This window comes from Ixodes scapularis, unplaced genomic scaffold (genome assembly GCF_016920785.2).
Source record: "Ixodes scapularis isolate PalLabHiFi unplaced genomic scaffold, ASM1692078v2 PGA_scaffold10__122_contigs__length_95168666, whole genome shotgun sequence".
Classification (NCBI taxonomy): domain Eukaryota; kingdom Metazoa; phylum Arthropoda; class Arachnida; order Ixodida; family Ixodidae; genus Ixodes; species Ixodes scapularis.
In genome coordinates this window covers 5131717-5275895 of record NW_024609836.1, presented here as the reverse complement: position 1 = coordinate 5275895, position 144179 = coordinate 5131717, and the positions used below count along the sequence as shown (strand labels likewise).

Genomic DNA, 144179 nt, shown 5'->3' with positions numbered 1-144179 from the left:
AGGGGTGTGGCTCTTCGTCCGCCGAATATTGCTTCGGCGGGTGTTTTTACCGTGTAAGATGAGACCGTCGGCGTGCTGCCGGAACAACAACCTGGCGATTCTTCACTGAACTGCTGCTTCCGCAAGCTTCAAAAGGGTTTTTTTTTTTTTTTTGTTTCTCACACCATCTGTTCTGCATGCCCGTTAGTTGCGGGAGGGTATGGTGCACTAATGTGATGCCTGATGCCGGTTTTTTTCTTCAAAAACTTGTTTATTTTGGAAGCAAGATTTGGCGCGTTATCAGAGAAAAGTATTTTCGGTAGGGCAAAAGTAGGTAAAAGAGACCGTAGAACGTCAATGACGTGTTTGGACGTCGTGGCAGGCATCGCGTGAACTTCCAGCCACTTAAGACTGCGCATCACCCATGACTCCGCAGATGCGGATACGTTTCGCCACCCACCGATTGAATAGTGGATCGTTTTCAGTTATGTTCATGATGGCGTTGGACTCAAGGAAGACCTCGAGTCTTTCCAGAAAGTTAGCCTAGGTGCCAGGACTTTTTGTCGAAAGCGGTAAGTGTTCGAAACGTTGACAACGTCGGTAGCCACGTGTTGTGCTTGACAGAGTACACTTACCATTCGCTGAGAAGAAACTTGCTTGTTCGTCTGCCACGAGTCGTCCGATATCAGGTCATCACCGCAACACCATCTCCCGACAAAACTGGTCTTCATTTTCCGCATGTCCATAGTTAGCAATCACGTGAACTTATAAATTCCCGAACGCTCATAACTTGCCGTCGCTAAACGCCGTTCATTCATAGCGTCTTCATTGCAAATAAACGTCTTCCTATTTCTTCTGGTGGTTTTCACCATATTCCTCCTAAGCTGTACTTACAACATTATGTGTGTCGGTACTTCCGAATATATTGCAACGGCGTTTGTTTTCTTGGAACTATATAATGTAACAACCTTTACAACATCTTCCGCACCCCGTGAAACACAATATTTCGTGACGTTATTTTAGTCCTCAATAAAATGGTGAGGTATCGCGAAGCAGTTTACTTGACGTCCGCTTCTACTGGTGTCTTGGAAGATTGAGTCTACTGAGCGTGCATTCCTGCAGAAGAAATTTTCATTGATAGAATATTGACACGTCAATCAACATTTGATTCCTTCTTGGTAAGATTTATTGCTAAAACCCAGCCTGACATTCTCGCGTACATGCGTTTGCTGGGCCACGCTACTTGAGCCAGGCTCAGCCAGCTGAGCACAGCTTGCAGCGGCGCGAGCAAGGCCGCGAGGGGAACGTGATGGTGCTCGAGCCATCCCACCGTGAACCAATGTTTCGGCCACCCCACGGGTGCGTGTCGCCATCTATTGGTTGAACTAACGCCTTGTTCAAAATGGAAGCCGTGGGACCGCAGCCTTAATAAGCTACGCTTGATACATATCTTGGTGCTTAAAATTATTGTTGTCAGTTATCTGAAGCTTTATTTGAAATCCCAGGAAACGCTTTTCCGTCCTCCACACACGTTTAAACAGTTCGCGACAAAGCAAAGCAATATTACGTGAGCTTCCTGACACCGAAACTAATGCTCAGGAGGTCGCAGTTTTGAATCATGACGATCTGCTGTTGCGTTTGATTTGTTACTAACCATCATGACGGCGGCGCCCACAACAATATCGGGGGAGAAAGCGCCGATACCTTAAGCGTAGCTCATTTGGTTTAGCTCACAAATTAAACCAAGTGCGGTGAGGGATCGTTGGCCGAGTGCGTTGTGGCACCACAGATCAGAACACGTGGGGAAATGCTCGAGCGCGAGCTCCGTTCAAAGCACGGAGCTCAAGCTGCAGAGCCTGTAGGGATCCCCTCGATGTTTTTGCGTTGGTTTTTCAAATAACCTCAAAGGTGCCAGTGCACGAGGAACGTATCTCGAGCGGCCCTTGGAGGCAAATGGCGGCGCAGCACTGAAATGACTGGCCCTTGAAAGGCAGGGTCCATATCACATGAGCGAATGACATTTTAGCGAACAGCGACATTTGAGCGAATGGTCGTTTTAGCGAATAACGGGGGCGCGCGTTAACCCATCCGCCGCGCTGCGCTTTACGCCGCGCTGCGCTTTACGCCGCTTCGCGGCGACAGTCTGCGGCGGCTCATTACAAAAATGTGAACCCATTTGGCCCACCCGAAAACGCCGCTTCGCGGCGTCCGACTATTCGCTAGAGCGTCATTCGGTCAAACGTGGGCGTTCGCTTAAACGTCATTCGATCAAATGAGTGCCTCCCTGAAAGGCAATGACGGCGGAGCACCCGTTCGTGGCACGTGTCTTGCGCGTTTCCACAACAATGGTTGGCGGAACTTGTAAAAAACGCCTTTATCAAGGGGCTTTAGCAAGGACCCTGGGTTCAGTCGCCCATCTGCATCCTACCGTCGTATGATCGTGTATCACATATACCGCGTGATGCACGTTATAGACCTCGAGCTAACAGTTGTACTGCACTTTTTATAACCTTCAACCGGTAACAATGTCGCCATACGAAACTGCTGTTCTCTAAGAAATTAACGACTCATTTTGAATGCGCCGTTACACTGCATTTTTAACGTGTGTTCGCGTGTTCGCGTTTTATTTTTTTGTCTACATTTGATTATGCGGCTCTTACTTATGATAAAACACACTGTAGCTGTCGGACTTCTGGAAAAATGTTACATAACTAAGAAAATGGCAAGTGAACGCAAAAGACAACACACACACACACACACACACACATATGGGCGCACCTATTAAAAATAATTGAAATAACAGAATTGAATGTAATTTTGTCTGGAAAGGTTTGACCGTACCAAAAGCTATAAAAGCGAGTTCGATGCTTTGGATGGTGCGCTTGTTCAAAGGAAGTGTAGTTCAGGGCATTATGCTCGCACTTGTATGTTCCACTTCGCTCGCACGATAAAACCAAATACTTTACTAGTAATGTATTTAGTGAAACAAAGCTTACCTCCTCTATATGTGCAGCGCCCTCAGTTTTCACGTGATTAAATGCTTGTTTATCATTACTGTTTTCGTTTCCAACTGTAATCCAGTCCGTGCTCTTCTGTGTTCTACATGCATTAGAGACCAAGGTAACCCAAAAGTATTCTATTTCGCAGATTGTAAAAAAAAAAAAAAATACCTATGCAACTTGCCACGTGTGTCACAATCAATACAAAATATTCTAAGCTTCACATCTGACCGCTTGCCTGAGTAAACATAGTTGTTTGTAAAGAACAATTGCGATTGTATGAAATCACGTGGAAAAAATTCGTTCTAAGCACGCGACTGTTGGCATGCAGTGAATACTGATAATCGGCGCCGAGATGATTGGTAGCTGTCAGCAGGTGGAGATTTTCTATCAACCCAGAGTTAGAATGTTTCCTTCTTTCTTTTGTAAGCAATCGGGAGACAACTTGCACCAAATCTGAGGGTAATAAAGTACTACAAGCAATCAAACATAATGTCCTGAGCAGTGTAAAATGTAGAGCTGTGTAGAGTGTAAAATGTAGAGCTGTTTCATTCTTAATCAGCGTACCATGTGCGTGCTTACATTATATTGTATACAGCGTCAAACTCTACCCGTTTGCATCTTTTTTTCATTTTTTCCCACCACTACTTGCGCGCATAAATCACCAAATTAAGATGTACAAGCTGTCGCAAAATAAATATACATTTTCTTTTACCGCAAAAGTAAACTAGGCCTCGCCTAACGCTCATCCTCCGCTTAAAGGTAGCACTAGGTCACAACCAGATGCTAAAGTTTCATCCCAAACGCACACCTTATTCAAAAGTTATAAATGATTTTCTGAAAATTTCAATGGGAAAATGGAGCCCATTTTTGCCCGTTTTCGGTTTCTGGCGCCATAGAGTTTCATGTATTCGAAAATTCCGTCGGCCGTCATTTTCTCATTGAACTTTTCAAAAAATCACTCATAACTTTTGAATAAGGTATCGGATCGGGCTGAAACTTTGACATCTGGTTGTCACCTCTAGCACTACAGTGGGCGGAGAGTGAGCGTTCGGCGATGCCTAGTTTATTCTTGCGGTAAAAAAAAAAAAGTGTAGTTTTTTTTTTCTTTTTTTTGTGACACCCTGTACATTGCTTAAATTATGTGGAAAGCTATCCACAGACCCAGAATATTTGCCTGACCAGTCGTTGCATTTGTCACTGAATTCGTATTTAATTAATTCTTATCATTTATTGCTGTGAGTTCATTTTTAACCTCGGCTTTTTTTTTTTCATTATTTTATTATTGCAGTGTTCGCATTACTTGTTTCGTTGTAAATGTATTAGGTGTACCACCGATGAGACGCTTAGCTGTTGGTGGGCATCCTCACCTCAAGATCACTATTAGAGTATATCTTTACAGGCGGCCTGACCTAAACCCCCTTCCCTGATTCCCCCAAAAGACGACGCCAGACCACAAGGTCACCGCGTTGCGATGACTTCGGTCATCGGAGTTCTCTTTCAATAAACGTTTTCATCCATCCATTTATCCTCAACTCAAGAATAAATAAATAAATAAATAAATAAATAAAGGACTCCCACACCAGTCCTACTTGGGGTTTACCAAACTGAACATCTAAACCTGAGTCATTTTTTGTGTTTTCCAGTCTCGAGGTTTTAGTCAAAATAAACACCCACAATTGTAGTTAAACTGCTTTTGGAGCAAAATAATTGTAATTGTAATTAAATTACACTTTGAAAGTAATTTACCCATGTATGAAGTGCAGTCGCTACCAACGTCTATCTATAAACGTTGGTCGCTGCAACCTGTAGTTTATACTTGCGATGACTTCAAGCAACTCGGCTGCCGTAGAGATAGATACAGACGGCGTAAATTTCCGCAACCAGCTGTCTACAAAGCAGCTGGTTGCGATCTTTCAATTCTTATAACCGCTTACACTGAAGAAAACTGATGATGCTGTCCGAGCAGAAGCTTGATTCTTTTGAGCATGGTATTATGCGTGAACGACTGAAAGGGTACGGCTTAAAACTAGCCTGTTAGAATATCCAGCAAAACTTTTCGTGGGACTTTCGATGTAGCCTTGGTGAGGGCGTCGAGAACGAGAGCTTTATCGAACAAAATACGACGGGGCAAGATAGCTGTCGTAAGTAAATGTTTAGCATGATGATGTTGCCCAAGCCTCGGGTAAAGTCACTATGTTTAGCTTTCTCTGATGCTTATTGGGCAGTCAGAGGTTTCTGCTGGAGGAGTTTTGTCGACAAATGTTCCACTTTTCACCCGCACACGGACGGTAATCCACATCTGGGGGCTGCTGATGCGTTTGTTCTGAGCATTTCTTTACACGCTTGTTTATTTCAGCGTTTGTACGGCAACAGAACGATTTAAAAACTCCAAATAAAGCACGGTTTGTCAATTTCTTCCTTTATGAAATAGCAAACGCTCACAATTGAAGCCCGCGTTTGATTTCGTTGCCCGCGGAACTTCTGCAGGCAACGAAATCAAACACGGGCTTTAATTGTGAGCGTGCAATGGTAGGCAGCACATAGCATGCCTGCCATCTCTAAGTATGCTCTGGTGTATGCTCGAATGCGGCCGGTTGATCAGCAAACGATGACCCGTAGCAGACGTGCCGGCCGGAGTACACAAATAAAATTCGAATAAAAATGGACAACGAGCTTACACTTCTTAATATATTTAATAAATATCAAAAAGCACCAATGACAAATTTTGGATTAGAAACTCAATCGAAGGCGAAAATAGGAGGTTATCGCAGACGACAGTGGAAGAAAACAACAACAACAACAGCAAAGTTGCAGACGGCCCTCAAAATGCCCGGGCCTAGCGCAGACGAACCGGGGGTAGTAAGCGCCGAAGCGAAGGAAAGGGAGTAAAAACTAAGCCAAACAAACCAAGGATACGGGCAAAAAAAAAAAAAAAAAAGCAAAGAGCAAAAAAAAAAATATATATATATATATATATATATATATATATATATATATATATATATATATATATATATATACAGCAACATATAAGCAAGAGGAAGAAATAACGCGGAAGAGTGGCGTCGCCTCAAAAATATAAAAGAAAGAAGACTCAAAAATGGAAAGGGGGGGACGGTTCAACGGGGTGTCGGCCTTTATCGTAGAAGTAAAGAAGCAGCGAAGCAGAAGATGTTGGTCGTCCCCGCGCTAACAATCGGAATTTGTGCACTGTAAATAACGTGACTGAAATCACCTTTTTTCGCGGGGCTACGACGCTCTCCCCTTCTTTCTTTGCAAGCGCGAGAAGTCTGCTTTTTTCGTAACTCCGCTTTTGTTAATCTATAATCGCGTCAGATTTGCATATGCACAACGACTTCTTTCGGAGCATACTGACATCGCCGTAACGTACGTGGTTCGAAATTGACTTCTGCTTCTTCATCCGGAGACGATCTTAACGGGATTAGCCAGCTCGCCTGTTCGACGAAACGGTTATAAGCAAGACATTCATGAAAAATGGGAATTGCAACGACAAAACGAATTGAATGATAAGAAAAATAAAGTTGAAACGAAGCTATATTCTGAATTGTTTGTACAGTGCTAATCACGTGCGGCTTTCTCCGGGGAGCGCTAGACTGGTGGCATTCGTGGAAAGTAGGCTAGTCACGTGGCGCAACATGGAACGGCCCGCTTGAGGGGTGTCCTGCCCACCCTATCATGTTGGATAAGCGATAAAAGTAAAGTGCTTAAAGATATATTTTTGTTTGTTGATGACGACATCGTTGATACGCCTTCATGCTTTAGTTTGTTCATTTTTCGAGCAATGATGTTTGTAAAAAGCATGCGAGCAGCCTTCCGCGTTGGGTGGTTCTCATTTGAACCCGTTCGCATTTCTACCTTCTCGTTTTTACCTTCTCATTTCAACCAAGCGCAAAACAACTTTCGCGTTTCTCCCTTACACATTTAAACCGTTCTTAAAACAAACTTGAGTGTTTTGACCCTTCTCAAAACGACTTCTCTCATTTTAACCTTTCTCATTTCAAATTTTCTCAAAACATACTTTCTGGTTTTGATCATTGTCAGAAAGACTTTTCTAATTTTAACCTCTCTCATTTCGAACCCAAATGAATCCAACATCGTGATCTTGCAATCTTTCTGCGATATTTATGGTGAATTCGGGTAATTAATTGCCTTCGAGCCCTTGCCTGTGGCACCGGCGACCAAAAACGCGCCAGCGGCGTATCACGTGATCCTCTCCACCCGAATGCAAAGCACAATGAACTGGCGTTTTTATTTGACTGGGTCGCGAGTGAGCTCTGTTAACTTCTTCTTCGATCATTCTATGGTACCATGAGCACGCTGCATACGCCAACAACATAAATTAAAGGGGGATCGGTGGCCGAGTGGTCTAGCGCACACCAGCTCGGAGCACGTGGAGCGAAAGCTCGCGCTGCAGAACCCAGGGATCCTGGGTTCGAGCCCCACCCCTGCCCGTTTCGATCTGGATGAGCATCGTACCGGCGTGCGGTCGTGTATCACTACTGCGTGGTGCACGTTAAAGACCCCAGGCTAGCGGCTGTACCGCACTGGCTAAATTGCTCATCTACAGCTGGGAGACTCGTCGCCCCTGTGAGGCAGACCAAGTTCTAGGCTGTATAAACACACACACAACCCAATTTAATTTTTAACATAAATTACGACTCTTTGAGATGTGTGTAAACAGAAGCGGCACGAAACTTTTCAAAATATTGGCATTACCACAGTCCGTACAGCTAACAGAATATTAAAATATAAAATCAATGAAAGGGCAGATGTATAAATCAGTGTGGTGCTGCCCGCACGCGCGTCAAATTTCAATAAACTTCGTTTGGATTTTCGATCAACTGTTGCCACGGAGGCTTGCCACCGTCGCTTTCCATATTCTGTCTACTGTTAGTAGAGAGTTTTAGTAGATTGTTCCCATGACTCCGATAACGATGCCCGATACTCCGCCACCGCCTCCCTTGCGCATCCATAGTATCGTTATCGGGGCTATCGGGGGTATCGGAACGATCTACTAAAACTCTCTAGTACCTTTTTTGGAATCCTCAGTCTTCTCATTGCACCCACCCTCCTTGAAATTGTAATGCGTGTTCAAGTTTCAAACTGCACCACTATGCATACTTTTTTTTTCAGCGGTGTAATAACTTGTTATTACGGAGCTGTAAAATAAAGTGATGTATGATGCAGCCCGTGTCGCAGAGCAAACATACGTTGCTCAGGCTGGATAAATTCTTCCAAAAATGTTGACTTTCTTTGAAACATAAATTATCTTTCTCTTCGTTGTTTTTGCTATCTTGTCTCAGAGCACAAAAGGATGCCTGTCTCGATGGCTTCGTTTGCCACTCGAACCCGCTATTTGCCGCCTCAGCGAGCGTTGTTTCGTTTGGTTCCCTATCCCGATTCGGATGTGACAATGCCGGATACAGTCTGGCAGACAAGCTGCCCGACCTCTTGGAGCTCGGGAAAACTTCTGCTGGTAAATTGCCGGTACACGCCTGAGAAGCGCAACCCGAAAAACTTGCACCTGCCAGCCTTTGACCACGCGAACGCCCTTGCGGAAGATATGGGAAAATATTTTTTCAGGGAAAATGACCACCCGAATTGGCCATTACAAGCAATAACACACGACTAGCACAATGACCCATCCGCTCCACACGGCGACATCTTAACGACATACAGCGACAGAAGAGAAATTAAGTACCGAATCTGCGCTAGCACTTTTGAAACCACGTCACCACGTAGCCACGTCAACAGACTCGGGGTGGCACGCAGGCGTAAGGAAAATTGTTTCATGTGCTATGCAAGAGATAGTGCCGCTTCGCTTCATCTTCAACCTTCATCCTCAACTGTTTTTCCTTCTTTCTATACCTCACTACGGTGTTCAAATGACAATGGGTTCAAATGAGAAAGGGGCGAAACGCGAAAGGTTAAAACGCGAAGGGTGTTTTGCGAATGGGTTCAGACGAGAAGGGTTCAAATGAGGATGGGTTCAAATGAGACGGGTATAGGCAACCTGCAATGCAGTTTGCCGCTAAACGTGGCGCCATCTAGCGGCTGCAAAATAAAGAAACTGGGTAGGCCAGGACCACTGTGGCCAGGACTACGCGGGTCGCGGGGGCTGCGGGCGGGCGCATCCAGAAACCACGTGTGAACGTTGCATTTCAGATCGGTGTGAGCTTTTTTGGAACCGTTTTTCGTAAAAGTAAGTCCCAACTTCACGTCTCTATAACCTCACCGGGTTCCTGTGACATCTCACCTACTCCTAGAGGTCCCCCAAAAAATAAACGTTGCTACTGCTGCGTGAAAGACGGCCACAGTCGCGAAGGTGACTCAAGCGTCAAACTTCACCGCTTCCCTTCGAGGTCTTGGGAAGCGACACGGCGACAGAAGTGAATTACTGCAGTGCGACTTAACAAGTAAGTGAATTTTACAGAAACTGTTGGGGGGAAGTGAACGAAAATCTATGTGCAGGCTTGGAAAGTGATCGGACGAACTCAATTTGCAGACTACTTGGCAAAATAACATAGTTATGCAAGTTGTATTACGAGTCGCATTGACAGCCACATTAGGGAAGTACGATAGGAACAATCAGGCCGATTGTTGTTTCGCTGTGACGTCGAGAATCGGGCGATCAGGTCTTCAAGCGAAAGGCCCGTCGGCCCGTTCCGGCACTCCTAATGCCGTTCGGTACGCAGGGTCGCAACCAAAACCATCCAAACCTGCGAGTTTTCAAATAGTGGATTTTCGTAGCACAAAGTGTTGTTTGTTTCAGCAACCAAATTTAATGCTGAGTCTGGTAACAAATGTGACGGCGTGCAGAAGGCAGGATGCTAAAGTTTTTCTTTAAAAAAATCTCGTGCGAAGCGTAAATATCCTTCTTACACGTACACTTATTTGTTGCCTGTCGCCATTTTACACCAGGCTTTGCAATGTGCGTACGGTTCTGTAGCATGCAGAGTTTGGTTCTAAATACCCAAATTTTACTCTAGTGTGTGTGGGCGTCGGGAGGAGAGGACGGCGAGCGAGGCGCGAGCGGGGGCCAGCCGGCGAGGAAAGAGGAAGAGCGCGCTGCACGAGGCTGGGGCCGGGCAGGAACGATAGAGCCGTTCTGGCTGGTCTGGCCTAGAGTTCCTGTATATCCCCCTTCGGGGGAGCCTATACAGGAACTCTAGTCTGGCCCATGGCGATCCCCGGGAGCATTCCACCAGCAAAGTTCGCATCAGGACCGGCGGAAGTGGCGAACCCTGACCATACTGGCCTAGCTTATGACGATCCCGGAGTGGTTCCGCAGCGAGACTCTGGCTGTGATAGCCCGGAACAGCTAGCCTACGCAGCACTGGCGTGGGAAGGGCGATCCGCAGGCCTGGGTACGGGCTCCGACTGTGAGCTCTGAACGACGGGCTACCGGGATGTACAATACACCCATTCGCTGCCTTCTCGTTGTGTTGTGTCACTCCCTGAAAGACGAGCGAAGCACAGAGCGATCGGGCGGACACCAGTAGTGAAGACAACTGAAACTGGTGTCCAAATGACGACTCTAGAATATTCTCTCAACACTTGGACCTATCAAGGCTCCCGATGGTCTTAAAAACAGCATAAAAGAACCAGGAACATGGCACGCAGGTGCACACGGGTACTGCTGAAATCGAGGTCGCCGCCGCTCGCAACGGCCCGACGGGCAAATTGGCCGTCCCATTAACAGAGACGCCTCCGCTTGTGGCGCTGAATGCAGTACTCTCGTGGCGCCGCCTGGCCATTGCCGGCTGCCTTATAGAAACGCGAAAGGTTAAAACGAGAAGGGCGTTTTGCGAATGGGTTCAAACGAGAAGGGTTCAAATAAGAATGGGTTGTTTCGAGATACACCCTCCGTGTCGCCGCCAGCTGATAGAGTGGGCAGGACACCCCTCGAGCGGGCCGTTCCATGTTGCGCCACGTGACTAGCTTAGTTTCCGCGAATGACACCAGTATAGCGCTCCCCGGAGAAAGCCGCACGCTCGCGCGTTATAGACAAGTGTGATTAGCACTGTACATTTCCCTTTTTCACGAAACAGCGCGAAGGCATACATTCGTGTTTTGCTTGGCTTACGTAAGTTGTGACAATGTTTTCTTCGGGAGAACTCTGAAATTGCACCCAGAAAGCTGTAACATCTTTCCCACGCGAAGAGAATGTCCTTCACCCATGAGCTGGCACCCATTTTTTAACTTTCAAAGCAGCGAATGTCCGTGACAATTTTTTTTCGTTGGTCACCTCGCACGTAGATAGGCAAAACCAATGCATTTTGGAGAATTTGTCTGCTAGCGGCAACGAGGTATAGGGCATTAGAGTGATAAACTGGCAGCTGAAAGTGACCCCCAATTGACCGCCGCCATGTTGTACAGTTTTGACCACTAGACACGTGACCAGGCCAAATCTATGACGTAACCAGCCCAAATCTCTGGCGTCAACGAAAAGATGGCAGCGCCCAGTGCGTGTCGGAAGCGTTGTGGGCGTTGATCGGAGTGTGTGGATTTCGTGAGCGGAATTCGGTTTTTGAGGGTTTTGTATGCTCCCCGCGTACGAATAACGTGAAGTAGGAGGGAATGAGGCTTTTCTTTTTTATTTAATTCAGAGTAAGCCAGATTCGGTCCCGTGCTTCTCGTACGGGCTCGGATCACTACCTCGGACATCGGTCGGTCGTTCGAGTTTAATTAAAATATCCGCAATCGTTAACCACGGGAGCTCCTCCATAATCGCTGAGTCGAAGGATGCGTCGAACCCATCCGGAACGCGGAGTCTAAAGGTATGTAGGACGTAACCAGAACGCGGAGTTCTAACGGTACGGCGGACGTGCCCGGGCAATTTTCTTAGCTCGACCGTCAAGATTCGCATTTGAAGCAGCGAGTGAAGTGTTGAAATCTCCGAACTGCTCGATGCTGAGCTAACTACGGACCACTTCACTATGTGATCCGTAGTGACGTGAAAAAGACCGACGGCGGTCACTCCGGGGGGACGGCGGCTCCCGGCCGCCTGCCGGGTGCCTTCTGTGAAGGGGCCACAGTCGTGTAAGCAGTACTGTACCAGCTTCTCTTATAGTTATGTTGTTCTCAAGCAGCTTCCCGATCACTAAACCCCGCAAACGAGTGCCGAAATTTCAAAAGGTGTCTGCCAACCTGGAAAGCCTTGAACTCCCAGGGAATTTCGGATCATCTGGGAAAGTCAGGGAATCATTCAAAAAGTGGGCTAAATAAGGGAAGACGACTAGTGAAAGCGGCATGGCGGTTGCTCGTCGGCACGGCCATGCTGAATGACATTGCCGAAATGTCATCCTTCGACTCAAAAACTCAAGGAATTTGATCAAAATAGTCAGGGAAAAACTTGAAAAAGTCGGGGAATTTGAAATCAGTAGTTTGTTAGACACAATGTTTGATTTTCTTGGCACTCCACGCGTTTTTACACACGACAGGCACACGCCCGTGTATCACACGGCAGCCAGGCCAAGCGGCTGCCAGCCACTTGTGCAAGGTCGATAAGACGCAAGCGTGGAACGCTTTCGGACTGCTGTAAATACACCAGCGGGAGCGTCCGGCCGCAGTCCGACTGCCCATGCCAGGACACCCGACACAGACTCCGCGTCCTGGGTAGGTCTGACGTATCTTTAGATTTTGCATCCTAGGTACGTCAGACCTATCTTTAGACACAGCGCCTGATAATAGTAGTGAATAGGGTCACGTTCAGTGCGCAAGTCACTTTATTACACTCGGAGAGCGGAATTCCATTCCCGTTGCGCAGGTAGTTCCCGAGCTAGGCATGCACTTGAAGGCTATGTTTCACTCTTTCATAAAGCAAGCTTTGCGGGACCCCTCCGCCCTTGTGCACCCATTCGCAGGTCGTGTCGCCTTTGCTCACGTAACTCCCGCAGGTCCAGCGAGTTGCCGAGCCGCTGCAGCCCCTGCGTCGCTGGTCGTGCATCCTGGTCCTGGTCGTGCATCAACCACCGCTGCCCATTTCCGCTGAGTGCTTGGGTGTGGTAGCTTGACGTGCTTTCGCAGAAAGCTGTATGCCTTTGCCGAGTAAAAATGGAGCGCGAGGGCAAACTTGCGCACATCCTCTGTACATGCGTTTTTGATGCGCCTGACTCTTTTTAAGACGAGGTTGCTCATTGTGTTGGCGAATGCATTGTCAGGTATGTGAACTGCTGGCTTAGGAAGTCGTGTCCTCAGTTCACGGAGCAGCGTGTTCAGCTTCCTAATCCTGGCCGTCTTCCGATTGATCTTCTTCCTTGCCTGTTTCAACAGTTTCCTCGCCTTCTGCAGCTTTTGCCTACTCGTGGCCAGGACCCTGTGCAGTCGTGGTGACAGCTGCGTACAAGTGGTCACCGAAGGAAGTGTTGCGTCGCTTGAACACAGCTTCAGGGGGAGTCTCTGACGTCGTAGCCTGAGAGGGGGAAGTAACAAGCTCCAGTTTTCAGGTACTTCGGGCGACTAGTTGCACAACTTGCAAAGGTGTGTCTCTTGTATCTGAAAGTGGTGGTCAACGAATCACTAGAAAAGTGGCATCTTTGGGATCAAGTTGATAGGTTTGAGTAAAACATTCAGGTTCTTTGCAACACTTTCAACCACACCATTATAATAATTCCATGGCATGCTGTATGCTTTTTACAATCATTCAATCATAAGTGGGTTACGTGTTTTCAGTATATACTGATATACATAAAAATATGACCTCCAAACGATTTTTCTTGAAATCTGCAAAAACCGAAAGAACCCGAATTGAGCTTGCTTTGAAGAGAAATTGCACTTTCCACAGCAGGGAACCTTGATAAACGTCTGTACTTTTGTTGAACCACAACACCGACCACACTGAACTGTCTGCGAGGCTGCTCTTTTTCTTCGGAAATTGTTTTTGTGTGCTTCATTTAGCAATGAGTAGTGCATATCATGTTGTCTCCTAGAAACGCCACAGATATGCATTTGCTTTTACCACATAAGTACCGTGACACTCCGAGTTTTAGTCGATATCAAAAAAAGGCACTGATAAGCTCAAAATTCGAGAGAACAAATAAGCACCAAAAAATCACCCCCATTTTTAAAAAAATAACAACTACGAGAGCACCTCAGCTTTCTTTCATGATGTGAGAATGCGTGAGCATTACCTTTGGCCGAGTTATATCGACGTCAATGAGCAAGGTTGACCCAATGAATAGCACACTAGTTTTGCGATCATGAGAGCCTAGGTTCGAAACCGGGCAGGGGATAATTTATTTCTAGGTTTATTTTTTGTTCGATCACGTGATTAATAATTAAGTCACATGACGAAAATGATAACATGAGCACAGCTGTTTGTTTTTCTCTTATTTTCTTTTTCCTTAGATTGCGTCGCATTGGTCACGGCATTTGGACACAACTTTTCGTTACAGCTTTTGGCTGCACCCTTTGATCACGGCTCTTCTTTTGCTCACTGAGCCAGGTAATACTCACAAATTAAAAAACACCCAAAACATGGAACCCTATTCATAAGCCAGAACTCCCAGCACCCCCTTTTTGTGGGTCAGTGCCAGTTCTGGCCAACGCATAAAAGGTGTGGTCACATATCACACTGCACAGTATAACCTGCCAAGAATGCATGCCCTGGCACACAGTCTTGTGGAATACAGGCAGTCTTGAATGTCACCGCTCGTTGTTCTGCTGACAGGTCTCACCCTCCAGAGAGGCAGCCTGGATCGACGACTGATTAGCCAACCCCAGGAGAGGCCCAAGCTGCTGCTGGTTCTGGAAGCAATGTAAAGCTGGTTACTTCCCCCTCTCAGGCTACGACGTCAGAGACTCCCCCTGAAGCTGTGTTCAAGCGACGCAACACTTCCTTCGGTGACCACTCGTACGCAGCTGTGTCACCACGACTGCACAGGGTCCTGGCCACGAGTAGGCAAAAGCTGCAGAAGGCGAGGAAACTGTTAAAACAGGCAAAGAAGAAGATCAATCGGAAGACGACCAGGATTAGGAAGCTGAACACGCTGCTCCGTGAACTGAGGACACGACTTCCTAAGCCAACAGTTCACATACTTGACAATGCATTCGCCAACACAATGCGCAACCTCGTCTTAAAGGGAAGCTACGGAGCTTCTTGAAAAAAATGAGTTAGAAGTGAATTCTAGTGTATTTTTACCTCGTGAACCCGAATACCAAAACCATTTTCCGCGCAAGTATTGTTAAACGCGAGAAAAACGCGAAAGACAGTCGCTGTCCGTGACGTCATCGACGGATCTTTTGGCTTGCCAAGGCTAGGGAGGCGGGGCTTCAGCCCTATTTTCAAATTGCTCTTATGGCTCTCCGGCGCATCGCATTGAAATATAATTGTGATATCTGTTATTCTAAAGGCCAGATGAACGCAATTCAAACGTTTTTTCTCAAATGTAGAAGTGCCCCATCTTCCCTTTAAAAAGAGTCAGGCGCAACAAAAACGCATGTACAGAGGATGTGCGCAAGTTTGCCCTCGCGCTCCATTTTTACTCGGCAAAGGCATACAGCTGTCTGCGAAAGCACGTCAAGCTACCACACCCAAGCACTCAGCGGAAATGGGCAGCGGTGGTTGATGCACGACCAGGACCAGGATGCACGACCAGCGACGCAGGGGCTACAGCGGCTCGGCAACTCGCTGGACCTGCGGGAGTTACGTGAGCAAAGGCGACACGACCTGCAAATGGGTGCACAAGAGCATCCCGAAGCTTGCTTCCATAGAGGGTGCGACGTCGTCAAGGAAGTGACTAGCTGGGGAACTACCTGCGCAAGAAGGATGGAATTTTGCCTTCTGGCACTCCTCGACGGCCCCCAGGGACCGACAAGACTGCCAGTGCGACCACATCTCTAGGAATCGGGGTGCGACACCGGTCTCATTGGAGTGCACATGTGCGTCAGAAGAGCTTGGAGCTCTGCTCAGCCTCGTCTTGCGTGCACCAAGGAGGCTGCTAGCTTTGCGTCCCTCCAGTACGCTGCTGGACGACCGGCGTGAGCCGCCTCTTGTATGTACCGAGCGACGCCAGGGCTGCAGTGGCTCGGCAACTCACTGAACCTGCGGGAGTTACGTGAGGAAAGGCGACACGACCTGCGAATGGGTGCACAAGGGCGGAGGGGTCCCGCAAAGCTTGCTTTATGAAAGAGTGAAACATAGTCTTCAAGTGCATGCCTAGCTCGGGAACTACCTGCGCAACGGGAATGGAATTCCGCTCTCCGAGTGTAATAAAGTGACTTGCGCACTGAACGTGACCCTATTCACTACTATTATCAGGCGCTGTGTCTAAAGATAGGTCTGACGTACCTAGGATGCAAAATCTAAAGATACGTCAGACCTACCCAGGACGCGGAGTCTGTGTCGGGTGTCCTGGCATGGGCAGTCGGACTGCGGCCGGACGCTCCCGCTGGTGTATTTACAGCAGTCCGAAAGCGTTCCACGCTTGTGTCTTATCGACCTTGCACAAGTGGCTGGCAGCCGCTTGGCCTGGCTGCCGTGTGATACACGGGCGTGTGCCTGTCGTGTGTAAAAACGCGTGGAGTGCCAAGAAAATCAAACATTGTGTCTAACAAACTACTGATTTCAAATTCCCCGACTTTTTCAAGTTTTTCCCTGACTATTTTGATCAAATTCCTTGAGTTTTTGAGTCGAAGGATGACATTTCGGCAATGTCATTCAGCATGGCCGTGCCGACGAGCAACCGCCATGCCGCTTTCACTAGTCGTCTTCCCTTATTTAGCCCACTTTTTGAATGATTCCCTGACTTTCCCAGATGATCCGAAATTCCCTGGGAGTTCAAGGCTTTCCAGGTTGGCAGACACCTTTTGAAATTTCGGCACGCGTTTGCGTGGTTTAGTGATCGGGAAGCTGCTTGAGAACAACATAACTATAAGAGAAGCTGGTACAGTACTGCTTACACGACTGTGGCCCCTTCACAGAAGGCACCCGGCAGGCGGCCGGGAGCCGCCGTCCCCCCGGAGTGACCGCCGTCGGTCTTTTTCACGTCACTACGGATCACATAGTGAAGTGGTCCGTAGTTAGCTCAGCATCGAGCAGTTCGGAGATTTCAACACTTCACTCGCTGCTTCAAATGCGAATCTTGACGGTCGAGCTAAGAAAATTACCCGGGCACGTCCGCCGTACCGTTAGAACTCCGCGTTCTGGTTACGTCCCACATACCTTTAGACTCCGCGTTCCGGATGGGTTCGACGTATCCTTCGACTCAGCGATTATGGAGGAGCTCCCGTGGTTAACGATTGCGGATATTTTAATTAAACTCGAACGACGGAGCGATGTCCGAGGTAGTGATCCGAGCCCGTACGAGAAGCACGGGACCGAATCTGGCTTACTCTGAATTAAATAAAAAAGAAAAGCCTCATTCCCTCCTACTTCACGTTATTCCTACGCGGGGAGCATACAAAACCCTCAAAAACCGAATTCCGCTCACGAAATCCACACACTCCGATCAACGCCCACAACGCTTCCGACACGCACTGGGCGCTGCCATCTTTTCGTTGACGCCAGAGATTTGGGCTGGTTACGTCATAGATTTGGCCTGGTCACGTGTCTAGTGGTCAAAATTGTACAACATGGCGGCGGCCAATCGGGGGTCACTTTTGCCTGATGAACGGTATACTAGTTTATCACTCTAAGGCCCTCTACCTCGTTGGCTAGCGGAGACTCCGAGCTCGCCAGGGGCGCTGCAATCACTTTTCGCCCGTTTTCCGCGGGAGTTGCCAGTATTGGCTTCCACGGTATTTGGTAGTGCTAGTGCTACAGTGTCCTAGAATACTTGGGTAGTGTTGGGACCGAAGGGGCTCGCCTGAAGCGCGTGGTATTGATCGCAACAAGTGTCGCGTCCGGCGCCTTATCCGGAAGGTGTGCGCGTGCGCGGCTGCACGCGCGAAAATATGAATCTTTGGTGCCGCTTTGGTGGAGTGCACGTAGGATTTCTGATACAGCTACGACCTGCCAGCGGTCGTACCGCGGCATCAATTACGCTGCGGCACGATCGTTAGCAACATGATGCTTCAATGTATTGGACGGTACAAGCTACGTTACCCTTCCTTTACATAAAAACAATTACGACTTTAAAGAAGCGGTTTCGGTTTGTCGTATGGTGAGCATTTTAAATGAAATGCCCATTTTCTTGGTCGCAAATGCCGAACATTAGATATTTGAAAGGGATATCTAAAACTCGGAAGCGTTTTTTTTTTTTTTTTCCTATCTTATTTTATAACGGAACAAAACGGCACATACTAAGGTTCGAGATTGTTTTAGTATGCTTTTAATACCCCAGGTTAACGTCTCTGTCTTCTTTTCTGCCCGTCTTCTTTTTCTTGACCTTAATCAGCTCGCTTCACTTGTCGCTCATTCTTGTGTCCATTTATGCGACGAACCACCCAAGCGACGGGCGCAAAGGGGTGAGAATCTTCTATTTCTTCGTGGCTGCCACGACCATCCGATAATCACCCGACGTTCACTTGTAAGAAATGGCTTATAAGCCGTGACAATTTTTATCACGCGTTTTAACATTTAACTTAAGTCCAAAAACTGAGACAATGGGGGCTGAACAAGTAATGCTTTATAAGATTCAAAGAAAACAAGAAACTATTTCACATCATTTTGAGCAGAAAACATGATCACACGTAGATCAGGCAAGGAAAAAGTTGTAATAGTTTACAGCACGGCATTGAAATAATGGCTACAATGTGGAGCGCATACATTGTTACAATATGCAGCGCATTATTCTCTTGAGGGTAAACCATCTGAAACCTACACGCTCACAACAATACATTTAACCGACAGCTGCTTTCTGACAACCAGGTAAGTCTCGCCTGAGCTGGATATTCGAAGGGAAACACCCATGGTTCCACGGGGGGCGTATCTGGTTCACGCAGACATTCAGGGTGTTTTTGTTTTATTCTTTACAGAACTTTACATATTTTACAAAAAAAGGATGTGGCAGATATGTGGATGCTGTCTTTCGTTATATATGTAGGGTTCGGTGGACAATGACTCGGTGAATAACCGCTGCAATGTTTAATAATGAACCAAGATCTGTTAGTTAACTTGTCTATTAACGGCTTAAATTGGCCATGGTGCAATTGCAGTTTTAAAAGGAGTCATTATGAAAGGCAAATACAATTTCGACAATTCGCGAAAAGGCAACGAGGTTCGCAAAATTAATCGTAAAAGTTTGCCTTTCTTCGCTTGATTCAGAAACCGCGTTTGAAAATAATACGTAGAATAGTAACTTAGTCGTCTTGATGTGTGGCGTCGGCGAGTCCACCGAAGAAACGCTGTCGAGTTAGTGACGAGGGGACAGAAACAACCTGCGTCATTCTTCTACGCATCAATATCAGCACAACCTCATTCGCGCTTTCAGCGCGCAGTTTTTTTAATTAAGTGAAGAAAGGCAAAATTTTAGCGATGAATATCTCAGGACAGAACGAACGGGTTGGTAGAGATAATTAAGCTTGAGGAAGAAACGAAAATGGACGGACAAACACAACAAAAACAAACGCCTTGTTACTTTCGCTCAAAGCTCGTTGTTTGTTCGCGAACTTTTTAAATTAAGTTGGCCTTTAATGATGGCTCCCGTTAAAGCTGCAATTGCAACATGGCCCATCAAACATTTCATTGACCGTAGAAGAGTAGTAAGTTGGGCGAGTTGGTAAACGTTGAACATGGTTAAAATCGCGCACAAAGAGACGAGGACAAACGAGGAAGGAACATAGAACACAGACAGGCGCGCACTCACAACTCTAGTATATTAAGTGAAGAAGAGAAAGATGAAGCACTATTTTTTACAGGGGACAACGTCACCAGGGGGAAACAGATCATCCGCAGTCAAATGATCGCAAGAAGGCAACTTCTTTTTCACTCAAAGCAACCGACGGCTGGCTAACGCAGCGATCGCTCAGGCTCAAGATGGTGAACGCCTCGAGCACCTCGCGCGTTTGTTTTTCTTTGAAGCGGCCAATGATTGATGTTTTTTCTAAAGATGGTGTGCACATACAGGTTTTACAGTGCACCGAAAGGTGACCTCCTACATTAGATGTTAAAGAAAGAAAGCGTAAACTTTCTTTAACATCTAATGTAGGAGGTCACCTTTCGGTGCACTGTAAAACCTGTATGTGCACACCATCTTTAGAAAAAACATCAATCATTGGGCGCTTCAAAGAAAAACAAACGCGCGAGGTGCTCGAGGCGTTCACCATCTTGAGCCTGAGCGATCGCTGCGTTAGCCAGCCGTCGGTTGCTTTGAGTGAAAAAGAAGTTGCCTTCTTGCGATCATATGACTGCGTATAATCTGTTTCCCCCTGGTGACGTTGTCCCCTGTTTTTTTGTTTTTTTTTTATTATTATTTGATGTAGAGAAAGGAAATCAGAGATGTTAGCCTGGAGTTGATCTCCTGACTGGCTACTCTGAGTGGGGAGGGGAGTTAGGGAATGAAAGATATAAGTATGAAAAGAAGGCGTTCCATCTCAGGCCCACACACACACTCACACGCACGCGCAATACATAAATTAGTGGAAAAAAAAAGGCGGGCAACTTTTGCGACCTTAGGTCAGAGTCTTTTGTCAAGGCCTGTTGCTGACAGGAACTTTAGAAGGGCATTCGTTGACTTCGCAGCGTGGCTTTCGTCATCCCATGGTCCGAGAAGATGTTGAAGTGCGAGGGCTGATCCAGTTGTCTGATGAATGTCTTTGTAGAGCTGGTGCCGATTATCAGTATACTTAGGGCATTCAAGTAATACGTGTTTGATGTCTTCAATGGTTCCGCATAGGGGGCAGTTAGGTGATTCGAGCTTTCCGATGAGATGAAGGTAGTAGTTTGTGTAAGACACTTTTAGGCGCATTCTATGAATAACTGCCTCCCGTCGCCTCTTGAGACCGCGTGGAACTTGGAACGTTAAATTTGGGTCAATTATTTTTAAGGACGAGCTCTGGTGGGCGACCGCTTTCCAATGACGCGCTGCAGTAGATCTCCCCAGGAGTGCCGCAGCTGCACGAATGTCTGATCTTGTAAATGGAGCTATAACTTGCTGAACGAGGTCATGGCCACGTGCAGCCATAGCATCAGCCATTTCATTTCCTTGTAGGCCACAGTGGCTAGGTATCCATTGGAAAGAAATTGAATGTCCTAAAAGGTTAGCATCTGCATGAACTTTCAGAATTTGTAGAACTAATTGCCTATTTGGACTCTTTCTACGTGGAGACTGCAGCGATTGGAGAGCTGACTTAGAGTCAGTAATAACTGTCCAAGTGCGAGAAGACACATCTAATATGTAAGAAAGCGCTTCACGAATGGCTACCAACTCTGCCGCAGTGGAGCACATTCTGTGAGACAACTTGTGGCCCGCGCTCAGACAGAGCGCCGGGGACGCCAATCCAATCGATGATCCTTCATGTGTAGTCGATGCATCTGTGTATAAATGGCAGGAGGAAGAGTGCCGCGTATATAAAACAGACAAAGAAAACTGACGAAGAACAACTGGAGAGAGCGCTGATTTTTTAATTATTCCTGGGATGTCTGTGTGGAGCACAAGAGGGGGCAACAACCAAGGAGGCGTAGCGAGGATGAGAGAGTCCTGATATGCATCTGGAATGTTCTCTTTGTGATCAATAATGGCCTGTGCAATGCGGCTGTAGAAACACCTCTCCGGTATGTCCGCTAGGTGGTGCGAGTCATGCCGTGTAAGGTGCCTTATGTGATTTCGCAGAGTCTCCTGAACGCGAATGGCTCTGATAGGTAGGCAGTGAGTTTTAGCTATTGTATCAATGGTCGAGGTTGAACGAGGTACCCCAAGGCATACTCTGAGCGCCTGTGCTTGAAGAGATTCAAGCTTTTTCATGTTTGTGAGACTTAAACCATGCATAACTGGCAAGCTGTAGCGAAGAACGCCAACGAATAAGCTGTTATATAAACGCAAAAGTCCAGCTACGGATGTCCCCCAGGTTGTGCCGCTTATAAACCTCCCTAAACTAATAAATGCAGAAAGCTTCGTCTTAAGATGTTTTAGTTGCGGATTCCATGTTAGGCCCTTGTCTATATAAATTCCGAGAAAAAGATGATTTGGAGTGTAAGGAATATCTGTACCATGGAGGGAAAGAGGGTAACGGCTCATTTTCATCCTCGTGAAAGCTACAGCTGCTGATTTTGTTGGAGCAATTTCAAGCCCCCGATCGTAAAGAAATTGCGATACTTGAAAATGTGCCTTCTGTAGTCGAGCATGTACCTGCTTAAGAGAGGCAGCAGTTGCCCAGAGGCAGATGTCGTCGGCGTAAAGTGTAAGGTGCACGGAATCTGGTACAGCCTTCGTAAGCCCGATAAGTGCGATGTTAAAAAGAACCGGACTAAGAACGCCCACTTGGGGTACGCCCTTCGTTAAAACATGACATGAGGTGTCGCCTTCTTTGGTGTGCATGTAGATTGTTCGATTATGGAGGTAGTCAGCAACCCAGTCAAACAGCCGCCCACTAATTCCAACTGATTGGAGTCCTCGTAGAACGGCTGAATGTCGGATATTGTCGAAAGCTCCACGTACATTGAGAAACACTGCTATAGTAAACTTTCCCCGAAACTTCTGGTCTTCAACATGGGCTACAATATCGATGACGTTGTCAATCGAGCTACGGCCTTGCCTGAACCCCGTCATTGTAGCTGGATATGCTGAGCCTGATTCGAGGAACCACTCCAGCCGTGACAGAATTAACCGCTCCATGCATTTGCCGACGCAGCTAGTTAAAGAAATTGGCCGGTAAGACTTCAAATCAAGAGGAGACTTACCCGCTTTGAGTACAGGAACGATGTTCGCAATTTTCCACGCTTGTGGAACATGACAGTTTGTCCATGAGTCATTAAATATCTGAAGCGGCAGCTGGCGAGCTGCTGGTCCTAGGTGTGCAAGTGTACCATAAGTGATTTTATCTGTACCAGGCGAAGAAGAGTGATCAAGGGAGGCTAAAACTTCATCTAGTTCTGGCGCACTGAAGATGGCATTCATGGGAGCTGAAAAAGAAGTATGTTCAGCGCTTAAATGCAGTGGAACATCGTCGTTTAAGGCTGGCAGAACGAGTGAAGCGCAAAACTCTTCAGCGATGTCACGTGGCGAGCGACCTGTGTGGACTGATAACGCAAGAAAATGCGTTTTTTGTTGCGGTTTGGATCTTAGTCCGCGAGCAACGTGTCATATTTTTGACAGTGGAACACGGGGATCAAATGAGGAAGCACATGTTTATTTATTTATTTATTGTACATACCCTCAAGCGCCGAAGCATTGTAGAGGGGAGGGGCAAAGCAAAATAAAACAAACTGACAAAACAATAAAAAACAAACAACAAGAAATTGAAATATCAAAAACACACAGCCATTGGCAAAAGCGGCAAGCAATATATTTTACGGAAAAAAATAAACAAAATAAAATGACTCATGTTGGCTCACCAAACAGAAATGTAGACAAAGATTGGCGAAAAAGAGAATAATCAGGTATAGTTGCGATATCTGCTGGAAGGTGGTTCCAGTCGTTTGATGTATGCGGGATAAATGAATAAAAAAAAGTGTTTGTTTGGCAACGTGTTAATCCAACTTTATTCCGATGGTCCAGACGGGAAGAGTAATAGCTAGGCAATGTAAAGAAATGGTCTCGCAGCGACTGATGATGATACACTTTATGAAACAGGCAAAGTCGAAAAAACTTTCTGCGCAATGACAAAGAGGGTAACAATAAACTGGATTTCATTGATGATATGCTAGCTGTTCGATTATAATTAGACAGAATGAAACGAACGGCGTTATTTTGAACTAGTTCGAGAGCTTTATGCAGAAACGTGTGGTTAGGATCCCAAATAGAGGCTGCGTATTCCAATTTTGACCGTACAAGAGTGTTATAAAGAAGAAGTTTTAAGTTAACTGGGGCCGTTCTGAAGTTTCGTCGTAAGTATCCTAACATGCGGTTAGCGTTGGCGATTATTATATCAATATGAGGCTTCCAGGTTAATGTCGACGATATAGTAACACCCAGATAACGGTATGAATTTACAGATTCAAGTTGAATGTCGGTTAGTGTATATTTTGAAGGGCGTGCGCCTTGCCGGGAAACGCGCATTAGTTTGCATTTGTTAGGGTTTAATTCCATACGCCATTTTTTGCACCAAAGAGTAATATTATTTAAATCAGATTGCAAAATGCGTACGTCATCATCATCATGAACTTCCCGATAAATTACACAGTCATCTGCATATAAATGCATGGAGGAAGAAACACAACTTGGTAAATCATTAATGAATATTAGAAAAAGAAGCGGGCCTAAAACTGAACCTTGGGGTACGCCCGATACAACATCAGTCAGGGATGAATTAACGCCATTTAGAGTTACATATTGTGAGCGGTTGGTTAGAAAGCATTCCAGCCAGGTTAACAAGTTAGGATCTAGGCTTAATGAAGAAAGTTTAAGCATTAGTAACTTATGATTAACCTTGTCGAATGCTTTAGAAAAATCGAGAAAAATACAGTCAGCCTGATGGTTTTTGTCTAGTATAGCATGCAAACAATGGGTGAAATGAAGCAGCTGCGTTTCACAAGAAAATGAGCGACGGAAACCATGTTGAGCAGGAGCGAAAAATGAATTGGATTCTAAGTAATTGAAAATATGAGAGTACAAAATGTGCTCTATTATTTTACAAGGAATACTTGTTAGTGAAATGGGTCGATAATTTAATGGAGAATGCTTGTTACCGGACTTATGCAGTGGAACCACCTTCGCAGTTTTCCATTCTATTGGGAGCGTTCCACACTCAAGAGATTGCTGGAAAATTTTGGCCAAAAAAAAGGATGAGTACATTTTAGTTTGTCTTAGAAATTTTGAGTTAATATTATCGCTTCCACATGACGATGATACTTTCAAAGAATCAATTAACTTTACAATTCCAGTAGGTTCCATGGAAATTGGAAACAAAGGGCTAAACTCACAACGTGGAACGTCATACGATACATTTCCATCAGCTACAGAAAAACTATTTGAAAAAACATTATTAAACACTGATGGATATTCTGCTGGAGGGATTAACGCCCCAGACTCATCGCTAAGAGAAATTAAGCCGTCGTCATTTATATTAACAGTCTTCCAGAACTTTTTGGGGTCATTCAACAATAGACCCGGTAAAGTGTTCTTAAAAAAATTCTCTTTGACGTCAGATACAGCTCGGGAATATTCGACCTCAGCTGCAAAGTATGCTTCCCACCTATCAATCGTGTTACGTTGTTTAGCTGAACGAAAAAGTCGCTGTTTTTTATTGGAAAGACGTTTTAGGGTGTTAGTATACCAAGGTGCTTTAGCATCAGATTGAATACGCCTGACGGGTACATGCGCATCAATCAGTTCGTTTACTTTTAAACAAAATAATCTCCAATTTTCCTGCACGCTTCGCTGATCAAATTCTGGCAGATATGTGTCCAGATAGCTGCACAGTTTTTCATTAATAAGATCAAAATTGGCTTTATTGTAATCAGAAATAAGCTTTACTTTTTTACTATTGATTGGGGGAGCAACTTTGAGATCAAAATTTAACAACGAGTGATCACTTAAGCCTGGAAGATACGTAAGGGAAGATAGAAGGTCAGGGTGTGTGGACAGAATTAAATCAAGTGTGTTCGCTGTATCATTGACGTACCTTGTTGGTTTCATTACCAGCTGTGTCAAATTAAAACACGCACACAGATCCAAAAAAAGTTGACTCTGAGTTGAAGCACGTTGAAAAGAAGGTGGGTCAGACCACATGATATCAGGAAAATTAAGATCTCCTAATAAAAAAATAGGAGAACTGGGATACTGACAAACAATAGAATTCATAACGTCATGTAAATCATCAATAAATGTCACTGCGCTGTTTGGGGGGCGGTAGCAGACGCCCAATAAAATTCTTGTGTTATTTAAAGTGATACAAGCCCAAACAATTTCTAGATTGGAAGGAACATCTACGCAAAATGAAGGTATGCTCTGTGATACGGCTATGAGTGTGCCACCCCCATGTCTACCATCTCTGTCAAAACGATATACATTATATGTTTTATCTTCTTGGAAAATTTCAGAGCTGCAGACATGTTTACTAAGCCATGTTTCCGTAAGAAAGATTAGGTCTGCGTTCGTTGAGCTGACAACAGAGTTAAGCTGATCTCGTTTATTCATAACACTTCTTATGTTAGTAAACGTAACTGAAACAGATGGAAAGAAAGTAACATGTTCGCCACCACTTCCTGCACGTAGCTATGACGCTTCTGACAGTGTCTGCGAATTCGAAGATGTCGCTGCCTGATTTTTACGAGCACGGGTGGAATACGCTTGTTCATTTGAACGTACTCGGTCACGGTCGCCCGGAATAGATTTGGCCACTCTTTCGCGTGTGTGTTCGGGCAGCCTGTCACCGTCCCTACCTCTTCCGGACTGGGAAGTGCTAGCAAGATGATCTTGTGCGTCGTTCACGTCATCAATCCCAGAGCCCGTTAGCTTACATCTTCGACAATTTAAGTCATCCCACACATACACATCCTGATTAATAACCAACTTATCATACTTAAGATATACTTTATCTTCGGGTTTTCTTTTATCTTTAACTGTAGCCCATAACTGTTTCCGGATGTTCTGAATTTTAAGCGAAAAATCTTCCGAGACTGAAATTTTCGTTCCCTTAAATTTCCTTGAGTTTCTTAGCAGCTCCATTTTTTCGTTAAAGTCAAACAAACGCAAAATTATAGGGCGAGTTTTGTTTGGTGTCTTTTTACCCAAGCGATGGATACGTTCGAGGCTGCTGACCTTAATGCCCAGCTTTTCCTCAAATATTCCCGACAAGACAAATTCCCGGAGAGGATGTGGCGTTTCAGTTTCACGTTCATTTACCCCGTATACAATCAAATTATTCCGTCGACTGCGGTTTTCGAGATCATCTATTTTGCTCATTATCGTTGCAACCTGATGATTTAGATTGTTCACTGCATGCTCACAGTCATCCATTCTTTCTACTGTACGCGAAAATGACTCCAGCTTTCCCTCTATAGAAGTCAATCTTTTATCTGTTTCCGATATGTGCGAGTCTAATTTTCCTTGAATTGACTTTAGTTCTTTCGAGTTTTCTTTTTGACTTTCAATGATTTGTGCCAACTGCTCGTTGATAGTTGGACCAGGGTTCATTTCAACATCCCCGCTCAAAAGAAGAATAAGAAAACAAAACGAGTCAAAACAACCCGCTATACAATCGCACAACACGCCTGGGCAAGGCAGCACAATCAAACATAAACAATCACTTTTCAATTCTTTACTAGAAAGCTTTCTACTAACCTGGACGAAAAAAGCGAAGAAATTGAGCCGTGGCTGCATCGTTCGGCTGCCGCCTTGCCCATTGACGAAAAAAGCCTGAGGGGCGTTGCTCGCTGGTCCTGTTGGTGTCGATGTTGTCTCGAAGATGTTGTCTCGAAGAGGATAAAGTTCGAAAAATCGAGCGATGCTTCCGTTTTGTACCGCTGAATCACCATCGTCGAACGTTGTCATCGGTACTGGTTGGTGGCACTTGACACAGCAGGCATCACCCGCGCTGCCGACATCTCCGAAAGAAACCGTGTCGACGCACTTGACGCAGCAGGAATCATCCGCGCTGCCGACATCACCGAACGAGACCGGGTCGATGCACGAGGCAAGAACCTGGACGAAAAAAGCGAAGAAATTGAGCCGTGGCTGCATCGTTCGGCTGCCGCCTTGCCCACTGACGAAAAAAGCCTGAGGGGCGTTGCTCGCTGGTCCTGTTGGTGTCGATGTTGTCTCGAAGAGGATAAAGTTCGAAAAATCGAGCGATGCTTCCGTTTTGTACCGCTGAATCACCATCGTCGAACGTTGTCATCGGTACTGGTTGGTGGCACTTGACACAGCAGGAATCACCCGCGCTGCCGACATCTCCGAAAGAAACCGTGTCGACGCACTTGACGCAGCAGGAATCATCCGCGCTGCCGACATCACCGAACGAGACCGGGTCGATGCACGAGGCAAGAACCTGGACGAAAAAAGCGAAGAAATTGAGTTCTTCTCCACTTCTTCCGACCTAGTTTATCCAAGTGACGGCGGATATGTTTTTGAGTGCGCCTGTCTACTCGTACGTCAGCAGCTAATTTGGTTCGTCGAGCGCGACGCTCTGCCCGTCGACGAATCTCTCGAAGTTTTTCGTATTCCGCATCCACAACGGTGCGCGAGGCTGGGAGACGGACAGTCCTGGTCGCTTCCGTCGCTGATAGCTCTACCGTTGAGACAAACTTCTCGTAAGTGCTTGTTCCTTGCAGGCGCAGTTCCACATTGTCTCGAAAACATGGCCAATCTATATATGAAGTGAGAACATGATTATAATAATTTGCTTGGAACCCTCTGACCGTTATGTAGGTAGGCATATGGTCACTGCCATGAGTCTCTATATCAACAAGCCAGGAGTTTTGGGGCAGGAGCTCGCGCGACATGAACGCAACATCTAAACAACTACTGCAGCGACTACCTCGAATGAACGTAGGTGAACCATCATTCAGGAGACATAGGTCGTAAGAGTCCGCCAGATCGAGTGGCTCTCGTCCCCGTGGCGTCGTCCTTACACTGCCCCACGCCACATTATGGGCATTTAAATCACCTAATAACAAAATGTGGGATTTGCATTGTCGAATAATATTATCTAATCTCGAGATATCGAAGCCGCAGGCCGGAGCTATGTATACAGCAATAACGGTGAATGTAACTTTCCCCTTTCGAACTGTGACACTCACATACTCATTGTCCGGATGAGGGGTGATATCATGTGACACATAGGTTAGGTCTTTCCGGAGCGCAAGAAAAACTCTACTAATGCCATTAGGACGAGCCGACTGAAATATTTCATATCCCGAAAGTTGAAAGTCGGATGGAACGCGTGATTCGCTAATAGCTAAGATAGGAAAGTGATATTTGAGCATAAGCTGTTGGAAGTCGGAAAGCCGAGGACGAAGTCCTCTCGCGTTCCACTGAAAAACGGTCGCATTTTTAAGACTCTCTTGGAATGACGAAACGTCAACCATTATTCTGATGCGAATTTCCTGCCATCGCGATAACTGCGGGTTCGAATACTAGGATTCCTTGCAGAATGCTTTTGAAGGCACATGATGGTAGTTGTGCCGTGAAACTTCGTAGGGCAGAGAAGACAAGGCAGATGATATCGCCAATTGTCATGGAGCAGAATACGAAAGGTGCAGGTTGCTGGGGACGCTTATCAGCTTTGACAACGTCGCTGTATGTGCGCCTGTTGGCCGTGCGGGAAGATACGTCTGTAGCTTTGAGCTCATCTGTAGAGGTAGCGGGCTTGCGAGGAGGTCCTTGGTTTGGCGTTGGTGGGATTGTTGTAGATGCCCGAGTCTTCTTCTTGGTCTTCTGTGGCGGCCCCTTAGGCTTCGCACCTTGTTTGGCAACGCTAGGCGTTTCTTGGGCATCTGCAGTGTCCGTTGCACTAAAAGTAGCGCCTTTGGGAATTGTGTTCTCGTTCGACGGCGAAGCGAGCTTTGGTCCATGAACAAACTGCTTTGTTCTGGCTAGGGCTCTCAGGCGCACCTTGCAATTTACATAGTCTGCAGGGTGTTCACCACCGCAGTTTGCACACTTGACTGCCGTTTCTCCCGGGCAGTCCCTCGTTAAGTGTGGTTGAGCACACTTCTTGCACTTGGCGTCTCCTTTGCAATATTTTGCAACATGGCCAAGCACTTGACACTTGAAGCACCTGGTCGGCGCTTCGATGTACCCGCTGACCTCGTGTTTGGTGAATCCGAGGCTTATTCTGCATGGGCGTTCTGTGTTGGGGCGGAAAGTTAAGACTGCCTTGTCTGTTGGTTGGGCAGCTTCCCCAGGTTTTCCTCGACGTCGGTAGAGTCAACGGGCTGCAATGACCCCGTCTTGCTGCAGGAACGTGGCCAGCTCGGCGTCCGTGTGCCAAAGGGGTACGCCTCTGATTATGCCACAGTTCTGCAGATATGTTCTGGGCACCGTGGCTTGAACGGGAACTCCGCCGAGGCAGCGAACCTTCAAAAGGCGGTCCACTGTGGCGGTTTCAGCGACTTCTACTTGAAGTCCGCCTCTGGCAGTGAAACGATGTCTTATTATGGCAGCCGCCGCCTCCGCGTTTACCTCGGCGCTCAAGCTCAATGGATTTTGATGTTGCAAACGATGTCCTTCATTTGCAGGCACAAAGAGGACAGGGATTCCAGTTGTTCTCTGACGGCGATACTCAACGAGAACGAACCCCTCAAGATCGCCCTCGATGAGCTCTTGTTCCATTGAGTCGCTCTCCGCTGCCAGTTGTTTGGCAGGCGTTAAAGCAGAATTGTCGCCTTCACCGCCGCGTCGTTTTCCGAGAGTAGAGCGCGCGGGTGGGGTGTCTTGAGTGACGTACGTGTCTTGAGTGACGTACGTGTGGTCTTCGTTTGGAGATGTCTGTGAATAACATGAAGATCCGGTCGCTGATATGCCAGTGCAAAAGTACCGGGTGGAGAGGTCATGTCGTATTTCGGGTTCCCCGAAGGGACCCTGCCGTGAGGAGCTGCAACCGGTTGTCCCTGGCCGCGGCTCGTGCTTTCAATTCTCTTCTCCTTATGTCCGAGCGTATCCAAATGTATTCAAAGCTTGAAATAGTCAAAAACGCGAGGGCAGAGAAAAGAACGGTAATTACTTCTTGAATCGTCGTCTCGTTGTCCCCTGTAAAAAAATAGTGCTTCATACTTAGTGTTTGAACAGCGCAAAGACGACAGGAAGATAGAAGAGAAGAGGACAGGACGAGCGCTGACTATCAACTGATGCTATTTATTCAGAAGAGGATGAAGTGCGCGAGACTCGAGAGTGCCAAAATGCACTTTTTTCATCAGACACACGCGCGGCCGCTTTTTGTGTCTGATGAAAAAAGTGCATTTTGGCACTCTCGAGTCTCGCGCACTTCATCCTCTTCTGAATAAATAGCATCAGTTGATAGTCAGCGCTCGTCCTGTCCTCTTCTCTTCTATCTTCCTGTCGTCTTTGCGCTGTTCAAACACTAAGTATGAACCAACTAGCCCACCGCAGTACCTTAGTGCTTCATCTTTCTCTTCTTCACTTAATATACTAGAGTTGTGAGTGCGCGCCTGTCTGTGTTCCTTCCTCAGGGGGGATCGGTGGCCGAGTGGGCTGAAGCGCACACCCAGCTCGACGCGCGTGGAGCGAAAGCTCGCGCTGCAGAACCCAGGGATCCTGGGCTCGAGCCCCACCCCTGCCCGTTTCGATCTGGATGAGCATCGTACCGGCGTGCGGTCGTGTATCACTACTGCGTGGTGCACGTTAAAGACCCCAGGCTAGCGGTTGTACCGCACTGGCTAAATTGCACATCTACAGTGGGTAACAATATCGCCATGTTCTGGCAGACTAAACTCCTGCTGTATAAACAACTAACGACTAATTTGTTTTATTTTGTTCCTTCCTCGTTTGTCCTAGTCTCTTTGTGCGCGATTTTAACCAAATTTCATTAACCCTTTGCCTATCGCAAAAATTAAAAAAAAAAAAAAAAAAAAAAAGATTTGAAAATACCGATTTTTTTTAAGTGCCCTATACTCTCTTTCACCTTGTGTTGAACCGCAGGAAAGGCTACAAGCGCGAGCTCCTTGCTCTAGGGCACATCTCGGCGGCACGAGCTCCCGTGCACCAAGGGCAGCTGCCAACGCTACGAGCTCGCGCTCCTAGCTTTCGCTACATGCACCGCTCACAAACAAAAAAAAGAAAAAAAAAAAAAAAAAAAAGGCGGGCTGCGCGAGCCGGATAACTCGACTACAGCGCCGCCACGAACTGTCAATACACGCGTCCTCACGAGCTCCCGTTGCCGAGCCGCTCCGGTCCCAACACTACCCAAGTACAGTAACCTCTGCAGTAACCCAGAGCAGTAACCCAAGTATTCTAGTACACTGTACTAGTGCCTCAGTGATTTTATTTTATTTCACTAAAAAGTACCAGAGGCCAAAGCCAGAGGCAGAGCGCCCACCACCCTGTTCTAAAATAAAGGGCCGCCAGGAGGACACCAGTCGGATCGCACGGCTGCGGTAGGAATTAGTGGCGCCCTGTCTTCCAGACGGGAGCCAACGGATGCCAGCCAGAGGAGTTCTTCAAAATGTTGGAGAACTTGAGGGACAAGTTACACAGCGTACAGCAAGACTTGAGCTTGAGGTGAGTACGCCTTTCTTTCTCCGGCATTGCATGCAACCGTTGCGGGCAGCGCATTCATTCGCTTCACGGAATTTCACGTTCGATGGAACTCTTGAATTGCAGTCTGAGAAATCTGACGCTCGGCGATCTCCCCAAGTAAGTATTTTGCTCGGCGTCGAGCGAACACTGCCGCGTGCGGTAACTGCTGTGGACCCGCAGATCCGGGCCGGGCTGCGAGAGGAAGCTGGTCAACGCCGGAGCAGAACTCCTGCATCAGTAAGCGCTTCTGGAGGGCTGTGGCGAGCTTTGCAATGTCGCTCGCCCCGCAGCTACCAATCCCGCTGGGAGGAGCTGCACGGGTACAACGAGGCAAATGCCCGGCAGGCCGAAGTGAGTGTCCCTCGAGGCGCAGGGGGGGCCATGGCGGTGATCGCCTTGTCTCGCAGGCGGTGGACGCGCTGACAGCAGACCTGCACCGACACTGCCAGCAGCAGCTGGCCGGCATCCAGCAACTCTGCCTGCAGGTCGCCCAGTTGCCCAAGCTTCAGCAGGGGGTCCAGGAACTCATGAAGACCATAGGTAGCCTCTTCCAACCCCCCACAGCTTTTTGGTCCCTTTACATTGTCTTACCGAATCACATTGATTCATCTGTGCTTTACATTAAGCTTGGCAAACACTCGAAGGGGTAACCTTAATAAGAAGTCCCATTCAATACGGAAACGGGGGGAAAAAGCTGTTTAACAGCTTGACGGAGCCCCCTGCTTTACAGTTCCATATTAAAGTACAAAGCAAAAATATCAACATTGTGTACAAAAAAATAGATTACAACCTATCGTAGAAAGCCAATATATTCAATTCGAATAAGAAAATAAGTCTTGCATTGTGACAGACATTATAGCTAGGGTTCGGAGTTTTCGGTTTAAACTGATAAAAGTATGCCGAATCCATTTTCGGGAATTTGGTTTTAACCGAAGAAGGTCAGTTCGTAGGTTTGGCGTTTTCGGTTTAAACCGATAAAAATCGACTAAAATACGTCTAATTCGTCTTTTTAAATTCGGTTTTAGCCGAAAAAGATCGTTTTTTTAGAGCCGCGTCAAAGTGGGGGGGGGAAAGGGAAGGGAGGGGAAGGAGAGACAGGGCGTTGCAAAGTTTGACACTGTGTGACGTTTTCGTGATTGCCCTCTTCCAAGGTTCAACATGCAGCAAAAGAGGACTTGGATTGGCCTTTGTGGGACTTCTGTGTCCTTTGTGTGATCAGGCTTAGTGTGTCAAATTCCTGGTCATAAAAAAAAAAGTTGGGGTGTGGGCTAGTGTGAGGTTTCCTTATACGGATGTGGGCTAGTATAGACCATTTTATTTAGTGCTCTCTGGGCGGCACCATTTTGTTCGACAGCAGCGCCCTCTCCATACATCCGGGAAATTCAGCGGGTTCGGCGGGGTAAAATGAGAGAGAGGGCATGCGCCCGACTCCGCTAGCAGACGACAAAACGGGAGGTAGCCATTCTCCATCTTTGGGCTGTATCGGCGGGCTGTACGGAACATCAAACTCTCACTCGTGGCTGCCGTTGTGAAATGGTTCGCGTTCTTAGAATAGTTATGGCTACTCCAAAATCAGCCTAGAGCTCTCTGTTGTTCTACTTTGGTAAATAATCAATTGAAATATCTTTTTTCCGTTACTTAAATAACAGTTGAGTCAACCGGCAGTACTACCCTCAACTACTGCATGTATTGCGGCAGGAGAGCACGTTTTTATTTATTATTTCAGACATCCACTCATGGTTGCTAAAGGCCTACTCCAGTACGAACTTCATATAGTAAAAAAGGTACAGCCACCGGATTCACTTTTCGCTGGAGAGACCGGCCAGTCTGACACAGTTTTCCCTGTGTTTTTTTTATTTGCACGCAGATAACAGCGCAATTGGACCCTGTTAGTCTTTTTTATCTAGCACAGTAATACATGATAACTGGCATACCAAAATCTGCGCATCTGCGCTTGAAATTCCCAAAATGACGCGATTTGAAACAAAGTTTATACGCCAGCCGGATGTTAGGTACAGTCCACTCGGCGGAGCAGACGACATGCGGGCGAGAGGGGGAGGGCATTTTTTTCTCTTTTTACCCTCTCTGCTATGACCCTAATGGAACGGTCTATATGTTCCCTGGGGTTGGAAACAAACACAATTTGTACTTTTTTTTTTTTTTGCCATTCCGCTGGTTTCTGCACGGTCATCTCCTCAGATGGTCTCGTTGTCAGAATGGGAAAGAGAAAAGAAGCGCGCTGAAGGTTATGCTTGCGAATTCCTCGATTTTGAGGGGTGTCCTGACGGAAGTTGTAGCGAAGACCGTATCTGTGCCGTTATTCTTTGACTGATCGCAAATATCACAGCTACAAGGAACGTCTGATCCGATGGTGTTTCTTTCTTATTCACCGAAAAAACTGGTAAACTTTTTGGGGAATAGATGTAGAACTTTTTCCCAAGGGCACCGCCATCTTGAAATATCATCACTTCTAGTATGGGCGAGAGCATTGTTTTGCCACGCTAATAGAATGCATTTAGGAGATGAGCCCCACCCATCCTCGTTTTGTCTCCCCTCTATTTTTTTAGTATTCGCAGGTTGAAACGTTTTCATATTTTTTCGTCGCCCATACCGGATATGCCTGCTTGGCAGTCGGGGGCGAGAGTAGGCGGAAAAGGTCTATACACCGAAGAAAACAAAAAATTTAATTTGAAAATAAACACCAAAAAAAGTAGGTCAAATTTGAAAAAAGAAAAACCAAAAACGCGGAACCCTAATTATAGCAAAGTTTTTGTTTAAGAGGAAATTCAGCAAAGCAGATAGCATATACTTTAGAGCCTGCTTGGAATATTTGTTATGGCAAAGAGGCACAGCCCAACTTGAACACGTTCCCTTAGTTTAGAAAGTTTGGCCTGAATATCCATTTTTTTTTTTTTTTTCTACCATAAAGCGGACCATAAGTTTATACCGATACATATAGAAAACACGCAATGAATTGCATGTTTTCGACGCGCGACACTCGAGGTATGGAGGCTTCACCGACTTGTAATGTTAGCAAACATTATTTTGTGAATGAGCCTTAAAGGGCAACTTCGGTTGAAAATGAAATTAAAATGAATTACTGGTATTGCTTTAGCAACAGGAAATGTGATGAGAACCAAAATCTTAGGTCAAAGTTGAGCAGCGTACTCCACGAAAACCAACGAGGTTGAGGACCTTAGAGCGATACACCCGCAGCTCAAAGTGACCCCGATGGACCGCTGCCATGTTGCACCATTTTGGACCACTAGACGCATGACCTTGGAGTTTTACGTCTAGATTTCAACCAAGTACCGCGCACAAATAATTGCTTATTGATTTTTAACAACAGTACCAACGAGATAAGTTTCGTTTGTTTTAACTCCAAAATGTGCTTTTACGACTCGGGCAGCTTCACACCAACTCCTCTAGACGCCGTCAGCCGCGCTGCTGTAGTTACTGGGTTTTTATTGGACAGCTAGACACTGATCTCTGGGTCTAACAGTATGGAAAAAAATAGTTTGTGTTTTTTTACGGCAATTCGAATGCGAATCTCGGCTCAGTTTTGCGTAAAAGCCTCGGAATTTGGTACAGTCACGTGCCTAGTGGTCAAAATTGTACAACATGGCGGCAGCCAAGTGGGGGTCACTTTTGCCTCGTGAGTGGGAGACCAGTGTATTGCTCTAAGCCCCTGTATACCTTGTTCACTAAAACCTTTTTTAGAGATGCGACCAGCTTGTGGCACCCTTGTGACATCGCGTCGTGGCAGAGCTGCGGTCGATTGGTCGTGTTGCATATCGCAGCACTCTTATGACGTCACATCGTTTGCGTTGACTGAAACCCATTTTGGAGTCAAGGAACATTGGCACAACACCCTTGGGACGTCGCATTGCGGTGGAGCTGCGGTCGATTGGCTGTGTCGCGCACTGCAGTGCTCTTGTGACGTCATATCATGCACTCTTGTGACTTCGCATCGTCCACTCTTGTGACATCACATCGTTTGGCGTTACAGCTGATAATCAGTGTTGCCATCCCTCTAGCAGTTAGTCTCGGTGTCGCCGGAGACGCTCCAAATCAAACTTTGAGCCGCGATATTTATAAAACTACACGCAGTATTAAAAAAAAATTATATGTTCTAATGCAGGGACATTGTCTAGCAGAAAACAGTCATTATCTCAAATTCAAGAGTATTGACCGGAGTTTTTCTTTAAAGAGACACTGACGGGGTATTTATGCTCGCCAAGGTTTTTATGTGTACATTACATATGAGAGCCCAACTACCCAGAACACGATTTACAGCTCAAAATTCGGTTTCTTTCCACCCGTAAACTGCCGATCATGAACTGGCCGGTTTGAGTTGCGCCCACTCTCTTCTGCATAGTCATGAGCCGTTTTCTATGGTTTAGTCGCAACCGCCAAAGACAATCAAAGTTGTGGGTCGTCAAAGGCACACACTCAAAACTAAAGATGGACGGAAAATATCATACTAATCTTTTTTTTTTCTGCTTCTAAAAAACTGGAAATGGGTTAATTTAAAAAAGAAAAAAATGTTGCACAGTTAGGTGATTTTTAGTAACATTCTCCTTCTCTGTATTTCTTCTTCCCCTGTTCGGTCTCGAGCAGTTGCGTCTTTGTACTTTATTACAAAATGTATGTGATGTTGTAGCAAAATATTGATTGGGTAGTCTTTTAAAAACCATAACAGAACTCCTAACGAAAAAAAACAAAAAAAACAAATTGGGGGTGTTTCAGTGTTTTTTAAAGCAAACTGAGGTAAAAACTACGGGCCAGGAGAAGGGCAAGTTTGTCCCTTTTTTCTTCCAAGTTAAAATGTTAAGTTTCATATTAGAAAAAAAAAAATATATGAAAGCGAAAAGGCAAATTGAAGTACTTTTACGTAACGTGTTTCGGGCCTCCAGCATGCGTCTTTTCGACACCTGCTCTGGCTGCACATTCACGCTGTTTTTGCCAAAAGGCGAAGCCCCGGGAGCCTTCCGCTAACGACACCGTCCAAATTGCGTCGACAAAGTCTAGAGATTCGTTTTGGCAATGGTTCAGCCTTTGCGAGATTAAAAAGCGGCAGTCGACAATACTAGAGTCAAAGAAAGAATAAAATCACTTCGGGACAAGGACAGACAGCACAGTTCTTTCAGCTAGCAACACACATTTAACTAAAGAGGAAGATACAAAAAAATTGGCACGTAAAGGACGCTCCCGCGCTTTTCTAAAGCGCTTTAGATGTCGAAATAATTGCTAAAATACTCTTATCGAGTAGGGGTGGGCGAATATTAGATTATTACGAATAGCCAATCGAATTCTCTTCTATTCGGCATTCGCTTTGAATCGAATTTAAGTAATCGACAATATGGAAATATTCGACAATATCGAATTATTCGACAATATAGAATTATTCAACCTTTCCAAATACAGTCAAACCCGACTATATCGAACCCGTTTGCATCCAATTATTTCTTATATCGAGCAATTTTTGTGCATATTAATGTTACAGGGATAATAATACAGCAAAAACTATGGTTACATCGAACAAAAAGCAGCCGCTACCGATATATCAAACTGCCAAGAGCCCTGTTTTGCTCTGCAAGCTGGCTTTCCCCCAACGCGAGCGGAAGAGAGGGTGCTCCGTGCTCCCTCTCCCCGCTTCGTTCGCAAAAGAGAATATTATTTTTTCTTCCAAGCGGTTAACGCAGCCACCCAAAAAAAAAAGCCAGCTTGCTTTGCTAGCTGGCTTCCCGCAACGCAGCCACCACCCGTCTTAGGGGAAAGCCAACTTGCAGAGCAAAACGGGGCTCTGGATGAGAAGGTGCTCCTGCTCGGACGTGTTCAGTGCTCTCGACATAGTTCGGCGCTAATTGGGAATATAGAAGGCTGCGGCCTCAGCATTTTTGGAGTCCGTCGATAGCGTAGGAAAATATTGTTATCGCGGATGCAATGAAGAAAAAGCAGCAGAAGATGCAAGGCTACTTCATTGTGTAATATTTCAGCAGAAAGTGGATTTTTGAGAGTCTAATTCATTAAAACTTTTATATCGAATTATCCGCCATATTGAACTGGTAGACGGGGGATCGGTGGCCGAGTGGGCTGAAGCGCACACCCAGCTTGACGCGCGTGGAGCGAAAGCTCGCGCTGCAGAACCCAGGGATCCTGGGTTTGAGCCCCACCCCTGCCCGTTTCCATCTGGATGAGCATCGTACTGGCGTGCGGTCGTGTATACAACAGACCTGGTTACGACGAATGTTTGGATGTAACGTGTCAAGTTCGGTTGGTTTTCCTCTACGTACCATTGACTCAACTTCGTACCTGCAGACAACATGCTCTTTTTACGACAGGCCGAAATCTCGGTCGAAATCAAGGTCACAATCAAGGTCTGTTATAATGAGCGTTGAGCGTATTTGAGTTTGTTGCGGACGTTCGCGAAAATCTATGCGCACTCTTCGAAACGCGCCGCGCGACTTTCGTCGACTCTTTGAAGGCGTTCGACAAGGTCCCGCGCAAACGTCTTCTTCTCAAATTACGGTTGGTAAGAGTCGAACCGGGTGCTTTTTTGTTGAATAAAGGCACTCCCAACCAACCGAATCCAGTACCTCACGAGTCACGCCAGTTCTAGTGTTTCTGCCAAAGTTACATCCTGTGTGCCCCAGGGGAGAGCTGCGTTGGGTCGAATTACGGTCGGCGGGAGTCGAACCAGGTGCTCACATCGGATAGAAGCGTTTCTAAGCAACTGAACTCAGTACCTCACGAGGAACGCCAGTTCTTGCGTTTCTGTCAAAGTTACATCCTGTGTGCCCTAGGGGAGAACTGCGTTGGGTCGAATTACAGTCGGCGGGAGTTGAACCGGGTGCTCACATCGGATAGAAGCGTTTCTAAGCAACTGAACTCAGTACCTCACGAGGAATGCCAGTTCTTGCGTTTCTGTCAAAGTTACATTCGGTGTGCCCCCGGGGAGAGCTGCGTTGGGTCGAATTACGGTCGGTGGGAGTCGAATTACGGTTGGTGGGAGTCAAACCGGGTGTTTGACATCGGATAGAAGCGTACCTAACCAACCGAACCCGGCACCTCATGACGAACACTAATTCTTGCGTTTCTGTGACCGTTAAATCCTGTGTGTCCCGGGGAGAACTGTGTTGCAACCCCGGTCGTTCCTCGGTGGGAGTCCGGCCCAGTGTTTCACGTCGGATACAAGCATTCCTAAGCAACCAAATCCAGTACGTCACGAGCAACGCCAGTTTTCGAGTTTGTGTCAAAGTTGCATCTTGTTTACACAAACTACCTTCCGCATTGTATCAAATCCAATGTATGCCGACCATTGCATGCTTTACTGAAAAATCGCCGACACATCAAAGAGTGCCCTCTCGCGACGAGACCTGGACAACTTTGTGTTACGGTGCGAGGAGCAGCAGATGGAAGTCAACGTAACGAAGGCAAAGTGTACGTCGTTTACGACGAAACGCAAGACTATGTTCTAGTTGCGTGCTCCGCAACAGCGTATAATAGAGAAAGTCAATAGTTATAAATACCTTGGCATGTTGTTATTAATATTTTGTGACCTCTTAGGTAAAGCCCAGAAATGGGCTTTACCTAAGGCACGTTCTTGAATTTGGGGATTATATCTCCTACGGATAAAACTTGTATTGTTTCGTCTGGTTTTCACTAAAGCAGCACCGGTCGACACAAGAAACATGCACATTTTGAAGAATCAGTAATAGAGAACACGACAGCTAATAGTCATTAGTTTCGAATACCTTTGGCTTATTTCTGAAAAAAGCTTGTTTCAATTAATTGCTATGTTTGCCTTCTTTTCCTTCCTTTTCTTCTTCCTTTTCCTCCTTTCTTGGGGGTTAATATCCCTCCTTTATTTTCTTCTTCCTTTTCCCCCTCTTTTGGGGGTAATTTCCACAATTTTTTTGCCACCATTTTAATTTGGTATTCTTTAAAACTTGAGAGTAATTAGGCTTTATTTTTAAATTTTTAGTGTTTCCTTGTTTTTTCTTCTTCAATTGTTTGGAGTTCAAGGTCGTAGCGTCATGGGCATCTCATAAATGTTTGTTGCTCATTGAAAGAAGAGTGTGTGTCTGTGTTTGTCCTTTACATGCTTTGTTCTTTCTGTGTATTTTTATTTCTGAATTTGCACTTTATCTTGCACATTGCAATGTACAAATTACACTAGAATCTATGCCGATTTTAACTGCGAGCGTTGTACCGTCGTACGACCTTAACCATGTTTATGTGAGGGATTGAAAAATGTGTTATCTATTTATGTTTATGGGAGGGATGTCGCAACTCTCAAAATGGACAATGTTTTCAGTGAACAAGAATGTTTTTAGTTCACACGTGTGCTTCCCATGTCAACATTGAACATGGAGGGACAGCGTGAGGCAGACTGTTTTGCAAAAAAGCGTAAAGGTGTGCCATGCACCTTTCTTGCATGATGTTTATGGTACATAATGATGATGATGTTGATGATGATACTTTAAAGGTTTCTTGGGGCATGTGACATGATTAGATTCAAAATGTGAAGGTTTCATGGGGGCACGTGACGTGATTAGATTCTTAATGGTATTTCGAGGTCTCGCCTAAGCAAACTTGGCAAGCATGTGACGTGATTAGATTCAAAATGTGATTTTGAGGTCTTGCCTAAGCAGACTTGATATGATTAGATTCTTAATGTTATTTCGAGATCTCGCCTGAGCAGACTTGATGTGATTAGGTTCTTAAGGGGATTTCTAGGTCTCGCCTATGCAGACTTGGCAAGCATGTGACGGGATTAGATTCAAAATGCAGGGTTCGCACAGACCCTTGAAATCCTTGAATGTCCTTGAATTTGATAACATTAATTCAAGGGCCCTTGAAACTCCTTAGATATAAGTGAGCTCCTTGTAATCCTTGAAAATTTAGTGGACTTTGCTTTAATATAGCAAATGAACGACGTATTTCCGTAAGTCGCACTGATTTCAAAAACGCGTTTACTGAGGAATGTTGGCGAAAACATGTAGTCTTGACAGGAGAGCAATAGCAGCAAGTTTCGGTTTCGAAACCGGCAGCGCCTGCGTCGTCTGGCAACAAATGCGAGCCAGAAATCCAATCCAAGCCAACGCAAGTTATAGTAACGGTCAGTCAGTCGGTACTCGGTATTAGGTGTGTCGCGAACTTTTGTCGAACCAGATTTTTAGGTCTAACTCTTCAAACTTTTCACCAGATTCGACCGGTTCGACTTTGTGGACAGTGTGGCCAGACCTTGATACAAGCATGTCTAGGTTTGGAGAATGTTTTTTTTAAGAAAAGGGTTATTTTATTTTATAAACAGTTGCAATTAAAGGAACTAATTCTAATCACTGAAGAGGTTAATAACTTAATTTTTTTGTACTGTATTAAGTAAAATAACCAATCGGCGCTGCCCTTAATTTATTCCTTAGCCATTGCCATCCAATCCGAAGCCAACTGGCCAGCCTGTCGCGCATGCGCACACGAGTCGAACCTCAATAGAAGGTTCGTCGAATTTTCCACTCAAAGTTCGAAAAAGTCGAACCTGGTCGAACTCAAACCTCGGCCGGTTCGCGACACCCCTACTCGGTATACTCGGTCCGTGCGTCGGCCTCACGCGTCATTTCTCGGTGAAAGTTCGCATTTGTGCTGTGTGCAATGCCTGCAACTTTACTTTGACAGTACTTTGACAGGATGCCAGGCGGAAAGTGCAAGTTTCAGTCTGCGTGGCTGGAGCACAGCGAATATCATCACTGGGTGAGGCCGGAGACAAGCGACCCTTATCGAGTGAAGTGCGCAGTATGTCAGAAGTCGGTCGACATTGCAACAATGGGGGAGTCGGCGTTGAGGAGCCATCAGAAAAGTGCCAAGCACTGATCCAAAGTTGCGGCAGGCGAGGGCTGCTCTTCCGTCATGAGTTTTTTGCAAGCGGCAAACGTCACAGAAACGACTTCTCAGCGGGAAAACACGGAAACATCCTCTCGAGCTGCGACCCTTGACGAAGACTGCAGAAGGCATGACTCCGTGATTGAAGCCGAAATTTTGTGGACGATGAAAGTTGTGTCTTCACACTACTCATACAGCTCCAGCGGATCAGTTTCCGAGTTGTTCCGAAAGATGTTTCCGGATAGCGATATCGCGAGAAGCTTCACTTGTTCGGAAAAAAAATGCGCGTACGTCGCGTGCCATTGTCTGCGCCCATTTTTCGCTTCTCAAGTCTTGAACATGATGGAGAAATCTGAACATTTTGTTGTCCTTTTTGATGAAACGTTAAACAAATACCTGCAAAAGAAACAGCTTGATGTTCACGTGAGACTGTGGAACAATTCTGAGGTGACAACAAGGTATGTGACATCGGCATTCATGGGCCACAGCACAGCGGACGACCTCATGAAGAATTTGACGAAAGTGCTGGCGTCCTTTCCGATGAGCAAAATTGTTCAGCTTTCCATGGATGGCCCCAATGTCAACTGGAGCCTTTTCCACAAGTTCCAGCAGCACATGAAAAATGACTTTCAAGTTCAGTGTTTGGATATTGGATCGTGTGGCCTTCACACAGTGCATAATGCCTACAAAGCTGGAATGCATGCAACGGGATGGCCAGTTGACACATATTTGTCCAGCTTATTCTCACTCTTTCATGACGCACCGGCCAGGCGAGAAGATTTTATTCGAGAGACAGGGAGCAGTGTGTTTCCACTTCCTTTTGTATCTCACCGTTGGATCGAGAACGTGCTCGTACTACTGGAAAGAGCCCTGGCCACATGGGAGCACTTGAAGCAATACACTGAAGCAGTGAGTGGCCGCAGGCTGCCCGTGCCAAAATGCAGAGCATATGAAAACGTCAGTGCTTTTCTAAATGACCAGCTTGCACTTGCAAAATTGAACTTTTCCCTGAATGTTGCCATGGTTGTGCAGCCTTTCCTGACTGTTTTTCAGAGTGATTCTCCCAAGACGTTTTTGCTGGCAAAAGAACTTGAAAGTGTTCAGAGGAGCCTTCTGTCAAGGTTCGTAAAGTGCTCTGTAATGACAGAAGCCACCAGCATCACGAAGCTGCTGCGAATTGATGTTGAAGATGCTGCCGTTTACACAGAACTTGAAAAGGTGGATGTTGGACGTGCAGCTGAGAAGATGTTGAAGTGCTGCAAAGCGAGCGCCAAGTGTATTCTTGAGTTTAGGTACGAGGGCCGGAAGTTCCTTGTGAACATGATCCTGAAAGTCATGGAGAGGTCCCCTGAGGTACCCTGTCGTTCGTGGGTTGTCATGTTTCGACCCCACAGAGATGTCCAAGACAGACACGTGCCTTGGGAAGCTAAAAATTGTGCTTATCTGCCTAATCGACAACAAACTTCTCTCTGAGCACAAACATGACATTGTGTGCACACAGTACATTCAGTTTTGTCTAGAAAAACGGCATGAACTACAAAACTATGAAAAAGATCATGAATATCTTGACAGTTTTTTCGTGCGGCTGCTGAAGCACGATGCTTCAAGCACGATGCTTCATTCTCGCAGTTATGGGCTGTGGTGAAACTACTTCTCCTCCTGAGCCATGGGCAGGCCTCAGTGGAAAGAGGCTTCAGCATCAACAAGCAGGTTGCGGTCGAGAATTTGGCAGAGCTGTCGTATATTTCTCAACGAGTTATCTGCGAGGCTGTGAAAAGCCATGGTGGCCTGCTGAACGTTCCGATTTCAAAAGAGTTGAAGGCGTCAGTGCGCCAAGCCCGGCATAGGTACGCTGCATACCTAGACGAACAAAAGAAACAAGCACTGTCACGGCAGGCAGCTTCAAAGAGAAAAGAGCTCGAGCAAGAGCTTGGTAAGATGCACGGAAGGAAGTCGAAGCTTCAAAAAACTCTCAAGTGCCTGCTGGAATCTGCGGACCGTTTTTCGGAAGAAGCTGAAGCGAAAAACGACCTTACCTACTTAGTCAAGGCAAACAGCTTTCGTCGAACTGCTAAAGAAAAAGAGCTGGAGATGGCTTCTGTGGAAAAAGAAATCCATGCGAAAACTGCGCTGCTTCCATAAGTCTTGTAAGCAAATAAAATTTTGCTAACACTCCTTGAATTTTGCCATTTTTCATCCTTGAAATCCTTGAAAACTCCTTGAATTTTCAGTCAAATATTCTGTACGAACCCTGAAAATGTGATTTTGAGGTCTCGCCTAAGCAGACTTGATGTGATTAGATTCTTAATGTGATTTCGAGGTCTCGCTTGAGCAGACTTGATGTGTTTAGATTCTTAATGGGATTTCGAGGTCTCGCTAAGCAGACTTGGCAAGCATGTGACGGGATTAGATTCAAAATGTGATTTTGAGGTCTCGCCTAAGCAACTTGATGTGATTAGATTCTTAATGTTATTTCGAGGTCTCGCCTGAGCAGACTTGATGTGATTAGATTCTTAATGTGATTTCGAGGTCTCGCTTGAGCAGACTTGATATGTTTAGATTCTTAATGGGATTTCGAGGTCTCGCCTAAGGAGACTTGGGGTATGACGCAGGGGAGCTGGAGGGACGATTCCACCTGTAAGGTCCTCGTTGTGACGATAAGAATTGCAGAATTGTTCCCCCGTTGAACTTGGGCGATGGCCAGAGGGAGGGACTTTGTGTTTTGCAATTCTTAGCGTAGGGGAACTTAGTGGAACTTGGGTGTGGGACCGTAGTGAGGCACTTTGTGTTTTGCAATTCTTAGCTTAGGGGAACTTAGTGGAACTTGGGTGATGGACCGTAGTGAGGCACTTTGTGTTTTGCAATTCTTAGCTTAGGGGAACTTAGTGGAACTTGGGCATTGGCCTCAGGGAGGGACTTGGTGTCTTGCAATTCTGAGGTTAGGGTATGACGCAGGGGAGCTGGAGGGACGACTCCACCTGTAGGATCCTCATCGGGACAATAAGAATTGCAGAATTGTTCCCCCGTGGAACTTGGGCGGTGGGGAGGGACTTTGTGTTTTGCAATTCTTAGCTTAGGGTGTTATGCAGGGGAGCTGGAGGGCATGTTTGAGGAAGTGGAGCTGCGCCTGGTTAGCCTGGAGGACGTGATCGAGACGCAGGCATTGCAGGAGCGCCAGCTGGACGAGCGTTTCAAGCTGGCCCTCTACGGCGAGAAGCGTAAGGGACACTTCGAGAGCCTCCAAGGTAACCTCCCCCAAGTTTGCACTTCGCTTCGTAGCTTCACTGTCCAGAGATATGCAAATTTCAAGGGTGATTGCATCTCAAGTCGTGCAAAAAAAGAAATGAAGGGTCGTAAAAAAAATTGTGAAAAAAAAACTAGGGCTAGGCGTCGCTTAAAAGTTTTAACTCGATGAATCGCTACACTTGAATCGATTCGTTAATTGGTCTCCTTAATTTATACGCATAATATTTCTAAGAACATTAATATTTTTTTTAGTTTTTGCATTTGCTGAATACGAGGAGAAGGGCGGAATGTTTTGTTTTGGATCAACCTTGATGTGTAGTTAAGAACAACCAAGATGTGTAGTTACGAAGAGTTCAAAAGCACTTGCAGATTCTTGCTTCAGCTGCATGATCAACCTTGATGTGTAGTTAATAACAACCAAGACATGTAATTAAGAAAAGTTAAGTTCAAAGGCGCTCGCAGATTCTTACTTCAGCTGCATGATCAACCTTGACGTGTAGTTAGAACAACCAGGATATGTAGTTCAGAAGAGGGTGAAACTATTATGATGTAGAAAACCCGAGACTGAGTTAAAAGCAGAGAAACTTGGTCGATGAAGAAAGACAGGGAAAAGGAACGTCTCTATGAGAAACTTGGTCGAAGAAGAAAGACAGGGGAAAGGAACGTCTCAACGAAAAACTTGGTCGAAGAAGAAAGACGGGAAAAGAACATCCCCAGCTCGCCTGCGCAGTCGCTGTTTTTTTCATGGAAACTATCAGTTCGGATAGCGCTTCGACAGCGCTTCGGTGCTCGTCCAAACCTGATAGAATGATGTGGTGTAAAACTATCAGTTCCAATGGCGCTTGGGCACTTGGTTTTATTTGTATTGCCACTTGCGCATCTTCCCTAGAATGATGTGGGGTGAAACTGTCGGTTCGGATAGCGCTTCGACAGCGCTTAGGTGCTCGTCCAAACCTCATAGAATGGTGTGGTGTAAAACTATCAGTTCCAATGGCGCTTGGGCACTTGGTTTCATTTGTATTGCCACTTGCACATCTTCCCTAGAATGATGTGGGGTGAAACTGTCGGTTCGGATAGCGCTTCGACAGCACTTCAGTGCTTGTCCAAACCTCATAGAATGATGTGGTGTAAAACTATCAGTTCCAATGGCGCTTGGGCACTTGGTTTCATTTGTATTTTGTATTACCACTTGTGCATCTTCCCTATAATGATGTGGGGTGAAACTGTCAGTTCGGATAGCGCTTCGACAGCACTTTGATGCTGGTCCCAACCTCATAGAATGATGTGGTGTAAAACTATCAGTTCCAATGGCGCTTGGGCACTTGGTTTTATTTGTATTGCCACTTGCGCATCTTCCCTAGAATGATGTGGGGTGAAACTGTCGGTTCGGATAGCGCTTCGACAGCGCTTAGGTGCTCGTCCAAACCTCATAGAATGGTGTGGTGTAAAACTATCAGTTCCAATGGCGCTTGGGCACTTGGTTTCATTTGTATTGCCACTTGCACATCTTCCCTAGAATGATGTGGGGTGAAACTGTCGGTTCGGATAGCGCTTCGACAGCACTTCAGTGCTTGTCCAAACCTCATAGAATGATGTGGTGTAAAACTATCAGTTCCAATGGCGCTTGGGCACTTGGTTTAATTTGTATTTTGTATTACCACTTGTGCATCTTCCCTATAATGATGTGGGGTGAAACTGTCAGTTCGGATAGCGCTTCGACAGCACTTTGATGCTCGTCCCAACCTCATAGAATGATGTGGTGTAAAACTATCAGTTCCAATGGCGCTTGGGCGCTTGGTTTCATTTGTATTACCACTTGCGCATCTTCCCTAGAATGATGTGGGGTGAAACTGTCGGTTCGGATAGCGTTTCGACAGCGCTTCGGCGCTCGTCCAAACCTCATAGAATGATGTGGTGTAAAACTATCAGTTCGAATGGCGCTTGGGCACTTGGTTTCACTTGTATTGCCACTTGCGCATCTTCCCTGGAATGATGTGGGATGAAACTGTCGGTTCGGATAGCGCTTCAACAAGTGCTTTGGCGCTTGGTTTCGCATTTGTTGCAACGCGTGCGTCCTCCCTAATTCATCCTTTTTTGATATTTCCTTTTTTCTCATTGAGATACAAGTACCTTCGAGGTACTCGTGTCTTGAAGGTAGTTGTATCTCGAGCAAGGCGCGTGCAGAAGGAGATGGTTTAACCCTTCCATCGTTGTTAATCCAGGAGAGAAAGTCAAGTAGCTTTGTCTTTGTGGGGAACTGCCAAACAAACAAAACAGGAAGTAACTTACTTTGTGACGAGTTAAGAAAGTGCGTCACAAAGCACTTCCCCCTTTACCCTTATTAAGTAGTATCCACGCGTACCCAATGGAACACGCATGGAACCCGATGACCACACAAGGTTTTTGTTGTTGAGTGTTTCCATGTCACTCGATAGAGCAATGGCCCTGTTTTGCATATTTCCCTAAAATATAAAATACATGAAAGTTGTGTTCTTGGGAGAAGCACTCGGCAATACTTGCGGGTGTTCCACGAAACGCGGGCCAAATCCTTGTTGTGAAGAGTCGCATAGAAAAAGTGTCATTGTACTATCGGTTCCTGCCAACGGGAAAATTTAGGAAGTGTTTGATATAACTAGGTTAAGAATCACTTTTAGGAATTACCATTATAATAAATTTAAGATAGCATTTCAGTTGCCAACATGGTGGGCATAATCGAAAATTATTAAATAGTTCAGCCTTTAACGGCACTCCGTAAAATACACTCAATTGAAAACTATTAATCTATTAATCAAAAACTTTTATATCCATCAATATATAACTCATGTGCAGCCTTTAACATCACTCCATAAAATACACTCAATTGAAAACTATTAAACTAATAATTGAAAAATATTGAATCCACCCAGATTAAGATACAAGACACGTGCAGCCCTTAACGCCGCTCCGTAAAATACGCTCAATTCGGACGTGTTTTGAAAAGGGGGTAAAGCTAAACTAGGTGCTTTAATATCTTCATAGGGACACCTCCTAACTTTTTACACCCTATAATAGAGCAGTATGGCTGTACAGCTTTTCTCGTTCTAGAAATTGTCTCTTTGGAGTTGACGTCAAGCAGGAAAGCCCCTCGAATGAAGACGTGCTATAGCTCGATTTGAGTGAAGGTTTTGTTGTTGCTCTTCTCTTCAGAAATATCATATGTTACTCAACGTTGGGCCATCACTAGTTAGTTCAAGTCACTGAACGCTTGAGAAAATTTTAAAAGAAAAAAAACTTCTAGGGGCAAAGCTCCTTAGGGTCTAGCCTTGTCCGTCCGGCGTCCTTGCTCACATCGATCTTGCTGGTGCTCGTGATCGTGCTCGTGAGCTCACGTGCTTATGTAGGGCAAAAAAAAAAATTATGAAAAAAAGAGAAAAAAAAGAGATGTTTGTGCAGTCGACAGGATTCGAACCTGTGCAAGGAGACCCCAATGGACTTCTAGTCCATCGCCTTAACCACTGGACCACGACTGCGTGACGAGTAGGGGGCTCTGAGATGTGGTAATAACTCGAGCTGAGGATGTCGTGGATGAAATGTTGCATGTAGCCGCTCAACGTCTATAGAGGAGAGGGCGCTGCGGTCAAATGCGTATATAATCGCGTTAAACTTTCGATGCATTGGCTCAGCGTTTATAGACGAGAGGGCGCTGCGGTTGAATGCTCAAATGCATATATAACCACATTCCATACCACATATTCTCTTTCTGACATGGATGAAAACAAACGAAAAGCTCAGCATGCTGCGGCTCAGCGTCTACGCAGACAAGCACCACCAGAGCTTCATCCCAATCAACATCAATCACCACGTGGAGATGCGGTCATTTTTTTAAAAAAAATATCTTGGTGCACTTTTGCTTCATTTAGAGAAATAAGCTGCATTTCTGCATTAATAACGCAACTAGAATAATGGCTAAAAAAAGTATTTTTTGTGTATGCGTAAAATGTACTTAAGGGAGCACGTGGAGATCGACAATTATTTTTTTTAATTTTAAGAGGATTTTGATTAAATTTTGCATGCATGTTTGTAATGCCTGTGTGGTGATACATGCAAAATATCACTGTGATATCTCAATTATTTTTTTACTTATGCATTTTTTCTCCTTCGAACCTTGTGGAGTGCTTGCAGAATTTAAAAAAATGTGATAGAAGACTGGTTGGGCTTGGAGTATGTTCCCAAATGAATGCCATACAGTGTGGCATTCTGGGACTTTTTAATTTTTTCCACAATTATTTTTAGTCGGAATTTTTCATCGCCTTGTATGAATGGATATGAATTGCACACACATGAAGGACCACATTATAAATACAAAAAGGTATACTCTGAAAAAACAAGAATGTCATTATGTGTAGTGTAGTTCAAAGTGCGTAATAATATAAACGGAGCAACAATAGTCAAAACGGTTGCCGAGATATCAGCTTCACGAGCAGAACAAAAAGCAAAAAATGTGATTCTGAGAAAACGGTCTCAAGTTTCAAGTGGTGTTTCTCACTCTAGAAGGCATCAGGTTTATAGTCTTCCGTGTCCTTCTCGACACAGCTCTTCTTCGGCTTCTGCCCGTTTGCCTGAAGAGCTCTCGATGCCTTCTTCGGAAGCCTTTCGATCCGAAAGGCTTCCGAAGTTTTGTTTTTTATGTGCTTACTTCGCATGTGAGGAGGCGGTAGACGCGGGAAATGAAAAGATGACGAAATGCGCTTTCCGTTGATACCAAGATGGCCGTGCCCGATAGCGCCGTCGCAGAGAAACGGAGGTTTGAAAAACATATTTTTTGTGGATATAAAGCAATATTATTCTAACTGACCTCATATAAGTGATTATATAGAGCACTTGGAGATGGTTTTCAACGAAAAAACTTTGAGAGGGCATAGAGAAAGACCCACAGTTGTGAAATATTCAACTTTCTAAAAATCAACTTTTTTTTACATTTTTCGAGAGTTGATCCCCGTGTCCTCCCTTAAAGACGATTGTTTTAATATGTGTTGCATTGTTTTATGCAAAGTAGTTTGTCGTGAAATAAACATCTTATAGTTCCTTAAACGATGTTATTTTACGTGTTTCGTAGCTTGTTTTTTTGCATAGAAATATTTTATTGTAATTTTTGAGATTATGCATACGTGTCGTAAACCTTTCATAAAATAAGTCGAAAAATTTTTTACTACATGCGTGCTTAGGTGTAAAATCGACGACTGCGCAAAACAGCGGAGCGAAACCTCGGCAATCTCCGCACCTCCTGCTTCAGAATTTCACATTTCTGGAAGAAAATTAGCTACGGCATTGGCTGATAGCTGAATCCTTCTGCCAAGAACATGGCTGTGGCATATCTTTTTTTTTTCATAAATAGCACGGAAACACCTCATAGTTAGCGTGAGTGGGCGTCTGGCTGGCACTCGGAACTTGGCTGCATTTTTTGCAGCGATCCGACTGTCGTTTCGCCGCGTCTTAATTTTTGGAGGCTTGGCTTTTTTTTTTTTTTTGTTCTTCGCAGATTTATTTCATGCTAAAGCGCACATACGCATTTTTTTTTTGCATTTGTGTCGCCGTAAGCGGCTGTCGACCGCTCCAATTGAATTTGTTTTGTTTTTGTCTCTGCGTTTCACACAGCGGTCTTGGGTCGACTCCACACAGGGCACAGACCCATCGTTTGTTGCCAGTCAGAGTCTAGCATTTCTTTTTGGAAAAACAGAAATGCTAGGCTTGTATTTTTTGCTATTTCTTGTATTGTATTTTGTGCTATTTCCTCGTATTTGGTGCTATTTCTTATATTTTGTGCTTTTTTTCATATTTTGTGCTATTTCCTCGTATTTTGTGCTATTTCTTGTATTTTGTGCTATTTCCTTGTATTTTGTGCTATTTCTTGTATTTTGTGCAATTTCCTCGTAGTTTCTGTTTATCACGTTCTTGAAAGTCAATCCAGATGTTGAAGAGAAGAATGAAGTAGTCGAACACGTGAGGGTTGTAAGTTGAGCGCATGTTGTTTGTCATCCTGAGTATCTGGAGTGTGATTGTTTCTCTGCGCCGTCGCCGTAGAATAGAGTTTGAAGCAAAGTTTTCTTTTTCCTTGATTTTGCCCCACTCCGCGACAATCTCCGTCTGCAGGCACAAACAGAGATAGTGTCTGCAGACAGACACAGTGTGTACACTGTGTCTCTTTAGCAGCCACGGCATGGCTACCTCGTTCATTGCAGAGGTTTGGAGGTTGCGGCCAAAATAAGAACACTAATAATAATAGCTTTTATCTGCCGTATAAATACGGGGTTCGAGACCCTCTTTGTGTCCGTGTGCAGAGAAACTGGAGGATGATCACCTGCTTATGGTCCACCAGCTGGAGGAGAGGGAACGGGCGGTGCTGAGGGAGCGTCAGCAGGCCTTCTCCGATGTCTTCCAGGAAGACCTGGAGGCCTACAGGGCCCAGGGGAGGATTCAGCGTGAGTGTCCTGAGACGGCGTTGTTCTTGTCTTTTTGAGCTCCTTGTCTCAGGTTTTTCTTTTACTATGAGTGTCGTCCTCTCGACGTCAATAAAACACACTTCTCAAAGTCGTGCTCTCGGGAGCAACGAGATTGAGGTACACCTCAGCACTTCTTATCAGTTGCGAAGGCAAAAGCATGTACACCAATTGGGAGCAAAAAGATCAAGGCGCACCTAAGCACTTGTTATGAGTTGCGAAGGCGAAAGCATGTACACCAATTGGGAGCAAAAAGATCAAGGTACAGCTGAGCACTTTTTATGAATTGCGAAATGCGAAAGCAGGAGGCAGACAGACAAGACAGGCTTTCGACTTTATCGAGGTACGCCTAAGCACTTCTTATGAGTTGCGAAGGCAAAAGCATGTACACCAATCTTGCTGTAAAAAATCGAGCATGTTGGTTTCTATTTTTTTTTTTGACGAGGAAAGAGGGACATTGAAGACAAGCAGACGAGACAGGCTTTCGACTTTTGCTGCGTCAGTTTCAACGACTGGTCACCCAGTGGCGCTGCGCATCCCGCGAACGGGTGCTTGATCGTCGCGGGCCATCCAACGGCATCACAGCGACGTAAAAGGTGCCGTTGGCTGTGGACATGCGCTAGCCAATGGGGTCAAAGCGGTGTAAAAAAAGCCGTTTGGCTCTTGTGTTGTTCTTGTCCTTTATAGCTCCTTGTCTGTTTTTTTTTTACTATGAGTGTGCTCCCACAGGCTGCCTTCTCGGCGTCAGTAAAACATACATCTCAAAGCCGTGCTTTCGAGAGCAACGTTCTGGTAGATAGGAATGCCGTAGCTAAGTCTTTCCCAAAGGTGAACGTGACGATTTGCTGTGGTCGTTAAGAGAAGTGGGCTCGGAAAGACACGTCAACCTCCGAGATTCCTTGCAGAACTTCTCTCTTCTTTTTTATTTTATATCTCCTTTGCTCGCGCTCGCATGCGTGGCACCGGAGCTCGCACGAGGCGTCTTTTGCGGCTCGTCACATGCCGGAGTTTCATAAACTGTCGACCCGACAGTGCGCTTTCATGAGACAAAAACGAAACAACACTAAACAAATACCGTGCTCTGAGATAGGCACGCGAGTGAATAAATATGTACATACGAAATGCTTAATGAGAAGGCATGCTATATACAAGTTTCATTTCATTTCATTTATTAGTTCCCCTTAAGACCCACGAGGGGTATAACAAAGGGGGCGGACATTGTCAAGAAACACAATACAATAATGCCATAAGAGAAAAAGAATGAATTGAATGGGCGTATCACAGGTGCAGGTAACCGATAACAGCTTCGAAAAATTTTTGAGGGTCCGTTATCGTGACAACGGCTTCTGGTAACATGTTCCAATTTTTAATGGCGAGCTGCAAGGGTGAAAACTCGTAAATATTAGTCCTTGGAATGTCTAGGTGAAGTTTGCAGGAGTGGTCAAGTCGGCGAGAAATGAAGAGGCAGGTAAGCAATAAATAGACTTACGAGATGGAGAGTGATAGAAAAGTTTATGAAGTAGTTTTAGTTGGCATACAGCTCTACGTTCACTTAGAGGAGGAAGGTTGAGAATTGACTTGAAAGAGGGAACGCTTACAGAGTGGTTATAATTCCTTAGGATGAAACATGCAGCTTTATTTTGGATGGATTCTAACTCTCTTTCAAGGAAGACTTGGTGGGGGTTCCAAATGGCACAAGCATACTCTAAAATGGGGCGTATTAAGGCGTTATAAGTAGGACTCCGTGTTTTCGGACAAATCCGAAAAACTCGGAAAAACACTCGCTGGTAAAATTTTGGTCAATTCGGATTTATCCGATAAACTCCGAATATTTATATGTCAATGCCACACTCCCCCGTCAAAAGAAAAAAAAACTTTTTTTTTTACAGTTTGACCAGCACCGTTGTCAAAAGGGTTCTTGCCGCTTGTCTCTTCAAGGTCGATTCAGGTCGTTCGTTGTACATTCGGGTCAAGACAAAAGCCAGTCTTTTGGTTTGGGCCATGCGATTTGTGATGGAAGGAAAGGGTATGCTTAAGTAGGAGTGAAAGCCATAGGGATTGTATAAAATTGGGAAGAGAAGGGCACTCTCTATTACCTCCTTAAAGGTTAAATTCGCGTTTTCCACTCTTGCTCCCCTTTCCTATATCCTCTCCAGTTTTTACCTTGCCCCAACTTGGCTCCCCTCGCAGCTTAGGAGAGGACAGCGCGAAGAGGATTATCTTACCTGCAGAAAACCGGGCTTGTACGTCGGCCTTTAACCACTCCACCTCGCGCGGGCTAGATTGATGGAATAGGATGGGATGACTACGAGCATCCTAGCGACTACCTCCGAGAGTTCATTGATTTTAGGGTATCGGCATTTATCGAAGCGCCACTTGTGTGTGACTTTTGTTGTGGATAAATTAGTATTGCCAATGGCAATGGCACCAATGCCAAATTCAACTCAAGATATTTCAATTGATACAAGCGCGTTTTCTTTTTTATCTGGCATACGTTTACATTCGGTTATTAATTATTTATTTATTTTTAATAGAAAACACAGCGAAATTAAGCTCCGAATTTCGGAGAATTGGAAATTTAGAAAATATAAACTCCGAATCTTCGGCAAAAAATAAACTCCGAAAAACACCCTTCGAATTCGACGAAAAAGAAACTCCGAAAACACGGAGCCCTAGTTATAAGCTACAAGTTTAGTTTCTTCAGATGTGAGATATAAAGTATGACGAAGAGATTTGTTAGCTTTAGCGGCTATATGATTGATGTGATATTCCCAAGAAAGGCTACTGGTTAGAAAAACTCCTAGGTATTTATAATTCATAACTTTTTCTACGCTGGCGTTAAATAAAGTGTAATTGAATATAGAGGGAACTTGTTTAGTTCTGAATACCATGAACTTAGTTTTGTGAACGTTAATTTCCATCTGCCATTTCCGACACCAAGACTCAATGCTAAAAAGGTTATCTTCCAAGGAAATACAATCTGCTATATTAGTACCGTATTTATTCGGACATAAGGCGGTCACGATTATAAGGCGAGGGGGCAGTTGAAGGACCCAAGAAAAAGAAAAAAAATCGTCATATTGCTATACTGAGCTTCAAATATAAGGCGGGGTATGACTTTGAGACTACGGATTTTGGAAAAAAACCTCGCCTTATATTCAAATAAATACGGTAATTCTAGCATATACAACACAGTCATTAGCAAACAATCTTGAAGTTAATACAATTAGGCAGATCATTAATATAAAACAGAAATAACAATGGTCCCAGCATGGTTCCCTGTGGTACACCTGAGCATTGATGAAGAGGCCTGATTATGAAGAGAAACATGCTGCGTTCTAGATGTTGAAAATGATTCTACCCATCTTGTAACGCCTTCTTCAATACGGAAGGAGAAAAGTTTTTGAGTTAGCCGGCAATGGGGGGAACTTGATCAAATGTTTTGGAAAAATCGATGAAGATGGCATGGATATCTGTCCTGGCCTGTAAGCTTCTATGAATGTAAGTAGTTAATTCAAAGAGCTGTGATTCACATGAAAGGGACTGCCGGTAACCGTGCTGGTTAAAAAACAGTTGATTATTGCGAGAAAGGTGATTCATTATCTGTGAAAATATGACATGTTTCATCAGTTTACTAGGCAGGCTAGTCAAGGAAGTGGGTCTGTAATTTGTTAAACACATTTTAGATATGTTTTTGAACACTGGAGTTATTTTAGCATGTCTCCAGTCAGCTGGAACATCACCGGAATTAAGAGACTGATTAAACAAACTGGATAATACAGCACACGACACTTCATTTGTTAGTTTCAAAAGTTTGGTTGAGATTCCGTCAGGACCAGGGGCGGAATCGAAGGGGAGATTGTTTATCAATTTTTCAATACCAGTCGGTGAGATATCAAACCTAGCCATTTCATCGACAATTTTGTGTGAAGAGGGCAGCGAAGGCAACGGAAATATTTCCTCCGTGAACGTGCTAGAAAAAACACGGCTCAAAGTCTCAGACGCCTGGGATTCCGTTGGGTCATTTCTGTCAGAATCGGTAAATTTGGTTGGTAGAGAGCTTTTGGGAGTTTGTATAGACCGTTCCATTAGGGTCATAGCAGAGAGGGGAAAAAGAGAAAAAATGCCCTCCCCCTCTCACCCGCATGTCGTCTGCTCCGCCGAGTGGACTGTACCTAGCATCTGGCTGGCGTACAAACTCTGTTTAAAATCGTGTCATTTGGGAAATTTCAAGCGCAAATGCGCAGATTTTGGTATGCCAGTTATCGTGTAATACTATGCTAGATAAAAAGACTAACGAATTGCGCTCTTACCTGGGTGCGAATAAAAAAAAAATAGGGGAAACTGTGTCAGATTGGCCGGTCTCTCCGGCGAAAAGTAAATCCGGTTGCTGTACCTTTTTCACTATACGAAGTTCATACTGGTGTAGGCCTTTAGCGACCGTGAGTGGAAGTCTGAAATAAGAAATAGAAATGTGCTCTCTTGCCACAATACACGCAGTACTGCCGGCTGACTCAACTGCTATTTAAGCAACGGAAAAAAGATATGCTAGTTGATCATTTAGCAAAATAGAACAACAGAGAGCTCTAGGCTGATTTTGGAATAGCCATAACTATTCTAAGAACGCAAACCACTTCACAACGGCAGCCACGAGTGAGAGTTCGATGTTCTGTACAGCCCGCCGATACAGCCCAAAGATGGAGAATGGCTACCTCCCGTTTTGTCGTCTGCTAGCGGAGTCGGGCGCGTGCCCTCTCTCACGTTTTACCCCGCCGAACCCGCTGAATTTCCCGGATGTATGGAGAGGGCGCTGCTGTCGAAAAAATGGTGCCGCCCAGGGTGCGCTATAGTCTATAATTCGCCAGAACTTTTGAGGGTTAGTGTTTAGAAGATTTTGAAGATGGTAATTGAAATACTTCTGCTTAGATATTTCTACCTCATACTTGTATCTTGAAGCACATTCATGATATTTCGTCCATCTGTCAGAAGACCCTGATTACTTGGCGGCTCCAAAAAAACATTTCTTTTTCCTTAGAAGCTTTCTTAGTGTAGCAGAGGACCCAGGCTTCTGGGGGCTAGACTGTATTGAAATCCTGGGAACAGATTTATTTAATGACTGGACCAAAGCCCCCTTAATGAGTTTCCAATTTTCTTCAACGGTTCTATTTTCAAATTCATCGAAAAAAGTGGCTGCGAAATGAGACATGCATTCATGAATTGCGTCTTTATTTGCCCTTGGATAAGAAAAGATGGTCTTTTTAAATCGCGTTTGACGTAGCGGAGGAATTGAAAGTTGGACGTTAACTGGAGTGTGGTCACTAAGCGCTTCTAGATATGAACTTTTACTGACGAGTTCTGGGTTATTAATAAAAAAGAGGTCAAGTACAGCTGGCCCCCGCGTTGGCTGGTTTACTACTTGCGATAACGAAAATGAGGCGGTTACGTTAACAAACTCTCTGCCTGAAGTAGACACTGAGGATCCGTAAAAAGCCGTTTCGTACACGGGAACTGTAGGCCACTCGATATCAGGATATGCTCTGTTTCACCTTATGATGTACCGCAGGAAAGGCTAAAAGCGCGAGCTCCTTGCTCTAGGGCACATCGCGGCAGCACAAGCTCTCGTGCGTTAGGAGTAGCTCCCAATGCTATGAGCTCGCGCTTCTAGCCTTGTCTGCGGTACAACATAAGGTAAAACGGAGTATAGTTAAAATCACCGGCAAGTATAACTGTATCCATAGGAAATTGGTACTAGGGTTTGTAAATGTTCATTAAGTAAGGTATTAAAGTTGGTAGTGCCAGGTGGTTTATAACAAGCCAGCACAAGGAGGGGAGTAGTTGGAGTGCTCATACAGACAGCTTCCAGGTCAGACACAATGTCAGATTGAAGAACTTTCAAAGAGATGAGCACTCCCCTCTTTCCCTGCCTATCATATGTGAATATATTGTAAGAGGTCAGAGCACTCAGCTCAGAATTCATTATACTAGAGTTTAACTCAGTTAAAATAACCACGTTTGCAAAACATGTATGCATGAGAGAGCACAGACTGTCTTGCTTAAAATAAGCGCTCTTTGCATTGATCAGAAGAAAAGACATCGAATTAGAGCGGCTCGTACAGGTGTGCACATTGCTTCGATGTTAGGTTTGCGTAGGCTGCACAGAGTTAGATGACCTGTCAAGTCTGTATTGACTGTTTCCAATAAAAAGTTTGTCATGGCGTAGCTTAAATTCTCTCCCCGGACTTTTTTCCAAACGACAGTAGCGCTGTCCTTGCAGTATGTGTGTCTGGGGAGAAATCCTCACTGAGACGAAACACAGTGCCCTTAAGAGCGGGTGCCTTCGAAAAAGCAAGTTCTCTCTCCTTTTAAGAGCTGAATTTTATTATTATCGGACGAGGGTTCTCTCCATTCCCGCGGTGGGGCCCTATTCTGTGAGCGCCTTCTATTGCTGGGGGAGGAAGCTGAACTCCCAGCTTGCTTGCACAAAAGTTTATAGCTTTTTCTTCTGACTGACTCCAAGATTTGCCGGAAACGTCAGGGATGTTGTAAGTAGGAGGTTATTTCGCCTTGACTGGTTCTCGAGGTGCTCACACCTTTGTGTTTAAAAATCAAGGTTAGTAGCGTTTTGTTCGGTCAACGCCGAAACCTCTCCACCTCCTCCTTCACTTGTTTAATGCCAGCGCATTCGCCCTTAATTTCTTGAATCCGGGACTTTAAGGGGAGACTTAAAATATAAAAAAATATAGCGAAAAATGCCACTTTTCAAAATCCACGATTTTGAGGTCTATATAGTCCAGAGTACGTCCTGTAGGTAAACGTTCGGCAGCCCTCTGCCTGGTTAGGTGTAGACATGAAGCGAAAAATAGGGACTCTAACCAAAAATTTAATAAACATTTACCCGACGTTTCGGGATCAGTTCGGTCCCTTGTTCACGGGTGAGTGACGTCCTCACAAAATATAAATGCTCAATTCGATCTCTAAATAGGAAAATAATGACAACTTGCAAGTGTTGACAGACCCGACTTGAGGCCTAAACTCTGAAATGTCAACAAAGTTCAAGCCGTCTGAGCTCGTGCAACGGCTCAACCGATTGCAGCTATCTTGGTCTTGTTCGAAAGCTGGTTTCCCACGCTTAGTTTTCCCGCTCTCCAAAGCGGCGTACCCCTCAAGGCCGTGGCGTCATCGATGCCAGACGGAAGGCCGTCACTAGCGCAAGAGAGGCGCTGATTGCGCAAAATACGCGCTCCTCCGAGGCGCAGCTCTCTCATTGGCCAAGATGCGCGCCTCCTCTCCTGGCTTCCTCGGCACGACGTCCAAGTCGCTCAGCGGGCTCCCGCGTCGTCTGCTTTTCCTCGCTTCGCCGTTCGAGACGCACGTTACATTCGGATTTCTCCACTTTCTATTGGCCTCCAGATCGACCTAGAGGTGGTGCTGCGGTCGCGCTATCATCATCATCAGAGCGGGGATAGGAGAACGGCCGCCCCATAGACTCTCCACGTCCGCGCACGAGACGGCGTAGATTCTTGCGTTTATTTTGTCGCATACTATCGGTGGGAAAACAATTCTAGCGGAAAAGGATGCGGTTACTGTTTGGTGCTTCAGTGAAGATCGAATCGTGTTGCCAGCGTGCGGCCTAAATATATATAATCGCTTCTGTGGGTGCGTCGTCTGCTCTAGGCAGACGTTGGAAAGCATGCATCACTTCGACTGATGCCTGTCTCCGGCTTAACTGGAGCGTTTATGTTAAATATTTGTTCCTTTTAAAATGGATATATCGGTTCTTCAATGTGGGAATGAAAAAAAAGAAAAAAAGAAACAATCAATCCCAACCCACATAACATAATACTGGTACTGTGGGCTGTGAAATCGCAGCTTCTATGCTTTTTGTTTTTAACTTCTAGCTTTTGCAGTAATATAAATATTTAAAATGAAGATAAGTTAGCGCTGTATTGAAAATTACCATGCTATTGAGTTCCTCTGCCCTTTTACTGTGCCATAGTGTGGGTAAGTTTTTTTGGAGTCTGAACAAATCTACTGCGTTGCGATGAGGAGAGTGTGTCTCTTCTAGTTAAGATCTGGGGGGCTATGTTTGACAAGTGTTTTGTTTCTCCTAAAAAGAAACGGAAGTGACGGAAGTGACAATAGCGTGTTTGATTGGTTAGAGGCTCAAATGATGAAAGTTCCCTTTTTCGTCATTTGAACTTCTAACCAATCAGACGCGATATCATCACTTCTGTCACTTACGTTTCTTTTCAGAAAAAACGAAACATTTGTCAAACATAGCCCCCCTGCAAACTGCACGGAAGCAAGTGAAACAAACTGTTCTAATATATTTTCCGTGACTGTAATCAACGACTGTAACGGAGCAATGCAGCAATGTTCCTGTTATTAAATGTTGTTCTCGGTAGGGTGGGTTTACCCGCTTCAATTTTCTTGGTGAGGGCCGCGGATGTCAAGAGGCTAATGCTATAAATTTCTGGCTAAATAATCTTGTATTCAAACACAGTAGACTGCAACCCTAACAAACGACGACGCGCACCACGACACAAACAGCATCGGCCGCAGTGACACTCTTTTACTGATGAGGGCCCTTCACGAGACTTTCCGATCACCCTCCGCCCTCACCTAACGTATATCGGGACTGGGCAGTTCATTGATTAACGTTTAGATTATTCAAGTAATGCTTTAATTGCATTTTATTTTTGCCAGTTAATTGGAGTCTTTTGCTGGAGAAAGTCAGCAAGGAGTAAAAAAATGCCTGCTTTAATATTTTTGACGTCTTTATTTCTTTTGTGACACAGGCTTGCACGGTAAACCACTTCAGCGTGCTTGTCATTTCACCGAGGGTGATTATACTGTTTAAATTATAACTTTAAAAAAATACTTCACTTTAAAAGGCTTCCCGTGTTCATATTTCTGTAGGAGTCAGTGAAGTTTAGAATGGGAATGCGATTTGCCATTTATGACATAGTAAAACCAGTAAAAAAATGTGCAGTTTTAACGCCTTTCACGCAATATTACCGGCAAAAAATCAACATACGGATTTATTGATTGATTAGTCTATTAAAGGGATAGCGATTAGTCGGGTTAATTTTCGAATCAAACCACAGACCCACTCGACATTCAATGCTTTATGGAAGCCACGGTTTGTGCGAGGTAACAAAAATATGTGGGACCAGCTTATCGAAGCTTCCGACTTCATAATAATCGCTTTGCTGAATTTCTACGCATGGGAAACGATACAAGACAACCCTTAGTAAGAAGAAACGGCAACAAAAACATAAAATATTTAATAAGGAATGTCAAGCTCAGCCTGAAACGGGCTTGCGTCGTCGAGATCCATGCTCTGAGCGTGCGCCCGTAGCAGACGACGCACGGCGGTATCCCCGCTTTCGCGCGTTTCCCATTTCGGCCGCACGGTGGCGACACGGTTCGATCTCGAAGCGAATATCAGAATATCGATATTTTCAGTGCTTTCTTTGTGCTTCCTAGTATTTCGTATGTTCCCTGTCTTCTTCGCATCGTTCGTGTAAATATTTTGATACCTCCTCTTTATTTAGCTTTGCTTTTTTCTGCGCCATTGTTCTTTGTTTCGTTCTGCGCGCTTTGACGGTTCCTGTTTGAAAGTCAACACGCAGAGACTAAACAGAAAGAGGAGACGTGGCTAGACCTCCGCATCGACGAAAACCTTCTACTTCGCCGATGTCACAAGTCGCTCTACCACTGGTGGAAGCGACTGGATCAAGTTCGTGTTCGACAACTTCGCCGATGCCTAGGGGAAAAAAAAACAATTGCAGCAATTGGTTAGCCCTCAGGGCTAACCAGTTGTTGCATCCAAATTTCAAAGTCTATTATCCCAGCTTTGTTTTTTCCAGCATAGGCTTTTGATTCACTTGTGCCCAATCGATTTTCATAAACTCTGTACAATTTTCTTTGGAATCGACTAGACCACAAGCTAAAGCTACTTTTATTTTGATATTTTTTAGGTATATAGAACTGGCATTTCATTATTAGACATTCTTATAGCCTCTATTATATGACTTTTGTTCACTTTAATTCTTTTACATTATATTGTATTGAAGAAATAAAAATAGCTTTAGCTTGTATGGCATTTCTTTAGAAAGCAATTGATACTTTTTTTGCATTAAAATTTTAATAAGGTTTTTTAAAGCCCATGCTGAAATTAGCTAATTAATATTTTATATTGTTGATAACTTTTGACAAAGGAGAGATATCTGAAATCTGATAGGGCAGTTACGGAATCATTATAGTAAACTGCATGCCTATGCTGAAAAATCTGATATACCAATAAACAAAAATTATTTTTGGAGAACCCACTTCCTCCCAATGTGATTTTATCAATATTTCACTCATTCTTTACTTTCATATTTTTTTTCTAATCTTCCACGAATGGATTACGTAATTTTTTATGTCAAGTTGTTCAGGAAGCCTTACACTACACCTTGATGACAATTATTGTGTATCATTCTTCACACAATTTTCTGTGTTCAGTGTCAAAACTTTAACTTTGATTTTCTCATCTTCGTGTTTTTTGTCCCTTGCGGGGGTTTTCATAAAGTTTTTATCGTAGCATTTTGGAAATTTTATACCGTTTTATTAAAAAAGGACTGGACTACGGAGGAAAGCTATTTTTTTTACAGTCTAGAGTGCCAAAAAAAATTTTGATAAATAATGTGACCTTATTAATGTCATAATTGGCATAATTAGCCAATTTTTATATAATAATGTAATTTTGTGAAAATTTATATAGCTTTATAATGCATGGCAGACCTTTAGCTATGCATCTACATTAATAAAAAAATATTTTTTGTTGAAAATGGCCTTAACGACCCGTAAAAATTACCAAATTATGCAATGCTATTTTTTATAACTTAAGCTAATTGTGATATTTTAAAAATTATTTCATATTTGAATGGAGGAAGAAGAAACACATATGCAGTGATTTTCAATAGAATAGCTGCAAAAATAAAATGTTCCCTTTTAGAACCACTGTATTGCCTTAAAGCTCCCAGTACTTTGTCAGTTTGATTCTTTCTGTGTTGTAGAAACTTGATCTCATTTAGAATGGCTGATTGACCCTTCGTCAACTTGGTGAACATGACAAAAATTTGCTCATGGTTTTCACTCGTATCAGAAGGAAAGGGGCCCGGGTTCGTTTCAATTTCACCGCAGAGCAAAAGAAGTCTTTTTATACAGGCAATTATTCTGGTTGGAGCAAGGCGAAAACGCTGATTGCTTTTGTGAGGGCAGAACACCGCTATCACACGAAACATTCCTACCACGATAAGAAGATGAGTTACAGACCTGTGGTACGAAGTGGGACGGCATTCTCAGCTCGCTGTCGTGCCCAAACTGACGGAAGACGTTGCCGCGCTTTTGTAGTCTACCCAGTACGCCCATTTTCCCGCCGAAATTTGAGGAATTTATATTGCTGAACTTGCGTAATTTATAGTGCACACACTATAAATTCCGCAAGTTCAGTCCTCGGGTGGAGGCTGTGCAAATTCAGCGATTGGTGTAAGATACGGCTTCAGTTTCTCCACGTGCACTGCGTCGCAACCATTACCGTCCATGAGTTCAATCTCGTAGTTCCCAGGGGAGAGCCGGCTCACAATTCGGGGCCAGAGAACCGTCGGGTTGCCTTGAGCCCCACGGGGGGTGTCTTGAACAACACGAGCTGGCCCTTCTCTCCTTCCCCTGTCCAGGTAGCTCTTTTGTTTTTGTGGAGCGAGCTTGATGGGCTTGGCGGCCAGTTTCCGAGCTTGGTTCAGTCTCTCCTGAACAACGACCGAATAGTCCGACGCATCACGTAGTTCAGCGAGCTCCTGGCGGTCATAAACAACATCAAGGGGGAACGCAGGGTCACGGCCGTAGACTAGGAAAAAAGGTGACTGACGAACGGTGTCCTGGAATCGAGTATTATAGCAGAAGACTATGTAGGGAAGGACGTCGGCCCACTTGTCGCCTCCGGCTGTTGTCAAATTGATCATCTGCTCGAGCGTCTTGTCCGCTTGTTCGCAGAGGCCATTCGCAACAGGATGGTAGGCTGTCGTAGGTGAGTGCTGGATGCCACGGTGCTGAAGATACGTTCAAGTCGAGCGTGCCATCATCGGAGTGCCGCGATCGGTTATAGGGTGATTTCAGATAAGATGGACCAAAGGGTGCTTGGTCAACATTTTTAAATCAACTGATGTTTTTCTATGCTATTTTCTGGTGTCTGGTATAAACAAATTCACATTTAGTTTTGGCCAGAAAAAAAAATATTTGGAGAGAGGAAAAGTGTTCAAAAGTCCCGGCGAGCGCCCATATATTTCTATGGGAGGAAAAGTTTGATAGTTAAAACTCGGAAAGACACCGGATCAAATAATTCGTTTTGAGCGAATGCGCGCGGGCTCTCATTGCACGGCACCACGGCAGAAAAACCACCAACGTAGGGTGAAACACGGGCCCTTCGCTGCAAAGCCGAACGTGCGCAAGTATGCGCCTGCTCCTCTACGCCGTTGAGATGGACCGTAGCGAATGGCACGAGCCAGCGCAACCCATCTGGCTTGGAGTAACGCGGAGAACATAGCACGTGGTCGGGCGCGGAGACAGCGCGCGCTCTCAAAGCGCTTGTCTGCAGCATCGTGTGTGATCCATCTTGCGCGCGCGCCGGAAAGTGCAAATTCTCTTTTCCTTTTTAGGGGCGAAGCTCCTTAGGGTCTAGCCTTGTCCGGCGTCCGTGCTCACATCATTGCCATCCCCTCTGTCTTCTTAAAAAAAAAAAGAAAAAATGTTTGCGCAGTCGACAGGATTTGAACCTGTGCGGGGAGACACCGATGGATTTGTAGTCCATCGCCTTAACCACTGGGCCACGACTGCAGGACGAGTAGGTGGCTCTGAGATGTGGTAGCAACTCAAAAGCTGGGATGTCATGGATGAAATGTTGCATCTGGCCTCTCAACGTCTATAAAGGAGAGGGCACTGCGGTCAAATGCGTATATAATCGTGTTAAAGTTTGCCTGCATTGGCTCAACGTTTTTAGACGAGAGGGTGCTGCGGTCAAATGCTCAAATGCGTATATAACCACGTTCCACACGACACATTCTCTTTCTGACATGGACCGTTGACTTAAGCGGTGTAGATGCGTTCCCACGGCCTCTAGCGGATCCAAGCTGATCCGCTAAAAGAACCACTGGCTCTGCATTTCACTGACCATAAAGCAGTAATAATGAAGTTGAAACGCAACCCGGAACTCAGCACTACCTATGAGCAATAAAAAGAAATCAGCACCATCAGCACTACCTATGAACAAAATCTATCATCAGCACCACCAGAGCTTCACCCCAATCAACATCAATCACCACGTGGAGATGCAGTCATTTTTTTTTGTTAATTTTTTCTGCCGCCGACAATCTGGTCGACTGGCGCCAGTCGGCTCGTAAAAGCTTTCTGAGCGCGCGCTCTCAGAGCGCTTGTCTGTAGCAGCGCGTGCGGTCCATCTTGCAGGCCGGAAAATGCGAGTTCTCTTTTCCTTTTTTTTGTTATTTTTCTTTGTTGCGGACGGTGCGGCCCAGCACCAAAATCGACTCGTCAAGCTTTCTTTTTTTTTTAGTGCGCGATTTTTTAGGAACGTGGCATTTAGTTACGTTGCTTTCCGGAGCATGCTTTTGGACACGCGTTTTAAGCGCAGTTTTAGCAGATCATCTGTGAGTACTTTGGACAATAAAAGAAAGTTTAATTTTAACCGTTTTTATGTCCTTTTTTAATTCAATCATTCGGATAATTCAACCAAATTTCAAGGTCCCGTCGAGGTCGAATTAACGAAAGTTTACTGTAATATAAGGTTATAATATTTATTTAAATTTTATTTATTTTTCTAAATATTGCCAAACATGCCTGCTCAAATAACAAATGGCAAAATTTGGAGGCCTGTATCTTGTGATATAATTTAATCATTATTATATAATTTGTAAATAGTATTCTCCTTATATATGGCTATTATTTAAAAAAATAAATGCAGTATCTGAGTGACACGATTGTCGGGATATATTTAGGCAAACATGGAAAAAAAAATCAAGCATCGAAAATATCTAATGCAAATGAAAAAAAAAAAAAAGGCACCACCTTCGACTTCTTAAAAATTTGAGTACCCTGCTATGGTCTATTTTGGCATTCATTTCTATTAAAAACATGTCGCATTATTTTATTGAGAAAGAAGACACAACTCCCCAAACTAGGGTCCTTTTTCAAAGCTTACATTTAGCAGTGCCCAATACGACAAGTGACTCTGAGATCCAGTTTCGGTAAACTAAAACACACCTTTCACATATTTTTATTCAGATATGGTCACTGACAACTAGAGCAATCGGTCACAGACTAGAAGTGAGGAGAAACTATATATAGCATTTTACATACTGCGTACAAAGAGGTACCATATTAGAGACTAGTGATTCGAGAAAAGATGATGCAGTGTGAAGTTTTACTTTCTGATATAATCTATATTTAATATAAAAGAAACAACTTTACTTCCACACACACAAATAAAGATAGAATACTAAAGTTGTTTAGGTTAGTTATGTATTTCCGTAGACAAACCATTTCAGGTGAGCGGTGCCACCGCGCCAGACTGTAAGATACTCTCGGTGTATGAATGGATCGTGGCCAGCCGAAAAATTTTATCCTGCAGGACGATAATGTTTTGTGATTCTCGTAAGGTGATCAGATAAAGATTATAAGCTATCACCAAGTAAAATAGTAGGTTAAATACCCCGCGAAGAAAACTGTGGTAAATAAGATGTCCCCGCATTCAAAAACAGCAGTCCTTGGGGCCACAAATTCGGCACTTTACACTAAGGCTTTCCTCGATGTACCCATTTAATAAAGTTTCTTCTAACCAGATTCGACTGTCCGTGCTACATATATGTCACAGGTTCCTTCTGTTGATGACTTGCACAGCCGCCACGCGTGCCAAGACTGAATGCCAGGAAAGGGGCGCACCGTCAGCCACTCTTTTCTTTTTTTGTTGACCACACCGAACAAGCTAATTTTCGTGCAGATACGCAAGATGCACCCAGTTTCTCAAATAGAATGCTCACCATTGTCCTGGGCGTGTGAATTCCGTTTATTGAATGTTCTCTCAGGTTGTTCAGCGTGGCCTGGTGCTTCACAAGTCCGCCAGCCCCGTCGCATGCATTTTCTCATGTCCAGATGCAGAAAATAACCACTAGGCTTGTGGGCAATCCTTCTGTGCAAACTGGTGAAGCTGGCAGCGATTCTTAAAATGACTGGCAGCCCCGTCACTTACGTGCGTCACGTCTGAGTATACCGCAACATTGTCTTCACTCTCACTTTTTCTAGAGCCAAGCACGTGAGAGCGACATTGTCACACAGGTCCTCACTGATGATAGCAACGCCGTTTGTAGATGTTCTTGTCGTCACAACACATGTAAATATCGTAACTTTTTTTTTCTTCAGTGGTATGCTTTAACTTTGTGAGGAAGCACTATGGTCCAGTTTTCAGCAATGTCAAAATGAAAGACAATGCTCCCACGTTGCATGCAGCTGCTTTTCACCGTAGATCACTTTATCTTGCATGTGTCGGATATGGTTGTGAAATATCAATCTTTCAACCATTACTTGAACAACTTTTAAAAAAATCTCAACATCCAATGTTTTTTTTTTTTTCTTAAAAGGTCGCCGGATGCCCATGCTGTAAGCACAATCTCTTCAGCCTCTGGGATATGAAGTTCCTCGAGTGTAAGAAACTGGGCCTTTTGGGCAGTGATCACGGTCTCCTTAAAGACGCAAACTTGTTAGTGGATCGCACAGAAATGCTGAGTTCATTTCACCAGTGTTGAATGTTGAGCCTGTAACGTTCTCTACAGCGGCAATACAAGGGTAATCATCGGCGCAGCGCACACAAACGCACACTTCCTGGTGTGGAATACATTGGACCCATCTGGGGTGCAAGGAATAAAATTTTGTTAACCCAACGCCGGAATCAGGATGCTTGTCTTTGTATGCACGAAAGGCCTCTCGGATTGAGCGCGTCAGGAAGCGCTTTGGCACAAACGTTTTCTCCCTGTTGTGCATGACAGAGATGACGTCCTTCTGGTTGGGACTTTGGCGCGAACATTGTAGCTCGTCTTTCGTGAAGTACTCTAGGGCAGCAGACACGCTCTCGGGGCTCACCTTGCACCTCGTGTGAGGCTCATACCACACGCCATGCTTTTCCTTACCTAAAACGTAAACACTGTCGCCATGTTAACCTTTCCTAGGGTGGCGACAGTGTTTACGCTCCATTTTATTCAGGCGGGGCTCGAGTACTTAGGTGTTCTGCTCTCTGTCGGTGTGCCTCTTTGTGCCTGATATTATCGCCAGCAAGGGGGATGGACACGACTGCTCAGGAAACAGGAATCCATATATTGAAGCAACCCCCCCTTTCTTGACAGCGTGTGGGGAAATGCGAAAAAAGATTGTATCGGCCGTTTTGCCAGAACTAGCGACGAGTGTCGTCTGCTACTTCCGTCAACTATTGTACCATAATCGTGATCTTTGCGAGAAATGATCGTTGCTAGCCACAGAACACTATCACGCAAAAAGGAAATGCTTGAATATGATTTTTTCCTAGATATAAGTTAGGGCTATATATTCGAGAGAGAGATGAGAAAGAGAAGCCTATAGTGCCGTAGGAAAATAAAGGAAACAAAGTTCCCAGTGGCCGATGGCTGCAGGACCTTTTCTCGGATCTCTAGTTTGTAATACGATGGCTTTCTGTACACAGAAGTTTCTCCTCAATTTTTGTGTGTGAACGATTTCTATAGTTATGAATGGACTCATTTGAAGAAAAATATATAAAAGTTTCATGAAACTGGAACTCAGAGTCACTTCTCGTATAAGGCACTGCTAGGTGTAGTTTTTGAAAAAGGACCCTACTTTGGGGAGTTGTGTCTTCTTTCTGAATAAAGTAATGCAACATGTTTTTAATAGAAATGAATGCGGAAATGGAGTATGACAGGGTACTGAAAGTTGACAAAAATCGAAGGTGGTGTTTTTTGTTGTTTTTTATTTGCATCGGAAATTTTTGTTGTGTGATTTTTTTCCCATGTTTGCCTAGATATATCCCGACTTTTGTACCACTCAGATTCTTTAGTTATTTTTTAAATAATAGCCATATATAAGTTGAATACTACCTGCAAATTATATGATAATGATTAATTTCTTTCATGAGATACAGGCCTCCAAATTTTGCCATTTGTCGTTCGAGCAGGCATGTTACCCATAGTTTGCTTTCGAAATGTGTTAAAATTTTTCTAACTTTATCCTTTCAGTTATTCACTTTCAAACATGCGCCCTCCATCAGTGCGCGTTAATGCAACTGTCCACCTCTTCGTGCCTTACGATTTTTTGTGTCCCCAAATATTTTTTCTGGTTAAAACTAAGTCTGGATTCATTTATACCAGACACTAGACAATGGAATATAAAAACATCAGTTGATTTAAAAATGTCGACCAGCCACCCTTTGGTCGATCTTATCTAAAATCACCCTGTAATGACTGCTGGGAAACCGTGCTTTAAAATGATTCGACGCTCAATGAATCTCTGTATCGTAACCGCTTCAATGTTCCGCACAGGCTTGGCCTCAACAAATTCCATGAGGTAGTCGATGGGGACAATGACGCATTTGTAGCCTCGAGATGTCCTAAATGGTCCAATAATATCTAGCCCTACCGTGTGAAACGGGGAGTGGACTTAGTCGGTTGTAGCAGTCCAAGGGGTGCCGCAGATGACATCTTCATATGTTGGCAGAGATTGCAATGCGTGACAAAGTTCTTTCCGTCTCTGAAGAGTTTTGGCCAGAAATATTTTGTGCGAATAGCTTCGAAGGTGCGTCTGATGCTCATGTGTGCGCCGTACTTTCCTCCGTGAAATTCGTGCAAAACTTTGGCCCTCTCCGCATCAGGAAGGCAGACCAAAAAACGTTGATTGGTGGGGCCTTGATCCCTCCTGTAAAGGACTCCGTCATGAACGATAAGCTTGTGCTGTGCTCGCCAGTGCTGTTTACGTGTGCCAGCACTTCCGTCCAGAAGTTTGAAAACGTCCTGGCAATACAAATCCTCATGTTGGTCACGTGAAAGATCCTCAGCCCGTTGCAGGAAGGCCGGAGATGGGACGCAGAAAACTTTGTCACCTAGCTCTCGTGTTGACTGTGGAGTACAGGAGAGGCAATCTGGCGCTCTGAGTAGAGCTCCTGACCCGTAGATGACCTCGAAACTCCTGCAGGAGGAGCGACCAGTGCAGTAAGTGTTGGTCCTTGTACCGCATCACCCAGCAAAGAGCATGGTGGTCACTAACAACCTGAAACTTGCGACCCATGAGGTACAGGGGAAGCTCATCCAGAGCCCACTTGACGGCAAGAGTCTCTGTTGATGTGCAGTTGGAACCTTTGAGGGAGCGACTCAAGGACACTGCAGGTCTGAGGTCTCCGTCTTTGTCCTCTTGCAATAGCAATGCTCCCAGCCCAAGCTTGGAAGTGTCGGTGTGAACTTAGACGCCAAAGCGTACGTCTTCCGGAAAAAGAGGAAAAAATTGAGAAGCTCCAGGCGCGGACAATACGGAGCACAGGGTTGGGCAGTATCGCGTTACAAATGTATCGCGATAGTATTTCAGAAATGTATTTCGTATCTGTATTTCTGTATCGCGATACATTTTTTTCACCAGTATCTGTATTCCTGTATGGAAATGCATTTGGAATGTCCCTTTGTATCGCGATACAATCAGGGTGAAATGTATTTCTTTACATTTCTTGAGAAATACTCCTCCCTCACACCCCTCAAAAAAAAAAAAAAAAGTCCAAACATTTTTTTTTTTTTTTTCGGAGAGCACTAGGGTTAAGGAAATGCTGGAGCGTTGTTACTATGCTGACCAAGGTTCCTTCCGATTCTCCAAACAATTTTTGTATGCGTCTGCTTCTCTCTTCTGCTAAGCGTTGCGTAGTCGGGGACTCAAACCAGGTGCGTGCCAGGAGTGGAGTCAGAGCGTCTTGTGCCGCAGGTCCTTAGGCAGGGGTTTCTTGAGTCATTGAGTCCTCCCAGCCGGCAAAGCTGATTCACAGTCTGTTGCAGCACGAGCCTGGTGGTGGTTGACTTGAAATAGAAGGATGACTCACGCAGTGAAGTTCAACACATATTCGAACGTGTCTGCGGCTGCGCCCGTAATATTTCATGGCTCAAGGGTACGTCATCAGACGACGTAAACGTGACCCACTGCTCTGGTGATCCGAAACCCAGGAAGGAGGTCAGGCGTGGCCTCGCTGTGCCGATCCAGACTTCGTACACCTCCGTCTCGTATCGAATGTGCTGTTTCTCGGAGAGCTCGCACCTCTACGGGGCAATATCAGGTCACAATCCACGATGTCTCTGTTTGGATTATGCAAGGCGAAACTTGAGGACTGCAATCCGTGCGTTGGTGGCGGAGGGTCGGCAGGAAAAACCCTCACAACAGGGATGCCACCGTATCATTTTTTCAACTGTAAAAAAAAAAAAAAACATGTGTTCCAGGATGCTTCAGGTGGTCCACTATACTCGAAAATTCCAAATGGTCACTGCCTTCACGATCTTCAACGAGGTAACCTACAACGAAAGTATGTATTGTCGTTTCGTACAGCTGCGTGGTAAAGTTTTCATGTTCAAGGCCGGACCTACAGATAAATAATCCCTGTTCTTTCCACCGTGATGTCATGTGATCATTGTTGACAAGGCGTTCTTATTGGACAGGGGTGAGGTGACGTTGGATGGCATTTAGGATGACATAGAATTTATTTAGAGGTTGAAGTCTTTTCGCATCCCTCGTCAGACAGACAATGTCAGGGAAAGGACCGTGGTCTGTCCTTGATGGAACGTTTTTTTGAGCCCATTGAGGCTGACTTCTCGTCGTCCGAAATCACTACCTTCAAGGCAAAGTGCCAAGCCTACGGGAAGGTAATTTTGGGATCAAAAACTTCCGCTTCCAACTTCAAGCTTCATTTTAGTTGGCGTCTCAAACAAATTTAAAAAAATGTATTGCAGTGTCAGTATTTCTGTATTTGTATTTCTGCCCTCCCTAAAATGTATTCCTGTATTTGTATTTCCAGATACTTTTTGCCTTTATTTAAAATGTATTTCCGATATGTATCGCGATACACTTTTATAGATATATTTCAGTATCATTATTTTAGCCACAATTTTAATCTATTCCAGTATTTGTATTTCCAAATACATTTTTGAGTATTTCTGCCCAACCCTGGCGGAGCGCAAGGTCATCTGCTCCTCCCATGGGGGTTGCGACGACGTCGGAACGCCGAGCTCTCATTGGCTGTTTGAAAACGAAATAAGGGGTGGACCAATCGGAAGTCGGCGTCACACCGACGTCGTTATGACCCCCGCGAAAGAAGCAGACCGCTTGCTCTCCGCATAGACAGTTTTAGCGGACCGTACGCTAAAGCTTTGCGTACGCAAAGAAACTGCGTTGCGTCGCGGACCGGCGGGCTTTGTGGGAAGCCCTTGAGAGATCTCGGGCCCGGCGAGAGCGCCGGTTTCTAGACGGCGGTTACTTCGACTGGCGCAGCAAGGTGGACGTGGTGTTCTCGAAGTGCTGTGTTACGTGAAATTGCGTGGTGTTCGGCGGGGCGATTCTTCCCGGGACCTACCGTGGTTCGATCGAATTGCCATGCAGCTGGAAGAGTTCATAGCTGCTCGCATTGTGCGTGAACGCCGCGATCCTCTCGACGCCAAGCCTCTTCGCGCAGTTTGATGCCGACGGATGAACAACTCTTCGAGAAATCGACGAAGTTGTCGCCATGCGCCGGATGTTGGTAGGTCGTGGATTTGTTCCCGCGACAGCGTCGATAGGAGGCGCTGTTCCGCGGGACGACTGGCGGAGGCTCCACGATCGGATTGGGCTGCACACTCTTAACGTAGCCTCTGTGGTCCGCAGAAGAGCGAGCTCGACCGGGCAGCTGCGCTAGGTTTGATTGGAAATAAAACGATTGGAAACGTTTTCAGGGTTTCTTTCGAGGTGGCGCCGTAAGCGCGCGGGATCCTACGGCTCTGGTAACTGGAGTCGAGAAGATTGTAAAGATAACGCACAACTCGAATTGGTCCGACCAGGTAGTTTTTAGCATACGCTGTACTATTGCATGCTGCATACTTAAGAGCCAGCAACTCTATACTAAAACCGTCGCCGTTGTTTCAATCGAGGTAATTTTCACGGCTGCCAATGTCGCACTGAAGCTTGATTAAAGTCGTTTTAATTCATTTTATGGACAATTTACAACATGCGCACCAAATATTCAAAATAGCAGAACTGGAGAAGATTGCAAAGATGCCCGCAATGTAACGCACAACTCAGATTGGTCTGAGCAGGTAGTTTTTAGTGTACGCTGTACTATTGCATGCTGCATACTACTTAAGAGCCGGCAACTCTATACTAAAACCGTCGCCGTAGTTTCAATCAAGGTAATTTTCACGGCTGCCAATGTCGCACTGAAGCATGATTAAATTGTTTTTAATTCTTTTTTGGACAATTTACAACGTGCACACCAAATATTAAAAATAGCAGTAATATATTTCTGTGCAAAAAACATTATGAGACATGCAAAAAAAAAAATGTTTTAGAGATGTGTTTACGAATTTTTTATCAACAAACGACTTCACGCACAACGTTGCAAAATGTATCGAAATGTGCATCTTGAAATGCAGCTTACGAACATACAGTGTAGACCGCATATAACGTATGTGTCGGGGGTCGCGAAAATCCGCACTATAAGCGGTACCGCACTATAACCAAACATCAATTTTTCAGGCCAAAATACATGCCATCAGACAACTTACCTTTGTAAAAGAATTTATTTTATGTTAGATGAAAAATAAACCTTAGTTTGAGGAAAGTCTTTATTTCACCAGACTATAGTACAGTTCTGTCTCAAGTGTGTCACACATTTTGAAAGAAATGAGCGGATTTGCCTGGCGCAGCCTTTTAATGGCGTCGAGGGTTGCAGACGGATGTTGCGAGCGTTCAGGATTGCTAACCCTAATCACTTTTCTCCGGAGATGAAAACGTGTGAAAATTCGCATCCTTCATACGGTATGCGCCAGTAATACCTTGAACTTGAGCACACGCATGAAATGCGCCGAACAGGGATGGGCAAAATACATGCAAATATGTATCGAAATACAAATACAAAATACTTCGTCAAAAATGTATTTAATTACAAATCTAATTACATTTCCAAAAAAGCATTTAAGTACAAGATACAAATACAACCAAATGTATTTGGTCTCCTCCAAATACTTTTCCAAATACATTCCTCAAAATTTGTGTCAGCGACTTCAGGGCACCCGCAACAAGTTTCTGGGCATCTCATTTTAATTTTGCATTGCACACTCTGGAGTTAGTGTGTGAGGCTCTAGTAACGTAATTGAAATATAATAAAAAAAAATGTAATCAGCTTGGATGTAATAGGTGAAAAAATTAGAGCTTCAAGCAGCTTTTTTTTGTGGATTATATTTTGGTAAAGACCAACAAAGAACCAAGACGACCAAGCACGAGCTAGATAATTTTTTATTGTTGCAACTCACACCAGTTACGAAAATCTGGACGACCCGCGCATTTAGAATGTTCCAGGCAAAAATATGGATGGAAATCAGGCTGGAAAGCATCGCAAGTTGTCACAGGCACTTATTTAGTCAGTCTGCCTGTGAACGTCGATTTCGTCACTATTCTTGCCCTGGACTAGCACCGTAATCACAAAGTCACTAAAGGCTTGTGCTTGATTGAGAGACACTGCATTCGGTGCAGAACGTAGTTTTCTTCCTGCTCTGGACAGTGCCTTTGAAATAAAGCCAGAGTAGAAAAAGAAAAAAAGCCCCATGGCCGAATAAAGGACGGAGACTATATCTTACAACCACATGCATAAAAACAAGATGTATTTTCGCCCACAAAATTGTATTTAATTACAATTGTATTTGAAATACCCACGTTTTAGTATTTAAATACACACGTCAAATACATTGCCCAATTTGTAATTAAATACAAATGCAAAATACACAAAGTATTTTAAATACGTATTTCAAATACTTGTATTTGAAATACTGCCCATCTCTGGCGCCAAATAAGAAATCCGGGCGATGTTCGAGGACACAAATGCTTAGAAATCACCACTGTAGTCGAAGTAAACAAACACGACGACACGGGCGTTTCTGCCGTCTTGAGAGCGCCGCCACGACATTGCCGCACGAGTAGGTGGATCTTCCCTTCTAGTACGTGCTGGGTTATCATAGCGACTCACAACGAAAATTCATAGTCAAGGATACGCAGAACGATGAGATGAACGGCCGTCTACGACGACGATCACAACCAACGCCATGTTTGCGGAATAGAAGCAGCCGGCCCGCGACTGGCATGCAACGCGCAAACACTTCTCCTCGACCTGCGATTGGTCTGTCGTTGCTGTTGTTTGTTTCTTTGTTTCCAACGCAGCGGAGGGACGCACGCACGTGAACGACTCGTGCGTGCGTCCCTCCGTCGCTATGGCAACTGAAGCCTCTCTCTTCGATTCTCCCCGCGTTTTCGAGCAACCTCCTCGCCCGGCGAGTGCAGTTTGCGGCTCGCGCCGTCAGCGCCGTTATCTAGTGTCGCCCAGGGAAGCGAGGTCGCTGCTCCGGTCGTCGGCGCGGTCGGCGGGCTGTGCTAAAAACCGCACTATAACCGGTATTTCCCTTCGCGCGCCTGCATTTTAAGCGGTATGTAATTACATGGAGTTCTATGGGAGGTGACCGGTGGTTTAAAAAAACCGCGTTATACCCGGTCCTGCACTATAAGCGGTTACGTTGTAAGTGGTCTATACTGTATAAAAATGATTTACTTAGTCATCATTGTAGTATCGTTAGTTAAGCAGAAATGCAAGTCATTTCGTTAAAAGTAGCGAAATTACGCGCCACTATCTAAAAAAGTTGTCCCTCTTCTATTTCTCTTCAACTCTCCTCAACCCCTTGCAGTAACTTGAACTAACCTGTAATGGCAAAATATCGAGTAGCGGGTGACCTCCAATTGAGAAGAGCGACAACAAACCTTCTCTCAAATTATGCTAGCTTTTCTTCATTGTCAGCTCCACAAAGAGATATTCTCTAGAACCGGCAAAGTCTGTACTCAAATTGAGCTGGCTTGTCTTTGTCCAAGAACTGGCAAAGTCTGTACTTAAATTGAGCTAGCTTGTCTTCGTCCAAGAACTGGCAAAGTCTGTACTCAAAATGAGCTAGCTTATCTTCGTCCAAGAACTGGCAATGTCTGTACTCAAATTGAGCTGCTTGTCTTTGTCCAAGAACTAGCAAGGTCTGTACAATGGTGCTGCTCTTTTGCAGAGTGTACAAGGTCGCCGTAACTTAAAACCACAAGACTAGAAAGAATCAAAAACACACAACACGACACAAAATCTGATTCTGATTCACTCCAGCCACAATTTCATCTGAATCCAGGAAAGAAGAGTCTGACGTGCTCGCGTTGTCGGTTAAAGCAATCACATTCTGAATGTATTGTCTGCGTAGAAGGTGAGGTGTTTTCGCAGTAATTGGAGCCAGAAGTTTTTCCAACTGGACTTTGTTGAGCTCTTCAACGGGCACAAGGTGCTTGTCGCCGTGCGCTTCTTTCTCTCGTGTCTCCGCAGATAGGCCACTGAAGAAAATCACACGGTCTTAAAACTTTTGGCCGTGAGTAGTGTCCCTGCTGGGTTTAAGAAGAAATTGTGTTCTTCTCTATACTTTGTAAAACGACGATCTTCTCTGATGTTTCCTTTCTAAACGCTCGTGTCAGAGTTTCCGAATGCTTCTCTCCAGGCTCCAAATGCTTGCTTAGCACAGTGAAACCAAAGCAACAACGAAACATTCCTGTCGTTTTGTGTACATTGTGTTGTACATTGTACATTGATGTACAATGTACATCCTCATACATTACGTTACACGGCGGCGAAACCAAGACAGCAATGAAACATTCTCGTCGTTTTGTGTACATTACGTGGTACAATGTACAACGTACCATAAAATGTACATCCTTGTACATTACGTTACATGGCGGTACTTTGATACGGTAAGCTGATGTCGTTTGTTTTTCGTCTCACGACTTGGAACACCAAGATGGCGACACCCTGGTGAACACCGAGACAGCAACACCCCGGACACTACTTCTCATTTATGCGGTGACTAACCTTTTATTTCGAGGCAATCTGCCATTCATACAGTTGACAACTGCCAGCACTCTTTAGGAAACAACACAGGGAAAGATAAAAGGAAGCTTGGGAAAGTATGTATTTCTGAGAGTGAACACAGAGACAAACGAGCTGTCTAGAAAAGGAATCCCCGAGAGATCAAGGAGTTGGGTCAGTTCTCAAAGTCTCGGCGGAGATGGTCTTTGCCTGTTGTCTGAGGCGTGTCTAGTGCCGTGGGGATTTAGCCTGTCCAGCCACGTCCGATCAAATATTTGCTACATCGTGTTTCTTCACCTTGTTTCGTTGTGGTCCAAGGAACTAAGCTGTTCTTGAGGTTTTCTCTCCTGTTGTCCATTTTTTTTTATTCTTCCTAGACTCGTTTTAAGTTACGACGACTTTCTACGCTCTGCGATAGCTCAATTTGTGTGAAGGTTTGTTGCTTTACTGAATTGGAGGTTGCAAGCTACTCATTATTTTGCCATTGCAAGTTAGTTCAAGTTACTGAATTGGAGGTCATATGCTACTCAATAAGCCATTACTCAGTAATGGCATATTAACGCACTAAGCCATTACAAGTTAGTTCAAGTTACTGCGAGGAGTTAAGGGGAGGTGAAAAGACATAAAAGATGGACTTTCTTAAATATTGACGCGTAATTTTGCTATTTTAATGAAATGGCTTGCGTTTATACAAGAATAACAAAACTATAATGATGGCTAAGCAAATAATTTTTATATATTCGAAAGCTGCATTTCGAGACACACTTTTTGATATATTTTGCGACGTTTTGCACAAAGTCGTTTGTCGGTAAAAAATTTGTAAATGTGTCTCTAAAACTTTTTTTTGCGTGTTTCGTAATTTTTGTTGCTTAGAAATATATTTGTAATTTTTAATATTGGGTACGCACGTCGTAAATTGTCTATAAAATAAATGGAAAATTTTTTTTTAACTACGTGCCCGCTTTGGTGCGACATTGGCAGCTGCGGAAATACCCTAGTGAAATTACGGCACCGTTCATGCCTGGAGCTTCTGAATTTTATATCTCTAAAAAGTGTTTAGCTATGATGTGCACATATATCGGAACATACCTCTCAAGAATGTGGCTTTGAGATAAAAGTTTTTACAGAAATATAAAAAATGTGACCAATGGTGGTCATGTCCACCCCTCAAAAAGATTTTAGGGTTAAATATTTTGCAGAAAAAAAGTTTTGGGGGAAAATTTCGGCTGGACAGTCGTGCGATCAGACTTAAAAACACGCGTCAGTAAACTACGCAACCACATTTACGTACAAGTAGACTGCCAATCTCAGGGAGTGATTATATTGGATAATCAAATACAGACATCGTAATTCATACCTACCGTATTTACACGATTGTAAGTCGACTCGATTGTAAGTCGACCCCCCCCCCCCACATTGTACATCAGCAAAAAAAGAAAAAAAGATATCTTTCGATGCGCATTTTACAGCGAACACGTGAGAACGGCAAAGTGCTACCTGTTTCGAGAGCAGAGCCTCCAACACGCGATCGATGCCTTCTGGTGTGCTTTGGCTGCGCATGCATGTGCGAGGTGCATGAGATGCCCAGGCGTCATCGAAACTAGGAAGTTCACGCTGGAGGCGGGACAACTGAAGCTGCTCACTGTCGTTCTCACTCCGTCCGCGACTAAACTACGACTCGTCCGCACTGGTGATGTCAGTCCCGTCATAATCACTGCCACGTTCTCGAAGCACGTTGTCGGCGTGGTACAATGAAATCTCGCACTTCGCAAACGTCACAATCAACCGCGTGTTCCGCGCTTGCTCGGCGATCGCGTTGGACGTCACGGGTAGGGACCGATTGCAGACTTTTGCGCCGTACGTTGCAAGCCTGACCTCCAACTCCGGAAGGCATCCCCACCTATCTAGACTTTGTCCTGAAAGCCGTTTGTCGACACAGTTTAAGATCCTGCGCCGTTGCAGACTCCACTGGAGCATCATTCGCTCTGACGGGTCGAACTTGCGTCCACCAGCGCTCTTGTTGGTTGCTTCTGAGTGAAGAGTGGCTACAAACGAGCACCGAAAACCTAAACTGCCTGGATCACGCGTGTCAATACAAAATAAACATAGTTAGCGCCCCAGCATGATCTCGACACTCTATCAAACGATGTGCGACTGTGAATCGCACGAAAAACTGCCAAGTCGCGAGCTTATTCATTGTGGTCGCGAGTAGCTCCAGAGTGGCTGTTACAAGAAGTGCCGCCACCCCGCAAGAGTTGGGCACGCCGTGCGCTGTTCACCGCCGTATATCCGGGTTAATTTGCGAATCGCTATCAATGATACTCGTTTGCAAAAATAAAAAGTTGATTAATTTGTAAAATGAGCGCAAAGAATAATGCAATGCTAGAGGTACAGCCGGCTGCACTCGTATAAGCCGAGGTGTTTATGATATCGCGATTGTTTCGTTTTTGCCCAAGGTGGAATGCTTTAGTTCGATTATAAGTCGACCCCCCGCTTCAGATTTTCAAAAATTAAAAAAAGGGTCGACCTACGTGCGTGTAAATACGGTAGTCGTCATAACATGGACTGAGAGACGCCAATAGCACTACATCAGATAGAGAAGTATGTGCAGTCGAGGCTGGGTAAATCAAACCCTCTTACCGCTACCATGGACGACCTGAGTTTGTCTACACCGTTTGTCCTGCTCCCCCCAAGACGAGCCGTCCACGTTGATTCGGGCTCCAATACGCTATCATGGACGAACTGGGCTAGTCCACCTGTTTCTAGTGAGCTTTGCCGTGGATAGATTCACGGAAAATAAAAACCTGGTAAATTTATGAATTTGGCAGAAAATTGTTCCAACGCAGGCCACAGGAAATTTAAAAATGGCGACGTCAACTTCTAGTTGCTGCGTTCGTAGTGACCATCTTGCCTCAAAATTGGGGCAAAAACTAAGATATCTTGACGTCTCTTCAGATTCAGAAGACGAGGAAATGACTCTTTCATCGAACAGCGAGAGCAATGCAACCGAGTTATTGGATTTGAGCTCAGACGACTCCGATTTCGATGAGGACACCGTGTCGGCATGGACTAGAATCAGCTTAGAAAATCCCCCTCCAGCCCCTCCATGTTTTGCGTTCACTTTGCATGCAACGTAATGTGAACTGTCTGCAGTACTGCTACGCCCAGCCTGAACGTCCATGTGCAAGGTGATGTGAACTCTCTGTGGTAATGCAGTGAAGCGGAACTTTAGTCCCTTTTTTTTGCAGTGTGTTCACAGATTTCTCATATAATATATATTTTGGCATTTGTTTTTGGCCTTTGTATCACATATTAAATTTATAGGGCACATAAAAGATTCAGAATTTTCAAATAGTTTTTTTTTTCAAAAGTTTTGCGGGAGGCAAAGGGTTAATTCAAGCTTCTGGATAATTGAAACTAATATATGCAGGCCCCATCCTATGTGTCTCTATGGGAGGAAACTCCCGGTGAATCAAACTTTTTCACGGTCATCTGGCGGGCTAGTTGGTTGATCATATTGTTGAATTAACAGCGCAAATACGACGGCAGCCGTCAAAGAGTCTATTGAGGCAAAGGGAACCACGTCCTTTCAAAACGAATGTGGAATTTCGAAAGAATCGTTTCTAGAACTTTTGCAATTCTACCTTTCTGCCACGGTCATTGCGTTTGAGGGCAAGACTTACTTGCAAAAGAAAGGAATTTGTATAGGGTCGTGCGTGGCTCCAGTCCTCTGCGATATTTTTCTATCGCAGTGTGATTGGGCAATTGCTAGTGCCCTCCCCATCGGCCAAGTTTCCCATATTTTTAGGTATGTGGACGACTACCTGGTTCTCCTCACACAACGTCCGGCAGACAACGAATTACAAATATTTGACACCATACAATCCACCTTCTTTGAAAAAGGACAAGGGCTGAAGTTCACACATGAGTTACCGGTTAACACCGTCCTTCAATTCTTGGATCTACGACTGTCTTTCTTTGAACATCATACTTGTTGGAAGTACACCCCAAAGTCCAAGAAAGGCCTCCTGCAATACGATTCGGCACATTCGAAGATTATTAAGAGAGAAATTGTAAGAAACTCTCTGAATGCGGCGCTAAAGGAATCCTGTGTACATTCAGCGGGGGAAAGCTTTCATGATGAAGTGCAGCGTCTTCAAGATTCGGGCTATCCAAGTTCCATCTTGTATGACGTCGCCGAGTCTATTATCACCTCACGGGGACGGCAGACGATACAAAGGGACACAAATATCCGACCGGCTATACTTCCATACATTCACCGCGTTTCCCACAACCTTAAGAAGATTGCATCCAAGTTTAACGTCAAAATCGTTTGTGTCTGCACCGGACAAACTAAAGAAGTTGTGCCCGAAAATTAACAACAAGCAGCAGCAACAGGGTGTGTGCGGAGTTCAACATCAACAAAGATACGTCGAATGCCAATGTGCAGTCATATACGAAATACCGTTTACTTGTGGGAAAGTGTATGTGGGTCAGACAGGGAGGTGTGTCAACGATCGTCTAAGAGAACATGCCGTGTCACTAAAGTCGTCGCCAGCAGGCCACTTTGCCATACATGTCGAGGACTGCCAGTGCTCCGCCTCGTTCAGGAAAACAAAAATCCTGAAACGTTTCGGGGGAACGACGAACTCGCAAGCTCTACGAGGCACAGGTTATTCTGTCCAGTGGGGATGCCTGCGTAAGCGCGCCGTCCGTGGCCTTGTCACCAAAAGAACTTTACTTTTTAAGTCGCAATCTTTAACAATCCTTAACATCTTTGAATATTTTAAACGTAAACTTCCTCCTCCTTTTTTCTACCGGAGTTTCTAGTCACGTCGTCCCAGGACTCAGTCGTTTTCAACAAGTCATTTAAGCGAGCAACTTAAAGCTTGGTAGTCTTAGCAATTCATTATCAGGCAACTCAAGCTATAGCGTATGTTTTTGCGGGTTTTTATTATGCATGTTTTAAAAGCATTCTTGGGTTCTTTTTCCTCTTTCTCCTTTTCATTAAACGTCAGTTGTTAGTCAGCGCTCTATCCTGTCTTCCTTGTCTATCCTTCCTTGTCGTATTTGCACTGTTAATTTAACAATAGAATCAGACTTTGGTTTATTCGAACAAAGTTTGGGTCCCCCTTGAGTTCTGGTTTATCCAAACAAAGTTTGGGTCCCCTTCGAGTTCTAATTAACGAGATTTGAGTGTAGAATGGTTAATGTATTACTAGTAGGGATTTTAAAATAGCATATGAGCGGGGATGGTAAGAGAAAGAGAAGAGGAAAGGAGGCGAAGGACGTTTCGACCAAATGGTCCTCTTCAATTCTACTAAAAGGGGAGATGACAGATGAAAATACATGTACGACATAGATGCCAAAGGCGGAGGTGACAGATGTTGTGAGGTCGGGGAGTCTGAGAGGGAGGTGGAAAGTGCGGGAGGTCTGGAGTCGACGAGGGGAGGAATGCGGGAAGCTCATTATCAATCGACAAAATAAAAAAGGAGAAGGGGAGAATAGCCTAGGGCACCCTGTGTGACCACCCAAATTATCAACAAAAAGGGGGAGGGAGAGAGAGATGAACACATTCTCGTTTAAATGGGAAGGGAATTCCGTCTTTAGGTTACAAACGAATCTGTTTCATTTTTATTTTTTGGCGCGAGGCGAATGTATGAAAGTCCGATTCGATGACGCCTGCTCGCACGTCGAGTTGGGAACAATTCGCGGAGGAGAACTGTTTAGATACGCGTGTGGAGAGGTCGCATTAAAGTTCGCCCGTTCTTTTCGGCACGGCAAGTCTGCGGCGTTCTCGGAAGCGTTCGTGGAGTCGGCGGTCGGTTTCGCCGACGTGTAATAAGGTCGGACAGAGTGTGCGGGAAGTGATGTGTATCAGATTAGAAGATTTCCAGGCGTGATTGTTGGGGGTTCTCATTAGCAGGCCCAGAGGAGGGCCGCCATGTTTGCACGCAAGGCATTTCGGGGCGCCGCACAGCGTGGTACCGGGGAGCAAGGTCGGCAGTCCACATTCCTTCACTTTTTGACTTCAGACCTCTTGCACCTTACTCGAGGACTTCCTTCCTCTCCGACTCCATGACGTCCAGTCTGTCAGGTCTTACCTCCGCTTTTTCTGTATGCGTCGTATATATATTTTCACCTGTCATCTCCCCTTTTAGTGTACCTGAAAAAGACCGTTTGGTCGAAACATTGTTCCCCTTTTTTCCTCTGGCACTTCTCTTTCCCTTCACATCCCGACTAAATATGTAGAACTCTGATACACAAAATACATGCATTAAAATTCAACAGATGGAAAAAATATAAAATACAAAACAAAAAAGACGCCGAAATTGCCACCATCGCCACACCGACTCTCTACTAAACGCGTCGGGATTTAGTGCTGAGGTTTCGACGCGGCGAAGCACGGGAACGCCGCCCACGCAACGGTTTACGTAGGGTCCCCATCGTTTCGTCGAAATGCATTTCGTGGAAACCTATTTCGCGCACGACTTTTCGTGGACACGCTCGGTCGACACCAACGTTTCGTCAACACCCGTTACACCAATCCTACGGTTTAGGGACGTTTTGTTGCGCGTGTATCACTGGGGCACGTGGTAACGCGCCTGGCCCAATGTTTCACGCTGCTTGGCGATGTCGACCTGCGACGGCTCAGTAGAGAAAAAAGCTTGTCCGAGCTGTCGATGAAACAATCTATTGATGAAACATGGCATGTAAATGAAACAATCTTAAGACCTGCATGTTAGTTTGAATTATCCAGAAGTTTGAATTAAGAGGGCTTGAATTAACGAGATTTCACTGTATTGACATGGCGTGCTAATCAAATAATTTGTCGATGAACTGATTGCCATCAATGTCTTGGAAGAGCCAGTCTGTTCTCCCGGCGGTTTGGGCTGCAAATGGTGCAGCTTTTCTCTATCGCCGCCTACGGTGTGCACACTTTGGAAGTCTTTCCTCCCGAGTGTCGTGCAAACGGGGTCGTTACCTCGGCTTCACATTGTCGCGTCCCTTGTGCACGCCGGAGAGTTTGTTTAGAGGAGTGCACGTCGACGGCGCCGTCGGAGGCGTGCGGGAAGGCGCTTTCCATCTTACGTAAAGCGGACAAAACAAGCCAGCAAACGGAGCCAACATCCGTTCCAGTTCAAACCAAAGACTGCTCTATGCACCGGGTCAATACAGTAGGCTCGCGATAATTCAAACTCGGATATTTCGTACTTCCGGTTAATTCAAACAGACTGGAAAATCTTGGTTTTGCCGCTATATGTTAAATGTATTTATAAGCCGCTTAATTCGAACAACGTTTTCGCTTAGTTCATACTTTTTTGTTCTTGCGGCCCCGTTGAGTGCGCTTCTTTCTGAGCACCGGTGCACCGCAGAGAAGCAATACCCGCGGAGCTTGCTTTCGCAAGTGTGGCTTCTCCGCAGTGCACTGGTGCTCGAAAAGAAGCGCACTCAACGGGGCTTAAGCGGGCACAGATTAGTGAAAAACGGCGATCACATTATGTGCTTCAAGACTAGCAATGATGACACCAAGACGACATCGAGGATGAGGACCAGCTCATTGGCATCATGCTTCCTGGCCTTGAAGCACATAATGTGAACGCCGAGCTGGCGGAATATGCTATGCGTGTGTTTGTCGTGATGACTCATTAGAGGACATAGTGCAGGAAGTAATGCCAGCACAGTGCAGCAGTGAGAGTGAAGATGACGATGAACAAAGGGATGACCCACTACCAACTGTCAATGAGGCCTTTGAGCACATCGCTCAGCTCCGGAAGTTTTTGTCCACAAAGGAAGAGTCCCGAAAAGAGCTACTTGCGTTGGCTCGCATTGCAAATTTTGTTTTGAGATCTCATGTGCTGACTAAAAGTCCACAACCGACAATTTTTTTGCCAGATGGATAAACTTAACGTCGCAGTTCTTTCACCAATGTGTTATGCCTGTACTTACTTATAATTAGGCCTATGTAGAGGAAACTGTCAAAAATCTGCTTTGTATGTGTAGTTATCCACGTAACAAATCATAATGTTGTCTAGTATCATATTTAGATGAATTTCTGATCATTCAAAGTTCTGATAATTCAAACGAAAATTTGTGACTTCCTGGAGTTTGAATTAATGAGTCTACTGTAATGGCACCTGTAAGGGCAATACAAATAAGTGTACTGTAATTTGGTTGTGTTGAATAGCTTGTCAGCGAAAGTAAAACAACCACTCTGTGGCGACTTGACTTCATCCAATATTTGCTGCCATTTCCATGAAAACCTGATGCACCTCCAATTACTACTGGAGCAATGCATTCCAGTTTAAAAAAAACTGTATGGGGGATGACAGGTCATCTTGAAAGATTTTGTTAAAAAGTACTTGTACTTTCCTTTGAAAGTACATATTGTATTTATAGAACTTTACTTCAAGTATCTGCACCAGGTATACTTACTACTTTACTTAAAATACATAACCTCTAATTGACTTTGTACTTTACTTCAAGTACTTTTTAGATGCAACACTATAAACAAGCAAACACTGTCTTCAAGATCAAGCTCAAGCAGTGCTAAAAATCAAAGTAGAAACCATACATCTAGAGTGCATTGTTGACCGAAAAACAAAAAGAAGTACAAAACAATTAGGCACACAGAAGCAGAACCACTATTAAAGCATTTCTGTGAAAACACAAGCCGCTTTATACTTGGCTACCAAAACCTATATACTTTCTTTTTCTTGGTACCATAAAAAATATAAAAGTAATTTGAAAAGTAATTTGCTACTTTTTTTATGGCAGTTAGTAATTTACTAAATTACTTTTCATTTGAGTGACTTCTACTCTACTCAAATTACTTTTGAGGCCACTCTTCAGTACCTTAAGGTGGGACTAGGGTACTTAAATATGTTTTTTTTATTTATTGGGATACGTTGCTGAAGGTTGGCATGCAGATATATCATTGGATGGTGATTTCAAATCTGCAGTTGAATTTCGGATATCTTTTAGAACAAAAAATATGGCAAAATATAAAATTCCAGTAAGGTAATTTCTTACGGGTCGTTATGGTAAGTTCACATAAAAAATTTATATTTTAACAATATGCAGTGATTTCCAAGGGTTCACCATATATCCTGAAGCTAATTGAATGTTTACAAAGCCATTTTGTCTACCAGAAATAAATCATGAAATTTCAAAGCAAAAACTTGTCACTAAATAATCCACGTTTCAGCTAATTACTTTTTACCTATAGATTCTAGATGAAAAAGAAAAGCTTTAGGATACACCTCAGTTGTTACTGAAAACAATGATACCAAGCTTACTGAAATCCGCCCATGCAAACATTATGACTTCCGTAAGGCAATGGCTCTGGACAAAAAAGACAAAGCTGAGAAAATCACACTTGAAGTGTGATTTTCTCAGCTTTGTCGCCCCCTATATATCAAGTCTAGAGAAAAAAAAAAAAAGAAAGCTTTAGGGTGCAGTTCAGTTGTTGCTGAAAACGACACCAAGTTTATTGCAATTTTCTTATGGAAACATAATCAAAACCTCTGTAAAAAAATGGCACCTGACCAAAAAAAAAAAAAACAAAAAAAAAAAACACATGAAAACGGGAAATCAGTTTAGTAGTCTCCGATGTGCGCACACGGTCATAGCAGTCCTGGGCTGTAGTCCTGGGCCCTGGCAGGCTTGTGTCTCTTGGCCATCCTCTTCTGGACCTTTTCACTTTCAGGGTGAGCCTTGTTGGCCTTGCGAAGCCTCCGCCTGTCTTTCTCAAGACTCCTGCGAATCAGGCAGCTACCTGTGCTGTAGCCAAGCTGTGCTGCTACAGCCTTGCTCGTCTTTGCCATTCCCTGGTTGAAGCGTGACATGGCTTCAGCGACAGCCCTCTGCACTGGCAGTAAAGAGTCGTGTGTTCTTAGAGTTCTGGCCCCAGATCACAGAGTGTAGGCACTCTATGGCGCTGTGCGTCATGCCATCACTGCAGCGCTTCAGGAGTGCCCGGTCGCCCAGCCTCTCAAAGACTGGCTCCAGCGCAGTGTGAATGAAGCCTGGCAGTGGGTTCTTGTGTGGTGGTGGCTCCTCGTGGTTGGCCAGTGCCCGGTTGTAGGAGCACCAGGAACTGTCCCCCTCAAGACAGTGGCTGTGGTCCAGGGCTTCATCTGTCGAGGTCATGTGCAACAAAGTTGCTTGCACTGCCTTTTTCATCCCTGGCACATCATAACATCACAACAACGTAATACTGTACGCAACTGTTGTGGAAACATACTTGACCTTGCCCTGGTCACTTCGGCTGTTGATATCAGTCTTGCCAAAGCTCCGCTATCTCGGGTGGATAACTATCATCAACCTTTTATTGTATCATTTTTCTTCCCACTTGCCAAGCGAATTTTCCATTCACAGTCATGGTTTTCCTACTCCAACGGTGATTACTATTCATTGTATCAGTATCTTCGGGACTATGACTGGAGTAATGTTCTAGCTGATCAGTGTGTTGAATCATCAACTTCCACACTTTCGACTATTGTCCAGGAAAGCATGCGACTCTTTATACCAAAGAGGGTGTCTCATAAAAGTGACTATCCCATATGGTTCTCAAAGGAACTAAGACATTGCTTAAGGCGCAAGCTACACTATCATCGCCTGTACAAAAAAACTGGCAATGTCGTTTGGTACACGAGATTTAGTCAATGTCGTGCAGAGGCGAAACAATTGTTTAAGCGAGATAAACAACAACATGCTGACATCGCCGAGCAATCATTGAGCACACAGCCACAGTGTATGTGGAAGTTTGTCAAAGAGAGCATCAAAGAGAATGTTACCACGATCACATTGCGAGATAATGAGGATTGCGTCTCTGACCCTGTTGATGTAGCTAATCTTTTTGCGCGCCACTTTAGTGCTTCTTTCAGTACAAATAATGGCCTAATGCCTAGCTCGAATATAAACTGCCTGGATTTTTTGACTGTTGCTCCAATTAATGAATCTGAAGTCTTGGAGGCAATTAAAAAATTGAAACCAAAGTTATCTACGGGAATAGATGGAATTCCCAGCTTCATAGTAAAAGGTTGTGCTCCACTCCTTTGTCCAGTTTTGGTTCATATCTTTAACTTATCACTTGCATCTGAAACATTTCCTACCGCTTGGAAGCGCTCTGTTGTTGTTCCATTACATAAATCGGGAGATCGATCCATGGTTAACAACTATAGGCCAGTCTCCCTCCTTTGTAGTTTTTCTAAAGTTTATGAAATTGTTTTGCACACCCGCCTTTACGCATATTTTTGTCGGAAAATTATTCCTGAGCAACATGGTTTCATGAAAGGCCGCTCCACAGAAACAAACCTGTGTTCCTTCCTACATCAGATTGTACCACCTGTCCATAGCGGAGGACAAGCGGATGTAGTCTACTTTGATATGAGCAAAGCTTTTGACAAAGTTAATCACCGATTACTGTTGAGTAAACTCTGTAGTTACGGTCTGTCCCTTAAGTACTGTCGTCTCCTCGATAGTTACTTATCTCACCGGCTTAACTTTGTGCGAGTATCCGGCCGATTATCTGCTCCTTTTTTATCTACTTCTGGGGTTCCTCAAGGCAGTAACCTCGGTCCTCTGCTGTTTTTGGTTTTTGTAAATGATCTAACTTCCTGCATCAAACACACGCGGTTTTTGTTATTTGCTGATGATATTAAGTTGTTTACAGCGGTTAAAACGGTTGACGATTGTAAATGTCTTCAGCGCGATATAGATTCTATTTCGGCGTGGTGTTTTTCAAATGACCTACTCTTAAATGAGTCAAAGACGAAAGTTATGTCCTTTTCTAGGAAGCGTGAAATTATGAGTTTTCCCTATGTATTAGATTCCACCAATATTACTCGCGTTGAGGTCATTCGTGATCTAGGCGTTTTTATGGATCCTGCAATTAATTTCAACCATCACGTGACCACAATTACGAATGCTTCCTTTCGAGTGCTGGGAGCCATTACACGAGTGACACGCGATTTTTCTAAACCACTTTGTATTTTACGTTTGTTCTCTTCACTGGTGCGTAGTCATGTTGAATATGCCTCAGTTGTCTGGAACTGTATTGGAGTGACAAATTCAGGTTTAATTGAGAGTGTTCAACGTAGGTTTGTTCGTGTTTTGTTTGATCGTTATTTTCAACCGAATTATTTCTATAGTTATGAGAGGATTTGTGAACTCGTGAAGTTAGACTCGTTGCATAACAGGAGAACAATTCGTGAACTGACATACTTGTATAAGATTGTAAATGGTATAATTGACTCCCCAGAGCTACTCGGCCACATCTATTTGCACGTTCCTCGTCAGTCTTGTAGACTTCATACTTTGTTTTATCCTATAGACTTTTATCATGCTGCACCCATAACACGCCTACAATTGACTTATAACCATTTAGAACAGATTTGTGCGAATGCTAGCCTTGATATATTTGATGAAAAGCGTAAATTTCGACAGTGTGTTGAGGCTATTGTTCTTTCCTAATGTTTCGCTTTTATCCTGTTTAGCGTTGTATTTCTGAAGGAATAAGTGCACCACTAAGGAGGCGTCGAGCTGTTGGGTCACTGAAAATAAGAATAAACAATAAACAATACTTGTAGCTTCTCAAGGCGTACCCATAGTAGTTTGTTATTTTTTTTATCTTGTCCTGGGTCAGCTTTCCCTTTCCTCCGAGCGACTCTCCCTGTGCCTTCTTCTTCTCCACCAGGGTATGAAGAGCTGCTCCCATCCGCTTGTGTACATGGTTCAGGCAGTCTTTTTTCTCAATGTTGAGATATCCATAGATGCTGTCTTGTGTCAGGGCATGAAGGTGCGGCTGTCGCCATCGGAAAGGATGGTGGTGTAGCGCAGTCCATTCTTTGCCTGGGACCGCCTGAACAGAATGAAGGCTACCTTGGCTTCCATTCGTCCTGCGTTGCAGTCAATGTTCTTCATACACTTGCGGTTGATCGCTTAGTCCCCATAGCTGTCGTCGTCCGGGTCAGGTGCACCCTGGCAGCCACGGCAGTACCTTGAGAGGACAGCGTTGTCTAGCACAAGGCCAGTGTAAAGCTCGAGGATGTACCCCACTGCGATGTTGGAGTTGTGTCTGCGTGTCTTCCATGTGCCGTCAAAAATTATATCCACGTTTTTGGGAGAATTGAGGAAGCTCTCATAGACGTCCTTCACCACCTGAACGCTCGCTGCTTCTGTGGCTGTTGCTGCTGCCTGGCAAGCCTGCACCATGGTGTCCATGTGTCCCCTGAACGTCTTATGATGAAGCCCTCGGTGGGAGAGGTCGAAGGTTGCACAGAAGTCTGCGTGCGCAGTCGCCCCCTTTCCTATGCTCTGTATTCCCTTCATTGCCCTCAAGTTGACCTCGAAGGGCGTAATCTTGGCTTCCCCGGCGACTCGTGGAAAAGAAAACCGACTCTCGGCGAAATCGCAGCACGAACACGTGAGAACCAACTTCACTGCCAGGCCGTACTGCCTCTCTTCGCACTTTGAAAGTCCTACGGTAGCCACTCCGCACTTGCCGCATGCCGTGGACGCAAAGAGTTCTTGTAGCACTTTCATGTCCACGATGACGTACTCCGTGCCGCAGTCGGTGTCGTGCTCTCCATGCAGACGTCGAGGAGCTGAAACTTTCGTGAAGTCGCCAACTGATCTGCCAACGAAGCCTTTTTGTCGTCCGCACATTGTTTGCGCTCCACAGACTCCTCCTCCGTATAGAACACAGTGTCAATTCGATCTCTAGACGAACTTGGTCCAGCCACGTCCATGAGCGGAAAAGCGGCTTGAGGCATCGGCAAAGTTGTCAAACACGAACTTGATCCAGTCGCGTCCACCAGCGGTAGAGCGGCTTGTGGCATCGGCAAAGTCGACGGTGTCGTTTTCCTTGATGCAGAGGTCTTCTTGTTCCAGGCACGTCTCCTCTTTGTGTTTAGTCTCTGCGTGTTGGCCTTCAAACGGGTGTCCCCAGCCATCAGAACTCGAAGCGCGCAGAACGAAACAAAGATTGACGACGCAGGAGGGCGAATATATACGAAACGGGAAAGCTAAACATAGTGGAGGTATCAAAATATTTACATGAACGATGCGAAGATGACAGGAAACAAACAAAACACTAGGAAGCACATGAAAAACACTGAAAATATTGATATAGAAAGTGGAGAAATGCGAATGCAGTGTGCGTCTTGAACGGCAAAGCGAGCAAAAGCAGACGACGCGGGAGCCCGCGGAGCGACCGAGACGACGCGCCGGGGAAGCCAGGAGAGGAGGCGCGCGTTTCAGCCAATGAGGGAGCTGCGCCTCGGAGAAGCACGCTTTGCCCAATCAGCTTCTTTTCTAGCGCTGGTGACGGCCTTTTGTACAGCATCGATGACGTCACGGCCTTGAGGGGTACACCGCTTTGGAGCGCGGAAAAAATAAGCGCGGGAAACCACCTTTCGAACAGGACCAAGATGGCTCCGATCAGTTAAGCCGTTGCGGTGCTCCGACGGCTTGAAAGTTTGTTCAAATTTTTAGAGTTTAGGCTTGAATTCAGGTCTGTCAACGCTTACAAATTGTCATTAGTTTAATATCTAGAGATTGAATTAAGCATTTATATTTTGTGAGGACATACTCTGGACTATATAGACCTCAAAATCGTGGACTTTGAGAAAAAGCATTTTTCACAATTTTTTATATTTTAAGACCCACGTCCCCCCTTAACTGAATGACTTTTTTTGAGTAACTTGTCTGCGGGTGTCCCCCAGGGATCGAGGCGTGCCCGGAGCAGCAGCGCGTGGACCTGGAAGACATTGACCTGGAAGGCAGCGAAGAAGAGCAGGAAGCCCTGGACCAGTTCCTGGCAAGCACAAGTGCGGGTAGGCCTTGTACTTCCCAGAGTTTGCACTCACGCTTCCCAGAGCACTTTGGAGTGACAAGTGTCGGCTGGCACGAGAAGCTCTGGTCCGAGAACCTTTTTTTTTTCCCTGAACCATTAACGAAGAGAACCACCTGCCTCAAAACATTGTTCATTCCTCTTTATTAAAATCTTTCTCGATTACGTAGATACCCGCATTTCATTGTAAACTAATATTTTTATGCTGTTTTTGAAAGTGCGATGTATCTATTGCATTGAAGTTATTTACTAATCTATCATTCTTGACTTCTCTATTTGCATTGAATACTGACCTGCAAATTGTGCATTGAATATTGTCTTTGCTCGTAATATTTCAAACTGTACCACCCTACAACAACCCCAAATGGAGTTAGTGGTATTGGAAATGAAGAAAGAAAAAAAAAGAACCAGTGGTGGACGCATTAACGCCAAAAAGTTGACAATCACTCGTGGCAAGATCCTCTTTTAGTTACAAAATTGAAAGGCTAACTTTACGAAAGGTTAACTAACTTTACAAAAAATTTTGAGTGACACGTGTCAGCTGGAGTCATGGGCACGTTACTGCTAAAAAGCTTACAGTTACTCGTGGCAAGATCCTAACTGCGTTAGTACAAAATCGAAAGGCTAACTCATTGCAGTTACTAGTAATGCCATTACTTTACAAAACATTTTGAGTGACAAGTGTCAGCTGGAGTCATGGGCACGTTATGCTAAAAAGTTTACAGTTACTTGCGGCAAGATCCTAACTGCGTTAGTTACGAAATCGGAAGGCTATAACTTGTTGCAGTTACTAGTAATGCCGTTACTTTGCGAAAAGGATTAGAAACATTCTTTAAAGTAGTGTAGACCTTTGATAAAGCATTCGGTTTTTCGCCTTAATCAATTATGTTTGTTGACAGGACGTCCCAATAGTCAATGTTGCCGTGTTTGGTCCTTCCAAAACTCGAAAATAAGCGCGACCACCATAAGGTTTAGTGGTCACAGTTTTGGTCATGGTTTAGACACCTGTCATGGTCATGTTCACAATGTTTTGTCATTGGGAACATGTTTGCATGTCATTGGTCATGGTCACAGTTTTTTTGGTCATGGTTTAGACACCTGTCACGGTCATGTTCCTAATGTTTTGTCATTGGGAACATGTTTCCATGTCATTGGTCATTGTCACAATGTTTTGGTCATGGTTTAGACACCTGTCATGGTCATGTTCACAGTGTTTTGTCATTGTGAACATGTTTTACATGTCATTGGTCATGGTCACAATGTTCTGGTCATGGTTTAGACACCTTTCACGGTCATGTTCACAATGTTTTGGTCATGGTTTAGACACCTGTCACGGTCACGTTCACAGTGTTTTGTCATTGCAAACATGTTTGCATGTCATTGGTCATGGTTTAGATACCTGTCGTGGTCATGTTCACAATGTTTCATCATTGTGAACATGTTTGCATGTCATTGGTCATGGTTTAGACACCTGTCACGATCACGTTCACAATGTTTTTCATTGTGAACATGTTTGCATGTCATTGGTCATGGTTTAGACACCTGTCACGATCACGTTCACAATGTTTTTCATTGTGAACATGTTTGCATGTCATTGGTCATGGTTTAGACACCTGTCATGGTCATGTTCACAATGTTTTGGCATTGTAGACATGTTTTACATGTCATATGTCTGTCACAATGTTTTGGTCATGGTTTAGACACCTGTGACCAATGTGCTGAATGTCCACACGACATCCCTAGGACATTAAGACATCCTAAAGACGTTCACAGGACAAAGTGTGCTACTAGGGTACCCAAAAGGGTCAACTTTAGAGGCTTTTGCTTAATATAAATTAAATTTACTGTACCGTATTTACTTGCATAGTGAATGCACTTTTTTTCCCGAAAAAATTGACACGTATTTGGGGGATGCGTTCATTACGAGGGGTAAAATGTTCGCGTTTACACACTTTGTGCAAATGTCACCGCTGACGGAGGCACACCCAGGGCTTGTCATGGGCATGCCACAGTAACCGTGCTCAATCAATCAATTAATTCGAGTTTTTATGGCAAATCAGGGCGATGAGGGCTGGTCGTGGGCACGCCACAGTTACTGTGCTCTATCAATCAATCAATCAATCAGTTTTTATGACATGTCAGGGTGATGAGAGCTGGTCGTGGGCAAGCCGTAGTAACCGTGCTTTATCAACTAATCAATCGGAGTTTTATTGTGTTTCCCAAACAGCTTTAGGGGCCTTTTTTAGGGTTACACTTGACATTATAAAACAGCACCGAACTAAGCAAACTGCACGGCAATCCTAACCACTATACTATTGTTGAACTTCTTAAAAGGTATGAAAAAGTTGGGGGTTGCCATAGTAACCATGCTCTATAAATTGCAAATCTTTTTTAGGGTGCTTTCAGCCGTTCTTAGGCCTAACCATTTTTAGAGTGTGCCTTATGCCAAAGGAAAAGCGCCCCACGAAGCTCGCTCGGTGCAGAGGGCGACGTGGCCATTTGTAGGCCTAACCGCTTTTCGATTTTACTGTCCGAAAGCGGACCGCAGACGACGGCACATTTGTGGACATCAGTGCATCCGGTTTCGCAGTCGATCGCTTCTGCGACTCTGCGCTTGCAACCGTTACGAGAGCGGCTTGGCTTGGCTCAACTTGGCCTCTCTGCTGGGCGGCAAAAGGAAATTGGCTTGGTGGCTGGCTAAGTTGAACCACTGTGGAAGAAATACATTTAGGTGATGACTCTCTGTCTCGCGCGGCGACCACATTGTGTTCGGCGCACAGAGCACTTCACTTGCACGGGGATAGATGGCGGCCACGTATAAAGGGGCTTGTGAAGGCTTGTATAGACGGCTTGTGAAGGAAATTATGCATTCCTTACTCAGTCCCTGTGTACTGTGTTGTGAAAGGATGGATTTATGTTGGCGCATTGGCACAAATTGCCTTCTCCCCCGTACAGTTCCTGTTTCTTTTTTTTTTTCTTTTTTTGTGAACGAGGACATTCCGATGATGACTCAACGTGACAAAAATACTCGTATAGATATAAAACTTCCAGGCGTAATCTACTGGGCCTTCAATAATTTAGAGTAAACACCTGGGTCGTGCTCGCATGTTTTGTCAATTACCATGTTTGGTAACCGTTCCGTAAATTGTTTACACACATTGCGTGGCTTTATATGAGGTCGGGTGATTTTCTCCACCCTGCTCCTGCCTTATTTCCTGCCTTATTAAAAAAAAAAAATCTAATAATGTTACATAGCAGGGCCTATATAATTGTTTACATGCGCATAAAGGTTTTAGCATTACAAATGGTTTATACATACAATGTACACTTGTGCTGTGGAACATACAAACCTTGTGAGCAGAAACAATTCCTATTTATGATCACATAGTGACTGAAACGATGATACAGTATGATGACATACTGACTGACATGATGACACAGTGACTGAAAGTCAAACAATAGTAGCAGTTATAAGACATAAATCACTTTTCATCTATACTCTCACAATATGGTGTCACCTCGTCTTACAGGTAAAAAAAATACCCGACAAATATTTTTGCTTTAAAATGTACACAAAAGCTGATTTCACTGCATACTACCAAAGAACGCCATCTCCTACATCCTGTGTTTCTCGCCCATGCTCTTAAACTAAGACGAGCGCTGCTTTGCTGATTTCTTCTTTTCTTGAGCTTGTTTGTTCCTACCCATGGTAACATGCTTACAGTGTTGTTGCATTCACATGCTGAAGTAGTAGTGGAGCAACTGGGCAGTTGTTTCTTCTTTGTATTCAGCGCATGGAAATGTAATTGTGCACCTGTCAAGAACACTGTCGATTGTGTCCCGGTAGACAGTCTGGTGGCTTTTATTTTCTATGAAGAGTTTTTCCGCTTTCTCCAGTAGCTGGAAAAGGTTTTTGTTGGGGTGTATAAGGCCTCCTCTGTTCTTCACGTTTGTCAGTGCTGCTTCAGTAGAAGTGTTCTTGTCGATGCTGAAAGCGGATCAGCATGCAGGGCAGCGTGTAGCTTGTTTTTTTTTATTTTCATAATCAAAAACCCAGTTACATAATATAGCATGCAGTCCACAGCCTTGGTTTCTTGAGCCTTTTCTGTCCAGACATCTTCGCATTCCCAGTCTTCGACAGAAATTAGACTGTCAAGCTTGGTCTTCACTTGTTCAACGAGATGGGGAGACTAAGTAGTAACTTGCGATCGGCCCTCGGGATTGCACGACGCCACTGCTCCAGGCGAGCATCATTCGATGGAGCTTTAAAGAAGGACACTCGCTCTGCGCAGTTTCGGTACCCCGAATTGCAGTTGGAAACGAAGCACGTCTTTCCCATCCTTATAGCATAACTTCTTTTTCGGGTTAATGCTCATCTTCGTGCACGATGGTAACATTGGTGATTGACACAGCACCAAAGCAAAACATGAGGCGAGCCACTGACCGCACACCACCACCACACCGCGAAAAAGGCGAGCAAGCTACGCCCCCGACTCCGTGGCCGCCGAAGAGAGACCTCATATCCACGGTGCTCACACCTCAGCACCCTCTGCGGCGGCACGGAACAACTACACTTCGTTTCACCCTACGTTGTACCGCAGCGAAGGCTAGTAGCGCGAGCTCATGGCGTTGGCAGCTGCTCTTAAGTCACGAGAGCTTGTGCCACCGGCATGTGCCCCAGAGCAAGGAGCTCACGCTTGTAGCCTTTCCTGCGGTACATCATAAGGTGAAACAGAGTCCTTGTTTGAGGTTAGCTCCGAACACGATCTGGTCGCTCGCTCCCCGTGGGAAGAGCGGCCAGAGTCACCACCTCAATGTATTTCTTCCACCGTGCATTCAACGCAGTTCGGGACTTGGGGAGCTGAAAATCGGAGTTGCGCTCATTATGCGAAGGGAAACAAAAAAAGGCAAAATATTGGCGCCCGTTTTGGGACTCAATATGCGAGTGCATTCATTATGCGAGTAAATACTGTATATCCAAAGTTTCATCTGCGTACAGGAATTGTGAAGGAAATTATAGTCATTTTTGGGAACACACTGACAATGTAAACAATGCCATCAATAAAAACGATAGCATTGTAAACAATGCTATCTTTAGAAACACACTGACATTGTAAACAATGCTATCGTTAGAAAAAACTGTCGTTAGAAAGCTAATCTAATAACCAACGTTTTTCTTCATTAGCAGAATGCCTGGAGGGTGCAACTGCAAAAACTAAATTTTCAATTGGATGTTAACGTTGCGCCAAAAAATCAAACGCAATTTCTGCCTTTTCTGTCGTGAACAAAATCTCAAGATCTTTTATAAAAAACATTGATAAAATAAAAAGAAATTTTTTTGCCCATTAATTTTTAGTTAAGAAAAACGATAAATAAGTTCTTTCTTTTATCCCGCGACCAAACAATAGTTTTGCTAAAACAAAATTTTATGCCGCAAAGTGGAACGGAGAAAAATGCCTTCAAAGTCTTCTAGCCTCTACTTTTTCTTTGCATTTATGTTTTTATATAAAACTCGTTTTCAAGTTTTTTCTTTCTAAGATATGGCTGTACACGTTTCTGGGGATTCAAGTTTGTTTTTCACTTGGAACACCAGGCGTGAATACGGCACAAGTCATTTTGTAGCTCAGTGACATCAGTCTCTTAACTTTTCTGTATACAATGTAATCGTTAGCAAACAACCTTATACAGGAAGAGATGCCTACTGATATAGTAGTATCATTAAATAAGATTAGACTATAAACAAAAGCTGTCCCCCCAGCACAGACCCCCGACGCGACGTCAACGTAGGGCAAACTTTTGCCATTCAAAATTACGCACTGTCTACACCGAAAAAGCTAGTTTTCAATTCAATTAAGCACAGTCGAATCTATGTTTAATAGAATAATAATTAATGGGTGCGAGGACTCTAAAAAATACAATCCGTTTGCCCTCTCTCATCAACCTCTGATACCAAGTCGCGGTAAACTCCTACGAGTTGCCTTGTTGCGAGATAATCCTTTCCGAAAACCCATTCTTTTACAAAAAATTGCTTTCTGTTACATGTACAGTTATCTCTGTAATATAAAATGTGTAATAGATGATAATGTTGTTAAGGGTACTGAATATGAACAATGATAAACAACAACTTTTAAATGGCGAGTTGTTGTCTGTCACATTTCTTGAGTATATTGAGTGTTGAATCGAATATATTGAAATTGAGTATAAAATATGGTCTATGATTTTGCACGATATCGACGCGAAATGGGGCTTTGCTTTGTCTTTTTGCGAATTATCCTTTGTGACGACACCTTCCGGTTGTCTGGCAGTTGTCCCGTTGATGGTCACTCTGCGTAATTAAATAAAAATGAAACAAAATCAGTCGTTGCTTCGGTACACGGGGTGAAATACCGTCTGGACCGTTTGCCTTTGTTTCATCTCTATTTCTTAACAGTGCTTGAATTCTAGATGGACTAAGTTTAATGGCTTCATCGGCGGTACACGGTTGAACCTCGATTTAACGAAACCCGATTTTACAAATTTCCCGATTTAAAGAACAAAGTTGGATTCCCCGCGCAGCCTATGCGCGAGGTCTTCCTTCCTTGATTTTACGAAGTTCCCGATTTAACGAAATAATTAGCGAGTCCTGGTGACTTTGTTAAATCGAGGTTCAGCTGTAGTTCTTGCGTACGCAAAAGGACTGCTTGTTTTGGCAAGAAGACGGAGTTAATGTAATTACTTAAACATGTTGCTTTCTCAGTAATTATTGGAAAAAACCTGATTAGTATCGTGTAGAATCTCGTTTATTCCTGCATACAGGGGTGGAACGGCTGCGCCATTTGCGCCATTTTGCGCCAGACGCATGTGTCTGCGCCATCCTGCGCCATGTTGCAGAAACTGCGCCACAGCCAATACCTCGCGCCATTATACGCCAAATCGCAAGACGTGCGCCAAAAAACTTTTTATTTCGTCTTAGTTTCGGTTTCTATCGACTCGATTGGCAACAATGAGGGCGTTTAGCCTGGTCGGCCTTGCAATCCTTTGTTGTGTTTATTCCCCCTGTCTATCCAGAGTCGGAAGCGCGCGAAAAAAAACTCGGATTCTAAGCGCTACACCACCTGCGACTGAATTGATATTCTTCAACCATAAGCGGTAGGGCAAGTCGGCCGAGGTGAGGTCGAGTCGTTAAGCATCAGATTGCATGAGGCTCTGCGGCCCGGGATCCGGACGTCATCCAGTCGAAAGCAAATGAGCAAAAAATTCCTTTTAGTACTTCATCCTTAGGAGTTGGAACCGCATTCTCGCAAGATAAATCGTGATTCGATAGAACTGAAACGCGGTCCGATCCGAAACCTTGCCGGCCAGCAGCTCTTACCTTGCCGGCCAGCAGCTCTACTTATCTGCTCGGCGTACTTTAACCTTGCTCCTGCTTATCGCTTCAAATACGATAACTTCGTTAATCGTAGCCTGCTGCTTCGATATCGAGTTGCACAATAGGATAGACTCGAAATTTGTTGCCCTGCTCCTCCGTGCAACTGCATGTCCGTTGTTTACGCTCGTCACGTGGTTCGCACATATAATTACTATGTCAATCACGTGTGGGTTGTGCGATAAGCAGTGCTGGTTTGCATCTTGAGCGTCTGAAAGCCACTCAGAAAATATCAAGGACGCTATCTTCAGAAACATAGAGTACTTGCTTTTTGATTCTCATTAAAGCTCACAAAGTTTCAAGTTTTCGCATCTATTACACTGTTATCCCATCTGCCTGGGTCCCTAACCACTGATGTTCATCTCTGCTCCTAAGCACAATTGAAATTGCTCCCGTGCTTGTCTAAGACACAAGCTGAAGTGCAATGCAAACTGATCTGAGCTGCTCCTAGCCTGCTCCAGAATGTAGTTTTAGCTGCTCCCAACCTGCTCCAAAACAGCTGTTTCAGCTGCTCCCGTGGCTGCTCCCAAGTACATTTCATGAGTTCCACCCCTGTGCATACTTTGTCTGGTTCCCTTCGTATATTGCCGAAAACGTTTCGGAGTTGGTTTTCTTTCTTCGATTAAGCCTTTCGAAGTATTGTTCTTTTGCGCTTTTCACTTTTGATTTGTATTCACGCATTACATCAGATAGTCTCTGACTGATTTTTCCTTTGTTTTCTTACATTGCACGAATGCTCCTGTTTGTTTTTTCAAGTATATTCTTATTTATTTATTCATAATACCTTGAAGGTCCATTTCTGGACATTACACAAGGGGGGGATTTGGTCAAATTACAGTATAGTCAACACTTAAAAGAAGAAAAAAAAAAAAGAACAGTACCAACAGGATAGCAATATCACAACTGAAAAACCACTTTAACAAAATTATGTATTATACAAATTGTAGGGTCCAAGCACATATAACATTTCATTATCTGGGCAAGAAGATCACTGTAAACGAAAACTAATTAGTACTTAAAAAATCTAAAGCAGCTACTCTGAATGCTGTAGGGTCGGAAAGTGCAATTATGGGATCAGGAAGAGAATTCCAATGCATGATTGCGCGTGGTAGCGAGGAGTTATTAAACGGAGATGTATGACCAAAAATGCGCTTATAACTTTGGCTGTTAGTTGAGCAACGAGATGTTTGCTTAGGAGGCTCAAGCAGGGGGGCGTTAACGTTAGGGTTAGAATAGCGTGATTTATGAATGATGCATGAAAGGGCAGCGGTTATTTTAAGTGGTTGTAAGAGGATAGAGTTTTTAAGAAAGGAGACACTAGCTTGGCGAGAGTAGGCTGACGTTATAAAAGGAACTGCACGATTTTGGATGCTTTCGATCTGATTGATAAGGTATTTCTGGTGGGGGTTTCATACAGCGGAAGCAAATTCAAGTACATGGCGAACGTATGTCTCGTACCCTAACTTGCGAAGATGGGGGGGTGCAGAGAAAAGATTGCGTCTCAAGTATCCCAGTGTTTTGGATGCAGAACTTGTAATGGCGTCAATGTGGTTAGACCAGGATAGATTGTCGGAGAGATGAACACCAAGGTAAGAGCATGAGACTGAGAGGGCTGAGTTGTGTAAAAGAATGAAGCGATAGCGAGTGTTTGCGACTGAAAGTTACTACATTACATTTTGAACCATTAAGTGACATAAGCCAATTGTCGCACCGAGCACTGATGGAGTTTAGGCCTTGCTGGAGAATTATGAGATCATTGGAATTAGCGATTTGCCTGTAAATAGCACAGGCAAAGAGGCGTATTTTGGACGAGATGGAATCGGGTAAGTCGTTCACGTATATTGAAAAAAGAAGCCTGAGCACGGTTCCCTGTGGCTCACCAGAAATTACATCAGACATGTTAGATTGGTAATTACCGCACACTGTGTATTGGCGTCGTAGCGTTAAGAAGTTACGTATCCAGGAAAGTGTAAGAGAGCCAATGTGAAGTGAAGAGAGTTTAGCGAGTAATCAGCAATGACGAACAATACTTTGGAAAAATCTAAGAAAATGGCATCAGTTTGAGAGTACTGGTTCATGTTTCTGTGAATGTCGTGAGTAAATTCTATTAGTTGTGATTCGCATGAAAACCCTTTACGAAAACCATGCTGCTTCTCATAAAAAAATTTGTTATTTTCTAGATGAGATACTGTGTGGGAGAATATGATGGGCTCGAGCAATTTGGACGCCACGCTCATCAAGGATACAGGGCGGTAGTTTGAAACTAGGCTGCGGTCGCCATCTTTGTGGACCGGGATAATCTTCCAATCGGTGGGAATTCGGCTCGTGGCTAGGGATTCTTGGAAGAGTAGACAAAGGAATTTACTAGAGATTTCTTTGGTGGTCTTTAAAATTTTTGAATTTATATAGTAGTCGTGGCCAGTGGAGACAGATATTTTTAAGTCATCGATAAGCATTTCAATGCCGTGTGCAGAGATAGAGATGGGCGCCATAAAAGGGTAGTCGACTTCACCAACTGGAGGAATGTTGTCCGTGTTTTCAACGGTGAAGACTGATTTGAAGTGGTCGTTAAGGACCATCGGGTTATCAGCCTCTAGAATATGTGTGCCTTTGTCAGTCCTTAATCGTATGGCACGGGGGTTCTCCTCAGGTGATATGAGTCTCCAAAATTTTCTGGGATTATTTTTTAGCATTGAAGGTAGGTCATCATTAAAAAAGTGTTTTTTTATCTGTCGCAAGCGTGTGAGATATTCTTTGTTACCACTCAAGTAGCGTGACCAAGCAATGTCTGTTGCCAGTCACTTAGCTGATGAGTCTTTTCTTTTTATTCCGTAGGCTCTCGAGTTGACAATTATACCAGGGCTGATTCTTATCGGACCTAATTTTGACAAGTGGGATAAAGGTATTAATTACATAGTTTATTTTTCTCTTTTGTATAAGGTCCAGTTATCGTCAATAGATCTAGCAGAGAAGGCTTCAGAAAAGGATTCATAGAAGGACCAGAGACCGGTGTTAATTCCGCTGTAGCTGATACGCCGGAATTTGTTTTGTAATAGGACTACCGGTATGGGAATGTAGGGAAAGAAAGATTTGTAACAAGGATCACTGAGGCCAGTTGAGCAGGAAAGGGAAGTGATTGAGGTGGTGGATGTAAAGACAAGATGTTTAAGCCGCGCGTTGGTTGGTCAACCATTTGGGTGAGGTTAAAGCAGAGGGTTGTCTCAATAAATGCTCTGGTTTCACGAGTAGAACAAGTTGGAACAGTCCAATCGATCGTTGGAAAGTTCAAGTCACCACACAAGTAAACATTGCATTTGGGGTAGCTACCTTGAACTTTTTCTGAACTGTCATCAAGTTTTTCAGTGAAAAGTGAGCTGCAATCGGGAGGCCTATAACTAGGGTGTGTACTTTCCGGTGTTTATTTGTGAGAAAAATCGGCGGATGTTTTTCGGTGTTTGTTTATTTTCAAAACACCGGTGTATTTTGGTGGAACGTCTCCTGACGAGGCTAAAAACGGTGATTATAGGTGAAAAAAAAAGTGGTTGATCACAGACAGGGAGTTCCAATTTTATTCATATAGTTCATACACTTCTTCTCTAGGAAGCAACTATTTCTCACACTTGGTTGTTATAGTATACGCAAGCATACTTTCATGCTTGCATCTACACGCAAGGAACGTGCTGCTGTCATGGCAGGGGGGCTATGTTGCGCTTTTTCCACTCCCAGGAGACTAGGGAGAGGGAAGTGACGTCAACAACGCAGCAAATGCAGATTGGATGTTGATTTTGTTTTCTTCTGTCAACATCCAATCTGATTTGCTCTAGTCGGTGACGTCATTTCCCTCTTCCAAGTCTCCTGGGAGTGCAAAAAGCGCAACATAGCACCCCAGCACGTTGCTTGCGGTTCGCAACCCGCAATTATGAAAACGCACGCTCCTGTACGACACGGACGTTGGCAGTGTCTTCCAGGAACCACAACAACCTCTGAATACATGGCTTCCACCAACATCACTTGGCCAGACACAATGAGGAAAAGGCACGTGAGAGCCTACCCTCCACTGTGTTAATTTTTCCACAAAAGGGGGCCATGGGAGACACAATATAGAGGAAAGGCGAGAGCTTAGCTGCCACTGCGTTCACTAGACGCTTTTGACCCCCAGAAAGGAGGGCGGACTGGCGCCACCTGAAAGCCATGTATAAACACTGGAAGAATGCAGTATCCACGAGATAACACGTTTGACGAACGTCTACGGGGAAAGGGTTTCGCTGGGTCGGAAACTAGCAACGACCGGTGTTTTTCGGTTTTAGCCAGGGCGAAAATATCCAACCACCGGTGTTTTTCGGTTTTAACCGATTTTATATTTTCGTCACCGACGGATGTTTATCGGTGTTTTTCGGTTAAAACCGGAGAATGCACACCCTACCTATAACACACGCCCAATACTATTTCGCTGGTAAGCAAAGATGCGGAAATATACAAGATTTCAAGTGAGCTGTCAGTTGGAATGACACGCGACGACAAGTTTTGGTTTGTGGCTGTCAGTACGCCACCACCTCGCCTATTATTTCTATTATTGCAAAAAATTTGATATTGTGTGTTGTCAGCCAACACCTCGTTATCTGAGAGGTCATAACCACGTTTCCGTCAACACCAAAATATCAGGGTTGTTGTCATCAGGGCCACAAGTTCCTCACGGTGGCCAATGAGACTTTGTATATTAGTGAATAACAATGAAAGGGAAGTGTTTGCACGAGGCTGAATTACTAGACGAGATTTGCTTATTGATAAGCTTTGCCTACAGTCAGTGTTACGCGGTCCGTTTTTCTTTGTTTGCTATCGGTTAGTTCTTCTCACATCTCTTGAAGCGATGTCGTAAGCATGAGTTCCCAATGATGAGCTTGTCAAAGCGAAGTTTAAAAGGCGTGTTCTGCGTTTTTCCAAACTGAATGAGCTTGCTACGGGCCCGGCGAACATGCGTGAAAAAATCCTCGCGAAATTTGTGTCTTTAAGTTTAGGTCCTCGTGCTAAATACGCTCTTTATCTTTGAAATGGGTTAGTTTCCTAATGGTAGGGTGGTTCTTGTTCTCGGCATACTTTCTAAGTCGCGCGTTCTACGTTATTTGGGTCGATGTCCCCAGCACAGAAGGCAACAACCATCCCCTCAGACTGAGCCCATGTCTTTGACTGGGAATCTCGAACTCCGGAAAACAGGAGGTTGTTCCTACGGAGTCGGTTGTTGGCGTCGTCGCTCGATACCCTGAGTGCCTCTAGTTGTTGAGTGAGAGACTGGACAGTGCTGCTTCGAAGCACCCTGCACTGGGCTTTTAAGGGAAGTACTTTCCCCTTCTAAGGCCGTAACTTTTAAGCTTAACTCTTGTACAAGCCCATTCCTGTGAGTTTGTTTTTCCTTTTTGTCCCTTATTTCCGTTAAGGGGACGCACCCCCTAGGAGGGTCGACTTTTGAACCCTTGGCCTAAAATTAATGAAATTTAGAGGGTAGGGTGGTGGTCATAACATAACAAAATTTCAGGTCTGTCGGTTAAGTGGGAAGGAAATCATTGCAGTTTTTATCAGCAACATACCTACCGGGTGATTCAAGGAGATAGCAGGCTCTTTAAATCGACCGGAAAATTCGGTTTCTTAACCTATTGCGCTACGACTTTCTGCAGCGTTGCCCACAGATGGTGCATTTCTTTTGTAAAATTTGCAAAGAGCGAACTTACCTGAGGAAAAAGTAAAGAAAGAAAAAGGCTTAGCTCTTATGGAAATGCAGCGATGCCACCGGTCTGCAAACAACACGGCACCGTTTTGCATGGGACACAAGAGATGGCACGACGAACGCCGCCAACGAACGAGCATACATCGCCGAGAGCCAGCAGACAATCTTTTTGACTCAAAAGCGGCGTGCGTTCGGCAGGCGGCGACAGTCGCAGAAACAAAAACAGGCGCGGTAAGAACAAGGAACTGCAGTCCCTTGTCTGCTAAATATGCCGGCTCTCGGCGACGTCTGCTCGTTCGTTGGCGGCAGTTGGCGTGTCTCCCGTGCGAAACGGCGCCGTGTTGTTTGAAGACCGGTGGCGTCGCTGCGTTTTCATAGGAGCTAAGCCTTTTTCTTTCTTTACTTTTTCCTCAGGTAAGTTCGCTCTTTGCAAATTTTACGCAAAAAAAAAATGCACCATCTGTGGGCAACGCTGCACAAAGTCGTAGCTATTAGGTTAAGAAACCGAATTTTGAGCCTGCCGTCTCCTTGAATCACCCAATACATTGTTTATTTAATTCATCGTCAGAAAACTATCACAATATTCAAGATTTTTATTTGCTAGATATGTAGCAGAGTGCCTAGGAGGTGCGGCTATGGAAAGCTGTTTGTAAAAAATCATTGATTTCTATCAATTTTCTCTTCTGCGAAATTGGTCAACTTTTTGGACTTGTGTATCTTCGACAAAATGTCAACATTTTTTATAAAAGGCATCCTTAAAGTGACAAAAAAAATTCCATAGCCGCATTCCTTATTAAATTTCAGTTAGGAAAAGTGAAGAATGAGTCTTCCCTGTATTGCCATTATAAAACGATAGATTGACTATAATGTAATTTATACCAAAAAGTGGAATGAAAAAAAAACGGGTTCAAAGTGCTCCAAACCCTACCTTTTCTTTAGGTTCGGTAGACAGAAAATAATTCATAAAAAAATAATTATGCAGTGTAAACCAGTGAACATTTCTAGGTCTCCAGACGTTGGTGGATGTAATTATTCAAAATCAATGTTTTTTGCAGAAATTTTTTTTTCTGGGTAGTGTCCCCCCAACTGAGACTGCCCTTGTTCAATCCTTTGCACTGTCTGAAGTATTGAGGCCAGTGCGGGCAATCATCCGGACCCGGGTTAGTCTCGATGTCCCCTGATAACAACAAAAGTAGACTTGATAGCGCGACATTGACACAAGTCTCGGCGCAAATGACAAGCCCGCCAATTCAACAAGTCGTTGGGGCGCGACACAATAAGTAGATAGGGGTTACTGCTTCTGTAACATTTTGAGTGATCGTTGTAACTCACCTGGAGTAAAAGCGGTTGTAAGTGCATCGTTCTACGAGCCGTGCCCTGGTGAAGCGGTGTCTGTCAGGCGCTTATATTCCATTGCAGAGGAGAGGGTAGGTGGTCTTGGTTGCCAGATGATGCTTGCGTCCTTCTTGCATGTGGGTAACAGCAGCGCCAAGTGGGAAGGTCCGGTGGTGGGAATCGCTGCTGGGGCAAAATCGCATCCGTGTTCGTCCGGTATGTTGTAGACGTGGAAACCAGCGCTGTCAGCGGCTGAGAAGGCAGCGAGTAGGGTCACCTGGAGTAGAAGCGGTCGTAAGTGCATCGTTCTACGAGCGGTGTCATGCCCTCAGATTACGTGAGAATCCGTTTTTTTCCTGCTTATCAGAGTCTATACTTGGAACATACATATTTGTGAGATGGAGCAATTTCTTTTCTTAAACATGCACCATAATTCACAGATACCGTAATCCTCGGAAAGACGCAGGTTAGAGAGCTCGTTGGCGATGCTAAAATAATCGCCTTTCTCGTGAAAAAAAACTTTCTCCTTGATTCACACGACTTCGATAGACTTCAAAGATTGTCTGGCCGGGAGCCTCGGAAACAATATCGTAGAGTGATCGTAATGTGCTCAAGTCCGAATTTGGTGGTCTATAAAAGACTCCAATGACATAACAATCATTTAAGGAGACTGTGGACCAAATCAACTCAACTGCGTCATGACCAATATGTGGTAGTGAAGATTTAATGAAGAATGAATTGAGTGATAAAGTCAGAATTTGGTGGTCTATAAAAGGCTCCGACAGCATAAGAAGAGTCATCATGTAAGGAGACCGTGCACCAAATAGACTCAACTGCGTCACGACCATTATCTAGTAAAGATCGTAAGGAAGGATGAGTCAGCAGGAACGCTCATCAGCCGAGGCCAGGCCGGTCTTTTGGATAAGCGATGAAATCTTTTGGAAAGACTTCAGTATCTGCAATAGACGAATTTGCCCATGGTTCTGTTCCAAATACTATACAGTCGACTCTCATTAATTCAAACCCTCTTAATTCAAATTTCTGGATAATTCAAACGAAAGTGCAGGTCCCATCCTATGCGCGTCTATGGGAGCAAACTGCCGGTAATTCAAAACTTTACTTTATTCAAACGAATTTTCAGTCCCCCTTGAGTTTGAAATAACGAGATTCGACTGTATAAGCCTTGACAGACTCAATGAAACCATTGTTCTTCTGTCTAAACTCAAATCTCCCGTTTAAACTCACTGAAATCAGCAAGTTCCTCAACTTTGTTTATTATACTTCCGCAGTTCGCAATGACAACTACTAAATTGCGATGGACGCGTTTCTTTGCCCCGGGTTGCGTCGGCGCTTCACTAGCGTAACAACTTGGGACCTGCAGGTTAGTTTGAATTATCCAGAAATATGAATTAAGAGGGTTTGACTTTAACGAGATTCCACTGTACTAGCGGAACAACTGCCTCCATTTCCTTATCCCACGTGAAAGTTTTTGCGTTAACAATCACCTCGTTGATTTTCAGTTGCACCCGGTTATTGCTGTCTGCTTTCTTAACTTTAGTGTGTTCTCGCAATTTTTTCCGGACATTTCAGGTTTCGGGTGAGAGGTCCTGGTTCATGCCATAGAGTGACCCTTTGAACTTTTTGGCATTTGATAGTACGTCCTGTTTTTCCTTATACAGTCAAATTTCATTAGTTCAAACCCTCTTAATTCAAACTTCTGGATAATACAAACCCTCTTAATTCAAACTTCTGGACAGTTCAAACCCTCTTAATTCAGACTTGTGAATAATTCAAACCCTCTTAATTCAAACTTCTGGATAATTCAAACCCTCTTAATTTAAACTTCTGGATAATTGAAAGTAACATCTTATGTGTCTCTATGGGAGGAAACTTCGGGTAATTCAAACTTTGCTTTATTCAGTTAGTTTGAATTCTCTAGAAGTTTGAAATTAGAGAGTTTGTAATACAGTGTAGACCGCATATAACGTATGTCGCAGGAGTCGCGAAAATCCGCACTATAAGCGGTACCGCGCTATAACCAAAACATCAATTTTTCAGGCCAAGATACATGCCATGAGACAACTTACCTTTGTAAAAGAATTTATTTTATGTTAGATGAAAAATAAAGCTTAGTTTGAGGAAAGTCTTTATTTCTCCAGACTATTACAGTTCTGTCTCAAGTGTGTCACACATTTTCAAAAATTAGCGGCTTTTGCCTGGCGTAGCCTTTTAACGGCGTCGCAAGTTGCGGACGGACGTTGCGAGCGTTCAGGATTGCTAATCCTAATCACTTTTCTCCGGAGATGAAAACGCGTGAAAATTCGCATCCTTCATACGGTACGCGCCAGTAATACCTTGAACTTGAGCACACGCATGAAATGCGCCAAATAAGAAATACGGGCGATGTTCGAGGACACAAATGTTTAGAAATCGCCACTGTAGTCGAAGTAAACAAACATGACGACACGGGCGTTCCTGCCGTCTTGAGAGCGCCACCATGACATTGCCGCACGAGTAGGTGGATCTTCCCTTCTAGTACGTGCTGGGTTATCATAGCGACGCACAACGAAAATTCACAGTCAAGGATAGCGCTTTTACGCAGAACGATGAGATGAACGCCGTCTACGACGACGATCACAACCGACGCCATGTTTGCGGATAGAAGCAGCCGGCCCGTGACCGGCATGCAACGCGCGCGAACACTTCTCCTCGATTTGCGATTGGTCTGTCGGTGCGGTTGTTTGTTTCTTTGTTTCCAACGCAGCGAAGGGGCGGAGGGACGCACGCACGTGAACGACACGTGCGTGCGTCCTTCCGTCGCTATGGCAACTGAAGCCTCTCTCTTCGCTTCTCCCCACTTCTTCAAGCAACGTCCTCGTCCCGCGCCGTTAGCACCATTATCTTGTGTCGCACAAAGCTTGCTCGCTGCTTTGGTCATCGGCGCAGTCGGCGGGCTGGGCTAAAAACCACACTATAACCGGTATTTCCCTTCCCGCGCCTGCATTTTAAGCGGTATGTAAATACATGGAGTTCTATGGGAGGCGAACCAGTGGTTTAAAAAAACCGCATTATACCTGGTCCTGCACTATAAGCGGTTACGTTGTAAGTGGTCTATACTGTAACAAGATTCGACTGTAAGATGCAAACAATAATTGGAACCTCGTTGTAGGGACTGACGCGGCGCGCCCTTTCTCCGTAGCTTGTATCCGTGTTCAGGTTAGCAACCTTTTGAATTGAATCTTCAGATCTGTCCCCCGTTTCTGAGCGGTTGTTGTTGTTTACCCCGTAGAAGACGAGATGCTACCCAGAACTCGTGTTCTCGGGGTCAACACTAACTTGCGTAAGGCCTCCTGTTCAGATACCGCTTTATTAACCGCTTAAATCTGCCTTTCGGTTACGCCAAGCTTACAGTTCATAGTAACAGTTGACCTCTGCCAACATAGCCTTGTGCTTTGTGAACCTGGTGTCGTTAGTATTCGTGATTGCCGCCTGCCCAATTTGTAGGCTTTTCAGCAATTGCCTGCTCCATTTGTATGCTCTTCAGCAATTCCATCTCAGCTTCAGACAGTATCAACAAATTCATCATTGCTGCCTGTCCAATTTGTAGGCTCGTCAGCAATCGCCTGCCCCATTTGTATGCTCTTCAGCAATTCCATTTCAGCTTCAGACAGTATCTAACAAATTCATGACTCCTGCCTGTCCGATTTGTAGGCTCTTCAGCAATCGCCTGCCCCATTTTTATGCTCTTCAGCAATTCCATCTCAGCTCCAGACAGTATCTAGCAAATTTGTGATTGCCACCGGCCCAGTTTGTAGGCTCTTCAGCAATCGCCTGCCCCATGTTTATGCACTTCAGCAATTCCATCTCAGCTTCAGACAGTATCTAGCAAATTTGTGATTGCCACCTGCCCAATTTGTAGGCACTTCAGCAATCGCCTGCCCCATTTTTATGCTCTTCAGCAATTCCATCTCAGCTTCAGACAGTATCTAGCAAATTTGTGATTGCTGCCTACCCCATTTGAATGCCTCTTCAGCAATTCCATCAGCTTCAGCCAGTGGATTGAGCTCTACAGCACCGGCAAGCAAACAAAAGAATTGAGTGTAGGACGCGGTTCGCAAACCGTTTAGAGTTTCTACGAGACAAATGCATGCACGTTTCTTTTGCGTCAATGGACACTAGCAACACTTGTCGTCGTGGGATTAGCCAGCGAGGCACTTAAAGTTTCCATACTTGGATAGGTTAATACGAACTAACCTACAGGGTTAGTTTGTATTAGCTCCAAATCTACCTTTCCGTTAGCATCAATGAACCAAAATAAATTTATATAAAAAATAACTAAATAAGAAATGGAAATCGGTGCCAACACCAATTTCCATTTTTTCTTTCACGTGTGAGTTTTTTTTTTTTTTTTTCTCTTTTGATAGTTGATTTTGTGTTCGTTTTAACAGTATGATCCTTTGAAAAACAGACGTTTTATCTGGACCAATTTTAATTGGTTGGGCCTTGAACTAGTATATTTTCTGAAAGCTGGTCATTATAACCGATAGGTTGTTATATGTGGGATCTTTATAAGGGGGTTTGACTGTATACTGACCATAGGCACTGCCAAAACCAATTTCCTTTTTTTTTAGCGCGTTTATCTATTGTTGCAAACGTGGCCTGCTGCGTGTGAGTTTCTTTTTGGCGTCGACTTGCGTCTCCATACTTGCTTTCTCTCTCTTTATCCTTCTTTCTCTCTCGCTTTTAATCTCCGAATCATCTTGCTACTTGTATTATCTCTTCGCTCAAAAGAGAACAGTCTCTGCTCGAAACGTAGAACAAAAGCCTCTGCTGCCGTTTTCAGTTTTTTTCTACGTAGCGTAAACAAATTAGAACTTCCCGAGAATACTTTCTAGATGTTGGTAGATGCAAATATGGCATTTTTTCAAAAATAACCTTTTTTTTGCGGAAATATGTTTTTCTCCAGGAAGTTTAAATAGCTAACACCACATACCTATATTTTCGGAATTAGCGTAGTATCGCAAAATTCGGAATAGTTTTTGCGAAATCAGCGAGGGAAAACAATGCCAAAGCCAGCGTTCAAATACGGCTGCACTTTTCAGTGCCGTGATGTCAGGGGAACCCTTACAAAAATGATCAATGAGTTTCTATTGAGTTTCTAATGTATTCTTATAGAATACATTAGAAAGTTAATTGAAACACATTGATCATTTGTGTAGGGGAAAGCAGGCTTGCAGGTGGAGCTTTGGTTTTATGTTGCTGCTGCAGCGAGCTTCCAAAGCATTCATTTGACATCACAAAGCATTCATTTGACACCATGAAGCATTCAGTTGACACTATGAAGCATTCATTTGACGTCATGAAGCATTCATTTGACACCATGAGGCATTCATTTGACACCATGAAGCATTTATTTGACACCATGAAGCATTCAGTTGACACTACGAAGCATTCATTTGACACCATGAAGCATTCATTTAACACCATGAAGCATTCATTTGACACCATGAAGCATTCATTTGACACCATGAAGCATACATTTGACACCATGAAGCATTCATTTGATGCCATGAAGCATTCATTTGACACCATGAAGCATTCATTTGGCATGAAGCATTTTATTTGACACCATGGAGCATTCATTTGACACCAAGAAGCATTCATTTGACTCCACAAAAGATTCATTTTACACCATTTGACATCATGAAGCATTCGTTTGACACCATAAAGCATTCATTTGACATCATGAAGCATTCCTTTGACATTATAAAGCATTCATTTGACACTATGGAGCATTCATTTGGCATGAAGCATTCATTTGACACCATGAAGCATTCATTTGACACCATGAAGCATTCATTTGACAGCAAAAAGCATTCATTTGACACTGCAAAACATTAATTTGACATCATGAAGCATTTGTTTGACACCATAAAGCATTCATTTGACACCATGAAGCATTCATTTGGTACCATGAAGCATTCATTTGGTACCATGAAGCATTCATTTGACACCATGAGGCATTCATTTGACACCATGAAGCATTTATTTGACACCATGAAGCATTCAGTTGACACTACGAAGCATTCATTTGACACCATGAAGCATTCATTTAACACCATGAAGCATTCATTTGACACCATGAAGCATTCATTTGACACCATGAAGCATTCATTTGACACCATGAAGCATACATTTGACACCATGAAGCATTCATTTGACACCATAAAGCATTCATTTGGCACCATGAAGCATTCATTTGACACCATGAGGCATTCATTTGACACCATGAAGCATTTATTTGACACCATGAAGCATTCAGTTGACATTACGAAGCATTCATTTGACACCATGAAGCATTCATTTGACACCATGAAGCATTCGTTTGACACCATAAAGCATTCATTTGACATCATGAAGCATTCCTTTGACATTATAAAGCATTCATTTGACACCATGGAGCATTCATTTGGCATGAAGCATTCATTTGACACCATGAAGCATTCATTTGACACCATGAAGCATTCATTTGACACTGCAAAACATTAATTTGACATCATGAAGCATTCGTTTGACACCATAAAGCATTCATTTGACACCATGAAGCATTCATTTGACACCATAAAGCATTCATTTGACACCATAAAGCATTCATTTAACACCATGAGGCATTCATTTGACACCATGAAGCATTTATTTGACACCATGAAGCATTCAGTTGACACTACGAAGCATTCATTTGACACCATGAAGCATTCATTTAACACCATGAAGCATTCATTTGACACCATGAAGCATTCATTTGACACCATGAAGCATACATTTGACACCATGAAGCATTCATTTGATGCCATGAAGCATTCATTTGACACCATGAAGCATTCATTTGGCATGAAGCATTTCATTTGACACCATGGAGCATTCATTTGACACCAAGAAGCATTCGTTTGACTCCACAAAACATTCATTTTACACCATTTGACATCATGAAGCATTCGTTTGACACCATAAAGCATTCATTTGACATCATGAAGCATTCCTTTGACATTATAAAGCATTCATTTGACACCATGGAGCATTCATTTGGCATGAAGCATTCATTTGACACCATGAAGCATTCATTTGACACCATGAAGCATTCATTTGACAGCAAGAAGCATTCATTTGACACTGCAAAACATTAATTTGACATCATGAAGCATTCATTTGACACCATAAAGCATTCATTTGACACCATGAAGCATTCATTTGACACCATAAAGCATTCATTTGGCACCATGAAGCATTCATTTGACACCAACTGTTTTGAGAGCAAATTCCAAAGAGTGAAACCCTGCCTTCCCTCACTCTTTAATCGTTGCCAGTAAAGACTCAATTTGAAAAACATGGTGAAGACTGAAATTGTAAATTTAATGACTTTGGGTAAAAAATGTTTGTTTTGGCAGCGATATTTGGGTGTCGAGCTACGCTTGTTTTGTCCCCAGTCTTTCGTGAAACGCCGAGATTCTGTCGAAAGGTTATCGTTGCGTTGACACTGCTCGCTGAAACAAACGAAATATGTTTTCTACCTTTTATCTGTTGCCACGGCAAATCTTTTGGAAGGTTAAAATTGTAGATGAATACCGTGCAACATTGTTTTTTTTTTTCAACAAAAAAATTTTGATTAGATTGCAAAACACTGAAATAGGTCGCAGAAGTGTCGTGAGATCAATAAAACAACGTTATCGCGAATTTATTTCAAGCACAACCGCAACGTTAAGAAAATGTTAGTTAACATAAAGCGAAGTATGTTAATGCGCGCTTGTAAAGACATCAAAAAGCACGTTGCTGTCGGGCACGTGGAGGATGCACACGCTCACCCAAATTAACTTGTTTCAAATAGATAACGCGAGTGTCTCGCAATCCGTACACGTTTGCCGCAAAGCTGTAACAGGTACCGTAAGATAATGCTTCTAATATCTACTGCACGCTCGCATGTAAATCTCCAGTACACATGATCTACTGCACTGATCAGCTGATAACAAATCTGCACTGATCAGCTGATAACAAATCTGCACTCATCAGCTGATAAGAAATGGGCACTGATCAGCTGATTGGAAGTGACATCTGGAAACTCCCTCACTCAGACGTCTCCGAGATGGCACGCACGTGCAAAGGACCAAGGTTGTCGCACACGTGAAGAACACGTGCAAGAGGAATGACTCGGCGTTTTTCACCAGTAGCAGGCCTCGGTGTAGCCGAACGCAGATACAAAAACAGCCGAACGCGTCTTTGAATTGGCATTCTTCCCTAATGCGGCATTGGCACATGCGTAGCTACACACGTACCAAAGTGTTTACATCGACCGCAAAAATCGGTTTCTTTACCTATCGCACTACGATTTCATGCAGCGTTGCCCACAGGTGGTGCATTTCTTCTAGAAAATTTGCGAAGATAGAACTTGCCTTTGGAAAAAGTAAAGAAAGAAATAGGCTCCTATGGAAATGCAGCGAAACCTTCCAACCATAGGGGCGTCCTGTTGTTTGAAGACCGGTTGCTTTGCTGCATTTCCATAGACCTTTTACTTTTTCCTCGGGTAAGTTCGGTCTTTGTAAATTTTATGGAAGAAATGCACCACCTGTGGGCAACGCTGCACTAAATCTATAGGTTAAGAAACCTATTTTCCATCAATGTAAAAAGCCTGGCCGCTATTTGAGACACCCGGGCGAAGAGGACCGCCAAGGGACGTGTGTAAACCAACCGATTCCAAATGCCCCCCACTAAAGTGGACCTTGAATCTCAAGAAAACACTCAAAAACGCAGAACAACTCTTAAGATGTTTCAAGTGATTCCTTCGAAAGCTACGGGACTCCAGAAGAACACAAGTGGGCGACAAACGGTTACCATGCTCGGCTTTCACGCGGAGGTCCGAGGTTTGATTCCTGGAAGCAGAAGCTCCTTTCGTTTGTTTCTTCGACTCGGCATTCTCGTGAGTTCAAGAACCTCGTCGTCCGATCAAGGTTCTTGATCGGACGACAACGAACGGCGACGACTCGTCGTCCGATCGTTGTTTGTTGTCGTCGGTCTTGGCGAGTCGATTTCGGACGCGGGAGCCGTCTTACGAGGCCGGTCAAAAGCAACTCGAGAGTTTGGCGTGGTATCTCACGTAAGTGCAGTGTTGCCAACCTCCACAATCGTTTCTTCCCTAATTTTATCAAAAACTTGCCTACAGTTCGCTAGATTTTCAGAAAATGTGTTAACTTGTGTCACTATTGGGGTTGTCATTATGGAGTAGCTTAAGAACTGATTCCTGTAGTTGGGTGGCATTTAAAGGTTACATTTGCTTCGTTAATACCTTTTTGCATAATTAGACTTTGAGCTTGTGTGGCCCCCCAAAATGGCTGTTGTTCCCATTGGAGATTTTCTCTGGCCCGAACAATATACAAAGAAGCTTTATTCCACTCGTCCGGCACAATGAGGAAAAAGGAACGTGTCTCCAAAGCACTCTGAAGCCCATTAAAAAACAATCCCTAGATTTGAACAAATTTCCCTTTGTCCCTAAACAATAACAGACATCCCTAGATCTAAGTAAAAATCTTTAAGGTTGGCAGCACTGCGTAGGTACAACGTGGAAATATGGAGGAACGGCGTGCATTTCGCCCGAGTTCGATGGGGACGTTGCCATGGAAAAGACAACCGGCCTTACGTTGCTCAGACCTCGGACCGATTCGCATATCGCCGGGATAAATTGTAACACAACGTTTTTGTGCTTTTGTTCACCATTGGAGTCCTTGAGGTGTGCAGTGAAGTGTTTGTGGTGTATTTGGATACACAGTTTAGCTGCGGAAATTGCGTGAGTCGTGCTTGGCAGTCTGTAATCGTGGTGTTGTTTCGTTTGAACAACCGTAGGCTTGCTTTGGTTACGTGACGCACCGGAGAACTGGTAGTTCCCGTGGCGTGCTAGACGATGCTGTGCCGTTTCCTACATAGAGTTATTAAAGTAAATGCTAGAGGCTCAGGTGGCGCTATTGTGCTGTTGCATTTTGAAGCAGACAGCAAGCAGTCAGAAATGGACTTCCGGTAATGCATTTCTATGGGAAAAAGCGAGTGCATTGTTTCTCTGCGCTCGATTAATAAGAGCAAGTATCAGGAATAATTTTTACGTACTAGGCACATTGGAACATTTCTCAGTCACGCAGGCGAAATAATTGGTCAGTTAGAGCATTTTTATTTGAAATTCGTGGCATGAAAAATGGTGTTAAAACCGCTTCGTACGTGTGTATATGTGCACTGTCAAACACTGGTAGTACAAACACGCCGTCGATGCTTTCCAGCATGGGGGATATACGTGCCAAACGAACGAAGGACATGTGGCAAACCAAGCGAGACGGCAAGAACTATGCAGTAACACTGGTTAAGTAACTCATTGTGCACGCAGACGATCAAAATAAATTGAAAGCTACGTAATATAGTCAGATTTGCAATAAATAAGTACTGCTTTATATTTTCTGCTCATGAATATGTGCAAAGATGCTTGTTCTGGGTTAAAATCACCACCCGCACGCTCCAAATCTTTGCAAATAGGGGGAGCCAGAGGGCAGTGCCCGATAAAAACCCCCCGACATGGGAAATAATAAAAAGACACCTTTCGTAGCTCACATGCTTTATTTTTTGCGTTCGAATGTTTCTTTGACCGATCATAAAGATGCACGACGGAGTCATTTTCATCCACCGAAATGCTAGCAAACCTTGAACACACTCTACATTCCTTTCGATCGTTAGTTTGCTTAGAATCGTCGCTCGTTTTCACATACCTTCCTTGAAACAGAGGTTTGGGCCTGAAATAGAGCAAAGTTTAACATTGTTCAGTGGTAAAGGAAAATGCTGTAACTAAAGCAGTTACACTTTCACAATGCCAATAAAGGTACTTACTATCCGGTACACCTGAAATGACAAAAGTTATTCATGTTATTTTCCGGCAAAGAGACAAAATTCACGCGCATTTTCTCATAAGAATACACAGGGAGGCTGGAAATGTAGACTGCATTGTCTGCTTCAATTTGCAACTGGAAGTCCCGTAGACACTAGCGCCAGCTGAGCCTCTAGCATTTATTGTAATAACTCTATGGTTTCCTGCATTGTTTCGGTGGAGGCATGTGCTTTCACGGAGCACAATTGTTGCAGTTGGTATTAAATCCGCCGGTCTGCCTCACGTTTTGTCGGCACCATTTTTTGCATACCCGTTGCACTTCGCACTCCGGTTCGTGGCTAAGCGTACGAAGGCGTCGAGGACTGGATTGAATAATATGAGCGTGTCGTGTCCCAGACCTGGTTTTTTTTTTTTTTTTAAGTGGAATATTTCTTCCTTTAGTCCGTTGCAACCTAAGAACGAAGGGCGAGGGTAAGACGGGTTGGGGAGGAGGAAGCAGACGGAACGCTAAAGAGAGAAGGAGGTTTCCCCCTCTCTTGTCCAGCGTTCCGTCTGTTTCCTCCTCCCCGGCCCGTCTTACCCTCGTCCTTCGTTCTTAGGTTGCAACGGACTATAGAATACAGCTGTGATGCTGCTTTCCTCAAAGTATTGAAGGACTTTCATCAATAGTGTTGCAAAGAGCTCAGTTGGGCTACAGACCCAAGCACTTGGGACGCTTTTGAAGTAAAAAACAGGAAAAAAAATTCCCCAAGTCCTGTACGCTTCGCGACAGTGCCACGCGGTGGACACATTGCTCGGCAAATTTTCAAAATGCGTCGAAAATCTTGTTTTGGGAGAGAGCTACACGTATTTTCCACTCGGAATCGAAATTTCATCTTTTTGTGTCAACGATGGTGCGAAATGCATTTTAATTTTTTCTCTTTCCCCATGCTTTGTTTCTTCATTGGGCGACCGTTTGTTTAATATTTCTGTTAATGCATACATTTCTTTTTGCATTTCTCCTTTCAGATTGACGCAAGAGAACCGCCCGACGGCAGCCATGATCGCATTACTTTATAATGGGTCTTTGAACATGCAACTACTCTAGGAAACTTTTGGGACGGCAAATATACATTCTAGTCATACCTTTCACTCAAGAGCTGAAGAAAAACACTATGACATAGGCACACTCAACTCGGAAAAGATTTTTTCTTTAAAAAAGGAGAAAAGTTTAGCCCAGTGCGTATTTCTGCTGCTTTCTGGCAAGTACTGCGCTAACAATGTCGTCCTCCATTTTTTTTTTTTTCCCGGGGCAGGTACATTTTATGTCCACGTCCTTTCTAGCGGTTCGGACGGGAAAATAAACTAGTAGATTATTCCTGAAATGGGATGCTCATGGGCTATTTTATTGAGTATGTACACCAAATTTTGCTATTTTAGAGGTAATTGCAATAACGAATTTATGAATGTTGATGATTTTGTCTGGCAAGCAGCGAACACTGTTCAAGCGTTCATCATATTTAGTGGACAACTAACCATTTTCAGCGGAAATGTAGCAAGTGGGTGTGACTTGGTAGAGAAATGGATAATTTAAGAAATATTTTTTTATTCGATGGAGCAGAAGCTCGCGATATTAGACTTCTGGGTCTCGTAATGTCGAAACGCAGTGTGTGCTGTTTACACGTATCGGGATTTGCGTAGCGATCTTGTACAATCTATTAAACAATTATAATGACCTTTTTTGACTTTGTTGACTTCTGTTTTATTTCTATTGAGACACGTTTTATCAGACGGGATTAAATCCGAGTGACCGTAATTGGCAGTAAGCATCAATTTTTGACAAGGTCGACTTGAAATGTCCCTAAATGACTAAGGGTCGGTTGCACCAACGTCGCTTACCTTAACCCAAAGTGGCTCTCTCCTAAGTCGGCTTAGTGCCCTAAGCCGAGCCCGGATAAGCACGGGTTTAAATTCGGGTTGCACCAACGTTGACCCCACTTTACAGACGCGCCCCTATACTTCGTTTCAGCTTCCGTCCGAGCGCAACCAAAGCTACGTGTGGCCAGAGCCAATCACACGCCGGCAATAAGTCACGCGATCTCGCCTCTGCTTTTGTATCAGTCCGCTGCGCCGCTGGTCGTCCATGCCGCCCGCGCTCGCCGAGTATTTCGTCTGCTACGGATATTTCAACGGTATCGTTTGCTACAGGTTAAAAAAGGGCCCTTTCACCTTCTGAAACTTAGTCACAGGGGATTTCAGTACGTAGGCTGGCCGCTGGCGTCTGTGTCCGAGCTTTCCAGCTGTTCAGCATTTCGGCATAGTTTCGAAATGTAAGTACACATTGCAAGGTGCCCGATGACTTGGCCGTTTATGTTTCATTGTGTTGTCTGCATATACCAGGGCTCGAAACGCAGTCATTTCCACCAGCTTCTCGGCGTTCAGTGGGATCGGCAGGTAAAGGGGTGCCCTGATTTTGCCGCATATAGGTGAATTGGAGTGGCCCGGACGCTTTTCTTGTTTACAACGCATTCGCAGTATGACGCGGCCAGAGTCTCCTGCCGAATTTGAAAGTAGACATTTGCAAAAGGACGTTTGGAGCTACTCGGGGAGGAAAGCAGCGAAGCGCATGATGCGGCCATTCTGGGAAAGAAATTACACAGAAAAACCGAGCGCAGCAGCCGTGTTGCCAGCGGATGTACGCGTTTTCACCAAACCACACGAATTTTCATATACTACAATAAAAACATAAACTTCAGATATTTAATTCTTTTAGTTGCAAATCATTCTCAGCAGTACACATCTGGAATATTGTGCAATGTTTATGCACAAAACATATATTTAAAAAACTTTTGCAGACTACTTTGTGGTGCGTAGCAATGCTCTTCTCAAAGTTGCGAACCGCTCAGCCTTTGGCTGCGCTCGGACGGAAGCTGAAACGAAGTATAGCTGAATGCTGGATTTGCACAGGGAATGTGGGGACAAACAGAGTGAACTAGAAAACGCTCAGAGGGATGAATGCGATTGGCGGAGAGGAATCATGTGATGTAAACAAAAAAAAACGGCCGTAGTGGTTGTCGTTGGCGTCTGCTTTTCGCTGTATTTTTTTCGGTGAGTAGCGAATTAAAGGTCTCCAAATTCAAACATTTTTTCGCTTAACTTAAAAACAGGAGTCAAAGCTTCAAATAAACACGAATGCTCTTCACATCTGTGATTGTGTGTTTAATATCAATTGATAACGGAATATTTTGATAAATAGTTCTCGTGCTCACATTTTGAGATAAAGGAGCCATCGGGGGCCTCAAATCTCGCCAAACGCGAGAAGGACGCTCTACTCGATACATTGCTGAAGACAAAACATTATCGAGAATAAGTAGGCAGGTAAGATGACTACTAAAATCAAGTCATGCCTGAGACCGATGAAGTTCAAAACAGTGACGAACTCTCCACAGCTGCTCGAAAAATGCTCGGAAATCGTTGAATAGAAGTCGTTGAGAGATCAGGTCGCAAGGTCCTTGCATCGACCGTACTCGTTGCTATCGGCAAGGTGACAGACCTGCACTGTACTGTCGTTGAACATCCGCTGCAGCCTCAAACGGACTTCAGTTTCTTCACACTGTCGAATTCAGAAAAGAACAAAAAGTGAAATTTTTACTCAATGTGTCCCTCCGCAGGCACAGATTACTTGTCAACTTTATATATGCTCCAGTACACCAATATCCTGAGAACGGCACCCACGGTGAGTGGTTTGAGCGCCCTTGGGATCCCCAAACCAATAACTCGAACCCGAGTCGTTTGGTTAGCATATAATCGAAAGAATACACAAAATAATTACACCAGACTTTTCCCTGTAACCTCTTTATGGCCTTGACTGCATTTATTGCAAATTGCAAAAGGGTGAGAAGCGGAAGCTAGGCTGTCGGCATACTGGAAACAAGCTAAAACATTCATAATCTGGAAAATTTTGAGCTTTCTCGGTCACTGAAGCTCTTGGATTATGAACTTGAAAATCTACAATGGATGTCATGTCGAAAGGTGGCTTGAGCTAGTCGAAATAAAGTTCTTGTTGTTGCTCGTTCTTCTGCCTTTATACATAAAGGATTGCCCTTATTGAAAGCATCATGCTGTGTTTTTTTTTATTTTCATATTTGTCTTTCTCCCTGTTTGTCTTTATATGTGAATTAGGAACTCACTCATGTTACCATTTCATAAACACACATTTGTTGAACTATGGAAATATGTACCTATCTAGTGTATATGTTAATAATTGAAGAGAATCAATTGTCCATAGAAGTTAAAGACACTTATATCAACAATTATGACTAAGTTTCCTTTGATGGTTTGTCCCATTGCACACTCTTGCAGTGAGTTATATGAACTACATAATTAAAAGTCTACTTATCAGGCTACTTTCTTGATAAGTCTGAAGGTCTTGCTTACAACATATTGCTTGGTAGGTCATAATCACCCACTACATTGAAATATAAGCTAACAACCCCACAACACTTTCTTCAACACAGTTGTTTTGTTTAACAGCTATCGTTGAATAGCTTCATGAATTTATTTTTCCACGGCCCTGGTTAGCTGTCTCTAAGCTTTGTTCACTTGACTTTTACCATGAGTAACAAGTCTTGCACAAAATGCAGCTTGTACAAACCATTATGGGAAAGGGCAATCCAGGCTAAGCCACCAAATATCAGAAACATGTCTAAGCATAGTGAGATATCACCTAGTGAAACTTTAATGTGCTTAATGTCAGTGTTGCATTTGTAATCAGAATTGAAGTACCCTTATGTCTGTCTTTTCAATAAATTTTACATGATCTAGTTTTTTAAGCGTCTGTATGTTTGCACCAGGTGTAGCACGATTGCCCTGGGTGCAGAATCCCTGTTACAAAAGCCCCGTGCCACTCGCCGCACGTTTCAGGAACCCCGCACTCAATGGCCCCGTTTTATTTGCCCCACATGCTAAAATTCCCGCATTTATTTGCCCCCATGCCAAAATCCCCGCATTCAATGACCCCGTTCTATTTGCCTCCGTGGTTATTGGATACGCTTCAAATAATTCTCTGGTGGTTTTATCTGTGCCCCCCCATGATGGCGGTTTGACGTTCCCATTTTGTGGTTGGTGTCGTATACAACGTCCCGCTAAGTTGCAAAAGAGCGGATATCGCCAAACTGGCCGATGTATTAATGACAGGTCACTCCAGTCGACCGCTGAAGTCCCTTGCCTCTACATTGTGCTGGTTGTAATTGCCAGCCCAAATTCAACAACATCAGCCTCGTCGGGAGGGGCACAGAGAAAACCACCAGGGAATTATTGGAAGCGTAAGCAATAATAAAAGAGGAACAAGGTGCATGTGTCAGCCAAACATTGTTTTTTCTAGGCAAAAAAGAAATTGTTTATCTTGGCACGTGCTGAAGTGATAGTGCGGTTCACTTCGTTGGTGCTTTTTGAATAAATGTTTAGTAGCGAGTCCAGTGTTTTTGTCGTTAGCATCTTCCCTTTGTCCTTGTCTGTATTTCTGCATGCTGTTTATTTCCGATTACATATTTAAGGGCACGTTTCATTAGCAAGCGTCTCAGACCGTCGGCTACCATGGAGGTACTTCGGACGCTGAGGGGCAAGGATGTGCTTTATCTAGACGTATACAAGTATGCTTTACACCGCTGTAACAAGAACGGAACCACTGCTTGGCGCTGTCAAAAGTATTGTGCCATCAACTGCAGCGTAACAATCCTGACAGAGGGAGAATGTCTCCATCGGAATACAGGTATGTTTTAGTTCATCTAAATGTTGGCGTGGCGATGATATCTGGAATTTCTAAGCTTTTTACCAGTCGGGTATCCAGCTGTCCAACAGTGGCCAGTTGAGGAAACGACTCAAGAGGTGGAAAGACAAGGGCGAGAGCATCAAAGATCTGGAAGAACTGACTGCGGGACGGTGCCCTCAACCTGAATGGCTTTCTTCAGAAAATGCAAATGTTTTTGTGGAATCGTCCTTGTAACCATGCACGTGTTGTAAGCCGACTTTGTAAATAAATAAGTTGCCCTAGCGGCGAATTATAATGGTATGAGTAGTGTATCTACCAACGAACCGCTGCCCCTAACGAGCAGAAGAAAAAAAACTAGCGAAAGCGGCTCGTTCGACGAACGAGCTGCTGTCCTTTGGTCAGTGTGCATTGACGCATAGAAGACATGGGCTGTTGACAAAGGGAGCATTTGACGCGGGGCTCTTGAGATTGGTGGCTTTCGTGTTACGGTCTTTTGAGAATGGGGATTTCAAAACTGGGGAAAAAGAAACGGGGCTTATGGCGGGGGGCATTTGACGTGGGGCTCTTGAAGTCGTTCTTGTTATGACTTTTCTATACTTTTTTACTTGTTCGGGGTCGTAATATCTTTCTTTTTGTTCAGAACGCATACTGGATAGGGGGACAATGTCGCTGGGTGCGGGGCTAAACGAAAAAGGTGTATATATACTGTGGGAGCCTCTGGCTCTCTTTCCCTGATCCAGCCTTCGGGCCACGGGCGCGACGTCGGGAGCCACCTGGATTCCGACCGGAGCGTGCCCTATCGTGGCCAGGAGAGGCAGCCATCTTGGTTGTCTACTCTCGCCACTCCTTCGTCCGCGTCCCCCCCCCGTTGGGAGGGACGTAGTGAACTTCCCTCTGGCGGGCTCGCCCACCTCCGGGGGACGAGGCTGGAGCCGCCAGCGAGGGAAAGAGAGAGAGAGCGTGTCCTCTGGCCGCTCAGAGAGGGGACTGTTCTGCTGGACTTAAAACTGTTCGGACGTGCGGCCACGCACTCTGCTGCCCCACCTCCGTCCAGGCTCTCGGGAAAGTGTGGCAAGGTTAGGACACCCTCCCCCTTGCCGTTACTAGTCTTTATCTTTGTATTTAACCGGAGCCAATAAACCCCGGGTGTCCCTCTATTCTGCGTGTCCGTGTACTCCTTTCGTAAGTCCCGGCTAGCGGGTGCAGCCAGCCTTCGAACCCGGCGTAGTGGTGACTCTGATCCGCTGCGGTGTGGTGGTTTCGCGGTCGGCCTCCTATCCAGACGCCTCGTACCCCCTCGAGACCTCCACATTCTGGCGCCCAACGTGGGGCCACGGCACCTATCGTTGTCGTGGTTTAGCGTAGACTTTGTGGTTGCCCCGCTGTTAGGGTTTCTACACTCTTAGAAAAAAGGGTATGGATAGTCCTCCCTTAGGGGAGGAACGGTCTTGTAACCTATGTTCCTTTAGAAAGAGAGAAACTTTCGTCCCTGAAGCACGGGAGCAAAGTTCCTTTGTCACCTGCATCTCATTATGGCGGCCCTGAATCGAGTAAATCGAGCTCAATAAGGCTTAGCGAGGACGCTACGTCTCTTGTACGGGACGAGAGGAGCAGCAAATAAAAGCGTAACACGAGCTTTCCGCGAACTGTGTTTATTTCCGAAGACGGATTCCCCCCACAGGTACAGAAACTTGCGTTTCGAAAGCAGTTACTCGGTCTTCTCGTCGACAGCACTGCGATGTTAAACGGAGACAACCGATACCCAGTTACTTCGCGCACTTTGCCTCTTACCTTTGGTGTTCCTCGAGTCACAATTCTTTCGCCAACCGCACATCACGGAGAAATGGCAGACCAATCCGCAAAACCAAAAGCCGCTCTTGAAAGAACAAACTCGAAGCCGCTGTTTATCGCGTAGCGTGAAAGAAGGTTAAATAGCTTGCCACCAGATGGCAGGGCCAAGCAGAGTAATTGCAAGTTGCTAGGCTAGGTGGCACTAAATACCGCCCAATTCGTTTTACAAAAAAATAATTTCATTCAGGTGAACATACGCTGAGCACATACACATACATGGCACATACAAACATCAATACAGCGGCACATCACACTAGCCCGAACACTACACTCTGCGTTTCCGTCTTTTATACTGGTCGTTTTGAACGTACGGAATTTTTCGGTGACTGAATAAACAATAAAAAATATTACCAGCATATTGATTTTTTTACAGCAATGTCATACCTCTGAGAGTATTTTGAATGGCTCAGGGGATGAATCTCTTATTAAAAAGCAAACGCTCGGTCACGCCGCAATTATTTGAAAGCAGTGAATCAAGCCGCTCCAATGTGGTTCGAAGCCATGAGTTTGTTTCCCCGCACGGCACGTCGAAGCCTGTATTTCTATTCTGGGGTTTGTTTTTCTATTTGTGCTGTTCGCGCAAAGCTACAATTGCCGTCTTGAATTAATCTCTGTAGAGCGGATATTCACTCAGCTGGAAGTGATGCTTCACGAGCTGAGAAATCGCCTTTCAATCAACGACTTGCGGCAGGTGTTTAGTGTACGGAGCTACGCCGTGGCGATCTCGAAAACATCTAGCGCTCATCCCAGCGCGCCACTTGGAGGGCAGTTTCTCCAGGAACCTTAGTATATTTAAACAGCAAAATAAAGGGTAGCTTTTTTGTTTTCGATTTTACCTACTATTGTTTTTTACTGCTAAAATCCCACACAGTAAATATACGTACTTTCCGTCACGATTTCGTACTGTTGTCCTTTCCCCAGAGCGCAATTGCTCTCGGGGACAAGACAACCGACAGTCACATTGGCCTCTGTACGATAGGAGCTTACTGTTCAGACCAGCGTTCCAACATGACTATCCGGACGTCGATCGATTGCGGTGGCAATCAGTTCGTCGAACGACGTTTCATGGACAAATTGTTTCATCGACACTGCGATGTTTCATCGACAGATCGTTTCGTGGAAACGAGCACCCGCTCGTTCCATCGACAGATGTTGCGACGTTTTGTCGACAGCTCGCTCTGCCAGCTCCTGGCTCCGCCAGCTGCACCTCCTCGCGACCTCTGCGCCTGCGCGTCGCGCGGCCTTGTGTTGGATGAATGGATAGATGAAAGATGGCCGACGGGGCCAAGTACGGCTATGGTGGCTAGTTTCGCAGCCATCTTGCCTTGAAACAAGATGGCTGTGCACTGGTTCGCCATACTTAAACTATCGCAAAAAAATTGCGACAGTTTAAGTCGGTCAGACCGACTTAAACTATCGCAATTTTTTTCTGCTTATTATTTATTTATTTATTTATTTATTTTTTTTGGGGAGGGGGGGGGGGGGGGGGGGGGGGGGGGCACCGATCGCACTGATTTCGGAACTTACGATTTGCATGGTTTCGCTCGTGTCTTTGCCCGAACCTTTGGGGAAGCGTTGTCAAAGCCGGGAAGTTTTGTTCTCGACCACTGTCCTTTCTCAAATTAGATTCTTAAAACATTCAACAATATGTGCTGCTCTTGAGCGCTACGCTTTCGGCAGCATACGTGATCGAGGTGTTTGTACGTCATCGAATGCAACCCTTCGCGGGCTGGCCGCCGGCACTCCGACTGTTTTGAAAAAGTGGCAGGATCGTTTCCAGAGCAAGTGCTATCTTTCCGCGCGTTGCGTATTTTGGTAGAATCCTCAAGAGCCACCTGAACATAGCACAGATAGTTCACAAGTCAAAACACTGAAGCTCTTCAAAAAAATTGAAAGAAAAAACGAGGCCTGTTTGCGGTGCACACAGCCTTTCTACCGTTGAAAAGGGCATAAAATCGGTTTTTAAGCTAATTGGCATCTGGTCTTAGCCGCTAGCAATAAACTTTGAAGGAGACTAAGCATTCGGCTACGCGTAGTTTACTTTTACGTTGATAAAACACGGTTGTTTTTTCCTCCGAACACCAGGTATTTGACGTACTGTACTTACCAGACCGCATACGATTTTTAGACTTTAGCATATTTAGCTTCCGGATATTAAATAACACTATAATTCTGCATATGTTATGTCTGTGCTGAAAATTTGCATGCACATAAACCAATATGTGACCAAAGAACATTAGATTTGGAAGCCGCTCTTTTATGAAAAGAGCTACGAACTTGCCCAAGGTATCTGTCTGCTGGCACCGATAAAAGAACAATTTAATGTCGCGTGTGAGGACCAGTCGGCTGCTGCCGACAGATTTCGTCTGGTACTACCGCCTCCAAAGCCTTGCATGTGGCGGCTGCTCGAGAGAAGCTATATAATGCATTAAGTTGAACATTTGATATCAACTATGGTTTACTTTGTGTAATGTTTTGTTTATATGTTACCGATTATAGTTTTTTTTTTTTTTCCATTGCAATGTAGTTTTTTTTAGGTTTACTCGCGGGCAGCGAGATTGCGGTAGTGCGAGTGTTATTGGTGTTTGTGTTTTTATTATTTATTTTTGTTTGACGTCGTTTACAGCCCCCTTATTATGTAATGTCCATTTTAAACTGCCCTTAAGGATAAATGACGATGAAACGAGTGCGAATAAACAGTTTTTCGCGTATAAGTCTCAGTAGATAGTAAAACCCGCATCACTTTTCCTTTTGAATAATTGAGGGTAATGAACATGCTTAATTTCAAGTAAAATATTAGGGTTGTAATGTTGCAATAAAAGGCTGCAAGCTGTATTTTTGTTTAAAAATAACCAACATAAAGAAAAAAAAAATCTGTTTACGCCCTTTTCCGCAACCCACCATTGGACTGAAGTTTTGTTTTGCGCCTACGCCTTTTTATCTCCCCCACTTTTCTTCTTCCAGTAACTTTCGGTTGCATAAACGGGGATCGGAACTTGCAAATATCCGAATAGGCCGCGCGCGAAGCCCTGCGCGCTTTTGCTTATTCCATGGGACACGGATGAGAGCGAGAGGATAGCGCAGTTGCTCACCTTGGAGAGCAACTGCGCTAGGTATCGTCTTTGTCATCTCTTACAAGCGCTTGTAACTTAAGTTTCCGACATTCGTTTCGGAACAGCAAAAAAAAAGTTTGTCGACGAAACGTTTTACGGTGGTGCTGTCGACGAAACGATTGTCGACGAAATGTCACAGTGTCGACGAAACGTGTGTCCATGAAACGTGTGTCCACGAAAAGTTGTCCACGAAACGTAATTCCACGAAACGAGTTTCGACGAAATGATAGGGACCCATGTTGCTGACACGCACAAATACAGAACCACGTTGAACGCCGGTTGCACTTGGCATCGGAAAACAGAACCGAACTTTGGACGGAAGGCACCCAGGCAGCCGGCAGCAAAACCTGCCTGTCTTGGACGCAGTTCCTGCGATTTCCATAACGTCGAAAACGTCGACACAGTTCCGCGTGCTTTCGCTACTGTAACATCCAGAAAAGGCAGCGCACCGTTCTGTTCAACTTCATGTGTGAATTGGTTTTTACAGACGTTATGTGGACGACACTTTTGTAATTTTAAACAAGGACCATGTTGCTGACTTTCATTTAGCTTTAAACAATGTTGAATCATCAATCCAATTCACACATGAAGTTGAACAGAACGGTGCGCTGCCTTTTCTGGATGTTAATGTGTTCCGACATAGTAACGGTCGCTTAGATACAACAGTGTGCCGCAAAGCTTGCGATACAGGCAACCTCTTAAACTTTAACTCGCACCATTCTGTCGAACATAAAAGGGCTGTCGTAAAAACCTTACTACATCGGTCCGAACGCATTTCTTCTAATCCTCAATTGCGCGCTTCTGAAGATGCTGTTATTGTTGACCTGTTGATGAAGCGGAATTATCCGAAACGTTTTATTGATAACACGCGCAAACAGATGGGGCAAAGAAGAAGTCAGGATAATGGACGACTTAGGACAGGGCAAGTAACAATACCCTATTTGAGAGGTGTTTCTGAGTCTATTCGCAGGGCCCTCGCCCCTTTGAATATTCGTTCTGCTTTCAAACCCCATCGTAAACTACGTGACCTCATTTCTAAACCTAAAGATTACACCCCCCCAGAGTCGGGTCCATATCACAAGAGCGAATGACATTTTAGCGAACGGCGACATTTGAGCGAATGGTCGTTTTAGCGAATAACGGGGGCGCGTTAACCCATCCGTCGCGCTGCGCTTTACGCCGCTTCGCGGCGACAGTCTACGGCAACTCATTACAAAAATATGAACTCACTTGGCCCACCCGAAAACGCCGCTTCGCGGCGTCCGACTATTCGCTAAAGTGTCGTTCGATGAAACGTCGGCGTTCGCTAAAACGTCATTCGATCAACTGAGTGCCTCCCCCCAGAGTCCCAGTGCGGTGTTGTGTATAAAGTGAATTGTCTAGACTGTGACGCATCCTACATTGGGGAGACAGGCCGGAAGCGCTGGACTCGCTTAAACGAACACAAAAGGGACGTGGCGAAGGCCACGCATGCGACAAGAGCGAAGACGGAACTCGTAGACCATTGTTGGAATACGGGTCACTGTTTCGACTTTGAGAATGCGTCCACTCTGGCACGCGAACAAAGGTGGGGTCCACGCAGGTTCGTGGAATCATGGTTCATCCGAAGTGACTCATCAGCTTGCAACTCGAACCGCGGCCCCCTCCCCGAGGTGTACGCGGACTTGCTTAAATAGGACTGTTGAAGCTTTTTTCCTCATACCTGCTTGTAGGTTTCACTGACGATGTTTCCTGCATGGGAGACGAAACGTTTGATTAAATTGTTAATCTTGTTGAGTAAAGTCGGAGCAGTTTTTTTGATCAGTACCTGTGGGGGGAATCTGGCTTCGGAAATAAACACAGTTTGCGGAAAGCTCGCATAACGCTTTCATCTGAAAGCGTTATGCGAGCATAACGCTTTCAGATGACACCTGAAAAATGTGTTGCGTCAATTGTAAAGGTAAATATTTTAACAACGTTATCGAAGTTAAAAATATAAAAATCGACTGCAGCAGACCCCAATGCATCAATCAAAAGGAAGTAAATCTTTTTCGGCTTATTGTTTCCTGTCGATACTCACTCTTACACTAATATGCTCCTTCATCAAATTAGGCCCTTATGTGTGTGTTTTTTTTTTCGACCGCTGGGAGTTGCAGGCATTTTGCCTTGTGTACCAGTCTTTACAAAAAAAATCTTTCCACAACTTTTTTGAATGACACAGTAAGATTTGTAAATAATTCCGATAGTTTATTTTTCAACTTTTGGCGAGCAATGTTCCCTTTCAATAATTTACCGTCAAGGGGAGAAGCACGATGGCGCATGCGCGTCTGTCTCCTGCAAGAACAATGGTTGCTTCCCGCAGTGCTTGGATAGAAAATGTCATACCATCGAGATTCACACGCTTACCAGCGATCTTCGCCCTTCCCCGTACCCCTTTGTTCGGAAGCTCCATAATTTGCGCAGTGAATGTTACGACAATGTGAAATGCGGGACATTTGGAAAACTTTGGTATTTCTTTCGGGACGCCGGACACAAGCCCTCAATGCGAGACAGTTCCGCGAGTCGCGGGACGGGTGGTCACCCTAATTTTTGCCCGTTTTCGCTAACTGGCGGCATAGAGCTCCATGTATCCGAGCCATATGCTGAGAAAGTTCGGCAGATGAGTGGAGCTTGTGATCCGCTAAATATAGCTAGAATAAGCCGACCTCGAGATAACACATTATGCAGATTCGTTTTCGCTTCGCCACTTCGCTCTGAGCGAGCCCAGTGAAATTTGAGGTTACAAGAAGCGTTATGGAAACATTTCTCGTTCATCGGTATTCCATTACGCCTGTAATTCATCACTGTATTAAAAAGAACGAACGCTTTTTATCAATCTCTAAATAACAAGACTTACAAAAAAGCTTTTTTTTTTTCGTTTGTTTGTTTTAAAACAAAAGCATGGCTTCTCAATCAAAAAGGGTCAGGCAATTTAGAGCACGTGTTTGCAGTCTCAGCATGGCAAACGCTTTCAGCGGTGTTGAATTGTAGCAGTACTGGGAACATAGAAAATTAATTTTATAGAAAAAAAAAGAAGGAATGGAAGACGGTAATATTTTTGGAAATCGTTGCAGATAGGGAAGTCTCAGCAATTGACTGTGTTGAAAGACATGTCACAACAGACATGGAGTGGCCAATTTATAAGGGGTCATGTTTTAACTGAAAGTATAAGTAATGTTTAACACAATATTTTATAAATAAGAAAACACGATTAAAAGAGAGCACGACGTCAGCCCCGTAGCTTCCGCAAGCAATTCTCTTGTGGAGGAGAGTCCTCTCCTGATATTTTTAATCTCTTCACTTGCGCTGACAGCGGGAATTCGAAATGCTCTGCGAAACCCGCACCAGTATAGATGTGTCGTCTGCTCGCTTTTCTGGTGAGAATAGACTATCCCTCTATTATTATTTTTTTTTTGGAGGGGGGGAGGGGGGGGGGGGGGGGGGGGGGCTGGCGACACATCATGTTGCGGTACAAATTAGCGAGAACAAATTTGCGTAATCTACTTGGAAGTCCAGAGTTGAACATTCCACGCAAAGTTCAGAGAAAGTACTTCAAGTAGAATACAGGTTCCGTATTGCTGTCGTTGTGTTTGAGCCTCTCAGATTAGTTTACACCAAATGCCAACAAGTCAACGAAAGCTGCCTACCCTTTACTCTGCCGGTGCGGGCATCCAAGAGCATAGTAGTTATAAACAAATCGAGCGTAGCTGTGGTGAACTGATGTCAGCTGTAGTTGTGTCATGGCCTCTCGAATTACGTTTCCGTAAACGTGTGAACTCACTTCTATGATACGCACGTTTCTGCAGTGGTGAAAAAACGTACCCGGGGAATCACCCTCAATATTTCTTCGGTAAGAAAACGTTAAATGCAGCTGCATTCGTTTCGTGCCCGCGCCAGCTTTGATATGGATGAATAGTGTACCATCGTGCAATTTTCCAAAAGCTTATCCCCATGCACATACAAGCGGGCCCCCGGATTTTGTCTTGCGCGGCTCTCGTACGAGAAGGACTTAATATCTTTCATTCGCCTCCTGAAATCTAGTGCGAGTGAAGGTCGGAGGCCTTCGTTATGAGCCATTTCCAGGGGAAACCGAAAGTTCGCTATAAAACGTCCGGAAAGGGCTGGAATACGTCACATTTTTTTGGCAGAAAGTTGTGTGCGGCAAAGGCGGAGACCCGCCGGTCTACGATAGGAGGGAGGTTTTGATAAGTACTGCGTGATTCTCATAAACATCTTAGTTGAGCAGCCGTCCTGTATTTAGTAAAATGCTCATCTACAGCATGAACTGGTGTCATCATTTCTTAAAGGCAGACCACCCGCCTCGCTGACTAAGCATCTGGCTTGCGCTAAGTAATAATCAATCCGTTGGTGGATGCTCGTGTTTACGTTAGTGCCCAATTAGATTGGAGGCGTATTTCGTCAAATGCATTCTGTGTGATGCAGTCAAACTAGGCTCATGGCAGTGGTGAGCATCGGGGGCATGAGCCGCGGACATTACACGCGACAGCTCGTTCAGATCACCGTGTTAGGAAGGTGGCGCTGCTCAATTGTATTTCTAGTTTGCTTTAACAGTCAGCAGGTGACGCTAAAAGCAACGCATGCCTCATATACCGTAAACATCAGAGATCACATCAAAACAGCTTTGTGGCAGCACTGCTCCACCATTTGGTTCCAAAAGCCGTAAGGGCACATGCCTTATGCATTGTCTAATCCACTCTCGGGACAAGGCCTTTGCACTGTTCGTTCTTCACGGTATGCATTAAACGAAACGTTAGATGTCCGGAGTCACAGCTGGCTATAGGCCGCGCCAAGAAAGACACGCGGATATAACAGCGCAAAAGGGGGAGCGAATCGACAGTTGTGTCGCCCGTTACCGCACCCTCAGTGTTAGGTCATAGCGGAAACTAAGCAGACGTGGTAACTAGAGGAAAAAATATTGATTGAGAAAAATAAAATTTATTTAATTAAAATCACATATTTCTTATGTAAATCAGGTTTAAATATTTTTAAATATATATTTTATCCTTCATAGTTTTATTCGACATGCCAGATTGGTTATCTGTTTCAAGGGGCCTTAAACCTCAAAACAACTGCCCACTAAAAGTAATGCATTCTATATTCAGTTACGCATTTAAGCACAACTGAATGAAACACACTCTGGATTTCGTTATAAACCACTTACTGCTTCTTGATGTAGGGCAAACGTATTTGGGCTTTAAACGTTGGTGAATATATTTTTTAACTGCCCTTGTCCCTAAGGCATACATCAAAATATGTTTCACTTGAGATATATATTAAAATCTTGTGAAAACAACACTCTCACCGTGAAATGCTTTCTATAAGTGAAGTAAAAAAAAATGTCAATGGTGCCGGTCAGCCGAAGTTATATTAGCTAATATTGTACGAATGCCACACATATGAGACTCACCGCATTAGAGAAATAATGACAAAACTGATGAACTGAAGTGGCTTGCCGGTATATTCTACCTGGTGATGAGGCTGAAAAAAGGTTAAAAAAGGGGGGGGGGGGGCCAAACTGCCCCTTCTCCTCCTCTCTTCAGCTTTTATTTGCAGTTATTTAATTTCAAGTTCTCAACACTTTTGAGCGCCTGAACGCAAAGCGAAAAGGTAAACCCAACACTGATTTCTTCGATGGACGGACTGCTGACACATTCCTTTCCACTCTGTCAGCAGTCCGTCCATCACGCTGCACAGAAAAGAAAAAAGCCGTTTACAACTCCCTGTAACGCCGAATTGGAGCGCAGCTCTTGAGGAGGAGGAGGGAAGGGTACTGAGGGGAGGGTAGACCCCTCCTCCTTCTCCTCCTCCCCTCATTCTTTAATATGCTCCGGGGGGGGGGGGGGTCACGTGACCTCGGGGGGGGGGGGGGGGTGTCACGTGACTTCGGGGAGGGGGGGGTCACGTGACCTCGGGGAGGCGTGACCTGGGGGGTCACGTGGCCTTGGGGTGACCTTGGGGGTCACGTGACCTTGAGGTGTCACGTGGGGGGTCACCTTGGGGGTCACGTGACCTTGAGGTGACCTTGGAAGGGGACCACGTGACCTCGGAGGGGTCACGTGACCTTGGGGTGGCCTTGGGGATCACCTGGGGGTCACCTTGGGGGTCACGTGACCTTGAGGTGACCTCGGAAGGGTTCACGTGACCTGGGGGGTCACGTGACCTTGGAGTGACCTTGGGGGTCACGTGATTTTGGGATGACCTTGGTTACGCCGACGGCGACAGCGACGCCGCTCAAGCCGGAAACGGGCGCCTAAGAGCTGCGCTCTAAAACAATTTTTACGGTGTGTTGCGGCTTTGGGCCAGTAGGGCCAGTGACTCGTGAGCAACGTTACTAAAGCAAGCTCAGTTTCGCAGCTCCCTATTCTCGCCTGCAAAGGCGAGTGGCCCAGGTGGTGGTCACGAAAACTAGCGGCGCTGCAGTCGGATCTTGCTTCCCGGTCCCGCGCGTCGTCTACTACCACCGCGTTGAGAGCTTCCTTTTCTTCCTTTTATGTTTTACTTACATGTGCATAATAGCAAAAAAAAAGAAAAAAAAAGATGATGAAGATGAAGTATAACACACCACATAGATCAGAGTCAGCGCATTGTGAGTGTCCTTTGAGTGTTTGAAATTTATTTTTGTGTGCGTCTGTTTCCTTGCGCCGTGAAGTATTGCCAACTCGCTCAAGCTCGAGTATTGCTATTGAAGCTTCGCGGGCTAGACGATCCGGAAGCAAGACTCGACTGCAGCGCTGCTAGTTCTCGTGACCACCACTGAGCCCATGTCGCAGGCGGAGCTGTGAAACTGAGCTTGCTCCAGTAACGTTGCTCGTGAGGGCAGTCAGGGGAAGAATTTCTCAAAAAACATCCACGGGATTAGCCCCGTGCGCGACCGAAAGCGTCGCTGTGGTCGGCCTTCCACGATTGGCCGAACGCTGACTATGACGTCGGAAAGGGGATTTATCATCGACGGAAATAAGAGGAATGAAAGGACATTAATTTTGACGGTGTTGGCAGTGTTCCTTTAGGAGCGCAATGATTTCAAGCTTCCACCGTGCTTTTTACAAACACCATCGAACTTCTTGTTTGCAAGGTAATGACGTCACAAGGGGGAACCGTAGGAGGGCGCCACCAAAACATCTCGCCGCTAATATTGATGTCAGTGACTCGAAAGTGGAAATGTATGGGATTTGCTTGGGCATTTGCAGATTTCTTTTTTTAATTTTTAGTTTTCGTTTATGTAGTATATTTTTCTTATTTTTCTTTCGTCTGTGATTTATCTTTATATATGTACTCCTTATTATGCTTTGTTCATTAAAAAAAATTCTAAAAAGTGCATTCTATCTCGCAATCATGGAATGCTCGAAGGAACTACTAAGAAGAGGAGGTGGAGGAAGAAGAAGTATTAAATAGTTGATGTTCAGCTCTGTACGTCCGACTGCGTCACTGTATGTGCGCGTGCCGGACCTCGATTCAGGTGACAGAGAATCGCCTGAGATCGGTGTTGCTTGTGGTGGCTTATTAGCAGCCACGTTCTGTTTTACCGCCCGTTCAGTCGGTGGAGCGGGCTTCTTCATCTTCTTTTTGTTCCTCTGCACCACTTCTTTCTGGGGGGGGGGGGGGGGGGGGGGGGGGGGCGATGCGTTTGATGTCTCTTGCACTGAGGACGATGCGTTCGACGTTTCTTGCACCAAGGGTGGAAAGGACTCCAAAAGTGGTGGGTCATCTGTACGTGGAGGGCTTTGTCGTGGTCCTCGTATGAAGTTCTTGGTCTTTTTAAGGGCAGTAAGACGTACTTTGCAGTTTACGTAGTCTGCTGGATGATTGCCGCCGCAGTTAGCGCACTTCATAGGTGCCTCCCCTTTGCAATCCTTGGTGAGGTGTGGTTCTCCACACTTTTTGCACTTGGGGCTTCGTTTGCAGTACTTTCGGCTCAATGACGTTCAGCGACGTAATAGGTCTTGTCTTTTTTATCCTTCGAAATTTAGTTTCAAAACTGCCATCGTGCACCTTTAAGAACATAATCGAGGGAGTTATGGTTTTTGAACCCGCAATTATATCGATGATGAGAAGCACGTGCCAATCTAATGGCTAGTGCGCCCTCCCTTGAAGATAACGTAAAGGGAGCCACCGTTTTTCAGTGGAATGCGAGGGGATTACGTTCACATCTTTCTGACTTCAGACAGTTTATTTATAAATATAGGTTTCCGATTCTTGCGATTAGTGAGTCCCGTGTTGCGCCAGATTTTCGACTTTCTGGATATGAGATATTTCAATCAAGTCGAGATTCCGGAATCAGCCGAGTTTTTCTTGCTATTCGAAAAGACCTAACATATGTAGCAAATACCATCCAATCACATGCAAATAAAGAGTATGTCAGCGTAACTGTAAGCAAGGGAAAGCTTACATTCACTGTTATTGCTGCATATATTGCCCCATCATGTTGCTTCGATTTTGACAGACTGAATTCAATACTTAGACAATGTTCACCCCCATTTTTAGTTACGGGTGACTTTAATGCCCATAATTCAGCCTGGGGTAGCGCAAGAACAACAAGCCGTGGAAGAGAACTTCTAGATTTAATGGATGATCTCGACCTTTATGTACTAAATGATGGAACGCCGACATTTATCCGCGGCACCGGATGCAGCAGCTGTTTAGATGTCTCGTTTATGTCACCTGAATTAATATCCCAATCGCCTTGGTTTACAGACATTGAGACCCATGGTAGCGACCATACACCTACTTATATAACAATACCAGGTTTTAAACCCAAAGTCAACCGAGACTTAATTCGGTACACTGACTGGACATGCTTTAAAGATAACTTAGAATTGAAGCTGCAGGCTTCAAACACATATAATGAGTTCATTTCATCCATTCAGCAGTCGGCAACAGAGTCGAAAAAATCTGTTCATCTTCCTTCCTCGCGCACAGTAGTAGATGCGGAGTATGAGCGTCTCCGTGCAATCCGGCGGCCTGCAGAACGACGCGCAAGGCGCACTCAGCTACCTGAGGATGTCCGTATAGATAGGCGAACACAAAAACATATCCGTCGTCACTTGGACAAGCTGTCTCGCAAGAAGTGGAAAGGCTTATGCGCTTCATTTGATCCTCGTTCTCCTCTTACACGGATATGGCATATCGCACGGGGCTTGCGCTTTCGACCTCAACAACGAACACCATTCAATGCACTCTCAATCTTCTTGAAAAGGTCGCTACTTGAAATTGCAGAAGACTATTGTGCTTCAATAGTAGATATGCCAGCTACGAACAGGGTTAGTCAAGTAACAGCAAACCCTGTAAATTCAACTTCTCCATATTCCTGTGAGATGGATAAAACTTTTACTCCCCAAGAACTCGATCAAGTTCTGACGTGCCTTAAACACTCTTCATCACCTGGGCCAGATAAAATCACTAATGGCATGCTTGCCCACCTCGGGCACGAGGCACGCCAGCATCTTTTAGAAATATTCAATGATTCTTGGATCACAGGCACCGTACCACAGGAATGGAAAACGGCATGTGTTGTGTCCATACTCAAAATTGGCAAATCTCCCATGGAAATTAAGTCCTATAGACCTATTGCACTGACAAGCTGCATAGGAAAATGCATGGAACGCATAATCTTAGCACGGTTGGAATGGTTTCTAGGATCAAATTCAATATACCCAGATACAATGACCGGCTTTAGACAGGGCCGAAGTTCCATTGACAATGTTATGAATCTAATTAGCCACGTTGAGGGTCACAAACTACGTGGCAAACTGACCACAGCCGTTTTTCTTGATGTAAGGGGAGCCTTCGATAACGTGAGTCATTCAGCAGTTTTGCAAGGTCTTCGATCAATTGGCGTAAAAGGTCGTCTCTATAACTGGATTGCTAATTACCTACATAACAGAACGATTTTCATGCACACGAACGAAGGAGATACAAGCCAACATTTTATAAAGAAGGGAGTACCGCAAGGTGGGGTCTTGAGTCCCGTTTTATTTAACATTTCCCTCATTGGTATTACTGAGGTTGTATCAAAATCTATCCACATTACTTTATATGCCGATGATATGTGCCTATGGACATCCGCAATTTCCCTTAAGTGTATACAGACTCGTCTGCTTTGTGCGCTCACAAGCGTGTTTGAGTTTCTAACAAAGCGTGGGCTTGAGTTGTCACCTGAAAAATCTGCCGCTCTTGCCTTTACGCGGATGAAGACAGACCGATACCCGTTAAAAATTAACGGTACTGCAATTCCCTATGTATCCTCTCACAAATTTCTTGGGATTTTTATCGATCGTGGCCTGACTTGGAACTCCCAGTTGGCTCATCTTCACGTCAAATTGTCATCATTTGTTAACATTGGACGGTTTATAAGTGGCACGACCTGGGGAGCTACAACAAGTGCACTTCTCTGCCTCTATAGCAGCTTGTTTGTTGGCATTCTTCGTTACTGCCTTCCTGTACTGCATGGCCTGAGTCCGACTAACATGAGAAAGCTCCAGTCACTTCAAGCACAGGCACTTAGAGTATGTCTTGGCGTTCCAAAATGCACATCCACCACAGATACAATAGCAGAATCCCACAGTCTTTATATAATATCTCTTCGCACACAGGAGACGCTCCGGAATCATATGCGACATCTGGCACGGCATAAGACCCACCATCTAGCGAACATCTCCGAAAGATGCTTCTACAGCCGTATTGCCCAAGTGATCCTTGATCACAAGCACGTTCTCCCAACATCTTTTCAATGTCATAAGTTACTCGACATTCCCCCATGGACACTACCTCAAATCAAAATCTACAGTACTCTTCCGGGAATTGAAAAGAAATCTGTGCTCCCCGCTGTCGTCCTGAGGCAACTGTCCTTATCATACATACATTATGAGCACCGTTCTACGTGTCACATATACACCGACGCGTCCACAACATTTAACCAGTCCTCCATTGGTATTGTAATCCCCGCATTTTCGCTTAAAATTGGTTATAAACTTTCTCATAGGATGCCCGCGACAGCTGCTGAGCTCGTAGCTATTCGCGAGGCGTTAAGATACATTCAGGCAATTCCCCCTCGTTCCTGGACAATAGTAACTGACTCTAGATCATCCCTTCAGTCACTCCAGTTCCAAGGCGTGAAGAGCCCAAGCAGGCAACTACTATTGGACATCCTCGAATTGCACTGGGACGCAATACGCAACGGTCATTCAGTATGCCTCCAGTGGATACCAAGTCATTGCGGCGTCCCAGGAAATGAATCAGCCGACGCTGTAGCAGCAGATGCCCGTAACTTTGTCAGTGAAGTACAAGCCCCATATACAAGATCAGATATAAAAGCAACAGTGAATATACTGGGGAAGAGCATAAACAAACGTCTGTGGGACGACGCCACCGATCAAGGGACAGGGCTACGCACTATCGACCCGCACCTGATGTTTCATGTACCTCGAGGTCTCACCCGACGGCGTCAAGCTGTGCTACATCGAATACGCTTTAACGTTGCATACACAAATAAGTACTTGTTTATCATAGGAAGACTTAATTCGCCAGACTGCGCGAACTGCAAAACTCCGGAACATTTGATACACATATTGCTGGATTGTCCCGACTATGAAACTGAACGCACACAACTAAGAACATATATTAAGTTATCCCCTCAAGAGAACCTCACCCTCGACAAGATACTGGGACCATGGAGAAACGAAGCCACCGCCACACTTGCGACAAAGCCCCTTTTGCGATTCCTGACGACGACTGGCCTCATCAAGAAACTTTAATGCAAAATAAGTTTATGCTGCTTTTTCTCTTTTTTTTTTTTTTTGCTTTTTTTGTGTGTGTGCCTTTAAGTTTGTTCACATCTTTTTACCTCTCTTCCCCACCCTTCCCAGAGTAGCCAGTCAGGAGATACCTCCCGGCTAATTTCTCTGGTTTCCTTTTACCCCATCAATAAAAAAAAAAAAATGTTCAGCTCTGTGTATGTCCTCTCCTGTCTGCATGTAAGTGTTTAATGTTCAAGCTGTTTCCTCATAGACTGATTTCTACTCACCTCAGACGTAGACCACTTTTTTTTTCTTCGCCGTGCCAAGAAATGATTCTTCCCTTTTGATTATTCAATATCAGTCACACATAAGCGTTTAAATTAAAACTGCCGAATGACGGAAACTCCATATCAAAATAAATGCTGTTTTTCAGAATAATATTTGGCGGAAAGGGTTCACACAAATTGAGGCAGCAAGAAATTATGTGATTTAAATAAACTCCTTTTTTCTCCACCCTGCTTGTAAGTGTGCTGGTTAAAGCCCCTTGATAGAGTTCCTCAATGATGCTGTGCGGGCGCAGCGCGCAAGCAACATTGAGGCACTTTAACCCTCGATGTGCTTCATATGTCTTATATTCGAAAAAAAAAAGAAGTGCCAATGAGCAGGTACACGCTTCGTGGGCTCTTGGAAACAAATGGCGGTGCAGCACTGAATTGTATTGGAATGAGCTATCGATCGAGACACAATGTTTTCGTTCTAGCACGTACTGCCTTTACGTTTCTCGCACGTCTGAAGAACAATGTTTGTCGACTTTTAGGAATCACGAATCGTTATTTATCGAAGGATATAGGCGTATATGTCGCTGCTTGTACTTCTGGCTTATGTGAGAACTGCATTCGTCCGCGTGTGCTGCCAATGCACAACTCAATCACGCGCCTCAAATAACAGAAGTAAATGACGTTTACGAGTTCGACGAAGGGCATCTGGTACGCTGCAGCGGAGAGCTGAGGAATAATTTCGACCGTCTGGGGATCTTTCGGAATGTTTCCGAATTAAGCCGATCTTACGTTGTGTGATTGTGCATGTAATATTTGTACTCGTGTGGCATAAATCCAGTGAATACAGCACGCACTTGAAGTGCCATTCACGGTTTATTATTATTACTTTCTTGCCGCACGAGTGACCTTGCAATCGAAAATTGCAAGTGCTATGTGGAAAGAAAATTAAAACCCAATTAATATGATAAGATTTCGCCTGCGATGTCTCAGCTCTAACGTTAAGCACCGTAGCTTCCACCGCACTTTTATGGCCGCACAAGCGACGACGCGACAACAAAAGCTTACTTAAAATCGTACAACGTGTATCAAACATAAAGGCATGATTGTGCGAAAAAGACATGTGCAAAAAAGCAACCCCAAATTGCACGCAAGCCGGAACAGGCGAAAACGGTTTCATCCCCATGGCAAATGATTCGATGATTTCTCTCCCAAATCTGTTGTTGTGCCCGCCCAGTATTTTAGTTTCAGAAAAATGAGGAGTACAGTCATCGCATGTGCGGCTGTGAACGACCATGGGGTGAAACGACTCAGTTGAAGCCTTTGATGCTTCCAAGTTATGTTCTCTGAGTGGGTGGTTGACGCATCTCCCAGTCTGTCCAATGTACTGACTGCCACAGCTTAGTGGAATCGAATAAACCTTCCTTTCTTCGCATTCTACGAACTTTTTGGCATGTTTTACATTGCACATTTACAGCGACAGTCCCCGAGTGTGCAATGTAAAACATGCCAAAAAGTTCGTAGAATGCGAAGAAAGGAAGGTTTATTCGATTCCACTAAGCTGTGGCAGTCAGTACATTGGACAGACTGGGAGATGCGTCAACCACCCACTCAGAGAACATAACTTGGAAGCATCAAAGGCTTCAGATGAGTCGTTTCACCCCATGGTCGTTCACAGCCGCACATGCGATGACTGTACTCCTCATTTTTCTGAAACTAAAATACTGGGCGGGCACAACAACAGATTTGGGAGAGAAATCATCGAATCATTTGCCATGGGGACTGTGAACAACAACATTTCTGCACCTTCATTATCATTGACAAAGACAGAGGTCGAATTCTTAACACCAGAGATGACTAGAATATTGACACCTCGTCGTGACGCTACAGCTTTTTTTTAACTCTTATATTTATAGTACAATTCCCTTTTTGGACTGCAAACAAGACTGTCACGAGCCCGGCGACGACGGAAGGTCATCACCGAGACATGACAATAAGGGGGTGGTCGTTCGATGCCCGGCGTAGCCGGTAAGCAAACGCAGAGAATGAGACGGAGGCGTGTTATAAGTTAACAACAAAACAGTGTTTATAGGCTCGAAACGAACATATAAAGGGAATTTAAAGGAACAGAACGTACATTTTACAAGACAGTGATGCTACGAGCGACAAACGTGTCGAGTTAAGCACAGAGAAGTACGCTCGTCTGTCGTCTGCTACGCGCGTCGTCTGCTACGCCTGTCGTCTGCTACGCCTGTCGTCTGCTACGCGCCTCGCCTGCTACGTGTGTTGTCTGCTACGGCTGTTGTCTACCATGCGCATGCTACTGGTGATAGCAAGAACTTTGGCGTACCCGAAAGGTGGTGAACCCTAAAATGAAAGCTCCTCCAATGTGCTCATCTGCTTTCCTGGTTTAGTTTCAGTATTTGTTAAAGCAAATAAACATTGTGACTTTTTTTTCTTCTCGCGTCAGTCTGTGCCAGCTTCGCCGACCCCGCTTCCTGTGAAGTCTAGAGCTATCTCGGGCGCGGTGATCATAAACTATTTGTCGGCCTGCGCGTCTGCATCATTAATTAACGTGTTCCTGACTTTGATAACTGCATTTATAGCTTGTGGTTCTTGTCTTCCTTATTGTTATTGCCTTTGGCCTGTGATAGATGTGTGTTGGTGACTGTGGGGTGCAGACGTCTAAGATTTCTGCCCATAAGGTTTGCTGCAGCAAATTGCTGTAACGACGACGTTGTGTCAGCATAGAAAAGTGAAAACTTTATTGCTGAAGTAAAATTGAATGGCTGCTACCTGCAGTCAAAGAAAAATCAAGTCAACTAAAACAGGCTCAGTAACGGGTCATATCCCCGTTTAGCTCGACTACAGCCGCCATCCTTGGCGGCAGCGAGTCGTAAAGACTTGACACGAAAGACGCGTCTCCTTTCAAACGTTCCGGACGACGACGACGACGCACCTAAACGGATGCTTGATTCCTCACCTCTGCAAGTAAATCAGTTTTTTACTATTATTTTGGTAATTTAAACTACAACCCCCCTGGGAGCATTCGCAAAACCTCTTGGGCAGTCACCCTGACCGAAGCCCGTACTCCGAGCGACGCAACCATGAGCGAATCCACCCCCGGCTCTGAGAGCTTCGATGACAACGATATAGATGACGCAGAAAAAGAAGGTTCCGGCTGGACCCTCAACTATAGGAAGCGACGCCACGTCTCCGGGGGCTCTGCTTCGAGTCAAGCCACCATCATTGATGCCCATCGCGAGAACCGGACGGTCATCGTCAAACCCCAAGACCCGACAAAGCTCATCGCGAAGCTTAACCCTCTAACCCTATCTCAAGAGCTAGATTCCATCACACCCCATGGAGTGATTCAAATTCGACCGAACTACAGACTGAACCTCCTTGCAATTGACATGCGGGACAACAGCTCCATGCAAACGATCCTTACTTTAACAATTCTATTAGGGATCAAAGTCCAGACCTACGAAGCTCACCCACGATCTTCGGCCGTAGGAATCATTCGTGACGTAGACAAGGACATCACAGAAAGCGACCTCAAAAAGGCTATAAGCGCAACTACGCCAGTCATCTTAGTCAAAAGGCTAGGCGCTTCAGAAACGGTGAAGCTTGTCTTTGCAACCGAGACCATGCCAGAACACGTCGTTGTGGGGCATATACGCTTCAGAGTACTGCAGTACACCGACAAACCACGACAGTGCCATAAATGTCGGCGGTTCGGGCACATTCAGACCGCATGCCCCCATGTGCAACGTTGCAGCCGCTGTGGCGGCACTCACGACCGCGTCGACTGCCAAGCCGACCAACCTAAGTGTGTCAACTGCAAAAGAAAGCATGAGGCGACCTCTCGAAGCTGTCCCTTTTATAAAACGGAAGCCGCAGTATCGAGCTATCGTCACACCCACAAGGTCAGCTACCCACTAGCGAAATCAGCTGTCCTCTCCGACAACAAGAACAAAACTGCTCGAACTCTGAATCCATCTTCCAGGAACAGCCAGAACGAGAAAGTGGAGGATACTATGATGCCGCCACTAGACGACGATCACTTTCCTGCTCTTCCACGTCAGTCAGCTGCGTCCACATCAGCATCAACTAGC

General features: G+C 44.6%; 1 protein-coding gene and 1 non-coding gene across 4 annotated transcripts; one reads left to right on the top strand and one right to left on the bottom strand.

Moving 5' to 3' along the window:
- Positions 1-32086: 32086 nt before the first annotated feature.
- LOC120835925 (dysbindin-like) lies at positions 32087-119027 on the top strand. 3 transcript variants are annotated; one of them, XM_040205171.3, is made up of 9 exons: positions 32087-32221; positions 32324-32356; positions 32420-32476; positions 32530-32590; positions 32647-32779; positions 45211-45366; positions 51685-51825; positions 91807-91911; positions 118311-119027. In XM_040205171.3, the coding sequence occupies exons 1-9, from the start codon at positions 32166-32168 to the stop codon at positions 118313-118315; spliced, it is 747 nt and encodes a 248-aa protein (XP_040061105.1). In that variant the 5' UTR covers positions 32087-32165; the 3' UTR covers positions 118316-119027. The 3 variants fall into 3 exon arrangements, with proteins under 3 accessions (XP_040061105.1, XP_040061104.1, XP_040061106.1); XM_040205170.2 differs by having other exon boundaries at positions 91807-91917; XM_040205172.3 differs by lacking the exon at positions 32324-32356 and having other exon boundaries at positions 32151-32221; positions 91807-91917.
- On the bottom strand, positions 64641-64722 carry Trnac-aca. The gene has a single exon. It is a non-coding gene; the product is annotated as a tRNA-Cys (tRNA).
- Positions 119028-144179: the final 25152 nt, after the last annotated feature.

What these genes read in the sequence shown, in the direction of transcription:
- LOC120835925 (XM_040205170.2), top strand. Translation starts at nt 32,166, where the DNA reads ATGTTGGAGAACTTGAGGGACAAGTTACACAGCGTACAGCAAGACTTG. An exon ending in GGAGCAGAACTCCTGCATCA is followed by an intron (nt 32,477 to 32,529) that starts GTAAGCGCTTCT and finishes CTCGCCCCGCAG; the next exon opens with CTACCAATCCCGCTGGGAGG. An exon ending in CAAATGCCCGGCAGGCCGAA is followed by an intron (nt 32,591 to 32,646) that starts GTGAGTGTCCCT and finishes CTTGTCTCGCAG; the next exon opens with GCGGTGGACGCGCTGACAGC.